Source organism: Rhineura floridana, chromosome 7, assembly GCF_030035675.1.
Source record: "Rhineura floridana isolate rRhiFlo1 chromosome 7, rRhiFlo1.hap2, whole genome shotgun sequence".
Lineage (NCBI taxonomy): Eukaryota > Metazoa > Chordata > Lepidosauria > Squamata > Rhineuridae > Rhineura > Rhineura floridana.
The window spans coordinates 98,095,118-98,232,948 of NC_084486.1; the positions used below are offsets into that span (position 1 = coordinate 98,095,118).

The following is a 137,831-nucleotide window of genomic DNA, read 5'->3' on the forward strand; positions in this document are numbered from 1 at the left end:
AGAACCTTTTTCAGCCTCAGGGCCACATTTGCCTCATGGGCAACCTTTGGAAGGCCACACAATGGTGGCTGGTGCCCATTGGGACTGGTGGGGCTGACCCCAGGGAGGCCAACAGTAGGTGGAGCCACAGCCCATGACTGGCAGTGCCAACTAATCCTTGTTGTATCACTATCCTTCTCCCTGGTGAGTTCTACAACGGCAACATTAAGACCAAGGAGTAAGAAGTACCAACCCCTGGACTGAAGTTAGAAGGCAGGCAAGTGTGGGCTGGCTGAGGGCAGACTGGTCAGTGGAGCAATGCCCCATTTGCCCTCATGGACCAGCCTCCACTGGCCAGTGGTACCCAACCAAGAGGCAAAAAGTGGGAAATCTTTTTATAGTAAGCTACATTCTAACTAGGCAAAAGTCAGAGGTTTCTACATACACCCACATCTCCATCCACACAAGCAAGATACATTATCACAATGTTTTGCAGTTCAAGAACACATTCCAGCCAGGAAAACGCACTCAAGGAGGATGCAGGGCAGAGCTGGTGAAGGGTATAGCTGAGGAAAGGAGGTATGACGTGGAAGAGCCCTGAGGGCCAAAAAAGGAACCCTTGGAGGTTCCCCATCCCTGCAGTATGTGCTTGACTGGATGATTAAGTAACTTGGAATATGCCCACCCCAGTGCTGATTGAGCACTTTTTCCTCTAGATTAGAGTGGTTAACTTGTCACCTTCCAGGTGGTCTCAGCAAGCATGGCCAGTAAACAGGGATAGTGAGAGTTGTAGTACAAGACCTGAAGGCCCACAGGTGTGGCACCTCTACTCTAAATCAGACTTCCTTAAGGTTACTTCATATGAGGTTGCTCCCTATCTTCCCAACAACGATGATACTGCATTAACTTCCCAACCTATTATTTTTATTATTATCATTTTTATTAAGTTTATATCCTGCCTTTCCTCCCAAAAGGATCCCAAGGCAGCAACCTACATACTTGGAGCAACACACCACTCTTTGTCATGATTAGTACACATACTTTTCTGCATGGAGATTGTTGGAATGGGAAAAAGTATCATGTGTGAAACAGTCCTTAGCCTTATTCTGACCATGATTAATTCAGCCTAACTTACCTAGTATGGTCTCTTATGTAGTATGTCATAGGAACCTTTCAGATGTTGCTTGACCAGAACTCCCATCATCTCTGAGCATTGACAATACTGGCTGCAGTTAATTGGAAATTGGGAGTTCAACAGTATTTGAAGGGCCACAGCTTCCCTACCCTGATCTATAGAAGCATAAGAATTTATTTACTGGAGCAGACTCTCATGCCACTACCACTCCACATGTAGGATACAATGGTCAAAAATTCTTCCCAGTTATCTAGCATGTGGTGACCAAAGGTATTCTGCTCCAGAACATGGAAGTTCCATATAGCTATCAGAGATAATAGCCATTGATAGATATCTCCCTTTTGATTTGCCTTGAATAGAGATTTGAATGTCTGGGGGAAAATTGGGTGGGGGGGGGACTGGGTTTCCACCCCATTTTTTCCCAAAAGCCTTTTTTGTTTTTTCTGAAAAAATTGGAGTTATGACATAAAAGGGTATAGTTGCTTGTTTCAATCTGGGCAATTTTTTTCAAGTCCATGATAAATACAATCACAAATATGAAGGAGAAACTAAAAGCAATAGCTCAGAAAATGAAACTCATATTTCATGTAGTATTTGTTGAATCTTGCCCCCTTCTACTCTTTCTCAGCTTTATTATGAAAATGAGTGGTTTATGTCTGCTTAACACTGGAGGACTAGAGGAGACAGGTTTCAGAATACATAATTTTTTTTTACTATAATGTTAAACTCCTGTTTTTATTATTTTTGCCTGCTCCTCATAAACTGGCTGAGTCAAAGAGATATTAGGTTCCTTACAGTTCAGCAACTTATAGCTCCATTTGTAACAAAAAAAATTAAAAAGTAAATTCAATTTGTAATTAATGTCTGACTAAAATGTACTCTTAATATACTGAACATAATTTAGTGGCAAGCTAAGTTATACACAATATATTTTATGTTCCTAAAGTAAGAAAGTGACTTGAACTGTAAAGGGTGCTTAAAAAAGTACAAGTATTGCATATTTTCCCCAAAATGTCAACTTTTCCATGGCTTCAAATTCGAGATTTACCTCTCCAAGCCTTGAGCTCTGTTGCCTATTCATCGGGTGACCCTGAATTCCAATATTATAAAAGGAAAAATGTCTATACCCTGCTCATAACACCCCCCCACAAAATGATTACATATCTCTGTAAGCATATGTTTTCTAAATAAAAAAGACGTATTAGCCTTTCCTTGCTAATTAGCCACCTTGATTTAAAAAAACCCTAGCGACTACTGTCCATCTAGTAAATAGCCTGATTGTAGCAATGTTTTTAATTATCATAAATTGTATTTGAGTTCTTAGAAGAATTGTGTGAATGCCTTGCAGATTATGACTTATTTTGTTGACTTTCTCAGTTCTAAAACTTCATATGATTATTGCTCTTTAAAAAAAACTTCAAAGGCAATGCTTATTATTATTATTATTTATTAAATTTATATACCGCCTGACTAGCAATAGCTCTCTCGGCAGTGAACATGGCAATACAATAACATAAGAAATACAATAAATGACACAATATAGTACAAAAATAATGCAATCTAAAATCAATACAATAACATTTTTTAAAATTAAATCAATTTAAATTAAAATGCTTCAGAGAATAAGAAGGTTTTAACCTGGCGCCGAAAAGAAAGCAGAGTCGGCGCCAGGCGCACTTCCTCGGGGAGACTATTCCATAGTTCGGGGGCCACCACTGAGAAGGCCCTAGATCTTGTCACCAACCTCCGGGCCTCCCTATGAGTTGGAACCCGGAGGAGGGCCTTCGTAGTAGAACGTAGTGTACGGGCCGGTTCATATCGGAAGAGGCGTTCGGCAAGGTAACGTCGTCCTGCACCGTGTAAGGCTTTATAGGTTAATACCAACACTTTGAATCTGGCCCGGAAACGTACTGGCAGCCAGTGCAAGCGGGCCAGAACAGGTGTTATATGCTCGGACCGCTTGGTCCTTGTTAGCAGTCTGGCTGCCGTGTTTTGCACTAGCTGTAGCTTCCGAACTGTCTTCAGAGGTAGCCCTACGTAGAGCGCATTGCAGTAATCCAAACGTGAGGTTACCAGAGCATGTACCACTGATGTAAGGTCCTCTTTACTCAAATAGGGACATAGCTGGGCTACCAACCGAAGTTGGTAAAACGCATTCCTTGCCACCGAGGCTACTTGAGCCTCAAGTGAGAGGGAAGAGTCTAAAAAGACTCCCAGACTACAAACCCGCTCCTTTAGGGGAAGTGTAACCCCGTCCAGGACAGGGTGTATATCCACCATCCAATCAGAGAACCCATCCACCAACAGCATCTCAGTCTTGTCTGGATTGAGCTTCAGTTTGTTAACTCTCATGCAGTCCATTGTCGTGGCCAGGCAATGGTTCAGCACATCGACAGCCTCACCTGAAGAAGATGAAAAGGAGAAGCAGAGCTGCGTGTCATCAGCATACTGATGACAACGCACTCCAAAACTCCTGATGACCTCTCCCAACGGCTTCATGTAGATATTAAAAAGCAGGGGGGACAAAACTGACCCCTGCGGGACCCCATATTGGAGAACCCACGGTGTCGAGCAATGTTCCCCGAGCACTACCTTCTGGAGACGACCCGCCAAGTAAGAGCGGAACCACTGCCAAGCAGTACCTCCAACTCCCAACTCCGCGAGCCTCTCCAGAAGGATACCATGGTCGATGGTATCAAAAGCCGCTGAGATATCAAGGAGAATCAACAGAGTTAAACGTAAGAACATAAGAACATAAGAAGAGCCTGCTGGATCAGGCCAGTGGCCCATCTAGTCCAGCATCCTGTTCTCACAGTGGCCAACCAGGTGCCTGGCGGAAGCCCGCAAGCAGGACCCGAGTGCAAGAACACTCTCCCCTCCTGAGGCTTCCGGCAACTGGTTTTCAGAAGCATGCTGCCTCTGACTAGGGTGGCAGAGCACAGCCATCATGGCTAGTAGCCATTAATAGCCCTGTCCTCCATGAATTTGTCTAATCTTTTAAAGCCATCCAAGCTGGTGGCCATTACTGCATCTTGTGGGAGCAAATTCCATAGTTTAACTATGCACTGAGTAAAGAAGTACTTCCTTTTGTCTGTCCTGAATCTTCCAACATTCAGCTTCTTTGAATGTCCACGAGTTCTAGTATCATGAGAGAGGGAGAAGAACTTTTCTCTATCCACTTTCTCAATGCCATGCATAATTTTATACACTTCTATCATGTCTCCTCTGACCCGCCTTTTCTCTAAATGAAAAAGCCCCAAATGCTGCAACCTTTCCTCGTAAGGGAGTCGCTCCATCCCCTTGATCATTCTGGTTGCCCTCTTCTGAACCTTTTCCAACTCTATAATATCCTTTTTGAGATGAGGCGACCAGAACTGTACACAGTATTCCAAATGCGGCCGCACCATAGATTTATACAACGGCATTATGATATCGGCTGTTTTATTTTCAATACCTTTCCTAATTATCGCTAGCATGGAATTTGCCTTTTTCACAGCTGCCGCACACTGGGTCGACATTTTCATCCTGATGTCCACTACAACCCCGAGGTCTCTCTCCTGGTCGGTCACCGCCAGTTCAGACCCCATGAGCGTATATGTGAAATTAAGATTTTTTGCTCCAATATGCATAATTTTACACTTGTTTATATTGAATTGCATTTGCCATTTTTCCGCCCATTCACTCAGTTTGGAGAGGTCTTTTTGGAGCTCTTCGCAATCCCTTTTTGTTTTAACAACCCTGAACAATTTAGTGTCGTCAGCAAACTTGGCCACTTCACTGCTCACTCCTAATTCTAGGTCATTAATGACCAAGTTGAAAAGTACAGGTCCCAATACCGATCCTTGAGGGACTCCACTTTCTACAGCCCTCCATTGGGAGAACTGTCCGTTTATTCCTACTCTCTGCTTTCTGCTTCTTAACCAATTCCTTATCCACAAGAGGACCTCTCCTCTTATTCCATGACTGCTAAGCTTCCTCAGAAGCCTTTGGTGAGGTACCTTGTCAAACGCTTTTTGAAAGTCTAAGTACACTATGTCCACTGGATCCCCTCTATCTATATGCTTGTTGACTCTCTCAAAGAATTCTAATAGGTTACTGAGACAGGACTTTCCCTTGCAGAAGCCATGCTGGCTCTGCTTCAGCAAGGCTTGTTCTTCTATGTGCTTAGTTAATCTAGCTTTAATCATACTTTCTACCAGTTTTCCAGGGACAGAAGTTAAGCTAACTGGCCTGTAATTTCCGGGATCCCCTCTGGATCCCTTTTTGAAGATTGGCGTTACATTTGCCACTTTCCAGTCCTCAGGCACGGAGGAGGACCCAAGGGACAAGTTACATATTTTAGTTAGCAGATCAGCAATTTCACCTTTGAGTTCTTTGAGAACTCTCGGGTGGATGCCATCCGGGCCCGGTGATTTGTCAGTTTTTATATTGTCCATTAAGCTTAGAACTTCCTCTCTCGTTACCACTATTTGTCTCAGTTCCTCAGAATCCCTTCCTGCAAATGTTAGTTCAGGTTCAGGGATCTGCCCTATATCTTCCACTGTGAAGACAGATGCAAAGAATTCATTTAGCTTCTCTGCAATCTCCTTATCGTTCTTTAGTACACCTTTGACTCCCTTATCCAAGGGTCCAATTGTCTCCCTAGATGGTCTCCTGCTTTGAATGTATTTATAGAATTTTTTGTTGGTTTTTATGTTCTTAGCAATGTGCTCCTCAAATTCTTTTTTAGCATCCCTTATTGTCTTCTTGCATTTCTTTTGCCAGAGTTTGTGTTCTTTTTTATTTTCTTCATTCGGACAAGACTTCCATTTTCTGAAGGAAGACTTTTTGCCTCTAAGAGCTTCCTTGACTTTGCTCGTTAACCATGCTGGCATCTTCTTGGCCCTGGCGGTACCTTTTCTGATCTGCGGTATGCACTCCAGTTGAGCTTCTAATATAGTGTTTTTAAACAACTTCCAAGCATTTTCAAGCGATGTGACCCTCTGGACTTTGTTTTTCAGCTTTCTTTTTACCAATCCCCTCATTTTTGTGAAGTTTCCTCTTTTGAAGTCAAATGTGACCGTGTTGGATTTTCTTGGCAATTGGCCAGTTACATGTATGTTTAATTTAATAGCACTGTGGTCACTGCTCCCAATCGGTTCAACAACACTTACATCTTGCACCAGGTCCCGGTCCCCACTGAGGATTAAGTCCAGGGTTGCCGTCCCTCTGGTCGGTTCCATGACCAACTGGTCTAGGGAATAGTCATTTAGAATATCTAGAAACTTTGCTTCTTTGTCATGACTGGAACACATATGCAGCCAGTCTATGTCCGGGTAGTTGAAGTCACCCATTACTACCACATTTCCTAGTTTGGATGCTTCCTCAATTTCATATCTCATCTCAAGGTCTCCCTGAGCATTTTGATCAGGGGGACGATAGATCGTTCCCAGTATTAAGTCCCTCCTGGGGCACGGTATCACCACCCACAACGATTCTGTGGAGGAGTCTGCCTCTTTTGGGGTTTCGAGCTTGCTGGATTCAATGCCTTCTTTCACATATAGAGCGACTCCGCCACCAATACGTCCTTCCCTGTCCTTCCGATATAGTTTATATCCAGGGATAACCGTATCCCACTGGTTTTCTCCATTCCACCAGGTCTCCGTTATGCTCACTATATCAATGCTCTCCTCTAAGACCAAGCACTCCAGTTCTCCCATCTTGGTTCGGAGGCTCCTAGCATTAGCGTACAGGCACTTGTAAGCAGTGTCTCTCTTCAAGTGTCTTTGGCACTTGTGGTTAGGCCTGTGGTAATTTTGCTCTTCTGAATTTATATCCTGTGCCCCTGCTCTCACAATGCCTACTTCTAGGCCTACCCCTTTTAAAATTTCATCATTTCTTTGGTTTTTATCCCAGGGGGGAGGTTTATTCCGAACCGGACCTTTCTCAGCTCCTGTCGGGTTTCCCCCCTCAGTCAGTTTAAAAGCTGCTCTGCTACCTTTTTAATTTTAAGTGCCAGCAGTCTGGTTCCATTCTGGTTCAAGTGGAGCCCGTCCCTTTTGTACAGGCCCGGCTTGTCCCAAAATGTTCCCCAGTGCCTAACAAATCCAAACCCTTCCACCCGACACCATCGTCTCATCCACGCATTGAGTCTGCAAAGCTGGGCCTGTCTGTCTGGTCCTGCGCGTGGAACCAGTAGCATTTCAGAGAAAGCCACCTTGGAGGTCCTGGCTTTCAGCATCCTACCTAGCAACCTAAATTTTGCTTCCAGGACCTCACGGCTGCATTTCCCCATGTCGTTGGTGCCAACGTGCACCACGACCACTGACTCCTTCCCAGCACTGTCTACCAAACTATCTAAACGACGGGCGATATCCGCAACCTTTGCACCAGGCAGGCAAAACACCTTGCGGTCTACACGCCCATCACACACCCCACTGTCTATGTTCCTAATGATTGAATCACCCACTACAAGGATCCCTCCACCCCCTGGAGATATATCCTTGGCACGAGAGGATAGCTGCTCATCCCCCAAGGAATGGGTCCCTTCTAAGGGATCGTTTCCCTCTTCCTCAGCTGGATGCTGTCCTTCCCCGAGACCATCGTTGTCCATGATAGCAGGAGAGCTATCATTGTTGGAGTGGGACACAGCTATAACGTCCCTGAAGGCCTCCTCCACACACCTTCTGCCTCTCTCAGCTTTTCCAGGTCCGCCACCTTGGCCTCAAGGAAATGAAGTCGTTCCCGGAGAGCCAGGAGCTCATTGCACCGAGAGCACACCCACGACTTCTGTCCAACAGGCAGATAGTCGTACATGCTGCAGGCGGTGCAAAACACTGGAAAGCCCCCACACCCCTGCTGGCTTCTTACCTGCATAGTTTTGTTTAAGGTTTATTACGTCAATGGGTTGGAGACTGCGGTTTAGTTGAGGTCAGGGAACAGACGGGCAGAGTGGGGGGCCCTGGCCTCCTCGCCCTGCTGCCGAACTCGCTCTGCTGCTTAACTCGCCTTGACGCTTTGTCAGCTGGGGCCTTGATGCTTCGTCAGCTGGGGCTCCCTCTAGCTCGTGGAGCAGTTACACTCCCTCTGTCTCTCTCCCGACATAGGTCATCATAAAGGGTACCAAGGCTGTCTCGGTGCCAAAACTGGGCCTAAAACCCGATTGAAATGGATCTAGATAATCGGTTTCATCCAATAGCGCCTGGAGCTGGCCAGCAACCACTCGTTCCAAGACCTTGCCCAGGAATGGAACATTCGCCACTGGCCTGTAGCTGTTCAAAACGTCTGGGTCCAAGGAAGGCTTTTTAAGAAGCGGTCTCACCACTGCCTCTTTCAGACAGCCAGGGACCACTCCCTCTCGTAAAGAGGCATTTATCACTTCCTTGGCCCAGCCAACTGTTCCATCCCTGCTAGTTTTTATTAGCCAAGAGGGGCAAGGATCTAGTACCGAAGTGGTTGCACGTACCTGTCCAAGCACCTTGTCCACGTCCTCGAGCTGAACCAACTGGAACTCATCCAGCAAAACATGACAAGACTGTGCTCCGGACACCTCACTAGGATCAACTACTATAACTTGAGAGTCTAAGTCCCGGCGGATACATGAGATCTTATCCTGGAAGTGATCAGCAAACTGATTGCAGCGGGCCTCCGATGATTCCACTGTGTCCAGAGGGTTTGAATGAAGAAGCCCCCGGACAACTCGAAAAAGCTCCACTGGGCGGCAGAGAGATGATTTAATAGTGGCAGCAAAATGATGTTTTTTAGCTGCCTTCACCGCTCCTACATACAGCTTAGTTGAAGCACTAACCAGCGCATAATTGTATCCATCGGGAGTTCGCCTCCATTTCCGCTCAAGCCGCCTCCTATCTTGCTTCATCGCTCTCAGCTCCGGAGTATACCATGGAGCTGTATGAGCTCTACACAGGAGAGGGCATGCAGGAGCGATCGTGTCAACCGCCCGGGTCATCTCCGTATTCCACAGAGCGACCAGGGCTTCAACAGGAGCGCCAGTCCTATCAGCCGGAAAATCCCCCAGAGCCCTTTGAAAACCTTCAGGATCCATTAGTCTCTGGGGGCGGACCAATTTAATAGGTCCCCCACCCTTGCAGAGGGAAGAGGTTACTGAAAGTCTAAACTTCAAGCAGTGATCTGTCCATGACAGAGGGAGTGTTGTAAGACTCCCCACATCCAGATCACTATCCCAATGTTCAGTAGCAAAAACAAGGTCTAGAGTGTGCCCCGATGCATGCGTTGGACCACTAACATATTGAGACAGCCCCATGGCTGTCATGGAAGCCATGAAGTCCTGAGCCGCGCCAGACAAAGTAGTCTCAGCATGAATGTTGAAATCCCCCAGTACTAATAGTCTGGGGGATTTCAGAAATATATCCGAGACCACTTCCGCCAGCTCAGTTAGGGAAGCCATTGGGCAGCAAGGTGGGCGGTACACCAAAAGGATTCCCAGCCTGTCCCTCTGGCCCAACACAAGGTGCAAACACTCCAGGCCAGTAACTGCATGAACATGGTGCTTGGTGAGTGAGATGGAACTCTTATAGACGACAGCAACCCCACCTCCCCGACCCTCAGATCTACCATGATGCTGAACCAAGTACCCCGGTGGGCAGAGCTGAGAGAGACCAACTCCTCCCTGCTCGCCCACCCAGGTCTTGGTTATGCATGCCAGATCGGCTGCCTCATCCACAATCAAATCGTGGACAAGGGAGGTTTTATTATTTACCGATCTGGCATTTAAGAGCAGCAACTGGAGATCTGAGAGTTGGCTGAGAGGACTACTAACGACCTTGCGGGTGTGGGAAGGACCGGAACAAGGCACAGCCACAACATGTCTGGGCTGTGTTCCCCTTACCTGGCACGTCCTTCTCTTTGGGTGTAAGTCTCTCCACCATACTCTGAAGTGAAGACTGAGGCAAATAATGAGCTTCTTCTTGCAGTATTCTTGCCATTACCACCTTTAAACACGTTATGGTTCTATAGCCTTTTTTTAGTTTTCTATTAGCAAGGCATAAAGAAATAATTTGTGTGTCTCTTTAGCAATGCACTCTTCAAATTCATCCTTAATGTACCTGTTAACTTATTTGCCAGTTTTTCAATCTTCCCATTTTTAAAGAAAGTGGTCTTGCCTTTTGTAGCCAGGAGTCTTATTTAATCATGCTGTCATTAGGTTGGAATTGTGTGCAGCTTTTCTAATATAATAACCCCCAAGGCCCCTGAAGGGATTTAAGCCTTCTACCTGTACCTTTCAGCTTCCCTTTAATCTGAATAGTGAGAAGCACCACCTTTTGAAAAACAAACTGTGTGGGACATCCCAGGTAATTTCCCACATTGAACTCAATAGTATTTTGATTACTGCTTCCATGTAATTTGAGGGGCAAAGCGTTAATGTCATTCAGAATATGTGCTACTGTTTTATCAGAAGCCTTGTCCCTTATTTCTAGAAATGGTTTGACAAAAGTGCAGTGCTACGCTCAAAATCCACTATTCAATTTGAATGGAGTTGCAGTAATGGGTAACATCTCAAGATCACCATCAGTTTGCACGGGAGGGCAGGGGAGGTACAATAGTATGTGATTAGCACTACATCATTTCTTGGTCTCAGGTGGAATTTAGGCACTGGCCTACCTAGTTATTGTCTGGTCTTATTAATCTTACATGTGTTCAGTTAACAGAAAATAGAAATATATAAATTACCTTCCATGTACCTAATTTTAATCAAAAGATGTAAACCTATAGACCTTTCCCAAGCTAAATGTGCTACAATAGGCTTGAGAATGCTTCAGGTTTTTTTAATCTTATGTTTGTTTGGCTTGGGCACATAATGCTATATGATGCATAATGCCCATGAGGAACCACAATTTGACACAATCTGTTGGGGTCTATATTTTTCTTGAGTTAGGCATAAATACCTTTAGATATTTATGCAAAGGTGAGGGGAGTTAGGATATGACAGATGGCTGGCTGGGTCCCAACTCAGCCAGAAAACCCTGCCCCTCCTGGCTCAGCAGAGACTGGTGTAAATTAAGCCAGTGTTGTCTCCAAAAAAGGGGTGTTCTGGATGTGTTGCAGGATGGGGCCAAGGGAAGGCTTACGCTACATCCTATATTCTCCTCAGTTATGTGACCTCCAAGCCTGGCATAAGTTAAGCTCGGAAAATGACAGCTAGCTAAGCCAACATTCTGCCCTCCAAGGGCTCCTGAATGGAGGTAGGCTTTGACATACTTTAAGATGGTGTAACTTCAGCTGGTTTAAGTTACACTGGCTTCCTCGATGTAGACTGGTTTGCCCAGCTTCCAACCTTCCATATTCTACCCTTAGTCATTCTGTAGATATGTATCCGATTCTTGTATGCATTTGATTCTTTTGTGTTTAGTGTACAGCAGGTCCTGTTGCTGTATGTAACACACCTGGCTTATATAAAAGCATGGAATGGGTACTAGAGCTGCAGCTAAGAATTAATGGTTTTATGGGGAAGAAAGTTCTTTAGAAAGTAATGTGTATTACAACATTTTGAAGTAAGCCAATCCTGCTGCAGCTGGCCTCTGGTCTGTCCCAAAGTCCTGCTCTGATGGGTACTAAAGCTAAGTGAAAAAGCACATTCTACGAATTAAAGAATCATTAAATCCCTGGCAGCACCCATTAAGGAGGAGCTTAGACTTGGGAAGACTTCTACATGACACACTACAGAGCTGCTTTCACAGTAGACCCTGCTGCTTAGGGGGACCAAGGGCAGATTTCAGTGTAATTTATTTGTATGTGTTAATTACAACATCACAGTTTTGATACCTGGATATTTAAACCATCTTGGATTTAGCCTATTAACACATGTATGTTGTCTTTGAAATGTATTTTATCTTTTCCTGACACTTGAGTTGCTATCTACTGAACTACTTTAGGCATGTTTGGTAGAATTTTTGACTGAACAGTAGACCTCATCCACTGTTGTTGCTGTTTCTAATTTCAAAACAGGTTTAAGGTGTGGCATGGGAAGTTGCTGTTTAGGAAACACACTTTTAATCTTTCTTAGATCATATTGTACAATTCTTAGGAGCTTGGCCTTTTAAAAATTTGCTCTTCCTATTTTGAACCCCGTCAATTTTATCCCTTTCCTGCTTAAGAGATAAGTGATTCCAAACTGGATATTCCTCACCACTTGGCAGCTGAAATTCACAAAAAAATTATTGTATGTGAACAATAAATTAACTCTATGTCAAAGAATGGATGTTTCCATTTTTTTATACAGTGAAGATTTTTTGCACTGAGGGAGGAGGAAAACCTGAATTGGCAGCTATGGTATAGATCTGGTATTTCTTCCCTAAAGCCTGATGAAAAGCCAGTGCTTAAAACGTTTATGCCTTGTACAAAGATAACAAATCAAGAGGTTCCTCACCTCCGCTATAGGTAGAGAATATTATAATGCTGGGCATGTTAGGGCATTCTGAATATCTATAGTTCTATATCTTGTGGAGGACAGTCCTTAACCTTGGGATAGCATCGCTCCCTGGATCATATAAGCAGGATCAATCTTCATTGATTCCCAGGGAAGAGGGCCATTTTCTAAGCAGACATGCCTAGTAAGCTGAATGGTTGAGTCAAGGCTTCCAAGAGCTCAACCCCTAATTAGTAATTTAGGTTCCTTCTCTCCCACTAGGTCCAACAAAGGTCTGGGGGAATTCACAGGGAGTTTTGCATCAACAGCATCTCTTCAAAGTCATCCCTTCCTCACTCAGTCTAGGAGTTGGGTAATGCTACAATGCAGAAGGAAAGCAGCAGTTGTGATTAGAAGAGCCTGTGTTCAAAGGTGTCCTGCCAACGAGAACCATGAGGCAGCTGTCAGTATTGGATCTTATCGTAACTCCCTCGTCAGGTTGGGAACTGAACAAGCTCTGGGAGCATCAGTCTCGCCGTACAGATTGTTGGGGAAATGCTCTGGCCTCCACATAGATGAGTAACCAGAGTCAAGTAGCATTGGAAGGAAAGGGTTCGGAGGGACTTGGAGCTATGGAGTGCAGTTTTGGCACCCCACAGCTGGAGGGGAGAAGTACCCAGAATGTTTCTTGTTGTTCCTGGCTTGATCCTGCAGGGCTGCGGCAGGGGGACTGCCTTTTTTTTCCAGAGCAGACCAAAGATTTCATCTTTGAGAAACACAGGAATACACTGCAAAAAGTTAACTATAGTCTTTGACTATCGCCCACTTTTCAGCTGGTCTGACATTTCCGACTGGGCAATGTAGAAGTATCAGAAATACAAATGTTTTCTTTTAACTTTATTTATTCAGATACAAATTGAAAGCAGTTGATGAATGGAGCACAGCCCCACTTCCTCTGCCTCCTCTCCCTCCAAAAGTCTATGATCAAGAGGAGAGGAGAAACAGCAAGAGAAAGACAGCCAGTTATAACAATGACAAATAAGCATCATGGTTCAGACCTCTGCTTTCTGGTGGCTTAAGAAGCAACCTGACCTACTACCAGTAGGCCAGTTACTCCTGTATGCAGTTACTTTATAGATGGTTATATTACCATCTTTTAGGCTGATAGCGCTGCTGATAAATGCAGAAACAAATGCTTTGTAAACATATTTGCCACCTCCAACCTCCATCAATGGAGCTAAAGAAATTCAAAAAGGTTGAATACTTGGGTGGAGTGGTGGGTCCTCTCCAGCCATTCTCATCTTTTATAAACAAATGGAGCTCTACTGCTATTTCAGAGTACAACAGCCAGCATTTCCAGCCTAGGTGGAGTTAGTAATTTAACCTTTCAAGGCATTGAGAATTTGCAGACTTTCTCTTTAGAAACCAGTATACCTCACATTAAGAGTCACAACACAAAGCTGAAAAAACAAGTGAATATCACCACACAAAAACGTAGACTTGTGTAGTGTTTTAAAAGAGGGAAAGAAAGGGGGAATAGTCTCTGGCACTAACCAAACCAGGCATTTAGTATCAATTTTGGCATTAAAGCAAAACTCATTTAAAATCCATGTACAATCTCCAGATTTCATGATCAGAATCTAAAAACCAAGAGATGGAATTGAGAAGGAAGCAGAGGTACTTTCAATTCAAGTGAACTGGTGGACGTTTCTACCACCACATTTTATTAAATAGCAGCCACCATATTTTTAATATGGAATAGAAAAATATCCAGCAAATACAGGTTATGTTTCATGAAGCCATGCCCTAGCTAGCTTGCTAGTTCCTCCTTTTGCAGATGCAGTGAACGGCCTCTGAGTCGAGAGAGAGCACACTTGTCCAAGCTCTCCCTGCCTTATATACTGAAAATTTCCATTTGTCATTGTCAGCTCATGCTTCTTACTGCAACATTTGCTATGCCTGACATAATTTCTAGAATGACACCACTGGGCAGAGGTATGAGAGTTTTTAACAAAGGACAATTTTGGGACTCAAAAGCAGTATTATGTCTCCATGGAAGCACTGTATTTGAGATAAAGCATGAGCAGTAACATTTGATGTATTTCATCTAGTGAGAGCTTGTACCCCCCCCCAACTGACACAGAACATGTTCTGCTGGTCTAAAAAGACAGCTATTGGACAAGTGCCTGCATTTTATGCTGGTTTCCACATCAAACCTACAAAAAGGGAGACAGAAGCAAACGTGTTTAAGTTTTCCCTAATAATTGAGAGAACTTGTAAGAACCGAAGCACCTAGAAGGGCTTTTGTTATTCTTGCTCACCCTTTGGGCTTACTAACATAAAAATAATCTTCAGCTCCTAGGAAACGCTGCATCCATTTCCTGCAGGTACTCTTGCATGGAGAAAGCCTGACTAATCTATTAAGGCCTTAATGATGACCCGTTTCTTGACCCCACTGCAAAAAATCCACTCTGCTCCAAGGCTGCACAGAATGCTGGGGTGGATGGGAGACGGAGATGTCAACAAACCTATGAAAGCTGGTAGCCCTAGGCTCTTCAAGGAGCTCCCCTCCCCCCACAACACAAATTGGCAGAGTTAGCCTCTTATTGTTTTTTAAAGAGATAAGATTTCAAAATCTTCATCCTCTGAATCAAAGAATCTTTCCAGTCTATCTGCATCAGAAGAATCTGCAAGACAAAGACAGAAAAAATCACAGTTTAGGCCTGCAATTATTTACACCAGCAACAGAGAATATCGCTTGTGCAGGTAAAGGGAAAAAATGTTCAGACAACCTGCTTCCTGCTTCAGTTTAACTCTGAAGGATGATGGCATACTAAAATGTTACAATACTGCACTCTTTATATTGAAACACCTGTGTTAGCTCCCTTCCATACTACACATGAACTATACTGCATGAAACAAATGCTTTTACTCTGAAAGTCTGAATTAATGCCCAGTCACATTATTAATTATATGGAATTCTTCTCCATCTATCACGTGTAGTGTTAGATGCCAAAATGAAAATGTTGCTACATTGGTGTCTATGATTCAAAGCGTTAGTGATTGGCAATAAGATTTACCAGCTGCTTGCTCAGGGGAATCTGCTGAGAAATATCTGGGTTCCCAACCAGTTCAACAGGTACTGTTTCATGCAAGTAGGCAAACAAAACACACACACTGGCAACAAAAATTTAGACAGTACCCCAACAGGACCCATAGAAAATATTAGTAAATGCTAAGAAGTGGAAACTCAAGCAAACACACTATACATTTAGGATCACAATTACAGAAACAATGTGAAATTAGAACTGATTTTAAATTTTGCAAGCCTTTGATAGAATTTTAAAATTTTCACAATTTGGAATTTGATGTTGAACTTGACCTCAGAATTCAGCTTCCAAACTTGACATCAAAATTAGACAATTTCTGTTTTTTACCTACTAAAGAGGATGCTTGTATTAAAATTTACTAAATATTGTATACTAAAAGTCAAACGCTAACTGCTACTGTAAAATCTTTTAGTGTCAAAGTTACCAAATATTCTCCATTAAAATTTCCAGAGAGGAATTGTGGGGAGATTGTCAGGGTGATGTAATGGTTAACATGTCAGACTAGGACCTGGGAAACCAGGGTTTAAATCTCCATTCAGCCATGAAGCTCACTGGGTGACCTTGGGCCAGTCAACTCAGCCTAACCTACCATGTGATGGGGGGAGAATGAGATATGCCACATTGAGGAAAGGTGGGATAGAAATACAACAACAATAATAATAATGGGGGGCATTTGTTTCAGTTCTAGAGAAAACAGTATTTAAAAGTAAAGGTCTTTCCCAAAGGAAGAATGGTGAAATAAGTAAGGCATTAGCGAACATTTTGATAGAAGAGAGACTAGTGTAGCAAGTATATGCACAGTATTTCCAAGAACAAAGATGGTCTCCTCATCCCCTCCAATGAGAGAGAGAGAGAGAGAGAGAGAGAGAGAGAGTCTAAATGGTCACTACATCTCATTTGAGATTTTATTGCACTGGTGATTCTATACAGGGTTGAATATTCAAGAACTGCAACTTAAATTAATCATGACAGTGGGCTTTTACATGTCTCCTGCTTCATCTAGCCAACATACTTGGAGTAAGAAGAAATAAGAACGATCACAGTAAGTATTCATTTGGAGTGATCAAATAGGCAAGCATTACCTGGAGTAAGATTCAAAACATCAGGGCTAGAGAAGTGTGAAGGCTGATGTTCCACCAGTTCAAACATTGGTAGGGCTCCTCTGATCAGTAACAACTGTTGGAAAATAATGGAAAGGTGTACACTAGCTAGCCATTTCTTCACCAAGGGATGCCTAGCATTTAGCATAACTTGATCATGCTGAGCAAGACCCCTTCAAACCTTATGGATTTATATTTTAAACGCTATTGCTTATTTATAATCAGCTTGCATTGTAATCCAATGCGTGTTTACTTCAAAGCAAGTCTGAATGCATTCAATGGGGCTTATTCCCAATTTTGAGTTTATTATTATTATTATTATTATTATTATTATTATTATTATGTTCGCATAGAAGTGTAGCCTTATGTTTCTCTTTTGTAAGCCACCTTGACTTTTCTCTTAAAAAATGATGAGATGGGAAAGAAATGTTAAAAAAAATAAAGAGATTTCAAGAGGAACCTCATAGGAGCAGGAAGACAAAAGGTTAGAGGCTAGAAGACAACTCCCCAGTGAAGCACAACCTGGATGTTCATCTATCCCTGGGATAGGGAACCTCTGACTCTCTAGATGCTGCTAAACTCCCAATTCCCATCAGCCCCTGCCAGCACAGCTAACAGGAATAAAAGGAGTTCTTGTCCAGTAACATCTGGAAAACCACAGATTCCTCATTCCTCATCTATCCATTAGAACAATACACTGGTCACATCGGTCCCAGGAAAGGCCCTGACCCCAAAGAAGTCATGCTGGGATCATATTGGTAATACATATCTTTACATTAATGCTGTTCCATTTTATTAGTTAGTGCCCTTCAAAGCTGAATACATTTCTATAAAATTGTAAAAGTTCCTATGGGCATATCTTCTTGTTCTTTTGTACAGAAGGACTTGCTATATACAAACCTTCTTTATTTGCTGGCACCAGTCATTGAAGTCTTCCTCTTTGTCGCAGAAGAAGCCCTGCAAGGAAAGACAACAATTCTATTGGCTCAGAATACATAAACAGAAAATGCCTTCGGGACAAAAACAATCATGTCTCACATTTTATATACAAGTGAATATAACTTGGATATGTTTTGAGAAGCAGACACATTTTGAAAGCTAAGAAGGTAGTATAAAAATGTACCCTCCGAGGAGCAAGAAGAGGCAACACCAGTGTCTTTGTAGGGAGAGGAATCAGCTGGAAGTAAATGGATAGCAGGAAAACAGTCCCAAATAATAGCTCTCTCACAACATGAAAATGGACTGCAGATACACATACTCACCACTGCAATAGAAGGATCAAGCTCTGCGATGCTCATTCTGCAGGGTGGATGCTGACAGTGAAAACTTTCATCAGGGATGTGGCAACTGTCCATGGGTTCCACTGAAGGCTGAGTAGTGTGTGGGTCAAGATAAATCAATTCTTCACCTAGACAAAAATAGACCAGAAGAAATTATAAAAGTAAATACAATACTAGACTTCCCACAGGAAGAGAGCGGATTGCATGTACACCATTGTTACATTTCAGTCAGATCAGGAACAGGAAAGTCACAGAGGTCCTATACAATTACAAAAAGAAACAATGAAAAATTATATAAGGTGGTAACACATGAGGGATCACTATTTCCCCCACAATTAATATTGTATCTAAACCAAAAGGATATAGATATTTGTTATTTGGCAAGACGTTTTTCTTTAATGTCAAGGTGTGCTGTATGACATGGCAATGTACATGTGTTAAAGTTGTTCCCTTAATAGACTTACAGTGGTACTCCCAAAAGTTTGGGTGGTATAGATGCTGCTGGGGAACACTGTTACTCACCTACATATCCAATGAAATAATGAGCACTATTAGGTTTTCCTCCAATGACTCCTAAGGACTGAGGCATCATAAAACATTGCTGGAAAACAACAGACACACAGTGAGTCACATTGCAGTTGACAAAAATGGGAAAACCCAACCAAGTAAAGAGCAATATTTGATTAGAAACATGGAGATACATGCTGGCCTGCAGAATATTCAGGAAGCAGAGCAGGCATTTTTAGAACAAAAGTCCGACCACAAGGGAGGACAATTGCAGTGCACAAGGTTTTCAAAGAGCAAGATAAGGATGACTCAAAGTAGTCTGAAAACTTTAGAGAAAGCTGACCAGGTTATCTGACAAATGCTGGAACAAAAATTTAAAACTTGCAGCACGGTCTTATGCATAATTATTCAGAATCAACTCCCACTGGCCTGTTTTGCACATAGCATAAGCCAAACTATAGTTTAGCATGAATGAGCAAGTGTGCTGGTGCCTGGAGTACAAATTCTGCTGCTCCACTCCTCTGTGGCTCCTGCTGATGCTGTGATACTGGGAGGTAAGCCATAGTTTGGCTAAGCATTACATGCAAACCCAGGTTTGTGGCTTGTCTTGTTCCCGAGAAACCACACGCTAGACCAGCCTTTCCCAACCAGTGTGCCTCCAGTTGTTGTTGGACCACAATTCCCATCTTTCCTGACCATTGGCAATGCTGGCTGAGGCTGATGGGAGTTGTAGTCCAACAACATCTGGAGGCACACTGGTTGGGAAAGGCTGCGCTAGACAAACCATAAGCCCAGGTTCGCACATTAATGCTAAGCCAAACCATGGTTTAGCAGCAGCAGGACTAGAAAAGGAATGAAGTGGCTACAATTTTTACTTGAGGCACCAGTACACTTGCTTGTTTATGCTGAGCTATAATTTGACTTACTGATACATGCAAACAAGGCCACTGTGTTCAATGGGGCTTATTTTCAGATGTGTATGTAGGACTGAAGCTATAGGCTGCAATCCTAGCCCCACCTACCTGGGAGTAAACCCCACTGATTTTAATAGGCCTTACTTTTGAGTAAACATGGTTAGGCTAGTGTTGTTCACCATTTTATTACTGGGTCTGCAAAACAGCAACCAACCAGCAACTCAAAAAGAAAAATGTAAACACCTTAACTATTAAGTATAATTAAGGTGGTATTAGATATGCATAGAACACTGAAGCGAGCCCAGACACTGCAGCAAACATTAAGACAACTTGTATCTAGCATGAACTGTTCAGTTCATACAGCTTAAAGACATATTGGGGTTGCATATACAATCCTTTCTTCTCTGACAATCTTTGATATTCCAGTTGAACTGCCACAAGTGGTTCATGTATTTCAGATGCATCTGGACTTACAATGAAGATGAAATTAGACTTAGAATACTACTAAGAGTAGAGTGGCATTAAGAATCATACTAAAACACTGCAGCAAAATAGGCATAAACTAGGTAGATTTAAAAAACAGATAGTAAATAGCCACCCTGGGCTCCTGCTGGGAGGAAGGGCGGGATATAAATTAAATAATAAATAAATAAATAGCACAATCTTATGCATGTCTGCTTAGAAACAAGTCCATTGAGTTCTGCTCCCAGGTAAGTAATTTGACCTTCTACCTTCAGTGTTTCAATATACGCTTCATTGATGTCTGTGAGCCCAAGGCGAAGAGGTATCAGCAGCACTAATGGTTTCCAGAGCAATCGCTTGTCTGTACATTCTGCACCATCTGGATACCCGTTGGAAAGTAAGTCCGATTCTGCAGCAGGAAAAGCTGACGCCCCAGGACATGGACAGCTCAGCTTGCATAACCTTCCTACCAAGAGATAAGACAGAAGCAGAAACAGCCTCATTAACAGTCCCAAACAACTTCCCGACATGATCCTAAAACCATCCATAGTGTTCAAACGCAATGCTTCCTATGCTGCCACACTGGTGCTTCTACGCAATCTGGAACCACTTTCACACATGCGCACGCTCACTTTCACAGCAACTATGCCCATTGCCAAAAGGGATACTGACAAAACATGGTCATAAAACTAGCCCACCATTTCCATTCATTCCTAGTCTTAACTCATTTTGGAGGGGGTGGGTGGACTCCGAGCACACATGCTATGATACAACAGATAAATTCATAGAAGAAAACGTGTTAATGCTTTTGAAAAAAAAAAGTCTTATCAGAAGTAATTTTCTGTTCTCTCTGGAGTGAAAGAACATACAGCATAAATGTTTAGAAGCTATTGTGTGTGCAGGCACATACACAAGTACACAAAGAGAAAGTAATTTGCTATCCAGTAATTTATATTTTATTACAGTGCCAATATTTATATCCAAATTTGAAAGACTGGACAGGTTTTTGCAAATTCAATACATGAATTTTCTCTGTTACTTTTACTACCATAAGATTGCAGAGGTGGCAGAAACTGCACTTCCCTTCCTCACGAGTATTAAACGTACCTTGCTGGATCTGGGAAATCATAGTTTTGGTATCTAAACCTTCCATTTTTCTCCAGTCACAACATGAAAGCACTCAAGAATATTTTTGCTCTTGTAGAATTTCAGCCACCCACTTCTAACAAACCTCATTCAAATTATCACTGGTCTAATACTTGTAAAATTCTTTTCCCTCTGTAAATGAAGTTTCCTTGTTTAGTTAAGAATCAGTTGCACTTTACAACCTGAGATCATCAAAGTTAGTTGTACTCATGTGGCTTTTTTGATTGGGTTTTAAAGCACACCCCTATGGGAGTCATAAAGAATTTCTGTAAATATATACACTCCTCAGTTTCATTCTGTTCAACATAGTTTTCTTTCATCAAAAGGAGAGCGCACCTCTATAAGCAAAAGTGACACTTACTAATTTCCTCCATCACAACAGTATTGTCCATGGCTATGTGCACTGCCAAGGAGCTCCATGCATCGAAAGTGGCAAGTTTTCTAGAAGGAAGAGTAAGAAAAAAAGTTAAGAGATGAATGCATTATAGAGAGGAGAAGCTGCAGTTATGTCAAGGATTTAAAACATTTAGGAGATCTAGAATGCAGCATGGCTGTGGTCACATTGTACAAGACAAAACCTAGCCATGCAATACAATATCAGATGGCAAATGCAACATCTCAAGTCTCATAGGCATTTTAGCACGTGTTTTAAATTGTTTTAAATTTTTAAATTGTGTTTTAAATTGTTTTTAAAATATGTGTTTTAAATTGTATATTTGTTTTAATGTTTTTGGTTGCTGTAAACCGCCCACAGAGCTTTGGCTATGGGGTGATATATAAGTACAATAAATAAATAAATATTTCATATATTAGCAAGAAAAGTTTTGTAGCTCTTACTCCACAGGAGATATGTATAAAATACAAACATTCTGGTCAGAAATTAGAAGCTGTCTAGGCTGTTCTACTAATAGCCAGGGAGGCAAAATATCTCCACAGTGCCATCTGCCTTCCTCATAGACTCTTTACTTATTTGGACACTCAGCCTCATTCATCCCTTCCACTAAAACACCTACTCCTTACAAAATGCAGATTTTGATCTGGCATAAGTTAGAACTGTATATAAATGTATTGATTTGGAGAAATGCATTTTAATCATCCTATCCAAGGCAAAGAATTCTAATTATTAGCACAGTAAAACAGTTCCCCTGCTTAGAGTTTGTATAAAATGAGATGCTAAACAGAAGAGAATACTCGTGAAGTGAGCATCTTTCGAAATGCCCAAGAGTATATTTGCAGTTTAAACAAAGACAAAAGGAAGCACGTGAAGGGAAGAGGTATTCCTGAGCTAAGGAAGCAATGTTGTTATTTGCCAAATCTCACAAGCAGTAGAGTACCACAGCACAAAAGAAATCCCTATGCAGATAGAAAAACGAAGATAGTGCCATAGCACCACTCTACTACATCAGTCAGTCAGCCCATCACAGGTATGTAAAAAGCTATCATATCTCTCACCCGCCTAGGTCAAAGCTACCTGTTAAAATTTGACTTATGTTTTCTCTGGCATGAAGACAGGACAGACAAACAGACAATTTGTTCTTCTAAGCCAGGGGCCACTAACGCAGCACCAAAGTGCTCGCCAGTATCTCCTATGGCACCCATGTAAGGTCTCAATAATATCTCCCCCATAATCCAGAATGCGTTAAGAGAATATTTGCTCTTACTGCAAATTTTCAGTTTGCACTGGCTTGGAGTCTATTACACACTGCCACAACAGCCATTTTGTGTTATGCCACATCCCATAGCACCCATTTTGTGACTGGAACCCACAGAACTTTCTCAAAATCCCAAATGTGCCCCCTGGCCCAAAAAGGTTGACAACCCTTTGTCTAATCCTAGGCTCATTCTATGCAGCCCATCCCTATAACATAGGAGCAAAAATGCAAGACTCAACCATTGGGAATTTCCCTATATTCCAAAGATGACAAGGTGTTGCAGAATCAGATCTTAAGTACAGAAACTCAGATGGGTGCTTCCTTTTAACTGCTTAGGATCTTATTTTCAATTTTACATCACTAGTCCCCAGGGTGTGGCAGGGAGAGATCAACTTTTTGATTTTTTCTGCAGGAATAGTTATTTATGGTTCTGTGGATTAAAAAAAGAATAATACCCAGTATGGTTGGATTCACTGAGCACTTACTTGAGTACTTGTGCAACTGTGTTTGGTCCATACCACTGGCCTATGGATTTTCCCTCTCCAACTCCCATCTGGGCTGCAGCAGCAAAAAAACCATAATTGATCCATAATGTCACTCATGGCTCCTTCTGAACCACTATGGGTACTTAAAAGTTAACAGATACTTCGAGTTTGCTAACACCTTGGAGCCAAAGGCCCATTAAAAATAACTGCAAGGTATCTCAAACAACAACCTGTATACCACTCAAAGAAGGCGTATTAGGAGACTTGGGGAAAGTGTTCCAATCTGTCTTGGAGAGATGCATATACAAAAATAAATGTCCATACCCTGTAAATGATAAAATGTCTCCAGAAGAATCAAGTACAACAAAGGTGATTCTACGCATATTAATCTCTTGCAAGTTTTGCCGTTTTGAAAACTGTTCTATTCACCTGATTTTTCAGAGATGCCAAGAACACACAGTAATCATTAAACAATACAGTAGGGCCCCACTCATATGGCAGGTTCCATTCCAGGTCCCCGCCGAAAAGTGAAAACCACCGGAAAGTGGGGCCCTACTCAGCTGTAGCGTGGGAGCTCCCCGCCCTACAGCTGATCACGCGATCGGCTGTAGCACGGGGAGCTCCAGCTGCAGCACTCCAGCTGACAGTGATCAGCAGGAGCGCACGAGCTCCCCGCGCTCCAGCTGATCACGTGCTCTAGCTGATCAGCTAGAGCACGTGATCAGCTGGAGCGTGGGGAGCTCCAGTTGCCGCACTCCATCTGATAGCTTCCTGTGCTCCAGCTGATTGCATGCTCCAGCTGATCAGCTGTAACGCAGGGAACTCCAGCCGCCGTGCTCCAGCTGACAGCCATCTGTCATATATATTTTTGTATATGCATCTCTCCAAGACAGATTGGAATACTTTCCTCAAGTCTCCTAATATGCCTTCTTTCAGTGGTATACAGGTCACTGTCAGCTGGAATGCGTGATCAGCTGGAGAGTGGGGAGCTCGCGCACTCCAGCTGATCGCTGTCAGCTGGAGCACAGTGGCTGGAGATCCCTGCGCTACAGCTGATCGCCCCGCTGGCGCCGCTGTATTAGCGGAACGCCGACAAGCGGGGCCCTACTGTACTGTAGCTGCTTGGCATATTTGGAGAGCATACCTTTAGCACGTTTCCCTGCATTCTCCATTTATTCTTTAAGAACACATTTTCCCACCTTATGGCTCCTTAGCCTTGAAAGCATTCAACCACTGTAATATTGTTGTGATTCCTAGTGAAGAAGAGTGCCCAGTATCAGATGATCGCTGAATATGGAGAAGGCCCATCCATCAAAAGGTGGATTCACAAGACCAGTTTCTTCCACTTATTCACAGCAGGTAGAGAGACTTATAAATAACTCATTCTAGTGAAAACATTCAACAAGTATTCAGTTCTCTAGCACCAGATATAACACACCCAATTTAAATATATATGTATATATATATATTATTGTCTTCATTAACTGGCTTGTGACCTGAATACCTGCTGAACCCTTTCTCAAGGCTGAGCTTTATATGAATCTCAATGTAATAGCAAAAGTCACCCCAGAGTGGGATTTAAAAAATAAATCTCTAATGGCTCTTCAGTTATTTTATTGCTCAGGGTAAGAGGAGCTTAAAGGTTCTGAATAAAAGTATGCTAAGAAAACTATTTCACTATGCTGCCCTTTATGTGAACTTCACTCTACGTTCTGTGAAGGAGATACACCAGGAGCTCCTTTGTAGTGAAAGGAAGTTGAAGATTTAGCTCACTGCACAGTATTCTGCTCTATAGAATAACATTTCAACCACACGTATCTTCTCTGGGACAAGATTTGGAATAGGAATTGAAAAAAGTATAATTGCATGGGAGCTACTATTGTCTGCACAGGCTATGAAGGAAAAATAGAGGCAACACATTGATTAGTAAGACTTAGGCAAGAGTCCTATTCACCTGGGAGTAAGTTCCACTGAACCCAATGGCATTTACTTCCAGGTAGATATGTACAGGATTGCATTATTATAGAAATAAATTAATTCCGAAATGGCCCATGCCTAGATCTCCTAGTTCCATAGAATGTGAAATCTGAATCACCTCCATCACCATGTTTCTTTCTCCTTCAAAAGTTACACAACGGCTTCTCTTTCTAAACAGCACAAACACATGCTGTTTTGTTCATTTAGAGCAACAGACAGATACTCATAAGCATGCGTTTACCATCTGAACACAGTCCACATTCTTATTATATAAAAACAATGCATTGTAAGTAGCCTTCCTTGAAAAATAAAAAACAGAACAATTTGCTACCTCTAGAATATTTAAGAGAGGCACAGGAAAACAGTGTAGGTAACCATCTTACCTATTTGGTGGATTGAGTAGTAGCTATCTTTTTTGTCAATGAAGGCATTTAGAACATTGTAATAGTTTTCTGTTTGCTTCTTCCCTTTCACCCACCTCCAATCTGAGATTTTTTAAAAAAGAGAGGCTCTAATCAATATTCTCAACTCCACACATTTGTTTTCACAAAACAATATAATAAATATTACAAAGAAATCCAAATACTGAAGATTATAATCCCAAACTATTAATTGAGTTCACTTGGCAATAAACAAACAAACATTTAACTTCCCGGTCCAGTCTCTGAGCAGCGGAAGTTACTTTTAATCTTGCTTTACCAACCTCCAGCTAAGTGTTTACTTACATTCCTGTCATGTAGCACTAATAGCAACACCAGCATTTCATTCCCACTGTGTCAAATTCATGCTCGAAAAATCCTCTTCACATTGCCAGAAGCAAGCATGTTGATCCACCACCAAAATAACTGTATTGGTTGACCTGCCTTATTGTCTGGTTCTTCATAGTTTTTGAGACAGTTTTTAAAAAGGACCTTTTAGTGTCTCTTCACACAAACATATTATATTGTCCCAGCCCATTTTATTTTATTTTATTGGCATTTGACTTACCTCTGCCTAAGTGCCTGCAGACCAAGGCCTGAGCAAAGATCATCTGACCACACCTTAACATGCAGCCCCAACCAGTGTCGGATGTAGGACCTGTCCCCCCTGCAGCCAGAAAGAAAGAACAGAAACCAAACATTTTGGCAAGTGTGCCATACAGGACGCAAAGCAGTCGGAATGTTATGGTATACCTGAGCAGGAGTAGAAGGGCCCAGAAACCTGGCTATGGCTGCAATTCAATGCCCATTTGTTGGGATTAAGCCGCATTGAACTTATTTCTGCATAAGCATGCATTAAGGTATCAAGGGTAGAGCATCTTTGCATGCAGAAGATAGCAGGATCAACCACTGGCATCTCAGGGTAGGAGTGGGAAAGTCCCCTGTCTGAAATTCAGAGAGCTGTTTCCAATCAGTGTAGACTTTAGTGAGCTACACAGGTCAATGATCTGATTCAATATACGGCTTCCTATGTGCCTATGAGAACACATGAGTTTTTATCTATACTTTTTATAATTTTAATACATTGGGGGGGGGGAGAAGGAATGTCACCTTCCTGAAAATTCTCTCCATCCTCAGCATTCTTTAGAACTATCATTTGGGATTCCCAGAGCTTTTTTGAAAGCAATATTACTGAAGGTAATATTGCCAAACTGTTTAGCTAAATAATTTTAAGATTTTGTCTTGTTCTGCCAGTCATATATTTTTTTATTTTTCATTTCTCACCCACCCTTCAACAAAGTCGTCCCCAGATGAGGAAGATACAACAAATAAGATATTCTGGGAACAAGCTTCTAAACAGCATACAGTCCCCCTCCAAAACAAATTCTTTTTGTATTCTGCCATATCTGTATTTTAGTGTTTCCTGTTTCTAAGGTGGGAGCACATTTCCTTTTTCTATGAATACTTGGAATATAATCAAATGTCAGCATCAGACCAGAGGAAGAAATAGTTACTTTCTGGAACCTAGAGAGCAGAGCAAAAACCTTTTTCTGTGCCATACTCCACTGGATAGATACTGGTGGCACAAGTCAACACAAGACTCCTGCTTGCTTCACCAGGCTATAGGGAAATCAGGTACTAAGGAATAAACAAACTTCATTTACAGTATAACCTTGAAAACGAATCCTGCTGCTTACCAATTGCTGGAAAGCATTTTCTGTATGTGAACCAAAGACGAGAGGTTACGTCTAACAGGATCTCTTCTTTCTCTAAAGAAGTGAAAACATCACATGTCAACACTCTTCCAGAAAAATGGCACAGTGCTGATTCAGTGGTACTGTCATTGAACTAATAAGCAAGCCATGAGAAATAAGAAAAAATGTCCATCAAGTATCTGGACTGCAAACTAGAAAAAGCACCAAACCAAGACTATTATAGTATGTGTGTGAGAGAATACACATTAACATTTCATCTTCTTTTGGGTATCCCTCTTTTAGCCACTAGATTCCAGGGACCAAAATCATCCAGGAAAATGGGGGGGGGGTAGTCTCTAACTTCTGTATTTGAATTATGATTGCTCTCCTACAAATATTCAATAGAGCACATGTCGGTTGTTAAGAAGGGGAAAGCAAGAGGCAAGGCTCAAGACTCCATATATACAAGAGGAGAGTTGCAAGACCAGAGTATTTACAGTCCTTCAAATACCTGTTAATACACTATATTTTCTCCCCAAGATCCAAACAGGTTCTTTGGTCTCTGGGAAGTCTTCATACTCGAACCTGAGAGTATCGTACGTGAGAGTAGCTGTTCAAAAACAAAACACAGTAGATAGTCACCAACATGTTTTAGGGCCCCTGTCCTGTTCAAATAGCCAAAGATGCAGGGACGTTTATTTCAAAGAGTTATGACAACTGAACAAGTGCCTTTTTAAGTAGCTTACCCCAACATCAGCAGCTATAGAAAAATAATCAAAGAACAATAATCCGGGATTGAACCCAAACAAGCCTTTTCTTCCAAAAGAAAAAAATCAGTAGGAGATGTGGGCCCTATTACCCCACATATCTGGCCCCAACCCCAAAGCAGCAGTCCGCTTTACAAAATAGCCAATTCACTAGAACCAGACAACAGCCACCTTATTTTTCAGGTTATGACAAAACTTAAATAGAACCCTTAATCCGTATCACTGTATTGGGAACAATCTTTCATTTTGTATTAAACTAAGATGCTAGTCAGTGCTTAAATATCTGGTTCTGCTAGTATAGGTTTCCAACAAAGAGAGTCCCATTGCCTTTTACTCAAAACACACAATGACAAATATGAACAGACTTGCTGCAGAAAGCAGTATTTGTTTGGCTAGTTAGCAGAGGTTTTAGCCAACACTATCATGGCACCAAAACTCAGACATACTCTTTGCTGGCTCCTACACTGACTTCCTAGTTTACGTCCAAGTAGTTATGAAGAGTGAGGTTGATATTGTCCTCTATCTGCTTCTTGCTGACAAAGCTTCAACTTTTAATATTCCCCTCTTCCAGTGGCAGCTTGTGGTTCCATGTCAGTGGGGCAGTGGAATCCGCTCTGGGTTTTAGTGTGAACTTTCAAGTCAATTCCACCCTGGGCAACACCCATCAAGCTTCATGGCCCCCCCTCACCAAGGAAACATGCTTTCTACTCAGGGCTGTGGAGTCGGAGTCGTGGAGTCGGAAGCAATTTGGGGTGGAGTCGGAGTCGATAGAAATGTACTGACTCTGACTGGCTTCAAAATAAAAACTTATAATATTATAACAATATATGGTAAATATATCACTTTATACTTATATTTTATACTTTTTTATTTTTCAGGAAAAATATTTGTAATTTTGATTGACAATTTTAAAAAAATATAAATTCACAAAGTCAAAGAAGCTTCCCATGAAGTCAGCTGTATTTGAGCCAGGGCTGTGGAGTCAGAGTCGTGGAGTCAGAGTCGTGGAGTCAGAGTCGTGGAGTCAGAGTCGTGGAGTCAGAGTCGTGGAGTCAGAGTCGTGGAGTCAGAGTCGTGGAGTCAGAGTCGTGGAGTCAGAGTCGTGGAGTCAGAGTCGTGGAGTCAGAGTCGTGGAGTCAGAGTCGTAAGCAATTTTGGGTGGAGTCGGACAGTAGAAAAATAGAGGAGTCGGAGTTGGAGTCAAAGGTTTGGCATACCGACTCCACAGCCCTGTTTCTAGTACAGGTGCAGCCATCAGCATGGATATGAAGAACAGAATGCCCCTAACCTTCACTACTTCTTTCTATGTTCCTATCGTTTTACATTTCCTAAGGCACAATGTCCCTGTTAGAACCACTTATCTCAACAAGTTGATTGCTCCAACTGCCCTTGTAGAGCACTGGTCCTCAAGACTTCCCAGCAAAATTAACTGTGTTCTCTTCTGTCCCCCTGCCTCATCATAATATAGTGCTACTAGAAATTAAAAACGTAACTTAAACAGCTCTTGCTTGGGATCCACCCCATCTGAATCCCACCAGTCCAGGCATGTCAAGGAAAACAAAGTAAAACATAAATGAGAGAATGATTGCATTTGTGTTATTTCACTCCCAACTTACAGGCTAGGAAGCTGCCATACACTTTGCTCTTATTAGGAGCAAAACAGACACTTCTACAGTTATGATGCACTACACTGAAGAGGGCCTTGTAAGCAATGGCACCCAGATTGCTGAATACTCTTCCCATGAAGTTCACCTGGCACCTACTTTCTCTATTTTTCTGCACCTGCTGAATAAATGATGAGGGCCAGAATATAAAAACCATACATAAATGTTTAACCTATTTCCCAATGTACTAATTTCTCTATTAGTAAAAGTAACATGAAGCAGGCTTAATGAGCAGAGACAGAGTATCACAAGCAGCAGGAGGCTGAAACCCATACAAACAGGATAATTCTAGGTCCCCTTAGTAAAAAAGCAGACTAGCAACCATTGTAATATGCAGTCCTTTCTTATGAGTCTGAACTTGTCAACATGAACAAGTAAAAGCTCTGGAGCAAACCTGCTCCTCAACTTCACATCTTTTTCTCCTGGGGCTTCCTCATTTTTGTGACATCTAAAAATCAATAGATCTCTAGATCATACATTCAGTTCAAATTTCACATGCTCTGCAACCTCACCTTAGAGGGCATCACGCCCTGCAGGCCTTGCGAGTCTAACTGGCATTTGACATGAAAGGTTCTGAGAAAAGCCTGCTGAGCCTTTTTCAGCATGGGAGCAAATACATAAAAGTAAATAACAGCTTATTTCCACCATATCAGGCCAGACCCATCAGGTCAATTCTGTGAACCATGATGCATTTCATATAGTTACACCATTTTGCATGAAATGAAAGCTACAACATACAGATCACACAGCAGGATCCACATTGCTAAATATCAGGATCAACACAGAGAACAATGACTTCAGGATGGAATCTGCCTAAGAGGAACAATGACTTAGTCTGTCACATTCAAGAAGTGACAGATATATTAGTGTGTCTTTAAGAGAAAGAAAGGGGGCAGTTTATTCAGTCTTATAGTGACCTGAAATGAAATGGACTGCCTTCAAGTCGATCCCGACTTATGGAGACCCTATGAATAGGGTTTTCATGGTAAGTGGTATTCAGAGGTGGTTTACCATTGCCTTCCTCTGAGGAAGGTCACCCAGTGAGCTTCATGGCTGTGTGAGGTTTCGAACCTTGGTCTCCCAGGTCGTAGTCCAACACTCTAACCACTACACCACACTGGCTCTTCTAGTGACCTAAACCACATATAATTGCAGTTTGAGAAGTGACAGTAAATCTCTAAGCAGGATGCTAATATTCCAGCTACCCAAAAGTTACTAAAGGTTGCTATTAAAAAAGAAACAAATATTACAAGTCACTCCTAATTGATCATTTCTTTTTAAAAATAATTATAAATCTCTGATTCATTCTCAAAACTGCAGTATCAGCTAAGTCAGGCATCTGAAAAAAGAAAGACATCAGATTTTATGCACCTTAGGTCCTAGAACAACCCATAATTCCATTTTCTAATCAAGTAACCCAACTGAGGCAAGTCGGTTCCTCAGGAAAGCTAAGTAATCAAAGTTACTTAAAGAGAGGGCCCATAAGGTCTGCACTTCTGCTATAGCAGTGCAGCAAAAAACCTTGAAGGACCTTTCCGTCCTATCAAAGTAAACTAGAGCATCACTTAAGTACAATCTTTTTTGAAATAATAAAATGGAAATGGAAGCATGGGACAGCTAGATTTTCTGTCATTAAATTCCATGAAGGTTTTCTTCCCTTGCTAAAGCATGTGCCACGAAAAGCAACCATTAGATAGTAAGTTAAATGTCATTGATGCTGAAAACACATTTATCTAAAATTCAAGCCCCACCAATGGAATATACACTGGTACATTGCTATGTATATTCTGTTCCCAGCCAGTGAGTATGCTCATTATAGTCAGATACCAGGCAGTAACTCCACTGTGCTAAAATATATCACCATTGATATGTGGTAATGGAGCTAGTATGTTGTTAAATTAGATGGCAGAAAAATGACCCCAGTAGTCACAAGCACATGGTTTAGAAGACTGGCTTAGCCAGCTGTAGTACCCTTCACTATTAGATAACTGTCCTTGACATGGATGTTGAAAACTTTCACTTGATAATAAAGATTTCATGACTTATGAAGTTAAGTCCGCTTGACATGAATGGGATTTCCTTCAGAGTCATGTGCTAAAGATCAGAATAGGAGTCTAGACTTGTTTATACATTGTGAGATGACCTCTGTCTACACACACACACACACACACACACACACACACACACACACACACACACACACACACACACACACACACACACACACACACACACACACACACACACACACACACACACACACACACACACACACACACACACACACACACACACACACACACACACACACACACACACACACACACACACACACACACACACACACACACACACACACACACACACACACACACACACACACACACACACACACGGGTACATCTACACTGCAGATTTACAGTAGTATCATACCACTTTAAACAGTCATGGCTTCCCTCAAAGGATCCTGGGAATGAGAGTTTGTGAAGGGTGCTGAGATTTATTAGGAGATCCCTATTCTACTCACAGAGCTACAGTTCCCAGAGTTCTCTGGGAAGAGGGATTACTACACTAATCTGCTGTGATACAGCTTTAACTGTATAGTGCAGATGGGGCCTACATTCCATTCCAACCACACTACTGCTGATTGTCTTGGGCTAGCCATTCTTCTCTAGAGAAACACAGTAAACTATGAAGTCCATCCATCAACATCTATTCTGTACTATATATGGTACCTAAAGCATCATTGACACTAAAATGCTGAACAGGAGCAAATGTTTTCCAGAGCCATGCAGCAAGCTCTGACCGTACAAGGCAAATTTATCTTCAAGCATCCACTTCACTGCTGTGATTAATGCACATGAAATGCTCCGTACCTAGCTTATGGAGCCAAGGTGTTTGGAAACAAAAACTCATCTACTGACTTCTATGGGGTTTCTAAGGAACCTCTGGCAATTTTAACTTAACAAGTGTACAGTACATGAAGAAGAATTCATATGAAGTAACTACGGCAAGAAAGAAAAAAGGACTTTGAGAAAATCAAATAAGACTCAACTGTACATACCTAAAAGATCATCTCATCCCTAATATACCCAACTGATCACTATGTTCTGCAGGAGAGGGTAACCAGCAGGTTATTATTTTATTATTAATTATATGTGTTTTTAAATTTTTTAAAAAAATTAAATTGTTTTTTGTGTTTTAAAATTTGTATATTTGTTTTTAATGTTTTTAATTGCAGTAAACTGCCCAGAGAGCTTCGGCTATGGGGGCAGTATATAAATGTAATAATAAATAAAAAAATAAAATGTATTAATACTTTTTCTCACAGAGGTGACTCAAAGCAACTTACAAAAATAATCAGGTGTTATCTTATCAAGAGGTCCATTTGTATGATGCCAGAAGCAGGCCTTTAACATGGCGGTACCTACCCTTTGGAATTTCCTCCCATTACGTATCAGACAGGGGTCATCTCTGTTGTCTTTCTGGTGCCTATTGAAAATGTTCATCTTTCAACAAGCCTTCTAAATGGAATTTTTATCCCAGCCAGTATCAGGGCTGTGGAGTCAGAGTCGTGGAGTCGGAAGCAATTTTGGGTGGAGTCAGAGTCGGTAGAAATGTTCTGACTCCGACTTCAAAATAAAATTAATATTAATACATTAATATACATTTGCCATTTATGAAGGAATCAGAGTCGGAGTCAGTAGAAAAAATAATACATATTTGCCATTTATGAAGGAGTTGGAGTCGGAGTCGGACAGTAGAAAAACAGAGGAGTTGGAGTCGAAGGTTTGACAACTGACATACCGACTCCACAGCCCTGGCCAGTATCAGTGTTTATTTCAAAGCAGTTTTTTATATATGCAATTGTTTAAACTGTTTTTACTATATGGTGAAATCAACATGCTTTATAGGAAGTGATTCACAAATGAAATATATAAATAAGATAGGCTGATAGCCTCTAACAGTGGTATTTCACAAACAAATATTTTCACTGACTAAAGCAGATGTTTATATTGCATATTCGTACACAGCCAGCTCTGCTACTGATAAACAATGACATATAACATGTCAATGAAAGGACAAGAAATGAATTATAATGAGGAACTGCCACACACTCCTGGAAATGGCACATAATTCTAGATACTCACTATAGTCAATAGGTACAGTGGCTAGATAGTTGGATATGGAAAGCCCAATTAGGACTAAACTAGACCGGACATTATCTATGTCATTAGCACTAGCAACCGTTTCTCAGTTTAAAAAATAGGTGGCACCCAACCACCCATCTGAACTGACTGCAACACTGCAACTAATTCTAATTATTTTCACTTCATATGACTTGATCAAAATTCCAAAAGATGGGGTTGCCGTGGAGCTAGAGTACAGTGAATTAAAAAGTACATATTTTTGTGGAGTATTCATATAGTGTTAGGAGCCATACATTTCACACCATGATGGATTCAGAACAGTTGATTACTACATGACAGTTGGTCACATGCTAGTAGAGAAGAAAAAGGAAGACTGAATTTATGTCTGACATGAATGATCAGTTATGTTGGATGCGTTTGGGGCTTTTCAATAACAATTCAATCTGGCACAGATTTACTAAAGAGCAGCACACTCCCAAGAGAATGTGCATGTCCGCTTTAAGTTATCTCATTCAGAAAAAAATAACTTCAGCCCTTGCCTATCATATCTTTCACCTACCAGGGAAATTGAGGGAGGAGACAAAGAATGAGAGTGTTACTCTATTCAACACCTTATTGTTGACCATTGTCATAGAAATATTTCCATGTTAGTTGTAGCACTTTGACAAAATATTAGAATCAATTGTCAGACAAACACACTGTCCCACAATACTCCAAATGCCATCCATTGCAGCTACTTAAGTAGGGAAGCAAAACAAAAACACACTTTCAGCTACAAGACCTCAAACAAAAACAAATCTTCAACAACGCCCCCTAATCGCCAAGTTATTATCAACTTTACAAAACTTTATCTCGAACACATTTCAGTAGGCCACAGCACTAAGTGATGATGAAGCGCCAGTACCGTGGTCGGTAAATGCCACTATCTGCTACTGCCAAGAAGACAAAAAATATGCTGGCTTTGACAGGGAATGCATAAATAACATATAATGCCATGCATGGTAAGCTACGTGTCTACTAGAGAAGGAGACCGGGAGGCTAAGTACCACGTTTACCTGACTCCTTTTAACAACTTCACCCAATTACCCCTTCTATATAGGAAGTGTATCTTTTTGTTTCCTTTTTTTTGAGACACCACTGCTTGGGCCCGACCACAGACCCCGTCCCTCTCTCCCCACTCCTGGAACACCCTCTCACGAGCCCATCCCGCACTACCAGCTTCTCCTGAAAAAACAGACCGATCCTCCACCCTTTCACACACTCATCGTCCTGAGACCCAAACACAAAAGCACCCCTCCCTCCGGCCACCGGCATAGCCTTCCCACTCTAGGACCCCAGACATTTCCCTTCTCACCCGCATCCATTCTGCCCCCGCTCAGGATTTAGGGGCGACTACAGCTGCCTCCTTACAGACACAGACAACCTCAACGGCGCACTTTAACATACTTGCCTCGACAGTCCGTCTCTCGCCCAATCACAGAGCCCTGCACAGCCCATCGGAATGGCGGATAGGTTAGTTTAAGAGGTCAACAAGCTCCTCTGAGCTGCATCGCTTCCTCTTATTACTTGGAAGGCGCCATCTTGCTGTACGGAGCGAGTGTCTTTGTCAAGCAAGCTTTCAGGTTTAAGTTCGCAGCCTTCTGAAGTGGGAATGACTTTGATTTCTTGAGTATATATTCCCGACCCCTCTGCGCAGCGGAACCACCACAGGGTATACAAAGCGCCGAAAGTGAAGGCTGCCATATTTCTGTACGGATAATTAACATCCCACCTCCTCATCCTCCACCCTCCAACATGACGGTCTCGATGAGTTCACGTCAGACCTTTATTCTAACGATATAAGCCCCACTACACCCTAGCCGTCTTCTTCTGCCTCTCCCTTTCCTCTATAGTGAGTTTGTCAGTGAGGTACAAAGTAGAAAAAAAGGGGCCTTCCGTATGGATACAAGTGCCGCTGTGACCAAATGCCGCCTGAGGACCGCCCTATTAATTGGCAGCTTCTTCCGTACGGAAGTTGCTGTTCTGGGTGTGGCGAGACAACTGAGGTGACTCGACTGGCTCCGCCATCTTGTTGTACGGCTGAAAAGAAGGGGGTGGAAGAGGGGGGAGGAGAGGCAGGGTCGCTCGCGCGGCCTCCAGAGATGGTGATCTGTTGCGCGGCGCTAAATTGCTCCAACCGGCAGGGCAAAACTCCCCGGGGTCGAGCGACCGTCTCCTTCCACAGGTAACCAGGGGGAGGGCAGGAACCTGTCGCACCTAGTAGGGCGAGTCGAGCTGAGCCCTGCCTATCTCCTTCTCCTCTACCTTGACTTACGCCGGGCAGGCAGACGGATGCGGAGCCGCTCGTTTCGCCGCTCCACCCTCAGCACCCTGGCGGGCTGATGCCCCGCAGAAGCTCTCTCTTTCTCACATACCTGTCACGCTCACTTCTGGCTTCTTGTACTTTTCTCCCTCTCCTTATTGCTCCCTCGCCTGAACCCCCTCCAGGCAGATGGAGCAAGTATCTCCTGGACAAAAGGGAGCACCCCCACCCCCCACCCCCCCCCACCCCCCTCCCCCCTCAACCCATTTTGTCCGCCGCCAGGACAACTCGTGTCGCCTAACCTCATTTTAAGAGAGATGGATGTGGCAGGGCTCCACTTCCCCTTAAAGCCATCCTTTCTTGCCTGGGAGTTTTGGGAGGGCAAGGCACTCTGTACATGCTTCATTATGGCGATGACACCTTCGTCTAATACCAGCCCTTTCCCCCACGGTTTATGTCTGAAGAGTGGCCTGGAAATCCGGTTTTAGGGCGGGTCCGTTCTGACTTAAAAGTAAGAATCGCTTTCAGCAGCGGAATGCAGGTGTGACCATATAGTCTTCCTTTTTGTAAGTTTGCCTGTCTTGGCCTATACAAGTTCTAGGAATGGGGTATGTACACCTATTGGAGAAAGCAACTCGCCCATCAGGTGTGTAGCAAACCTGTCAGTGAATGGCAACAAAATGCTTGCTTTAATTTTCTAGTAGCGCGCAAGAGAAGCATTCCCTAGCATTAATAAATCCTCCACAGCTATAGCAACAGAAAGTGTAAATAGCTAAATAGTGAAGGTGTGCAGAGTTCACTATAACTAAATTGAGGAAATAAGACATTGTATGTGAACTTTAGATAACTGCCTTACTGGATCAAAGCAAGCTTCATCTAGCCCAGCATTCAGTTTCCAGCACAATTCACAAGCAGGGCATAAAGCAGGTTCCCAGCAAAGATATAATGTCTCTGAATGTAGAGAAGCACTGTGGAACCTGTGGCCCTCCAGATGTTGTTGGATTCCCAGCTCCAATCAGTCCCAGTCAGGAATGATAGTTCAACAACATCTGAAGGGCCCTGGTGTGGAAGTTTCATTTAGCTATTATGAAATAATTTGGATAGATTTTCCTCCTTTGTGGACTTTTTAAAAAGTTTGTCTAGCACTGATATCAGTTCTGAAACTGCTTTTTAATTATTTTTTTAAAAACACTGTAGCTAAGGAAGCCAATTTAGTTTGAGTAATACGATCTTTGGGCATTAATCTATTCATATCAGGCTGAGACTTTAAACAGCAAATTTACACTGTTTTTAGGACCAAACCTTTATAAGAATGTTATGTTAGGCACAGAATAGTCTCAGTTCAGCTATCAGTTATAGATTATTTTGTCTAGATATTTTTTTCTTTTTGTATTGGACTATTTGCAGATTTAAATTATATAAACTGTTCTGTCTGTGAGAGTGGCACAGTCTGCATTACATTGTTTCCTGAAGTGAGATTGATGGTAATCTCTAATAAGTGTCTTTGTCAAAACAGGCTCAGTTCAGACATCATGCCACACAAACTAACAAATAAATCAATCATGGTTTGTGCTAACCATAGGTTAGAACCCAAATAATGGGTTGAGCTTCCAATACAGGCTAGTCATGGTTTAGATCTGTATGTCTAGGGAACAAAGGCATCCAGAAATTGAATGACCATAGCTATGGTTTGTCATTTCAGACATGGCAAAACATCGTTTGCGAATGCAGATCCACTTCAAAACAATGGTTTCTGATTTTGATTTGCTGGCTGATTGCAAATCATGAGTTATCCATTCAGTCAGCATGCAAAACTATAGCTCATAATGAGTAGATGCTATGCAGTCGGTGTTGTGGGCCTGAGCCTGAGGAACTTCCTCCCAACTGAGATTAGACAAGTACATTCCTTGTTGAACTTCATTTGCATGACAAATACTTTATTATTCCAGCAGGCATTTTAAGGTAGTGTTTGGGTTTCTGTATGATTGTGTTATGATTTTTGTTTTATTCTCTGTACGGTTTATTTTTACATACATAACTTAGAAATGCCAATGATTAAGTGGTGTGCGTGCGTGCGTGTGCGCCTTATATATATACCGTAAATAAATAATGGCTCAGTCGTATACCCTGAACACACTGGAACTTCTGAGTAAACCTGCACGATACTGCATTGTAACCCTCCTCAACCGTGATTTGGTATGACATCTAAATTGAGCCAAATAAATACTATATAGCATTTATTTAGTCTGCATTCAGACAGCAGCTTATTATAGCTGAAGTGGCACTAAACTGGAACTGGGTGAAAAAGGAAAAAGCTGCCATCTAACATGGGCCTTTAGCACAAGGTGGGCAGAAGGTAAATTGGGATCTACCAATAGATAGATCTATGAGTGACTTGCAGTGGATCAGCAAGGATTCTAACTCTATTATTATGTTTATAGCCCACCTTTCCTCAAATGAGTTCAGTGTGGTTTACATGGTTCTTCCCCTGCCCATTTTATCCTTGCAACCACCCTGAAAACAAATTTATGAGTTGAGTATGTTCTCATAGGCATTCTGCAGGGGTTCCCAAACTGTGGTCTGCAAGCTTCACCATGACATGTCTGCATTAAATATTCATATTGATTTTTAATTGTATTTTATTGCTTCTTTAGTTCTTTTATTTCTTATATGGTATTATATTGTATTACAATCTGAATTCAAACTGTAATACAATAAAACACAACGTAAGAAATGAAGTAATAAAGATAATATTAAAAATCATCCAGCACCTAGCTCAGCACATTACAATTGCTACGAGAGACAGAAAAATCATTAACTGGTCCGCCAAGGCAATCAGCAATTTTCAAGAGGTCCATAGGAGAAAACATCTGGGGACCACTGATGTACTGTTTCTTAATGATTAAAGTATGTCCTGTTCCCCCACCTCAGCTGCTATTTTATACCTAATTCCAATTGGTGGATCTTGTTAAAAAAAGTCAACCTGAAATAGGTTCTGCAAGCCAGGAATTTACCAGCTGCAGAGGTGGGCAATCTAACCTTTGGGTCTGAGGCACCACAAGGGCCCTGTTAGTTCCCAGTCCGCATTTGGTTTACTAGTGATCATCTTGAGAAACTAGCATAGTCCCTCTCTGGCTTGCCAGTGTCACATGTATTAAATGAGTAAGCCTGACACTTGAAACCCTTTTATATCTGGAACTGCTTTTGAGTTGAATTAGGAATTTCAGAATATTTTATACCTTTCTTGATATTCTCTCTCTACAGTTTAGAAGAGTCTGTTCCCCAAAGCAGGTTTAATGCATTAGGTTCCCTCTCTCATTGTGGATAAGTTGCCAATACAATGGAGTAAAAGTTTTTTAATCCAGAGTATTTTGATGCTAAGTCCTGATCAGCATCTTCTAGTGCCATGTTTAGTATATCTGCAGAATCACATATGCTTGAACCAAGATACAGATTTGAGAGAGATGCACATGTAAACATGCACATAAATATGTGCTTCTAATGCATGCACATTATTCAGTGTGGCTTATAATTTCTTTTCTCCAGAATGAACAGCCATGACTCTGACAGTCCCTCCCCACGTCCTATTTGCCTGCATCTCTCTCTCTCACACACACATACAAAGATTTGAACAACTGTGGTGTGCAAAAGAAGAATTCTGGCAGCCTCTATTGTTGTTCACACTGCATTGGGAAGGGAGATAGAGTTCTTTATATGTCATCTAAGGAGAAAATTCTTGAGGCCTTGATGGCCTTATAGGCCCCTTCCAACTCTACTATTCTATGATTCTATGAGGTACAAAATAGGGCATGGGTCAGGGATCTCAGACTATGATGGAAGCCAGCATAGCTCCCATAGTAGGTCAGGCATAGGCACGGATTTCTGTCTAATGTAAATAAGTTGCAGCATGGTTAGTTGCTAAGCTGCTATGTCCAGGTCTGCTAGGGAGGACACCATCTGTGATTCAGCAAGAGATTACCAGTGCTAGGGCCGCCTTAGCGGTGGTCTTAATTTCTTGGTGGTAGTCTTACTGTGGTACTTCCCCAGAGGGAGGCCCAACTGGCTAGCTCCCTCTTATCATTCAGCCTGATTTTATGCAGAGTCAGGTGAGTCTGAACCCCTTGGAAATAAATGGGTTTATTTATTTATTTTATTTATTCGATTTCTTAGTCGCTCATCTGGCTGGCTACCCAGCCACTCTGAGCGACGTACAAAGCAAAAAACATATAAAACATCAAAAACACCAAACATTAAGCAAGAAAGCTAAACAATAACATAGAGACTAACTCAGTTACAATAAGGCTTCTCATCTGTATAGTCCAAGAAGTGCGCCTTCAGATGGAAACTCGTGATATGAGTCTTCCCACCCTTGCACAAAGACCGGTGTGAGTGATAGTCCATATGCAAGACCGAAAAACAACACCGCCTCTTGATCTCAGCATCCAACATCCAGTACATTCAGCGGGGGTAAAGGGTGGGGCGCGGCAAACAAACCCCTGTGTTTAAGCACATCCAACTTTGCATAGCATTGAAGAGAACAGCTTTTGGCAGCTGAAGTTTCAATTTAAATCTATTGGTTAGATTGTAACAGTTGTATGTAAGTGACTAGATAAAATATTTTAATTAGAATTAATTTTATTGAACTGTGTATATATGTATTTATAATAACCTACTGCGAGGACCCTTCTGGAATAGTCAAAAGGTATTCAGTTTTTTAAATCAACATGTTTAAAGCTAAAACAGTCTAACATCCTTGTCAAATTTTGATGTCTAGAAAATTTAATGGAGGAACCCTGGGAAATAATGTACCAGAAAATTCAGGTTTCTTAAGCTTAACTCTGTGTATAAACGACTTTGATTCCAGGGAAAAAAGGGTACATAGTAACACTTTTCCTTTTACACTTTGAAGGTTTCCATTAAAGGACTCAAAGAGGCTGATCCAGTGGTTAAAAGCAGTTCAGCGGGACAACTGGACTCCCACCAAGTATTCCTTTCTCTGCAGCGAGCACTTCACTAAAGATAGTTTTTCAAAGCGGCACGAAGACCAGCACAGGCTGCTCAAGCCCACAGCTGTGCCGACCATTTTCCAGCTTTCAGAGAAAAGGGGGGACAGCAGGGATTATGTCAAAAGGAGGAAGAAAATAGCAAGCCAGACTCTACAAGGAGATGGCGGTCAACCAAAGGAAGGAAGCAGTGAGGTAGTTGGAGGAACCTTATCATCTGACCAAGACTTGATAGTGCACGGGACTAAAGAAATGGAGCACGTGACTCTTCAAGCCGAAATCGGGTCAATGTCTGAGCAAGGAGAGAATTTCCAGGACCAACTTGAAGGCTCCCTTAGAAGGATGTTACAAGATAACTTAGTCACAAAAGGAACTCAGAATAAGCCAGGAAAGCTGGCTGCAAAGGATTGTTCTGAAACGGATATCCATTCTGGGAGTTTGAAAATGGACAAAAATGGTATATCAGAGGATGACTTCACACCTCCTGTGTCTGGCGCATGCAAATTTATTGGTTCCCTTCACTCTTACAGCTTTTTCTCCAAACACACTAGAGAGCGGTCATCTTTTCCAAAGGAGCAACTAGAAAGAAAAAGATTAAGGAGAAGTGTGGATCCAGGCTGTAGTAGCAACACTCTGGAGCAGGACGCTAGCTTCACAGAATCGTCCTCTACTTCCTCTCTCACTGCTATCCCTCAGAAACCTTCCCAGAGTATGTCAGCATCCCCTGCAGATCTAACTCCTAAGCCAGCGACAGAAGCTGTTGTAGGTCACAAGGGAGAGACTGATGCCAACCCCATGTCAATCAATGAGGTCATCATGTCTGCTTCAGGAGCTTGCAAGCTCATTGATTCCCTTCATTCGTATTGCTTCTCCTCTAGGCAAAGCAAAAGCCAAGTGTGCTGTTTGAGAGAGCAAGTAGAGAAGAAGAATGGAGAGCTAAAGCAGTTGAGACAAAAGATCAGTCGCTCTGACAGCCAAGTTAGAAAGCTGAAGGAAAAACTAGATGAATTGAAGAGGATCAGTTTCCCATGCCTGAGCAACCTGCTGTCCCAGGACTGTGGTCAGTATCTTCTGCACTCTCTTAGCCAAGGCAAATTGATATCAAAGTATGAAGCTATTTAGTTAAATATATTGTATCAAAATACATTTCCATGGTAGCCTACCTATTCCTTCCCTATGCACTATGTTGCTAGGGATATACTGTAGCCTCCAGTTTTGGAAAATGGAAAAAATCTTCTTGCAAACTCATATTCTTTTTTGTTGAAACTAGGATGATCAGGCGCAAAAGAGGACAAGTCACCTACACACTTAATGGTTGTGTAAAAAAAAGAATTTCAGCAGGTGTGGCTTGTTATGTAGTTTCTAGGATTCTTCAGAGGGGAAGCCGTATTTACCACCAGAGGGCTTAAGATCAGGGGTGGGTAACTTGCGACCCTCTAGATGCTGTTGGACTCCACCTCGCATCAACCTTAAGCAGCATGGCCAACGGCCAGGAATGATAGGAGCTGTAATCCAGCAACATCTGAAGGGCCACAAGTTAGCTTCCCTTGGTTTAGTCCATTGTAATGATTTAGGCTATTACAATAAAATAACTCTTCTGATTGATGTTTGAACAGTTTCCTTAAGATGTAGTTACTATAGCTGTAACTGTTTTATGTGTGCTGTACAGAAGAACGGAATATATTTTTGTGTTTGCACTATGACTTATTGATTACTTTGGCTCATAAGAATGAAAGAAACAAAGGACATAGTTATGTGTTCAGTGTAACTTTGCCTGACAAAATACCAGTTTTAATGAATTACTGATAACAATTTGCCAGTCTGCAGTATTGTTGCAGAGATTCATATTTGTTTGTAAATATATATATGACAAGACCTCCCCACCTCCTTTCTATCTTCTAAAGATCAGAGCAAAGGCTCTCAAATAGAATTTTACTATAAACTGTACTAATTTGTTTATATTTAGGTTTATCAGTTTAACTTAACTTCCTCCTTCTTTGCTTCCACCTTGAATTCCAGGGCTTGTCTTTGCTCTGTGTACTGCCATTGTGTAGCTTATCCTCTGTCTGCGAGAAGGCAATAGGAGCCAAAAAAGAATTATGAGTGGCAATATATGCCATAGTTTTATTTATTTATTTATTTAATAGATTTATATCCCGCCCTTCCTCCTAGTAGGTGCCCAGGGGTGCAAACAAAATATTAAAAACACTTTAAAACGTCATAAAAACAGACTTTAAAATATATTAAAACAAAACATCCTTAAAAACATTTTTAAAAGCTTTAAAAACATCTTTAAAAAAGATTAAAAAATATAATAAAAAGCAATTCTAACACAGACTAGTTGTATGTCACATCTGTGCATAGCTTGCTTAAACTAAACTACAAGTCCCATAATACATTGGGGTAACCTCTGTACAGAGTTCCAAGGTTGTTTCCTGTCTTGTCTTTATTATTAGATTGCTGCACAGTATTTCCTGGAGACTAGTGAATGATAAGTGAATGATAAGTGAACACGTTAAAAATAATCTTGCAGGATATGGCCAGCACTGAAACAGGTACAGCCTAAAATGGTTAACCCTTTTATCAATATAGACATTCTGAAAATGGAGATTTAGGTTCCATTTCATCTCTTCTTTTATGCCTATTAAATGATTCCACAGAGCATTGTTCTCAACCTTTTGTTTGTAGAGAAATGTTGTTTCAACAGAGAGGGGTGCACCTGCACTCTGCAACTCTGTGGATGTCCTGCTTGGGGCTACTATATGTCCCATAGGATTGTATTCAGAGTGAGACCTCAGAATTATGCATTCCCTCTGTTCTCACCAGGAGTAGAAATTTACAAGTGAACAGGGAGAGCCCATATTCCTCCTATTCAGTTAATTCATATCCATGGTGAGAGGGGAACTTGGCCAACGAATAATCCAGTCCATTTTCGGGCTGAGTACTATGGAGGTCCATTCGTGTAATTCAAGATTTGAAGATCTACATTATTCAGGACTTCCAGGATATTTCTTCCCATCTCACCACTATGTCTTCTCAACGTTGAAGACCTGCTAAAACTGGATATTCAAACGGTTTGGAGCTCTCTTCCATCCTTTTATAGGATTTGGTACTAAGCCAAGCATACTGTGTGCAGAAGGACTATATGAAAGAATGGCTGTACTAAGTTATTATCTCAACTGAAATAATGTATTCTTGGAATGTTTTTGGTATGTTAATTTGTCAATTTGGGCTGTTCTACAGAGTCCCCTCTCCTAAAAAGTATACAATTGAAATGAAACAGTGATTATAAGACATTGAGAGATCAAGGGTAATAATGATAAAAAGCAGGTAGCCCCTTAGAACACAGTTCACAGGTTTAATCAAATAATATATTTTTTATTTATGAAGTTTTATATATCACTTAATAAAAAAAATAAAAAATGGTTTACATAAAATGGTACAAAAGAGTAATTAAGAACAGGAATAAAAACAGACCTTAAAAACAGTAGAATCCAATATTCAAGTCGACATACAGGCAGTATTTGAGTAGCATTTACAATGCAATATGGGAGCTTTTGAGTTGTACAAAATTGTATTTAACATGTACTATATAACAGGCTGAGAACAAGGAAGGAGGTGTGGCTTAAAGACCTTGGGATTCTGTATGTTTTTAAAAAAAGAAAAGGAGAGCTTGGAAGCTGATTATGGATCAGTAAGATTTTTTGACTAGCTAGTCATCTAAAATATTGCAAGAATTTGCACTTCATAGTCTTTCTTCATCAGAGCAAAGATAAGAATAGATCATCTTACTTGTCCAGGCTGGATGATGGGTTGAATAATGATTTCAACATGTTGGGACATGTTCTGGTGTCCTTGACCAACAAGCTCTTATTACAAAACTAACAGAAAGGATACCATCTTTTTTGCAGTCCATCATTTCTTTTCAGATTGGATGTGCCGCAGTGGAATTTATCATGAAGACACACTTGCAAAGGATTCAGTGGCCATGGAAATGATGCCATAATATTCAGATGAGAACATTCTCCCCCCACCCCTAGTTAGTTAGTGTAATGCATATGAGAGGTCCATATGATCACTCATATTTTGTTCTGGTTTAGAGATACCATTCCAGATAACAGAACTTGGCCAGAATAGGAACATGGAATGTGAGAAGCATGAACCAGGGAAAGTTAGAAATTGTCAAGCAAGAAATGGAACGTATCAACATTACAATACTTGGTGTGAGCGAACTAGGCAACTACAAAATATTTTATGCAGGAAATGAGAAATTAAGAAGAAATGGGGTTGCTTTAATAGTGAGAAGTGATGTAGCAAAAGCAATTAGGAGCTACAACGCAAGGTCTGAGTGAGTTATATCAATGAGATTAAATGGAAAACCTATCAACATCCAAGTCTATGCTCCAACGTCAAACACAGAAGAAGAGGAATTGGAGAGATTTTACGCAGAAGTACAAGAAGAAATTGATCACACACCAAAACATGGGGGATTTGAATGCAAAAGTAGGGAACAGAGAAGAACTAGGAATTGTGGGGAAATGGGGCCTAGGAGACAGAAATGAAGCAGGAGAAAGACTTACTGAATCCTGTGAAGCCAATAATTTGTTTCTTGTGAACACATTTTTTGAGCAACCGAAAAGATGACTGTACACATGGACATCACCAAATGGTCAATATAGGAATCAAACTGATTATATAATTGGTAGCAGAAGATGGAAAAGTTCCATATTTTCTGCAAAAACAAGACTAGGAGCAGACTGTGGTACAGATCATGAACTGGTTGTATCGAAAATCAGAGTAAAGCTAAAGAAAGACAACAAAGCACTCAAAATGCCAAAATACAATTCAAATAATATCCCAGAAGCATATAAAGATCAAATAAGGAACAGGTTTGAGGCTTTAAACTTAGTTGACATAGAACCAGAAGAACTATGGAATGAAGTCAGAGACGTTATCAGGGAAGAATGCAAAAAGACAATACCTCTAGTTAAAAAGAGAGAAAGACCTCAGTGGATGACTGAAGAAACTCTTAAAATGGTTAAAGAGAGAAGGAAAGCAAAAGCAAAAGGAGATAGAAACACCGTCAGAACCCTAAATGCAACAATACAGCGACTAGTACGTAGGGACAAAAAGAACTATTAGAATAGTTACTGTATAGAAATAGAAGAGGACAACAAAAAGGGTAGAACAAGAGCCCTGTTCCAAAAGATCAGAGAAATTAAAGGGAAATTTAAACCAAGAGTAGGGATGTTGAATAATCCACAGGAAAACAAACTGACTGACCAAGATGAAATAAAAGGAAGATGGAAGCAATACACTGAAGAACTCTACAAAAGAGATGCCCGGATGACAGATTCATTAACGGAGGAACCGTATGATGAAGAACCCAGAAATTTTAGAATGTGAGGTGAAAGCTGCTCTCAAAATACTGGGAAGGAACAAATCACCAGGAATAGATGGCATACCAATAGAGCTGCTACAAGCTACTGAGACTGAATCTGTCCAAATTTTGACAAAAATCTGTCAAGAAATATGGAAAACTAAACAATGGCCCACAGACTGGAAGTGTTCCATATACATCCCAATTCCAAAGAAAGGGGATCCCAGGGAATGCAGTAACTATCGAACTATTGCCTTAATATCCCATGCAAGTAAAGTAATGCTCAAGATTCTACAACAAAGGCTCTTACCATATATGGAGCAAGAAATGCCAGATGTCCAAGCTGGATTTAGAAAGGGAAGAGGCACCAGAGATCATATCTCAAACATACGTTGGATAATGGAACAGAGCAAGGAATTTCAGAAGAAAATCACCCTGTGCTTTATAGATTACAGCAAAGCCTTTGACTGTGTAGATCATGAAAAACTATGGAATGCTTTAAAAGAAATGGGAGTGCCACAGCATCTGATTGTCCTAATTCGCAACCTATGCACAAGAGGCTACTGTAAGTACGGAATATGGAGAAACTGACTGGTTCCCCATCGGAAAGGGTGTGAGACAGGGGTGTATTTTATCACCCTCTTTATTTAATCTATGCGCAGAACATATACGGAAAGCAGGATTGGACCAAGATGGAGGTGTGAAAACTGGATGGAGAAATATCAATAATTTAAAATATGCAGACGATACCATACTACTAGCAGAAACCAGTAATGATTTGAAACAAATGCTGATGAAAGTTAAAGAGGAAAGCACAAAAGCAGAACTACAGCTGAACGTCAAGAAGACTAAAGTAATGACAACAGAAGATTTATGTAACTTTACAGTTGACAATGAGGACATTGTATTTGTCAAGGATTATCAATATCTTGGCACAGTCATTAACCAAAATGGAGACAATAGTCAAGAAATCAGAAGAAGGCTAGGACTGGGGAGGGCAGCTGTGAGAGAACTAGAAAAGGTCTTCAAATGCAAAGATGTATCACTGAACACCAAAGTCAAGATCAATCAGACCATGGTATTCCCGATCTCTATGTATGGATGTGAAAGTTGGACAGTGAAAAAAGCGGACAAGAGAAAAATCAACTCATTTGAAATGTGGTGTTGGAGGAGAGCTTTGCGGATACCATGGACTGCAAAAAAGACCAATGATTGGGTGTTAGAACAAATTAAACCAGAACTATCACTAGAAGCTAAAATGATGAAACTGAGGTTATCCTGCTTTGGACACATCATGAGAAGACACGATTCGCTAGAAAAGACAATAATGCTGGGAAAAACAGAAGGGAGTAGGAAAAGAGGAAGGCCAACCAAGAGATGGATTGATTCCATAAAGGAAGCCACAGACCTGAACTTGCAAGATCTGAACAAGGTGGTTCATGACAGATGCTCTTGGAGGTCGCTGATTCATAGGGTCGCCATAAGTTGCAGTCGACTTGGAGGCACATAACAACAACAATATGTACTTGTGTTACACCCACTCAAGGAAGTTTGTTTTGAATTGCTGTATTATGACTTAGTCCACTAGATGGTAGCAAAAAACAAGTTACCAGCCTTTTTATTTGCAAGCTTTCCTGTTTTCATCGTCTTATAAATAAAACTGATGAACCCTAGTATACAAAACTCTAGTTTAATGTGTAAGTTATAACTCCATTATGACATTGCTTTCTCTTACTAAAATAATAATAATAATAATTCTTGCCATTGATATATTTATTTGCAGATATATTTATTTGACTGTACAGGAGCACATTCAGTGATAATTAGAAAGGGACTTGGGTGTGTACACATGTAAACAGGTAGAGCTTTTCCTCGTGAGCAGGACCTGTGCTTGACCAGGGTTCCATCTCTCACGGAGGAACCCTATGCATACTAAGGCTGGACATGTAGCTGCTGGCAGAGTATGGCCAGCAGATGCATCAGTTTGGGGGGAGGTGGAGAGAACAAGTCTTGGAGGTCTGATCCTGTGCTCTTCACACGTTTGCTATATGTTTAATTACAAGATTTGAACAGGCTTTTATATTCTCAGCCATTGCAACAGCTCCGTAAAGCAAGCCATTATTTAGATGTTTCTATACTGCCCTACACCATATGGTGACAGGGTAGCGTACAATATATCAAAACACCCCAATGCATATTGCTAAAATAAATTAAAACATCAATGCAGAATAAATTCAGCTTGAACTAAAATAGCAGAGGATAACATAAGAGATCGATGGGTATCATACACTGACCTCCATGAATTAATACTGCCTCCTGAAAGAGTATAACACTGAGGCGAGACACACATCACTGGGGAGATTGGTCCAGAGTGTTGAAACAATTGTAATCCCTATAGTGCGTGTGGCATGTGGAAGAGGACATAGCCAACTCCCTCATTTCCCCCCTCTCAGGTGAAGGTCAGCTAGTGAGGTCATGGCTGAGGTTAGACATGCAGCAGGGACTTTCTGCCTCACAATTTCTACCTACAACAGCTGTTGTAAGACCTACATATGAACTGGTCACAGGAGGTTCCATAATGGATGGAGCCATTTCTTGTTTCTTACTCCTTACAGGGCTGGTTTGTAGACACATTCAAATCACAGTTTGCCTCAACCCAGAAAGGAAGAGGTCATGTTGCAGGTGGTTGAGCATTTACATCTCAGCTAGCCCTCAGTGTTGGGAATGGACTTTTTAGGGTTAAGGTTCAGTTCCCTGAGCAGAGGCAGAATTTAGCATGCCTTATCAGGTCTCCCAAGTGTGATTACAGCTTCCTTTGGTTTCACCGGCTCATGTGTCCAATGATGTAGGAGAGTTTTGTCTAATTTAAACCTCCCAATCAGCCATTTAAATCTATTGCCTCCTGTTTGTAGCAGTGGAGAACAATGGTTCTGTCTGTCTGTAACAACATTTTTTCATACTTGCAGAATATTATTGAGCCTGTCCTTAATCTCTCTAGATTTAGAATATCTAGTTCTATGGCACACTTTATGTACTTTTTATTGTCTTTTTTGATCCCTTCTGAATGGGGCCAAATGTTTCACAATTTGGATGCCCTAGAACAGGGATAACCAGTAAAGTACCCTCCAGAGTATGTAGAGGGCAACTCACGTCACCCCAGCTTGTTTGGCCAATGTTTGGGGATTACCCTTGCCTTAGAATGAAGCATTTAAGTGCCTCTGACTTTGCTGAACAGTCACTACCCCTGTGGAAGTCGATAATAATGGCAAATACATGGGCTCTTCTGCAGTGCCCTGTGGATTGGTTCCTGGATACTTAATGATTTTTATGCCATGCAACTCAGATATCTGCTGTGCCAGACAAATTCACTGTTAATGAAGTGCCAAACAACATATTTCCTGGGAATTCCTGTCTGTTTTGGAAATATTTATTTAAAAGCAGGGGATTGGGGGATGGGTGTCTATATATTTGATCAGAATAGCAGAATCGTGGGTCAGTGGGGCTAACCTTTTCCCCAGTGCTGTTTTTCCAAATGAAATTGCCCCACCCCTGAAAATTCCTGTTAGCCCTGTGTAGGAAAATGCTGTACTTGTATTTTTTTCTTCTCTCCAGCAGTATAAACACTGCTTTGAGGGTGGGGTAATTTAGATTTGGGAGGGAGGGCTCTGGGGGAAAAGGGCAAAACACACCCTTCTCCAGTAGTGCTGTTTTGATCACAGTTCTTCTCTGTAACATATAGTTTATTGCTAAGGGGATAAGAAATAGTCAAAGAGTCTACATGCAGTTTTCTGGTCAAAATTAATCTTTTGTGTTTCCAGCCCTTGTTTGATACAGAGGAATTTGTTTTCAAAACGTTTAACCAATCTCATCCCAAAGCTTGTATATAGCCAAAGCTGGATTAAAACTGCTGAAATGAAAGGACACCCATTGGGGCTCCTGGGGACTGTGCCACCAAAACCCAGTGCAAAGTAGTTGACCAACGATGATGTGGTAAAATCTCATTTTGGTTGCCAAATGCACTGGTGTGCAGTTTGATTATTCTCAGTCTCTCTCTTTCTGTAGAAACCCCGCAATTGAACCCTGTGATTGAGCCTCTCTCCTGGATGCTGGGCACCTGGCTGTCAGACCCACCAGGAGATGGTACCTTCCCTACAATGAAGCCTTTTCAATACCTCGAAGAAGTACACATCTCTCATGTGGGGCAGCCCATGCTGAATTTTTCGTGAGTTTCCTTATTTTGGAGCTCTTTTGAGATGGGTAAAGAGGAAGGCCAAACAAGAAATGGATTGATTCCATAAAGGAAACCACAGACCTGAACTTATAAGATCTGAACAGGATGGTTTATAACAGATGCTATTGGAGGTCGCTGATTCATAGGGTTGCCATAAGTTGTAGTCGACTTGAAGGCACATAACAACAAACAACAACATGCCTTAAAATAATGTGTTGTTTTTCTGATGAGATTCTTTCTGAATAATCTCTTTATGTTAAATTGCTTTACTGCCTTTCTATGTCATTATTAACAAGGTACGAACTGAAAATCAATTTTAAAATATATCAAAAATAAAATCAGTACAATAGAATATAACAAATTTCAGGGGAAAAACTTTTCCTTAAGTAGATACTTTCTTTTTCAGGAATGGTTAAGCAGCCATAAAACCATTGTGACATAGACCTTGACATTTTGAGTGCTTCTAGACTTCTCACTATTTTGTAGTAGGATCGAATTGCATACCAGCAAATTCGGGTTGCATTAGTTGCAACAGCAAATTGAGTTGATTAATGTTCTTGCGCAATAATCCTGCTTCCCAAGAAAGCAGACTTTTTGCAACAGGGAAGTGCACTGGAAAGTGTAGGGCGATACTTACTTCACTCAGTGTCCTCTAAACTCCCTGGAAACAAATCAGAGTGAATGCTCAATAAATAGCAGGCATCATCTAACCACCCCACAAACAAATCAGGATGAATACTTAATAAACAGGTCATCTGGAAGCAACCTTAGTTATCTCCATTAGCAATGTAGTTACTCCTCAGATTTTTTTAAAAAAATGGAAATGGACTGCCTTCAAGTCGATCCTGACTTATGGTGACCCTATGAATAGGGTTTTCATGATAAGCGGTATTCAGAGGGGGTTACCATTGCCTTCCTCTGAGGCTGAGAGGCAGTGACTGGCTCAAGGTCACCCAGTGAGCTTGATGGCTGTGTGGGGATTTGAACCCTGGTCTCCCAGATTGTAGTCCAACACCTTAACCACTACACCACACTGGCTCTTTCAGATTTTAAAAACATAACTGAAAAGACAGAACTAAGTGTGCAGGCAAGATATATCCCCAGGTCCCTACTAGTAATTTTCATGCAAATGTGGGTTCCCAGGCACTTCAAGAAAGAGAATAGGTAAAGAAATCTTTTTAAAGCCCTTTGTATAGTCTTGCTTTGCCCCTGCTTCCTGTTCCCTCCCAGTGCTCCCAGCCTCTGTATGCCAGAAAAGGTATCAGCAAGACAGATGGTGGAAGAGGCAGAAGTAGCTATATAACTATCTGTGGGTTCACCAAAGATTTCTAGGGATCATGGACTTTGTAAATAGCTCAAAATAATTACCAGCGTGCAAAGAGGCTCTTATTAAGCTAGTAAAAATATGGCCTTCTACTAAGCAGACTGAATATATAGCAAACTGCCCCTCCTCCACCAGCCTGCTCACTCACCTGCATGGAGTTCCTTGTCACCCATGGCTACCAAGCGAGCTGTGAATACCTATCTGTCATATACCATTAGGTGGGGGAAAGCAGCAATGGCTGTAGGATGAGTTTGAGAACAGAAAATTGAAGGTCCTAAGGGGCTGTATGTGTGTTGGGGGAGAACATGGATCATGGGTGATCCTGTGATACAGGAATTTTGGTCACCTTCTTTTAGTTTCCTTACATGGTTTATGGGGTCTTTCCTGGTAGCCTGGGAAAGGAATGTTTTTTCAGAGCCAAGTGAGAGTGGGTGTGATCAGATGCATGATTTGTTTCTCTCCAGGCATTACAAAGAATTCTTGAAATATCAGTTTCCCAGTTCTCTTGACTTGGAAAAAATGCATTTATGTACAAACACATATGGAAACTTGGAAATGCAAGACTGTTAACATGTTTTTGTTTGGGAAAAAACATTTTTTCTTACAATTTTGTGCAATATGTTGTATTGTGTTTTTAAAGTTGTAGAAGAGTTGAATCCCTAGTGATCCCATATGCATGCAATTATTTTCTCAACGCTGTTTTTACTCATAATTGTGTGCTACAAAAACTAAATTGTGGACAGTTCAGTGTGCTTTAGAACTTAATAAAGTCTGCCACATGCCTTTTTTAATTGCATAACTGTTTCTGCTGAGTTGCCCAGCTAAAATAGGGATTTTCACTAATTGGGAAGATTTTGACTCCCATAAGCTAGCTTTGAAGGAAGAGTTGGACCCTGAAATATTATTTGCCAACTGATTCTGTAAATGGCAGAATTGCCTAGCTCCTTAGGAACTATCTGGGCTCAGAATGAGCAACCATTTTTACTCCTTGTAACTTAGAAGAAATGCAATGTAGGAAATTCTTCAGAAACATTATACATGTGGGAGAGGCGATAGGGAGGTTATGGAAGAAAGTGCCCCTTTCTTCCCAAATGACATCTGGACCAGGTGTATAAAATCACATTTTACCAGCATGCTTCTGCAGTTTTTTTAAAAGAACTATTCAAGAGTGATATCTGTAAGGAAAATTGTATAACTGGAGAATTTGTGTCCAGGAAGAAAAGCCGTCATACTACTCCTATAGGGACAGGGACAGCTCAGTATTCCTCATTGGGAGCAGCAAGATTTGCCAAGTGGTATGGGGGAAAAAATACTCTGGCAAGTATCTAATGGGACAGGCAAAAATGAGGCTTCAGGTTTACTGTTTGTAGTGGACAAGTGGGAATACTACATGTGTTCCTGTCATATGATTCTGGAAAAGCTGAATGAGAAGAATGTGTTTATAGAGGAATAGTAATGTTACTGTTTTTATATCTTAATAGATTCAACGCCTTCCATCCAGACACCAGGAAGCCAATGCACCGAGAATGTGGATTTATCCGCATCAAACCCGACACTAACAAAGTGGCCTTCATCAGTGCCCAGAACACAGGTACTAGCCTACTTACATTAGTGATTTTTATTGCTCTGTTTTAAATCTGACTTCCCTGAAATTACTTGGGTAATTTTCTGCTTACATAACAACGGTGTTCTTGTTGTTTTGTATTCCAGCTTTACAAACTGCATTGGAATTAATAATTTCTGTTCTTGATACAGGTTTGGTAGAGGTGGAGGAAGGAGAGGTTAATGGGCAGGAACTTTCTATAGCTTCCCACTCTGTAGCAAGGATCTCATTTGCCAAGAAGCCCCACGTAGAGCAAGTGAGTACACTTAAGCGTGATCCAGCTGGTTGGTATGACAAATCCTTTCTCAGCATTCTGTTGCTTACCTGAAGAGTTATATGAGTGAATCCCTCATTCTTTTAACAAATGACTATTAATGGTTCTCTGAAATAATGCAATGCAATGTACCAGTGGCCTCATTTAGGAAAGGAGGGTAGGTATCCTTTTACCCCCTGTCAAGACCTCATATGGTTATTCCTCAGAAATCCCTATATTTCTGGCCAGCTCACTAGTTCTACTATTATTATAAGCTATTAAATAGCTCTGTAGGCCAGGCATAAATGCAAAAGGCACCATTCTTTGTTTCAGAAGCAGAATGACTGACCGACTGACTGTATGCTGATAATAGTGTCATAGTATAAGTATAAAAACGAATATACTCATAACAAAGGTGTGTGTGTGTATAGCAACTTAATATTTAATATAGCCAAGGGTAGGCCTGTGAAAGCACACAAGGAAGTACACAGGCTGCAGCACCAGAAGATATCTGATAGAGGAGGGAGAAAGAACATTTGATGGGGAAACAGCAGGTGGGGTTAAAATCCTGTCAAGGGGAGAAGTTGAATTTACTGGAGCAAAGCTTTTGGGTGTTCTGGCAACAACCATTATTTTAGATGGCAAAGGAGGGAAGAGCAGAAAGACTAGAACCTAAATTTCCAAACAACTTTAGCTACGCTGCCCAGGAAATGGCAGATGGCAAACTCATGAATGAAGCCTTTGAAGTCTCCCAGGAGTAAGCCCATGACTTGCCCCACGCATTGCACTGAGAGAGCAATTAGTGAGAGCAGAATTTGCAAGTCCAGTTGAATAGCACAGTCCACAAGAGGTCCCAGATGTGGCCAAAGATTATAATCTCATAAGGAAAGGGCGCAGAGGGAGAGATGCCTACAATTATATAGCTAATCAGAGAGAGTGGTGCAAAGACCAATAGCCTCATTTGGGTAAGTGTCTGATCCATTCATGCCCCAGGAAGCCTTTCACTTTGCCATCGCATCCAGCTCTACCTCGTTTTTCCAGTATCTGCTGATTTTGATCCAGTATCAAGCAGACTTTGTTGCCAATCTGTGGGGGGCAGATTGACAGCAATACTGCCTGGGTGATAATTACACCAATCTGAAGTGGATGGGAGCCAATACATATACCACTGGTAGGATGGCTTGGTAGGGTATTTTAATAAGCCTTCCCCCACTGCCCACAACCTGTGTGTCCCCCATCATGGTGCATGTCAAAGCTGGGGTTTCTTACCTTGTGACCCTCATTTTCCCCATCACAAGGCGCTACAATTAGTGTAGCTGGAATTTCAGAAGCAGGAATAAGGTTTCAGGTTTTTCTGCCAGAAGTTAACAATCCTTCAACAATCAGGAATTTTCCTTCATCTTAAATAGAATAATAAGCTTCTCTGTGGCTTGCCTGATGCCACACAGAAGAGATGGGTTTGCCCTCAAGCATCCTTTGGATATTTTAATATGGGTCTCTCAAATGGGTTTTATTGTGGATACCTGCCCTGGGAAGGCCCCTGATTTGTACTTTTTTAAAAAAAGTCTTGTTCCTGAGCTGTTTACTGTGGTGAGCCTTAATTGTGACTTGGATGAAAGGAGGTGCATTTATCTTGCAGCCACTTTCTCTGCTCTGTGTTAGATGGTAGTGCAAAGAAACACTGTATTAATGTAATGAATGCTGGCCTGCATATTGCTCCTGCAGTACTGCTGCCGCCCCCTTGTCATGAAAACCAGAGATGCTATTGAAGTGATAGTTCCACCGCTACTCTACCTGGTTTAAAACCAGTCCGGAAATTAAATTAGATATTCTACTTTAGTGCCTATTTATTTAGTTAATCATTGATATCCCATGTATTTCAGACCTCTCAGGTCTTTCCTGAGAGAGGTAGGAAACGCGGTGGACTTTTAACACTTGTCTAACTCTCTAACAGTACATTGTTCTGCCTCCTGTACTAATCGAGAAGCTGAAATGTGCTACCACCTTTCCCCATTTCTTTGAAACTGAACATTGAGAAACTACTGAAAACACATCCAGCAGGAATAATAGGACCAATATGAAATTAATCTCTGCTTGATCTCCTGCCTTGTCTTTGTTCTGAGCAGTTTCATCTTCAGAGGTTTCCTAAGCAATGCTATTAAAGTAAAGCTATCCAAGTGTTGATCTGGTTAGATCATAGCAATGCATTTTGCAACATAACATGGGTCTTCAGTAAAAAGGTGTTATAGCTGTCCCTATGCTTGGATCATTTTCATCCTTAGTTTGGGCAAGTATTCAGAAACTAATAAATCTAGGCTTCTTGAAATCTTTTTACCTTTAACAGAATTTAATATATCACGTTAAAATATAGTCTAAAACAAAGGTGAGAAACATTTTTCAGCCTGAGGGTCACATTTCCTCTTGAGGAACCTTTCAGGAGCCACTAGCTAGTGGTGGGTTGAACAATGGATGGGATGCTTAATTTTGTACAGTAGGCTACATTCCAGCCATGCAGTCAGGTTTTTGCAGACACACATGTGCACGCACGCACTCTATCCTCCATCAAGACAAACAAGAGACATGATCACAGCTCAAGGACATGTTTCAACCAGGTGAAAAGACTTGAGAAGGGTACTAAGTAGGGCTAGAGAGTTGAGAAGAATCCCAAAAACTGGATAGAGAGCCTGGAGTTGCACATTCAGCCCCAGTCCTGAGGTTTCCCACTCCTTGTGTAGAACATACCAAAATCCATAGATAGCATAGCAATGGATACACCCGTCTGTGTATTTTTGCCTCCTTTTCCACCTACATGATCTTTTTTTAGCATTCCCTGTAGTGAGAGCCTACATTTTGAATTGCTTAAAAAGCAAATTGAGCACTCCAGAATTTTCCTGATGATTCTCCTTAATCAGCCTTTGTTTTCTTTACATTTGAAGCAGCATTCTCCAGAACCTGTTCTAGCTCCTGCCAGGTTACAGGAAGTAATAAATCAAACATCAGCACACATCTTGAGCACTAAGGACTTTTTTCTCTGCTTCTTCTCCTTACAGCAAAGCTTGTTCTCTGCTTCTTCTTCTCACTATACTGATCTTTCTTAGCTTTCAGGAAACAGAGACAAGGAGTCTGGTGCCCAAGGTATCCATTGTCTGAAAGCCCCTGCTTCTGAATAAGCACCCTCCAACTAGAGAATAAGTCTAATGCCATTATTAGACAGAATGATTAATTTGTCAGCTTCTCGGTCTACAAAATTCAGAACACAATAACCCATCTGTAAGTTACACAAATACACAAAAGGTACATGTAGAGCAAAAGTACCTCATATTCCAAATGATATAAGCACCAGCACAGAACACTACCATATTTAGTTAAGGCAGTGTTTTTTGAACTAGTGACCACCTTCTGAACTTTGCCTTCTAAAGCCCCCAGAATTAAATTAAATTAAAATACCAGACAGCTGGAGACTTAAAGAAGCTGGCTGGCCAATACTTACTTTGCTGCACACATCAGCAAGTAGTCTTGCCCTCGCCACCCAGCCTTCCAACCACGTAGTGAACCAACTGGAAGGGGTGGAAGAATGGAGGCTGCCAACAAGGGGCCCTAAAATCCGACAGTACTTTTTGAGTGAGGTGTGCATTTTCCCCCTCCCCCAATAAGAATTCCAATGTGAATCAGTGAAGATCATCTTCTGGGGAGCTTCAATTCCTTTATCACTTGACTAGTGGTAGGAGGAAGACTTCTGCATTCGTCAAAGTAACCACAAAGCAAGAAGGTAGTTTCTACAGAATGTAAAGTGGCTCTGTTCATCCTCATGTTTCATACTACTGTGAGATCAGTGCCATTTTTTATTATTATTTTTTGTGTTAAGCACTTAGTAGGAGAGATAAAATGAGAACAGCTGCAGAGGACCTGAAAAATATCAAGGGCAGATATATCACAGAGGAATGAAAGGTCTTATTTTGTGGAAGGACAGCTTTCAAGAGGTGATTACCAATAACAGTGAACTCAAGTGGTGAGTGCCACCAGCAGAAGTGAAGCCAAAATGGGGCCACTGAGAAACAAAAGGGAGATATCAACAGGCTTGGGGGAACCCCAAGATTTGCAGAAGTGCAAAAAATAATTAAACCAAGTGTGTTTAGCCATGGAATTGAACATCAGTTGAAAATGAAAAAGGAGGAAATGAAGGATGGATGCTTGAGTGGCCTGCTGGAACAGGCTGACTGGCTAGAATCCTGAACAAGAGGAGTTCTATTAGGAAATTAGAATCCATTGCAATATTTTGTTGCAGATCCTAATTTTCCCCTCTAATAGTGAACTTGGCCATTGAGTGCATATAAGTTTGGAAGCTAAATGGAGCCACCCAAAAGTAATGGAGTGGTTTCTACATAACGGGATGTCCCAGGTATGCAGAACTGTGTAAGAGGTAAATTATAAAAAGAGAGGATTTTTAAAGTAAAGAAACCCAAGCAGCCAAACAAATACCTGTGAGGTCCCAGGACTTGCAGAAGGTGAATGGCAATTGAATCTAAAAGGGTCTGAAGCAGAATTGGGGTACCTAGTGCCATCTACTTGTTACTGGACTACAACTTGCAGCTCCCTGAACTTTGGCTCTGCTGGCTGGGACTGATGGGAGTTGGAGTCCCATCTGAAAGGCCTTTAACCCAGAAAATCTTAATAACTATAGGCCGGTGGCAAATGTTCCATTCCTGGGCAAGGTCCTTGAATGAGTGGTTGCAAGCCAGCTCCAGACACTCTTGGATGAGACCAATTATCTGGATCCATTTCAGTTGGGTTTCAGGCCTGGTTTTGGCACGGAAATAGCCTTGGTGTGATGACCTCTGTCGGGAGAGAGTTGGGGAGTGTGACTCTCCTTTATCTCTCAGTGGCTTTCGATACAATCGACCATGGTGTCCTTCTGGGAAGACTGGCTGAGTTGGGAGTGGGAGGGACTGTATGGCGATGGTTCCGCTCCTACTTGGTGGGTTGGCTCCAGAAGGTGGTGCTTGGGGAACATGGCTCGGCACCCTGGACTCTCCAGTATGGGGTTCCGCAGGGGTCAGTTCTGTCCCCCATGCTGTTCAACATCTACATGAAACCGTTGGGTGTGGTCATCCGGAGCTTTGGAGTGCGTTGCCATCAGTATGCTGATGACACGCAGCTCTATTTCTCCTTTTCATCTTCTTCAGGTGAGGCTGTCAATGTGCTGAACCTGGCTGCGACAATGGACTGTATGAGGGCTAATAAACTGAGGCTCAATCCAGACAAGACTGAGATGCTGCTAGTGGGTGGTTCTTCTGACCAGATGGTGGATGTCCAACCTGTCCTGGATGGGGTTGCACTTCCCCTGAAGGAGCAGGTACATAGCTTGGGGTTCTCCTAGAACCATCTCTGTCACTTGAGGCTCAGGTAGCCTCGGTGGCACGGAGTGCCTTCTACCAACTTCGGTTGTTGGCCCAGCTACGCCCCTATCTGGACAGGGATAACCTGGCTTCAGTTGTCCATGCTCTGGTAACCTCCAAGTTAGATTACTGCAATGCGTTCTATGTGGGGCTGCCTTTGAAGACGGTTCAGAAGCTGCAGCTTGTGCAAAATGCAGCAGCCAGATTGGTAACAGGGACCAGACAGTTCAAACATAGAAAACTGATTCTGGCCCACTTGCATTGGCTGCCTGTATGTTTCCAAGCTTGATGCAAGGTACTGGTTTTAACCTATAGACGGCTTAGGACCACAATACCTGATGGAACGCCTCTCCCAACACAAACCCACCGGTACACTACGCTCAACTTCCAAGGCCCTTGTATCCAAACTCAGCCCCATGATTTGTTTATCTCCAAACAAACCACGAGCAGTAACCAGTCATCAAGATGGTGATTAAAATGTATGACTTGTTCTACTTATCAAGAATGTCTAAATTGAAGATCTCCTTCTGGAATCCTTAGTGTTAAGAGTAAGAGTATAGTATAAAAGAGGCGGTATAATTGTTCCCTTCAAAATCACTCTGCTTGACATAATCGGTCACCTTTCTCTCCAGTTTGCCACTGCCTTTGAAAGACCATTAGAAAACACTAGCCTAAAGGACTAAGCCAAAACAAAGATCACTAGAAATTTGGCCATGTAATCCTGTTGAAGGCTAGTAGGTATTGTCATGGCTTGCGGTAGTTTGTCAAATTTGTAAACACAAGTAGCTTGTTATGTGTTACCGCAAGGTACTGATGGGTATTTTTTGTGATTCTGGAATCTGCAATTTGGGAATTGATGAGATTGCTTGTATGTACATTCACCTAATGATTGCTCAGCACAATGTTAAAAAAAACCAGACATTCTGATATACCGACAGTTGATCACCAAGATGAAGGAAGTCTCACTCTGGTAAATTTCTCTAGTTATCTTCATGCTTTAAAGTTGTATTGCTGGACCATGGATTTGTATTTTGACACATTTTTTTCTAAATAATAATCCTCCTAAGGCCACCATATATTATGAATTCCCTGCATAGATATCCCTTCTCTTTAGGAAACTCTTTAGTTTACTATGAAAACCCACTACCAGTCAAGGCAGTGAAATACACATACATTCACAACTTGTGTCAGTGTAGCCATGGACTTTCAACCATTCTCTATGCAAGTGGCATCAGGGTATAGTATTTTTTTTTTATTATTATTATTATTATTAAATTAAATTTCTATACTGCCCCATAGCCGAAGCTCTCTGGGTGGTTTACATAAAAACCAATATATAATATACAATTCATATTTGGTATAATTAAAAGGAAAAACAATACATCACATTTTAAATAAACGTAACTAAACAATAAATCTCAACAATGTACATAACAGAATAAATAAAACAAACCGAACATAACAATTATAAAAATATCTAAAAATATTCTCCAATGTCCCATTGTGCTTCTCCCCACCTAACCCCATCTTCTACAACCAATAGCACTATAAACATTAATGGTATGCAGAGAAGCTGTTGGAATCTTTTAGAAGTCCAGCCCCAATTGCTTCAGCTTCTCAGGTGACACTAGACCTCATGATCCAAGATTATAGCTGTTCTATGAGGCTGGGATATATGGAGGATTGGAAAAACTCTGAGGGAAATGATTGAAATAAATCTCCCAAAAGGAAATCTTTCAACATATTGCAGCAATGGCAAAATAACCTGTAATAATTACTTAATCTTTATAAGGAAATCTGAATAGTTCAAGAATCAGAAGGACTGAATCCTCCCTCTGAAGCTAGAAACTTGCGGTCAACTCCTCATTAACAGTTGAGGACATTTATTTATTTATTTTGTTACATTTATACCCCGCCTTTCTTTTCATGATAGAAACCCAAGGTGCCTTACATATAGTTCCCAGGCAGTCTCCCACTCTTCCTCTTACCTGTGGCGTATTAGTGGCCATTTGTCGGAATATTTATGCTGTTAAATAATCTAATGTCTATTTTGCTTACTTGTTTTCTACCATCATAGCAATATTTTACATTGGCTGGGGCAACTTTAATCCCTCTTTGCAGTTTCTGCTGTGAAAGACTTGCATGCTTGAGAGAGCACAAAGCTGAATCCTGGAATACTGCACCACCATAAATACAATGCTGTCTCTTTAAATTTCACTTTGTCTGTCATTTTGTACATTGAAGTCAGGTGATGGCTGGTCCTCTTACTCTCAACATCAGCAGCCACGTGTCCAGTCTGGTCATTCTTTAGATCATAATCCAATAGGGCAGGGGTACCAACATGTTGCCCTCTAGATGTTGTTAGACTCCATTTCTCATCAACCTTAACCAACATAGCCAAAGGTCAGAGATGATGGGAGTTGTTGTCCAGCAACATCTGGAGGGCACCATGTTGACTATCTCAACAATGGAGGGTGTATACTGGTCTTTTTAATGAGTTTTGAACCATTTAGGTAATATATATAACTTTGATGGTAATTCAATAATATAGTCCCATGTTTTCCAGATGCTCTGAAATGAACCTCTGCACATCTGATCCCTCACATTTTGCCTTGACTATTGCCTCGCCACAAAACTGGACCCAACAAAGATACTCATAGACTGCTTGTAAACGTCTCATTTAGAAACACCCGCTTATATCTCTGTCACTTATAATTGCCAGATACATAATACTAGAATAGTTTGAATATTTTTGGATCGTAGAGCTGATTTAATTTATCTGTACATTTAACTTCTCTGGTTATGCAAGTACCCTGACAGTACTTCATTGCTTTGTTTATTTATTTATTACATTTCTACCCTGCCTTTCTTTTCATGATTGAAACCCAAGGCGGCTTACATATGGTTCCCAGGCTGTCTCCCATCCAGGCACTGACCAGACCTGACTTTGCTTAGCTTCAGCAGGGAGCTAGCCTTATTTGCCTTCAAACCATTGCTTTATCACCAGTAACAACTGCAACAAAACAACACTAATAGTACTTCAGTATACTGCTGTTTGTCTTCTGGTGACTTCTCAGAACATACCACTTATTTTATTGTAAAGATGTCAAGCTTTGCCATTGTTAAAAGCACTGCATAAAAATAGCTCCTGTATTTCCAGTCAAAGCATTACAAATTTTGGAGCTGGAAAAGACATAGGCTGCATTAGGATGTTATGTTTAGGGGTGGGCTGATCTGTCAGTTCATGTTACTCTCATTTTCTCTTTTTTCCAATCTTAAATTCAATTCTCCATATTTGCATATCAGTTTGCAATTTTTTTAAAGTCTTTATGAAACTTCATCAACATTTTAGTGCACATTTCTCCCAATATACACGTTTGTGTGCAATTTTGCTTAATATACACATTTTTGCAAAGCAATATAATATATTTTCTATGTTGTTATTACTAATATATGCATTTTTGTACACATTACTGCATTGCAAAATTTGGAGGAAGTGCAAATTTCAAAGGATGGCTATGTTTCAGTTCACATATTCTTTCAGAAAGTGCAAATTAGGTAGATGCACCTTTAAATGAGAACTGAATTGAATTTCTTCCTCATCACTAGTAATGTTTTAGCATTACAAGAATGAGTCTAGATCCTTCTCATCTGGCTCATGTGCCATATTCTTCTGTCTTGTGTGGCATAACTATGAGGTCAGAAGCTTTCATTTCCATTTTAGATTAATCACAGGTTACCATATCATCCAAATACTAAACTATGGTTGATGTTTACTATCGTTAGTGGAAACAAGCCAGCTTCATAAACTGTGGTTTGAAGTTGGCTTGTTTCCAGTAACCATAGTTTAAGATTAACCACAGTTTGCTTGGTTCACTTAACATGGCAAGCTGTGCTTAAACAAAACCTGAAAAGCTTGTGAAGTCCTCAGGGCTGTGCCAGGGAAGGAGCACAAGAACCTGGTGGGAGGCTAGGCTCATTCTGATAACACTAAACTATGAACAACCAATCAATGGGGTTAAGGAAATACAGTAAGGAACATAAATTAGGATTGCTGTAGATATAACTGCTAGACTGGCAAATTTGTGGATGACAGCAAGAAATTGGCTTTGAGTAACCTTCACTGGGCATGGCTTTTCGTTCTGGTTGAAATAACAATTCACCCCTTTTTATCAGAAGACCCACTCTGCTTTCAGGGTATCAAGAGCCTTTCCATGGATATTGTCTTACAAAATTGCTCCTATATATAGATCTTTATAATATTACATGCAATATAAATACAAGTCAAGGTATGATAAACTTCCCATACTGGGGAATGTTCCCAAGCTCACCTTCCAAAATGCACACACAACAAAGTCGGAGTCAAATTCACCTTTAAAACATGGTATCTGGAAAGCATGGCAATTATCAATGTGCACTAAAGGTTTATTGTGCTAAAAAAGCAAGACCCCCTCCCTTTTAATATTAATCCAGTTCTAACACTGGAATAATAACTAACATCTTCAGAGGTTTGCTTATCCAGTTTTTATCACGTACCACTTTGAGTGGCTTACACAACTACTTTAAACTTTTACATTAAAAAATATATTGTTCTTGATGGGTGGGAGCGTGATAAGCTCCCAGCATCCCTTCTTCCTCTAGCTGGTGATTGGAGCCAGAGTGTCCTTTGCCCTTGAAGATTTCTGCAGCCACATGGTAACTGACAGTTGCTGCAGAGTTCTTTTTGGTAGGAAGGGGGAAGCAGGGGGAGCAGGACAGAGATGTGCTGGTTAGCCAGTATCATCTTTTCCTTGTGCCTGCAGCCACAGATCAATTTACCTTAATGTTTGGTTTACTGTGCCAAGGTGAATATGTACAAGTTATAATTTTCAGCTGTTTGTTTTAAAAGGGAAAAAGCATTTTATTTCACACACACAAACACACTGGATTTAAATAGGGTGGGTTGTGTTTCCTCACAATGTATGAATTAAAATAACAGGTACTTTATAAAGTTTTAGGGAGCAATCCAAACCAAAGATCTGCTGGGATGAGCGGAGGGTAGAATAGGTCCCTCATCCTGGCGCATCCAGAGATACACCAGTAAGTCCTCTATCCTGGTTCGGCTGAGGCCAGGGTAAGTCCCAAAAGGGGGGTGTTCTGAGGGAGAGTCAAAGGTTTGGTGAAACAAGGCAGGGGGAGACTTACCCCTATTCCAAACACTGTTCAGCTTGGTCCTAGCTGACTTGGTGCCCAGTCCTCAAAACCTGGGCCCACACAGTAGCCGTTCCCAGAGGCTTCTGAGCAGAGTTTGGAATAGGTGCAGTTTACACTGATCTAAGTTACACTGGCTTCCTATAGTTTGAATTGCTATGTTGAGTTGAGAGTTTCTGTTTTGAGAGCCACATACTGGATTTTTATTTTATTTTGCTGTTCTTTTGAACAGTTACACTCAATGAAATAACTTTCAGCAGTATTTCTTGGGCAGGGTTCCTGCAGGCCCGAATATTTCATTTCCACTCTTCTTCAAAAATGATGGTAACTGTGGCCAAAAAGGGTAAAAGGCACTGACTAACATACACAAAACCTTGGATTATGTGCAGAAATCTTTTACTGAAATGAGCGGAAGGGCCTTTCTGCAGGCTACTGCCAAACTGTGTTCTGACTGTAGTGCCTTGCCTTGTGATCATAGGCTGTTTGGTATAAGACTCTTTGTATTCCAAAGCTACCAAATCCTAAACTATTCTCTACACCCTCTTCTTTATTTAAGAAGTTTAATACAATTCTCCATCACATTTTCTTCTACTACAGCACTGTAATCCCTTGCCTTTTGGATTCTCACACTTGGTTTAATCAGGATGAGTTTGGATTTGGTGGATCTTGGACTTTCCCGGGTAAGCCGAGGCTACACCAGACAGGGTTCAGCCATCAGAACTTCAGCCAGTGTAACTCCCAAAAAGTGGCATGGAAGCATTGGGATGGGGGCAGGACAAGGCAAGGAGAGACTATTCCAAACCCTTTTCAGCTCAGTTACATGGCCTAACAGCCCAGTAGAAAAAGGCCAGCAAAAAGAGGGATGGAAGTCAAATTCCTCCTGAATGGAGTTTGGAACAGGTATTTTATGCCAGCATATTTACACTGATGGTGTATAGTTATGATTGCAGAAGAAGCTTTCAAATGAGGCACAATACTGAGTAAATAGGTCGCAAATGATTATCAGTGAATTTGTTTTCTCTCTCCCCCCTTCCAATTCTACTGAAAGGTAAAATTATCTGTACTTTTAAGGATTTATGCTCTCACACTCAGTCTGCCCTTGGAGCAGGATCCTGTAAGTGACTTAGACAAATGTCTTCTGAAACAGCTTTTTTTAAAACATGAGTTTACGTTTTTGCTGATGTATGAAATTATGATCTGCCCTTCCACAATAATACTTGAGGAGGGGACTTAAGCAGGTCTTAATATTTTTTTTCTGTGGAATTTTGCAGGGATGAACAATTTGCTTCCCAGTTCAAAGGGTACAGATTTGTTCATGTCCTTGGATAGTAGCTTGTTTTGCTGCTGTTTTTCTTCTTGAATTATAAACAGGATCAAATAATAAACCATGTGTTTTCTATTCCCCCCCCCTTAGATTACTAGAAAGTTCAGGCTCAATTCTGATGGGAAACTAGAACAGACTGTCTCCATGGCAACCACTACGCAGCCAATGACTCAGCACCTTCATATTACCTACAAGAAAGTGACTCCTTGAAACAAAGGGGAGGTTGTTCCACCACAGAGACACAGAAGCCAAGAAATGGAAGCTGCTTGGAAGAACACTGCGGCGCTGTATCTTCATGACCCAGTTCATACCTGATAGCAGAAATTGCAGTTGCTGAGGCAGTTTATTTTAAGGTTTCTGTAATAGCAGACTTAAAAAAAAACTAAAGCCAATAAAAAGTCTTTATTTTTAAGGGTATGGCTTGGAATAGTATGAAGTTGAATTATAAATGACTCTGTATTGGCATTCATTAAAGAAATATCCAAAGTTTTTCCCTATGAAGTATGGAGATGATGTGGGCCTTCAGTCTTGAATTTCCGTTTTGCAGTCTTAATGTTTGCAAACAAGGTGGTCTATGCCAAGGAAAAGGTAATGGATTCCTCTAATCAAGTGCGGGCTATAGCTATAACCCATTAATAGCTATATGAAGCTAACCAATCCCAAGAATAACCATGTCTCTTTTGCTTTAACTAGTTGCTTGGGTCATGATGAGAGCTCACAGCTGTTTTCAGTTTGGACCCATAGTTAGAACCAACATTCTGTAGAAGAGGAGCTCTCAGTTAAAATGAGAGGTCCTTCCTCCGTGGTTTTGTGGCAGTAACTTGAACTTGACCCAAAGGTATGGGGCCAACAGTGGAGATAAAAACTGCACAATCTTCTGCTATAGATTTGGGGTTCTTCCAGACTGGCAGCTCTTTGCACTACCTAGTTACTGCTTTTCCTGTGTGAGCTATATTGATTTTCCCATACTATTGGAATATTCTGCTGTGTTCAGTCAGCTATTCTGCTATAGCTTGTGCATATCAGTTGGCAGAGTATATTGGGATGTAATCAGGGTTCAGCATGATTGTCCCGCCACTCTTTTCTTGCTTCCTTTTACTGTCTAGGCCAGGAGTGAGGAATCTTTGCCCCTCCAGATGTTGCTGAACTACAGTTCCCATAAGCCCCAATAAACATGGCCAATGGCCAGGGATGAAGGGACTTGTAGGTCAGCAACATCTAGAGGGTCAAAGGTTCTCCCCACCTGGCCTAGATCTTTGTTTCTAAGAAGGCACACATATGTAAGTGTACACCTGCATAGTTTTCCCCTTAAGCGCAGGATTTCTTCTTGTAGGTAGCCAGTACAGGGCATCCAATGTGGATCAAGACCTTGACTTAGGGGGGCATGTAGAGGCTGGAGGTATTTTTCTATTTCAACATACTGAAATTCCAGAGGGAATTGTTACTAATGCCAAGAGACAGAAGCATCAAATTCATATATTTTATATGTGAAATGCATTCATATAAATTGTTTATGAGGAAAAAAAGCAAAGTATTAACACAGTATTAACCATAAGGGAAAAGACTAAAATGGGAAAAGATTTGCTATACAAAAGATACAAAATAGCTTTGCAAAGCAAGTGATTGAGAAATCCCCCAAACATCACCAACCTTCCCCAGGGACATCCTCCCATCGTGCCCCAATTGTGTGTTTTCTTACCCATACCTGCAAAGAGATTGTGTAGCTGTCCTGCTCTTTACCTTATTAATACAGCACAGCAAGAGAAAAGATAGAAGAAGCAGTGACAGGGTCTGCACAAGACACTGCTGCTCAAGGCAGCAGATGGCCACTCCTCCCCACACACATATCTCTTCCTCCCACTGCTTGCCCCTGCTGACGGTTTAACTGTTTTGTTACACAGCACTGGCAGTTTCTCAGCTGTATCTCCCCCTCTTCTCTGCCTCACTTAAGTGTTTTGCTACCATGACTGCAGTGGCAGAGCAGGCAATCTGTCTGCTGCATTTCTGCCTTCTCCTACACCTCACTCTGAGGAAGGGGGGATTCCTTTCTCAAAGTAGAGCATTTTGGGCAAGGTACCTGGGGGGGGGGTTTCTAGCACAATGGCTCAGACAATCTCCCAAGCCACCTCCACCATAATGCCTCACTCTGAGGAAGGGCCCCTTCCTTTACAGAGAGGCATGGAGATGTGGACACTCTGGAGAGCCCCTCAGGAGCTGAATGGGGGGGGGACTTGCAAGGCAAATGAATGAAAGCCCAAGAGGGCAACCTGGGTTAGTTGGTTCAGTTTGCCTAATGGAAGTGTCAGCCCTGACCAGTGGGAAAACATGGGGAAATTGCAATTTGATGGTGATGTGTGGAAGTTGGTGCGGGTATGGTGATTGCACATTAAAAGCCTTGCTGCCAGCACTCTTACTGTGATACAATATGAAGCATACTCTCAGGGGTGGGGGAGATCCTTCAATAAGTAGCATTGGAAAATTTACAACGATTTCTGATGCCTTTTATTGATTGATTGATTATACTTATAGCCAGCTTTCCATTAAAGAATTACACAAGAAGCTAACAATGATAAAATCCACAATATAAAAAACATCCGCATAACATAATAAGCAATGCCACAGTGGAACATTATAAAAGTCAGGTAAGTCTAATAATGTCCATGTTCTGGCCATTATAGCCTCACTAATTTCTCTGACAGCAAGTGTGAGGGAGAGGTGTTTGTGCCTTATACAGCACTGAGTAGTTCACAGTCCCTTCTCAAGGTCACTTCCTCTTTTTTACTTTTTCATACTATATCAAATAAATACCAGAGGAGGAAGTGCTGGATGAGGAGGGGGAAATTAAATGGATCAAGGTGCAGTAGCTGAAATATACACATCCAGTTTATTCACTATGTTGAAGTTGTGGGTTCTAGAAACTAAGCATAATGTTCCCCAAAGAGCAGTTGATCATCGTTTCAACACCAATTATTAAGTGCTATGCACCAGAAGTTTTAATTGAAGCATTAGATCCTTGGGGGGTAATTAACTGGATGTATCAAGCGGTTTACAGGGTTCTACCAGGACATTTATTTTGCCCATTCTGTATTGCCTATTTCATCATCCCATCATCTGAAAGTGGTGTACTATCTCATCTTCACTAGGTTTTGCATATATCATGACAGATTAGCAAATACAGTTTAGTCAACCACATGCCCCTTGTCCCCCTATTATAGTCTTCCTGTGACACCCAAGAGACTATCTGGTGAGAAGTCTTATCTGAAGGTAAATTCATAAACTGAACTGAAATACCAGGATGTGGGTTAAGCTACAACTCAGCCAGTCACACAGGGCACATGTGATTGCCTTAGACAAAGTCACGCTTACCCAGCTTGCTACAGGGCTCCCAGAACTGGGCAGGCAAATGTGGATTATGTTTGAACCATTAGCTTGAGTTATGTGAACACCTCAGGCAGAAGATGGTGGTACTGGGGGCAACCCCTCCTAAAGTAGTGTACATCCCTCAGGTGTGGAGGACACTGTCCCATTGCCAGTTTTGAAGTACGATTCAATTATCAGTCCAGTCAGCCTCTATACAGGGAATGACGGGTGGGGGTGGGGCCATTCTGCTCTTTGCCTCAGGCAGCAAAATGTTTTGTGCCAGCAGACTTGGCCAACGGCCATTAGGGAAAGCCTGTTGGTATTGCTTCATTCAGTTAATCTTTTGTGGTCATCCGCAGGAATAATCATACATTCTAATCACTTTATGCTCACTTAACAATTCTGATACGCTTAGGGCCAGCCACATATATATTGAAAATCTGAATGCTTATTATGTATGAGAAAGTTTATTAGGAGTGTGATTTGTCCCTGCACAAGCATAGCATCCATTCAAGAAGAGATCTTGACTTGGCCACTTCCAGAAAGTGGGAGTACTAGTTCTTCTCTATGGCCCAGTTTGCACATAGTGCTAAGCCATGGTTTCTTTTAAGCTAAGATTTAATGCTAATGCTTAAAGCCAATGAGTTAGTTCTACAGATGATTAACAAACATGGCTTGTTTCTCCAAAGTTTGGTTTATTTTCCAGTTGCTTTTGCCTTTGTAATTTTGCAACCAAATGGGGTGGGGTGGTCAAACAAACCATGGTTAATGAAAGATGTAATGTAATGTTCACATGTAATGCCAAGCCACAGTTGAAACAAACCAAGGTTCACAAACCAACAACAAAGTATGGCTTCAGATCATGGTTTGTTGGCAATAAACAAACCACAGTAAAGCTGTTGGGCTCACACATAAAGCTAACCCATGGTTTAATAAACCATGGTTTGGTGTTGCATGTAAACTAGGAGTGCCAAACTACATGTGATGTTATGTGTAGTTTTTATCTCTTGATATCACCTGTAGGGTGAAATCTAAAGGAGGAGGGGGAAAGAGAAGGACCCTTTTAACCAATCCCTCCTATGGTTTTTCTGCTGAAAACTGCATACATACCTCAGCTGCTTTTCCCTCTGTGGGTCATGGCATATCTGATATATATGAAAAGCAGTTAGAGGCAGTTTTCAGCAAAAACAAAAACAACCCCCCCCAAACCCTGACACACACACATTATCCACACACACATGTATCTTCCACTTCAGATTGCACTTCAGATTCCTTCAAGACTGCATTTTGGGAAAGAAAACATTTTTGAGGACAGGCAAATGCAACTTGGTGTTGTGTATACTTGGCCCTGAGAATGAGGATTAGAAATAATAGCTGGAAGAGAACTAGTAGAGTGCATGGATTGTAGATATGTATATGCCTCTTTTCAGGTATGCAAAGAATGAAGAGACTGAAAGAAATGCACTTCCTTGAACCAGTTCTTATATTAGCAGAAAAAGTGAAAGACCAAATGAAGAATCCTTCTTTTCCTCCTCCTGCTCTTGCAAGGGATGACATGTGATGTTCACACCTCATCCATAGTGAGATGTCAGCAGGAGGTCCTGGCTCTCAGGGAAGGGAAATTAAAGTTCTCACTGTGAATTACAGCTGAATCATGTCACTGTCATTCCTACTTCTGCTTTCCACATTCTAGAAGCAGATGCAACAGCTTAATGTTTGCAAGACAATGGTGGTTAAGTCCGTTCTCCTTTTCAAAATTCCCTTTGAACTTCAAAGCCAGCTTCTCCACTCAGACTCCAAAACGGATGTAACACCATTCTTAGGACCTTCAACTAGTGAGATTTCACACTTTTAGTTACTCTTCCTGGACTAGTACTTATCATATCCTTCTGCTAAAGCGGGTGAGCAACTTTTTTTTCCTGTCAAGGACAATTTCCCATGGAATAACCTGCCAGGAGCTGTATGCCAGCAGAGTCAGATCCATTGGTGGGCAGTGCCAGAGAGAAAAGTGTTCTGGGTGGGCTGATCTTGACTAAAGTCTAGACTGCTTTATTTAATTTTCACCATGGCTACCTCAGATTATAATTCCCAATTCTAAACAGGTCTAGTCAGAAATAAACCCCACTTTGATGGGGTGACTCTCAAATAATTATACTGATTTAAAAAATATATGTACAACAGAAAAATACAGTAATTCCTTTCCAACTCTAATGTGCTACAGACATATATACACAGCAGAAGCTGGCCAATTTTGTTCTAAGAAGCTGGGTGAGAAACATCTTTTCCCCAAGCCATACAACTAGGGTAAAAAGCTGTAAAGAACCAACCCTTTCATTTTCTCAAATTTTCTTCCAGTTGTTCAGAAACTCCATAGAAAAGGAGAAAAAACACATTTAAAAATCTAGGAAAAATAAGGAGGAAACAGGAAGGAAGGAACTCTGATGGAATAATGGAACCACTTCTGAAGGCATTTCGGGCTGCATAAAATGACGTTGAGGGTTGCAGAGTGCCCACCAATTAGCTAAAAAGTGCCAGAACTTCCTCTTTTTAGTTTAGGTTTGCACACTCATGTTTCAGCAGGCATTTAAAGGTTAAAAGCCTGCTGAAAACCATTCTGTTCCATCAGGCTTATGCAGGCAGTTAAAAATATGTCTCTGCAGTAGATGACCTTGTTTTTACTGTATTTTAATGGTTTTTATTATAGTTTTTGTTGTAAACTGCTTTGATGTTTTTTGAAATGAAGTAGCAGTCTACAAATATGTTTATATATAAATGAATTAATGCTGGGAAATTATAATTAGGGAAAACACGTGAAGTTCGGTGTACGTCCAATCAACAGTACCACCTTTCAAAATACTTCATTCAATTCCCCCCTCATTTTCCATTCCTTCCCACCTCAAGTCTATCAGCATTCCATGCTTCATCATCACTGGGCAGTTTTGAGAGAGTGATTTCCCCCTTTTAGGAACAGTTTTTTGTACTTCTGTAACTTGGTGATCTAATCAGGAAGTAATCCTCCCAAGCCTGCTGACACTTCCTTCTTGTGCATGCTTTTTGGCTATATTAAAGATTCATTTAGAGAACTGAGTTTGCTAATATATATGATGATGAGTCATATATTATGCTTTTAGCCATTTGTCAATTGTCTTTGCTTGAAATAGCTTTATTGAACTGTTACGGTAAGCACTAACAGGCAATTCAAGCCCTTGCTTCATCACACACAGAGTCCAAACTCTGCTCAAATGGTCAAACTCCAGGGACCAAAAGCACTGCATTTCACAGGTATTAACACAGGATAGGTCTGTATTGCTGTCCTCCTCCCTTCCCTGGCTCCTTGCTGATCTCTTGCATATGTCATATACATTTGTTGATGTGCCTTTATCATTCAAGTTTACATACTTTATCTCAGGTCTACCTTGAACTTTGCTTAGGCATCAAAATGGCTTATATTAAAAAAATCATCCTCTCGTTCATCCTTGCTATTTGTCACCATATATAAGATTGTCACAAGGTAAAAACCTGATTATCCCACTATCCCACTCTGCAGCAGCTGCTTATCCACACACCTTGTCTACTTTCTTTATAGAGCCATTGTGTGAAAGCAACAAGTCCATGTGGGTGGAGAAATGAGAAAATGGCACTCCTAGGCCTTGCACTTTTAAATGATGTCACTAATTTGTAGCAGTGAGAATTATCTTCTCTGGCCCCAGTCTGGACCAGAACATGAAGTAGCAGAATTTTGCTGTCATCCGAGTTACCTTATTTTTGGCTTTCCACCAAGAGTGAACCAAGCTGAAAACTGTATGTCAGCACACAAATATCCTTCCTACAAGATTTTAGGTTTTCAATGCGCAGACCTCTCATGCAATGAAATATTCCATAAACATGTATTGCTTGCCACAACAGAAACAAAAGTCACAGGTTGCACATAAGTGCACTGCAGTTGATACAATTTATTGATGTCTCTTTCTGCCCTCCTCGTAAGATACAACATGCTTGTATCTCCTGCAGAGACATTAAACCGCTGAAAGTTTATTCTAAGTTGGGGGTGGGAAACCTGTGGCCCTCCAGATGTTGTAGGACTCCAACTCCCACCAGCCCCAGCCAGCATGGTATAGGTGAGGGATGATGGGAGTTGTAGTTCAACATCTGGAGGGCCACAGGTTTCCCACCCTTGCCCTAAGTAAAATGTTGCAGGCAGATGTGCTATCCATGCTACACAATCCGTATCTCATTCCCTCTGAGGCAGAGGGTGATAGAGCCATGGCTTTAGAGAACTGCACATTTCAGCCTATTGGGGAACTGTCCATTTTACAACATTAATCAGAAGCTCAAGAATACCACGTTTCAGGAAGAAAGGAGGAAACTACACACTACCTGGAAAACTAAGGAGCAGTTGCCACTTTACAAATGGAAGACACAGTTTTCTTTTTGGCAGCAGCTCCAACTAAGATTCCTTATGCTTTTATGCATAAAAATATGACACAATTTGAACAAGAGAAAACAAAATAAATAAGTGAGTGGCAAGTTCATCAGCCTCTCGCCCTTATGAACATGATCCTAGCCACTTAGAAAGTACAAAGGGCACTCGCTGCAAGGCGTGACGCAGGAGGAGAAATGTTTCCCATTGCTGAAGAGTCTTTGCAGTTGGGCAGCTGGGAAAGCCAGATGCGTGAAATGTACATTTGCCTAGCCCTCTTCCTCCTCATCTCATGCCTTCCCCTTCTCTGTGCCAGCTGTGTCCATAAGGAGGAGACGGGGTTTCACTGGGTGACTGGACGTCATCTTTCTGGTAAAATCACGAAGAAGATGGCCTTCAGGAAGTGGCCAAAACTACAAATGGCAGCCACAAGCCAATGGGAGCGAAGGTTGGGATCAGTATTCACCACACACTTTGTTATGTCAGTCTGGGACAGGGGGGAGAGAAAAAGACAAAATGGAGAATCAGAAATGTGCTATCCCAAGTATGTTTCTCATGTAATACTTAGTGCCACAATCTGGGTTCTTATATCATGGTTCCCCAAAGATTTCTACCTGAAAATCTTAGCATCTAATGCTTAGATTGTGAGGCCAAATTGCAGCCTGCATGTCTTTAGCCAGTATGAACACACATTTTAGATGAGCCCCCTTTAGGGGTTGAGGGAAATGGGTACATAAACATGTGAGCGGGCACTGTGGGGGAACAGTATACTTGTTCCTCCACCACCATCCCATCCTGATCCCCATCACCCTGTACACGTTGGGGGGGGCAACTGACTGAAGTGGGGAGCCTCCTTTTACTTGTGTAGACTAGGGACAGAGGAAAATTCTCTTTGGTCCACCTACTTAAGAGATCGACTCAATTCACACATCCTGGATTAATGTATCAGAACACAATTGTCCTTCAGCTTTCATACTATTCCAAATTTTGCCATGCAGTTCTCAGCTAAAAAAAGGTACCAAAGTGTATATAAAATGGTATATTTTAAGATAAAATCTGTTTTAAAAAAGGATACATTGAGAGAAAATACATATTTAAACAAACATTTTGTGATAAACTTCCACATGGTTTTAAAAATAATTGCAGATTAATGTAGAAATCAAATTGAATGGATTTATGAACAAAGACATGCAAAATTGACATAGACCAAAACAGACTGCCTTGTCTGTCCTTAGTGTAAACTCCCTGTGTCATAGAAACCTGATTTTCCAGGGTTCCACATCACATGGGAAACCTATTCAAGTAAATAAGGCTCCTTGCTTCAGAGAGTCACTCTGTGACTCACAAAGGCAATGGGGGATGGGATTGGGGGGTGGCACTAGTGCACTCGTCACTATGGGCCCCTCACATGTTGGTTTATCCTATTTCTTGAATGAGTGAACAATACTATAGCTGATACCCACAAAACCACACGGTGCTGGCAAATTTATTTATTTATTATACTTGTATACCGCCCCATAGCCGAAGCTCTCTGGGCGGTTTACAGTAACTAAAACCAAAATACAATTTAAAATACATCTTTTAAAAAACAATTTAAAACACAATTTAAAAATTTAAAACCAATATAAAATTCAATCTTTTTTTAAATTTTTAAATATGTTTTTTTGCCGAGGGTGGGGGAAAAGGGGTAAATCCTGCAACATTCAAGTATATTCAGGGCTCCTTCTGAGAGGAAGGGCAGGATATAAATGTAATCATTATCATCATCTGATACTCAGCTCTAGAAGATATGTACCTTTGTACCTGGAGGATTGCTTCTCTGTGTTCACATATAAGGCTTGATAACAACTAAGGAAGGGCAACTGGCAGCCTGTGAAAGGCATCCAGCCCACAAGGTGTTTTTGTCCACTTCCTAGAAGCCTATGGTTCTCTGCTGCTTTATTCCGCACAGTGTTCCCAGTTCTGGCGCAAGCACCTTAAAGCCAAGTGGCATCCCAGTTAAGATAGGAAGTTAGGAATAGGAAAGCAGCCACAATCCTGTGGAGGATACCCCTTGGTCCACCCATGCAGAGTGCATGGTAAAGGTGTAGCAGTCAGAGCCATCTTGCTCAAAGCAATGCAATGAGAAGAGGAAGCTACATAAGAGCTCTTCCTTGCTGAATCAGAGCAAAGGCCTGTCTAGTCCACCATCCAGTTTCCCATGGTAAACAACCAGATGCCTATGGGAAGTACACAAGCAGGACATGAGCACAATAGCCGTCTCCTGCTGTTACTTCCCAGTAACCGGTATTCAGGGCCATGCTGCCTTTGGTCCTGGATGTAGTACGTAGCCATCATGACTAGTAGCCTGGCGCTGACTGCCTTAATCTCCATGAATGTATATAATCCCCTTTAGAGCCACCTAAATTGGTGACTATCACATGTTGTAGGTAGCAAATTCCATAGTTTGACTATACACTATGTGAAGAATGACTTCCTCTTGTTCATCTGTTCTACCATTCAGCTTCCTTAGATGACCCTCTTGGTTTTTAGTATTATGAGAAACGAAGCTGAGGTGCTTCCACTCTCACTGAAACTATTGGTTACCAAGTGATTCATGGCTCAGGAGATGCTAAAGCTGGAAGAAAAATGTTACAGGAGAAGGGCATATCCAGCAGAAACATATTGTGCTGATTTTTAAGGGCCCCTCCAGACTGGTGGTTTTTGCAGGTGTATTCTGCCAGGTGTCATTGATACATGGTGCATTAGTGGTGGATTTATACTGGACCATCCATGCATCATTCCACTTTATTATTATTATTTAAGCTTCCCCAATGTTATTGTGTTATTGCCATCTGGAGGGGCAATCTTGCACTAACACAACAAAAGAAGGACCAAAAAACCCCACCCCACAACCTGTAACATTTCTGGTATGAGAAGTTACAGAATCTCAGTATGAAGCTACAGGACATGCACTGACTGAAAAGAAAGCTATATATCTGCCCTGAAATTGTTGCAGGCACAAGCAGTACTGAAAGTGGGATTGTGTACAACTGGCCCGATACCATCATGAGCACAAATAATCATGAATGCACAATTAAAAGGACATCTGGAGGAGCCCTAACTTTCTTCTTTACACTAATATAACTTTTTTGAAAAAGTTCAATTTTTACTCCACAGCTTTCACACATACTTAGCTTGTTCTGTCCTGGTGAAAATATTTCCTAATACTGTTTTATCACATTTAGTGAGTTAGCCCCTGTCAGGCCCAGGATGTGACTCAGGAACCAGACCAACGGCTGTAGTTAATTCGTGTTTTATTAGGGTAATGTCCAAACAAAGACTGCGTTTTCTCATGAAGCAATACAGGGATACAGGTCCTGCGGCATTGGGAGAAAGTTGACAGAGCAAGGGACTTCTTCCCGCCTGTTCTTTAAGAAGGGGCCAAACGGGCGCGCAATCTTTCGCTCCTCCTTAACTGCCCCTCAGGTACTGCCCGCCTTCCCCCCCTTCTCTCCTGTCTTTTCAGCTGTCTGCGTGTGCGCGGTGAGGGGGGAAGCATCACCCCCTCCTCTTCTGAAGTTTCCGATTCCAGGATGGGGGATAGGGGAGGGGCTGATGGTAAACTGCCTCCCCGCTTTTCGGCTGTGAGCAGCCCTCCCTCTTTCCCCTCTTGCTCTGAGCCTGAAAGAGGGGGAGGCGTGAGAATGTCCAGGGAGGGCTCAGGCTCCCCGTTGCTAAGCGACCTTATCACTGGCAGTTCCTCTGTTTCGTCTTCGCTCCAAAGGGGGGAAGTTCCTCCCCCTTCCCTCTGCCATCCATCCGAATACTCTTCTCCCAACTCTCCGGGATCCAGCTCCCCGGGATTGGGACCCCAGCTCTGCCTTCCGACACCATCCCCCCTCCCAGGCTGTGCCCCCCTCCCCTTGTCTGGCTTGGGGCGGTGGGGAAAACGTTGATGGAAAAGTTTTACCAATTCTGGAGCATGCACATCAGCTGCATCTTCCCATGATCTGTCAGCCACCCCATAGCCTTTCCAGTGAATCAAGTACTGCAGCTTGTGGCGTCTGATCCTGGAATCTAAGATCTCCTCAACTTCAAACTCAAGCTGCTCATTTACCAGGAGTGGAGCTCCGGGAGGTTCCTCCGGCCGTAACTCACTGGGAGGGGCGGCTTTCGTTAAGAGGGATCGATGGAACACAGGATGTATTTTAAACGTGTCAGGCAGCTTCAGTCGGTACGCCACGGGATTGATTTGAGTTTCTATTTCGAAAGGACCCACCCTCTTGTCTTGTAATTTTCTACATTTGCCCTGCATCTGGAGGAAGCGGGTGGACAGCCATACCTGGTCTCCCGGTTGAAGGGGGGGGCCTCCTTCCTGTGCAGGTCAGCAACTCGCTTGTACTCCGTTTTGGCTTCGTTTAACTGCTGTTTCAGTGTCTGTTGCGCCGCTTGCAATTCCTTAAGGAAGTTCTCAGCTGCCGGTACCAGCATTCCTTCTGAGCTGCTTGGAAAGACTTTAGGATGGAATCAATAATTAGCGAAGAACGGGGTTTGTTGAGTGCTGGAGTGCAGAGAATTGTTGTAGGCGAACTCTGCAAAATGCAAATATGATACCCAGTCAGTCTGTTGATAGGACACATAACTTCGTAAATATCTTTCCAAAACGGCGTTCAAGCGTTCCGTCTGCCCATCTGTCTGGGGGTGATGGGCGGAGGAGAGTTTTAATTCCGTCTGCAACTGTTTCCACATTGCTCTCCAAAATTTGGCTGTGAACTGAGTTCCTCGGTCTGAGACTACGCTGTTTGGCAATCCATGCAGCCGGTAGACTTCTTTTATGAATAACTTGGCCGTTTCTTTAGCCTCTAAGGCCCCTGCACAAGGAAGAAAGTGTGCCATTTTGGTAAGTAGATCCACCACTACTAAGATGGCTGTCATTCCTTGGGACTTGGGTAGATCAGTTATAAAATCCATGGAGAGGTCCTTCCAGGGTTCGTGTGGGACAGGCAACAGTTGTAACAGTCCTGCTGGTGTCCCTGTTTGTGTTTTTGTCCGCAGACAGACAGAGCAGGACTTTACATAACTCTCAATATCCCGACGCATTTTAGGCCACCAGAAGTCCTTGGCCACGTTCTGAATGGTCTTGTAAATCCCAAAGTGTCCCGCTGTGATGGAATCATGACACTGGCGTAGGATTCTGAGCCTTAATTCCCCTTCTGGCACATATCTGGCGGTTTTGAACCATAACAGTCCATTTCTCCAGTGAAAGGTTACTTCTGAGTCTTGACCTTGTCCCGTCTCCTGCTGATATTTTAGCATGTCTGCATCTTCTTGTTGTGCCTTTTTGAGTTCCTCTTCCCATGAAGGCTGGCATACTCCCAACGTTAATTTCTCTGGCGGGATTACGTACTGAGGCTGGTCCTCGGATTCACTTTCTTTGTATTGTGGCTGTCTGGATAAGGCATCCGCTCTCTGGTTTTTGGCTTGGGCATGGTAAGTAATCTGGAAGTTAAACCTAGTGAAGAACTGGGACCATCTTATCTGTCTCTGGTTCAGCTTTCTGGCTGTTTGGAGGCTTTCAAGATTCTTGTGGTCGGAGCGCACTTCAATTCGATGAGAGGTCCCCTCTAGGTATTGTCTCCAGTTTTCAAAAGAGTCCTTGATGGCCAGCAGCTCCTTCTCCCAAACTGTGTAGTTCTTCTCTGCAGGCTTTAACTTCCGAGAGAAGTACGCACAGGGGTGCAGCTCCTTCCCTTCTTGGTCTAATTGTAGCAGGACCCCCCCGATGGCAAAATCTGAAGCATCTGCTTCCACTACGAAAGGGCGGTTCGGATCAGCAAAGCGCAGAATGGGCTCAGTAGCAAACCTTCTCTTCAGCTCCTCAAAGGCCTCGGTGGCGTTCTCTGTCCATTGAAACTTCTTCTTCCCCCTTAAACAGTCAGTCAGAGGAGCTGTTAATTTGGAAAACCCTGGAATGAACTTTCTGTAATAACTGGCAAACCCCAAAAACCATTGTACATCCTTTTTGGTGACAGGTTGGCCCCAGTCCAATATGCAGCTTACTTTCCCTGGGTCCATCTCCACGCCTTCCGCTGAGATTCGATATCCAAGGAAGTCTAGAGACTTGAGGTCAAATCCACATTTCTCTAACTTAGCATACAGGTGATTTTCTCTCAGTCTCTTCAACACCGTCTTCACATGCTGGTCGTGGTCTTCCTGGTTCTTTGAGAACACCAGGATATCATCTAAGTAACAGATTACATATGTGTCCAACAAGTCTCTAAACACGTCGTTCATGAATTTTTGAAAAATTCCTGGCCTTCCACAAAGCCCGAACGGCATGACCAGGTATTCATACTGTCCGTAAGCGGTCAAGAATCCTGTTTTCCATTCATCTCCCTCCTTCATTCTGATCAGATTGTACGCTCCTCTCAAATCCAACTTCGTGAAGATTTTTGCAGAGCGCAGTCGGTCCAGCAACTCTGAGATCAGGGGCAGCGGGTAGCTGTTGGGGATGGTGATCTGGTTCAATGCACGATAGTCGTTACAGGGTCTGAGTTCCCCCCCTTCTTTTTCACAAACAATAGTGGCACTCCAGCAGGGGATTGTGAGGGGCGTATGAATCCTCGCCTCAGGTTTTTATCCAGGAATTCCTTCAGGGCCTCCCTCTCATTCTCTGTGAGAGAGTAGATTCTCCCTGATGGGATGCTGGCTCCTGGCACTAGGTCAATCACAAAGTCGTAAGGGCGGTGGGGGGGTAAAGTCTCTGCCTCTTTTTCATCAAACACATCTTTGAATTCTTCATATTTTGGCGGCAGGGTCACTTGCTCGATCTCTTGCACTGCCCCCGCTAAGGTGTTCTTGATTCCTTCAGGTTGACAGTTCTCCTGGCAATACTGTGAGGTGAACCACACCACTGCCTCCTTCCAACTTATTTTGGGTTCATGCTTTGCTAGCCAGGGCATTCCCAGAATCACCTCAAAGTTTGAGAGATCTGACACGTATAGCGAAATGAACTCTTCGTGCCCAGGGATTTGAAGTTTCACTTCCTCCGTGGCTTGTGTCACCCCTCCTGACTTCAGGGGTCTCCCATCGATAGTCTCCACAGCTAGGGGAGCGTCCAGTTTCCACCGGGAAATTCCATGACGCTTGACTAACTTTGCATCAATAAAATTTGTGGAGGCTTCACTGTCAATTAAGGCAGTGGAATTAAACACCACTCCTCTGGAAGTTGTAATCCGAATAGGCAAGACCAACACCCCCTTTGAGGGAGGTTGGATCGTTGGGGGGCCTTTATACAACACTGCCCCCAGTCCACCGGCCTGCACGTGGACTGGGTGTTCTAGTTTCCCGACGGCTCGGCTTTCCCCCCTTTCAGTCCGCAGTCTCTGGCCACATGGCCCGGCTTTGAACAATAAAAGCATAAACGTTCCCGGCGTCGTCTTTCCTTTTCTTCTTCCGACAGTCTTGGCCTAGCCCCTCCCTGTCCCTCAGCTGCATTACCTGCCATCCCTGCAGTGGGAAGGGTCTTGTTGCGGGATGCCGAGGCTGAGTATCTCGGGACCTCCTGCTTCCTTTCCAGGCGCCTTCCTTCCATCCGGTGATCTATCTGTAGGCATAGCCGGATGAGCCCTGGTAGGTCAGCGGGGGGGGGAGGTCCTGGCCAACTCATCCAGGATTTCAGCATTTAATCCACTCCGGTACATAAACATCAGGGCGGCGTCATTGTAACCAGTTTCCTGGGACAGAATTTTAAAAGCATTAGTGTACTCGGAAACAGTCCCTTTAGCTTGCTTCAGAGCGCCTAGTTGCCGCGCTACTGTTTCAGCCCTTTGCGGGTCTTGAAACATCTCGGTCATCTCCTGTATAAATCCTCTGTACCTTCCTAAGACAGTATCCTTTCTCACGAGATACGGAGTCACCCATTTTGCAGCTTCTCCCTCCAGAAGGCTAATCACGAAAGCTACTTTAGCCCCATCGTCTGGAAATTCCGTGTGCCTGACATCCAGATATAACTCACATTGAGCCACGAAGGTTGCCAACTGATCACTTTGTCCCGCGTATTTTGGGGGCAATCCAATGGGAACCTTTACTACGGCAGCTGGAGGGGCGGTTCGCATCTGGTCTATCGTGGCCTTCAAGGTTTGATTATCCGTCTTCAGCGCTTTGACTGCTGCTAGCAGGGCTTGAACATCCGTCTGCAAATCAGCTACCTTAGTCCTCAAGAGTTCCACTTCTTCCGTCTCAGAAGTGGGGTTCGTCCCCCCCGCTGCTCCCTTTGACATCTTGTCCCAGTCAAGTGAAGAGAGCGTTGAGGGTGATTTAGGTGGCTCTGTCAAGCTGTCAGGCCCAGGATGTGACTCAGGAACCAGACCAACGGCTGTAGTTAATTCGTGTTTTATTAGGGTAATGTCCAAACAAAGACTGCGTTTTCTCATGAAGCAATACAGGGATACAGGTCCTGCGGCATTGGGAGAAAGTTGACAGAGCAAGGGACTTCTTCCCGCCTGTTCTTTAAGAAGGGGCCAAACGGGCGCGCAATCTTTTGCTCCTCCTTAACTGCCCCTCAGGTACTGCCCGCCTTCCCCCCCTTCTCTCCTGTCTTTTCAGCTGTCTGCGTGTGCGCGGTGAGGGGGGAAGCATCACCCCCTCCTCTCCTGAAGTTTCCGATTCCAGGATGGGGGATAGGGGAGGGGCTGATGGTAAACTGCCTCCCCGCTTTTCGGCTGTGAGCAGCCCTCCCTCTTTCCCCTCTTGCTCTGAGCCTGAAAGAGGGGGAGGCGTGAGAATGTCCAGGGAGGGCTCAGGCTCCCCGTTGCTAAGCGACCTTATCACTGGCAGTTCCTCTGTTTCGTCTTCGCTCCAAAGGGGGGAAGTTCCTCCCCCTTCCCTCTGCCATCCATCCGAATACTCTTCTCCCAACTCTCCGGGATCCAGCTCCCCGGGATTGGGACCCCAGCTCTGCCTTCCGACAGCCCCCAAGCAACTGGGTTCTAAATCCTGTAACACCACCAACACCACCACACAAGACTTAAAAAGCTGGCCATTGTGCCCATCCATTCTCAGGCCCAAAGGCCCACTGCTGTGCATTGCCACTTATGATGACAAAATGAATCAAATGATTTTTCAGAAGTCCTCAGTATCATCCTTGTCCATATAAGGAAGCATAATCACAGGCTGTTTTCAACTTTGTTCTTACCTTTGAGTTTTCTTGCTTTGAACCACATGCCCACAACAATGGCCAGTTCACAGTCACATTACATTTTTTAGCCTAGGCGGGCTAAAAACCGTAATGTGTGGTTTCAAGGATGTCTGCCCATATCAGGTGAACCATGACTGGCCAGGAGTCCCCTCAGCGTCTTTAATAGCACGTGAGCCTCTCTCATAGGGATGGAAAGACCTATCAATTTCAGTTCTCTCCGTTTCCCATTTTTCCAATCTTAAATTCAGTTCTCCACATTTCTGCAGCATTTTGCAATTTTTTTTTAATCTTCATGAAAATTCTCCAGCGTATTAGTGCAAATTTCTCCTAATAAACACATTTTTTGTAGGGAGTTTTGACTAAAGTACACATTTTTGCACATATAATGTAAAAGTAAAGTACACATATAGTGCATTTTTGCATATAATCTTCACCCCTATATTTATTTGTATGCACTTTCCTCTAATGTATGCATTTTTGTAAACATTGTTTAGTTGGCAAACTGCTTTTCAGCATCCAAATAAGTGCAAAGTTTGAAGGATGGCTTTGTTTCTGTTCTCATATTGTTTCAGAAAGTGCAAATTTGATAAATTCTACTTGTAACGCGAACTGAATAGAAATCCTCACCCATCCCTACTCTCTCATACCATATATATGTTGCAACAGCCTTAAGCAATGTTGTGCTCATGCCTTTAAGGCATGAAAACTGGATTCACAGAAATGGTGCTAGCAAGTCAGAAACAAATGAGGTGAGTGGAATTGTGCTGGAAGCTTGATGGAAGCAAAGATATTCAGGGTTGCTGCAGATCAGTCACAAAGCTGTAGGAAGTATAGAGCTAGTACAGTCAAGACCACTGCAGGACAAGAGCAGATTGAAGGATGGGTAGGCAAAGCCATAGCCAATGCAGTAAAGTGAATCAGAGTCGCTTGAGAAGCCAACTCTATCAAGTTCCTCCCCCATCTACTATCACCTGACAGCAGCCATTAGATCAGGCTACAGCTGACGGAGAGAAAGGAAGCAGACCCATTCTGTCGGCTCTACTGTGAGATCAGCAGCTTTTGGCTCCTCCTCTCTTTGATTGGCTGCCATTCCAGCTGGTCATTGTAATTAAGAACTAGTGCCTCTTTGCTTTTTTTATCTCCCCCACAATCCTTTTTCCTTTTCTCTTGTGTCTTTTAGAGTATAAACCTGATGGGAAAAACTCATTATTGATCTTCGGAACTCTCCCTGGGAGCCTTTTTCAGCCAAACAGCAGGGTAAAAATACTTCAAAGGAGTAAACAAAGCTCCATAAATGGGAACTCTCTCCAGTGTTCGCCTGCATTATGCCTGCTGGTAGCTCACAAGACCATTCTGCTTTTACTCATGCCAATAATGTTTCCATAACTTGCACATTTGCTCATTGCTGCTTACCCAGCCGCCTCTCCTCTTCATCCACATCACCAAAGTCTTGCGTACAAATTCTCCCAGGCAATCCACTATGGAATGGACCATGGCTGGCTGGGCATGCCTCACACAGTCCACAGCAAGGCCAGCTGCCACAGCATAGAGAGACACCACCTTCCCCCATGTTATGCCTGCAGGAAGAGCGGGGTGGGGGTGTAGAGGGAGGTAGGAGAATTTCAACAGACGGTTGCTATGAAACTAGTGGAGAAAAGGTCCTGATCCAGCTGTAAGAAACTGTATTCTGTATCTTTTGTGGAAATGCCTTCACTAGGGATGTGCTAGAATTCTACCCAATTCAGATTTGGTACCCAATTTTCCATTAATTTGCTTATACTCTATCATTGTGGATTAGATTTTTATGTAGTGATTTTCCATGGGTATTTTTGAAAATGGATTTTTTTTAAAAATCCACTTCTAAAGTATTGATTATTAAGAACAATAATTCTATCATTTTTTCCCTTTCATTTATCAGTATTACTTTTCAAAATATAGGTGTTTCTTTTAAAATTATCAATATTTCCTTTAAAAATATCAGTGTTAATATCAGTATTTTTTCTGAGGGGCGAAAACGGATTAGTAAAAGCAGCAGCTAGCAGACAAAGAATGAGCTCAAACTGGTATCAGCCTGTTAGGTAAACACAACACTTTCAAAGCGGCACTGAGGTCCCACCTGTAGCCTTCACCATTACTAATCACATCATCTCTTTCCCCCATGAAGGTAAAGAACAGCAACAGATGCACAGCACCCATCTATACCCTAATGGGACATTTATGCAGTTGTGTGGTGGCAAATTCAGAAGAGCAGGATCCCTTCATGATAGTCACAGCCACACCCCTTTCTAAGATTATACAACCTTCTAAAATTATAGAGTAATCTGGCCACCATTTGACCGTCAAGAGATATTGCTTGAATGACTGAATTCAGCATAATCTACAGGTTTACTGCTTGATGGGATGCTGTCACCAGGATTCACTGTCTCTGCTTCTGCAGTTACAGACTCTTCTTCTGCAATTGGTTGACCCATGATGTGAGCATTATTCAATGCACTATGGAGTAACTGTGGGGTGACATTCACCACCATTTACCCACCTAAAGCTGGCATGCCAGCTGTTTTCTACCCAGTAGTCACTGCACTGGTGGGAATTGGCACAGAATCTTGTACAGAGACAGAACTGGGCTGCTGTCACACATTGTAGCTATTCCATGCTTTCCCAGTGAGGACGCTGCCTTCCCTACGCAGGCCTTACTATCTGTTCATCTAGCACAGTACTGTTTACACTGAGGTCCTTCCCATCACCTGCCATATCATTTTGACTGGAGATGCCATTAACGGAATCTGAGCCCTTCTGCATGCAAAGGAGGAGACCAACCTGGCCCCATTATCCAGAGAAGCAGCTCCAACTGAAACCAGAATGTAAGAAGCTGCCTTATACTGAGTTAGACCATTTGTCCATCTAGCTCAGTATTGCCTACTCTGACTGGCAGCAGCTCTCCAGGGTTTCAGACAGAGTTTCTCCCGGCGCTGCCTGGATAAGCCAGGGGTTGAACCTGGAACCTTCTGCATGCAAAGCAGATGCTCAACCACTGAGCTTTTTGGGTTGTAAGTTTGATAGCATGCCCGCCTCTTTTAAATTTATGTTACCTCCTTTGGGAAATAGCCTGAAAAGTGGGATAAAAATACCATAAATAATCCAGTATGCAGTTAATAAACCAGATGCTCTGCTGCTGAGCAATAGCCCCTCCCCAGCCTTCCAACACTACATGCCAGGGTAGCCCTAATTTTGAGTGTGGATAACACCATTTCAGAACATCTGACTCCCTGATGTCCTAATATGGATAGCTTCAGCCTGCCCTGGCCTATCTGGCTGGCAGGGATTGATGTCAGACCCAACACAAGCTACCTAGCTGCTTATCTACCTGACTGGCTTCTCCTTCTGAAATCAAGGGCATCCTGGAGCAACAATCTTTTCCTAGGTTATGGCTCTCTGTGGTGTGCTAGAACATAGGGCTGTACAAGCGAACGAGAAAGGCACCTAAAGCATCATAGTATAAAGGGCACCAGCCATTCCAGAACAGTGTATGAGTCCATGGTCTTGCACTGTTTGGAGTGTGGGAAACTTCCCACACAAACACACACAGAGAGAGACAGAGAGAGTTCCACAGATGTTTCTACAGTGTCACACGGTCCTAGATCACAAGCTGCATTTGTGGCAATGTCATCGTTCCTGCCCCTACACCGCCCTCTGTTGATTTTGGTGATAGCATCCTGGAGCCATCCTAATTGGTTACTACAAAGTCCAGCTGATTTTTTTTTAATTTCAAAGACAGCTAGAGAGGATGCAGTATATGTTATTTTGCAATATTATGTGTTTCTTATAATAAAGATTTAAAAGAAAGAACAAATCTAGCGAGGTGAATGCACCAAATGATGTATGATACATGAATACTGTATAGTCAATATATAGTTCAGTAGGAAAACAATGTGAAATTTAAACCATTATCAGTTTTTCTCATTATCTGCTGCCTACGCTCACCAGAGGTGAAGGAAGTGCAGGGAGCAGTTTGTGGCGGGGGAGTGGAATACTGATCAGCTAATTAATCTGGCCTGCTGTGGAGCTTCCTGTGCAAAAATGCACGAGCTAGACAGAAGTGCCCTCCAGGGACTATTCCAACCATTCCTAATAGAGCTAGTACTGTCTTCCCCACCCTACCCATGCCCTCAGAATTGGACAACTGCTCTCCTCCCACTGAAGCTCTTCAGCGCAAATAAGTCACATATAGAAACTGGACAGGCCCACTAAGGGTGAGGTGGTACTTGGACCAGTTTCCTTTCTCTATGTTCCCTCTTTGTTCTAACAGCAAAGAGCAGGCTCTACCTCTCTACACCAGCCTCCCCTCACTGGGGATAGAATGATCTGTCAATTTCAGTTCTCTCAGTTTCTCATTTTTCTAATCTTAAATTTGGTTCTCCACATTTCTGCAGCACTTAGTGCAACTTTCATCTAATAAATACATTTTTGTATGCAGTGTTGACTAATATACACATTTTGCAAGCAATATATCCTAATATAATGCATTTTGTATGTTATCTTCACCAATATATTCATTTTGTGCACACTTTCCCCTGATATCTGATTGGACTTGCTTGATTGGACAACTGCATCACAAAATTCAGGTAAGTGCAAATTTCAAAGCAAGTTTGTGTTTCAGTTCTCATATTGTTTTGGAAAGTGCAAATTTGGTCAATTCGGCTTTAAATGCAAACTGAATGGAATTTCTCCCCCATCCCTAACCTTAACATGGTGCCCTCCAATCTGCCACTGCTGGGCTACAATTCCCATCGTCCCTGATCATTGGCCATGCTGGCTGGGGCTGATGTGACTTGTAGTTACAAACATCTTGAAGGCAGCAGTTGGGGTAGGCTGATCTACACAAAAAGAACAGGTCAATTACTTAATTACTACTGTAAAGAAACCAAGCAAAGACAGCTACATAAGTTGGCGTTCCCAATATAATTTAAAAATTCATCTTTAATCCAGGAAATATTTATGTTCCTTTTCAAAGACTGTTCAATTGAACCATCTTGGTGCAGCTCACCAAAGCAGAAGGGTTCTTCTGAACAGCCTTCAAGGCAGCTGTCTGTTTTTGAATGCAAAATATCTCCTTATCTTATCCTGTTAAATATAAGCAGCACCCATTCTTTTTATAGAGCATGGTGAGTACCATTTATTTAATCTTTAAAAAAAAAAAGATTTACAGGCTGGTTTTCAGCACAGCCTCTGTAGCAGGATTCAAATTTAAAAAATGAAAATACAATAAATTGATGTAGCCAAAATGTCATAATGCCAACAATATTTTCTTGGAATAAGCTCCACTGAAACCTATGGGACTTGCTTCTGAATAAATGCATTTAGGACTGGGGTACAAGACTGCTACTGTACCATCACAAGAAAAAAAAAACACAATTGAGGTCTCTGGTGACATGGTGCTTACAAACTCTCCCTCCTGTAGGCAGAATCCAAATCTCTGGTTCTTGTTGTAAAGATTTAAAAAAAAAACAGCAAGGAAATTTACATTATTTTTAAGGAAAACTTCAACGAAGCCAGGAAAGTGTGAGTAAGGTCAGTTTGCTCTAAAATACAGATTAAACAAAATATTTGAGCGTCCCTACTAACAAATTTATTATGGCATAGGTTTTCATGGACTTGAGTCCACTTGAACTGATGCATCTGATGAAATTAATTCTAGTCCACGACGGCTTAAGCCACAATAAATGTGTTTGCCTTTAAGCTGACACAACACTATTGTTTCCGATGACTAACAAAGTCAAGGCAATTTCCTATTTTGTTTATGTCTACCATGACCATCTTTCCTCCATATAACAATATTCTGGAGCACAGGTTTGGGGCTGTGTCTGACCAAGATGTAGGAGCTCACAGATAGGGCACAGATAGCCTGCTTGTTCTTTTGCCTTCCCCTTGACTGCCCACATACAGCAAGCAGCCGCAATTTGCATCCAATGGAAAAATGCCACCAATTCAGAAGCCATTTGGGCAAAAACAAGCTGTTATTTTTATAGGCTCTCAAGAACACCATCACTTCTTTATCATTATGTATGTGTCCTAATAAAAGCAAGCAAAGAAGAAACTAGACAGAAAAACCAACAGGGAGGGATGTCTGTGTACACCAGCCCATCACAGAGCTGAGTTTAAAAACAAATCTGTTTCAAAGCTGGCAAGCAATGACCCCCCCCCAAAAAAGCTGTCTCTTCTTCTGTTTTCTTAAAGAAGCCAGATGGAAGCCAGCTGTGGAGGTGAGGGATGTAAATATACTGAATTGACCAGAAGAAAGATAACACAAATGTGAATCAACTAGACAGAGGCTCCCCCTTGCATCGGCCTCCCAGCTGCTGGAAAAGCCTCCGGGAAGCCATGTGGAAGGATGCATCTGGTATGTCTCCTCCAAACTCACAAAACCACATTTCCCTTAGCTAAATAAATACATCTATTCAACTTTATTATCAAAGTATACAATTCTCCTTTTGGATCCCAAAACAAACTTTTGATCAGCTGTATTTATCCCAACAAGGGAGAACAGGAGACTTGAAACTACCCATCAACTGTTAGCACCTGGAAAACAGACTGAATAGGCAGCAGGCAGTAGGGAAGGAACAGGGATAGAGAAATCTTCCGAACTGTTAGAGCGGGACGACAAAAGAACTAATTCCCTAGAAAGGTGGTGGGCTCTCCAACATTGGAGGCATTCAAGATGCAGCTGGACAGCCACCTGTCAGGTATGCTTTAAATTGGATTCCAGCACTGAGCAGGGGGTTGGACTTGATGGCCTTTTAGGCCCCTTCCAAATCTACTGTTCTATGATTCTATGAAAGATGTTGATTTCACTTCCTCTCATTTACTCATTTTTCCAAGCTCAAGTTCAGTTCTCCATTAGGGTTTTTTTAAAGTCCTCATGAAAATTCATCTGCATTTTAATGCTAATTTCTGCTAATATACACATTTTAATGTGATTTTGCCTAATATATACATACTGTATATAGGCATGTGTATATTATATGCCTACTGTAATGTTACATATGTATTACAGACGTAATATTACATATGTGTATGTGTACATGCCTAATACACACAAGCATATTTTCCCTATATAATCCATTTTGTATATTCGTTTCATTCATGTATGCATTTTTATGCACACTTTATCTTAGTATATGCATTTCTGTACACATTTCTTGGCTGGAGAACTGCATTGCAAAATTGGGAGATTCTTGGAGACTCTTGGATTGGTCAGCCTTTCAGACAGAGGACAGTGCTCTGACAGCTCTTCAAATAAAGGAACATGGCCACCCTAAGCATAGTTTTTACTTGGCAATGGGGTGAAGGGAAGAAGCCTCCTCTTCCAAGTGATCACTGAAGCAGTTCAGGGCACTACCTTGGCCCAGGACAGGAAGCTTTAATTTCTATCTCGCCCCAGGACACAGTACATAGTTGTCCAACACTGCCTATTTAGAAAGCCTTTTCCTTTAGGCTAGCTTACAGCAAATGCTTTGAAGTTGGCTTTATTGTGTTGAGAGTCCTTTCCCACAGTGAAAGCTCTCCTTTAGCAGCAGCTCAGCTTTCTTTAAGACTGTCCAGACTAAACAAACACCTTACCCAAAGTTTTCTGGATTCCAAAGCAAGCAGCTCCCACAGATATCCATTGGAAGTTTGAGATCAAGCCCAATATTAAAGATTTATAGTACAAAGACAGGAAGAGGGCTATCGCCACTCTTGACCTTGTAGTCAAAATCATCTCTCTGTGTTTATTCACAGCTCCATGCATTTAACATGCACTGAAAGAGGTAAAAAAAGGAAAAATCTCAAGGTTTGCAACTCTTAAACAACACCCTCCTATTTACACAATTGGGGAGGCTGAAAGCATATTAAGAGCATTTGTTATTGTTGGAGAGCTGGGTGGAGCACCTTCAGTTTTGGCCACAGGGTTTCTAGGTCCTCTTGGCCAGAGAAGTGATGGTACCTGTTGGATTCAGAGGCCTAGGCCTCTCGGAAATAATTATCTGAATTCAGACTAAGCTTAACAAATGTAGCATTTTATTTTCTGTTTCCTTCCTTACATGCCACCACAAGCAAACTCCTATTCTTCCTTCTGGAATCACTGTCTATATCTTCACATTCCACATTCAGGAAATCCAAACTCAGCATTCTGTATGTTGACTTGCCACCTCTTCCATATTTGAGGGAATTGTACCTTATTTAATATATTAAAATACAGTCTTCCTTTGCAAGAAATTAGACTTTAAGATTAGGAGCAAGTGGCAAGCCTAAACACATGCATACGTTTATAAATCTGCATGAGTAGCTGGGGTTTGCAGGGTTTGGCAGGGAGGAGGAAAGGGCATAATCAAGTCAACTATGTTGGTGGAGAAGCACAAATTCCATGCATATAGGCTGTTGCCAGAGCAAAGCATTTCCACTGGCCACACCTGGAGGGGGAACTGGTTGATCTGCTGATCAGTTGCAAAATCTCTTGAAGCTGATTCTTTTAAAAAAACACTCGAGCTGCTCCCACAAGGTTTTACAGCAAAAAGGGGTGTGGTTTGACTAGCGTTGTGTGCCCATTTTCAGAAGAGATGGGGGGAGACACACTGGAACTGGCAGAACAGTGAGTGGGTTTCTATCCTTGGAGAATCAATCAACTGAGAAATACTGGGGTGTGTGAGATGGCAAACCCAGTTTTACAGCGTGGCTCTGGTAGCCCTAGGCTCTATCTTGTTGCATTCCCCTGTCACTATGAGCTGAGTCTGAGTCAGGCAGGAGATGTCTCCCAGATGGTGAATTGTGCCTCTTGGGGTACATAGCAGCACTATAGTGATGTTGCACTTTGGGGCTAAGAACTCAAAAAATTAAAAATCAGAGTATACTTTCCCATGGCTCAATTGGCAGCAGTCACTCCATCAGCTGCCTTTAGTCCTCCCTCAGCTGTGACCTAGTGGCAGCCATTCCCATCAAGGTTCTTGGACTGTTTCCATCCTGGCTGGTGATTTTAAGAACTCAACTGTAACTTTTCAGAACTGGTACATATCTTCCTCCCTCCCCATCTCTTCTCTTCCTGTGTCATGTCTTTTAGAATCTTTTAAGGCTTACAACCTTCTGAACTTTGTAAGCCATCCTAGGAGCCTTGCAGCTAAACTGGAGGGCAAGAATGCTTTAAGTAAATATTGCACCTAGCCATACTGTGATGGGGCATAGTGGGTGCAGTTGAATGGAGGGCACGTGGACAAGTCATCACATATGAAGCAGGCGCTGGTGTCTTTTTCAATCCTCAACACTCAACACCAGATGAGTAACAATCAGGAAAGACATAGGCCCCTGCTGCTTACTCATACATATTACATACATATTTGGCAAATGCCCCAAAATAAAATACACGTATACAAAATACACTTCACATCCAACATAACATACATGCCTTTTGCATCAAGCTTCGAACCAGAGCACAAAGCTATCACCTCTGAACCAGTCGCCATCTTAGCCAACTTAATGTCCCTGCAAGATTAAACCTGCAATCCCATGGACACCAAACTAGAAGCAAGCCCATCTGAACACTGATGAGATTTGCTTCTGAATAAATATGCATATGCTTGTACTGTAAATTACCCATACTCCTATTTTCTGGAAGAAAAATGTTTTTTATATATTATTTGGGGTGGGGAGAGGATTGGTTTTCATACAAGCATTCCACTAGTAAAAAAATTTAATATTAAAGTCAGATTCCTGAAAATGCTCCCTGCAGCTGTTTTCTGTCTTTTATTGCTGAACCTGACCTTGATTTTTCAAAGAGTGGAATGTTTGGCTGAGGCACAACTGGCTCTTCATTTTGCTACATTAAGCCTTCTGTCGCTTGGATCTTACCAATAAAGCCTCACCATCTCAGAAAAAAATGGCACTGATTATGTCATGCACTTATTAAAAGCCCGAATGGGTCACTTGATTAACAGCTAGGATGGCAAGATGCAAAAGAGGTCTGGGCACCTACTCATTTAATCTATCTAGATGACAGAATGTCACCTTACTGAAATTTCCTCACCTATCAAGATGCAATAATCCTGTACTCTTTTACTTCTGGCTATTCACAACAATGAGATGGGAAGTACTAGTCATTTTTAGGACTTGGTGAGTTTTATACAAGAGAATGGAAACTAAGCTGGAGTCAGAGCGTTCATTTCAAATGACTACTGCATGTTTCATTTCTGCTCACAACATTTTCAGGGGATGGCTCTGGATGGCCTATCAGATGGGAAGAGAATCTGGGAACATTCCCCCGGTCTGTCAACTAATGGAGGCTGAAAATCCACAGGAAAGAATGAGTCTGGAGTGGATTCCTAGTTCCTTACTTGACATAGAGCTGTACAAGCGGGCAGAATAAGGAACTGTGCATATGCACTTACACCCCCAGATAGGTTTGAAGTTCCCATATCATGCATCAACATGAGACTGGTCCCTTTAAGATGCAGCAGCACTCTCTCCATTCCAAAGCATTGTTTTTTACAATGTGGTTTAACACATGATGCTTCCAGGCCAAGCTTAGAGATAAGGGGACACTCCAGTTCCACCCCTACACACAGACAGACATAGACAGTGCTGGATCTAAACTTGCTTATGCAAGTTTCCTGCAAATTAGAAATAAAGAACTAGGAACCAACCTCAGCCTTCTCAAGAATGAACAGAAATCCCTGAGCATGGTAAAAGAGGGTTTTTTTTATCCTTACAGACATTTTAGCATTCATTGCCAACCAGCAAAGCTGTGACTCCTTTCAGCTCCTCTAGAAGTGGGCTCATGTGTCATATAAAATTTAAACAGGAAGCAGGTCTGACTGTTAGAGATCCAGGGCCAACTCCTAGAAAATCCAAGAGGCTTTTGCTGAATAGGGACAAAGAAAGTGGAAAATAAATGAGCCAGATAATGCAGTAACAGCTGATATGTTGGGTCAGACTCTTGTTTAGTAAATACCATGTGTTTTGCTTCTTTTGCTGAAGGATCCCTCAGTAACATTTTCAGCACAATCCTATACATATTTACTCAGCAGTAAACATGAAGGCCACACTCCCTTGTGGGCAGCCTTCTGCATGCCAGTAATAAGTGGGGCCTGAGACAAAAACTGAGTGGAGCAATGGACATAACTTTCACCTTCCAGCCACTCAGAAGTCAGAGGTTCCTACCCCAATGTATGATTTTCCATCCTCTATCCAGGCAAGCAAGAGGCATGACTACAATTCAAGGACACTTTCCATCCAGCCAACAGCACTCGGGGAGGTTGCATAGCAGCGCTGGGGAGGAATCTGGCTTTCTGAGAGGGGGTGTGGCCTGGGGATGAGCATGCTCTGGGGAGAGTCCTGAGGGCCAGATAGCGAAGCCTAGAGAACCATGTTTGGCCAAAGGCCTGAGGCTCCCCACCCGTCTTAAACAATGCAGTTGCCTAACAGAGAAAAGGCAGGTGAAAAATACAAAATTAATCCTTCTGCTATCAATTAACAGTGGGGGGAAATTAACCTGTATAGTGAACACCAGTTTTTTCACCAGTCAAAGTTGGTCCAATGAAATAATATTTTTTTTAAAAATGTCACTTTATCTACTCTGTCATCCAGAATTTATGCTTAGCAAATCAGAGTATTTTTAAGAAGTCTGGAGTGCCCTTTTGAGGAAATAATTTAGTGAGAACAAATCAATCAACTCAATGAGTCCAAGTCAGATCAGATGTCAGAACACTATATCTGGCTCACACATACCCATCTTAATAATAACAATAATAATAACAACAATAACAACAACAATAAAAGTATTATTATTATTATTATTATTATTATTATTACTGGTTGCCCTGCACAGCAGGAAAAGCAGACACAATGGAGTAGAGCTGAGCCAAACTTTCTCAGAAGACATTTTTCTGAAAAAGAATTCCTGAGATTTTTTTGTTTTTGTTTTCTCACACCTCTAGAAAAAAGACTACTTTAATGTATTTTCTCCAAACATTCTCACCTTTCCTATCACCACCACACATACGGCCCTGGGAAAAAATTAGGTCTAGGGCATTGTGGAGGACACAAAATGGCAGCCATGATGCCAACACAGTGGCAGTAAAAACAAAACAAAACAGCCTTAGATAAAAAGAAACTGTGACATTGCTATCAATAATAGTGAGCCCCAGCTATGCGAAACTGTTGGAGAATTTTTCCTCTCACAAGACAAAATTGGTGAAATGGTGTCCTTCACCACCACCAACTGCTCCCCTGCCCACACAAAGGATAGAGAATTTTGGAAGGCCTTTTGTGGAGTGAGGCAGTAACTTGGCAGCTAGCTGTGTGTTCGATCCCAGGAACTAAAAAGATGAAGAAACTAGAAAAACAAATAGATTTCTGTGTACCAAAGTCAATCATTGCTGGGAGTGAAGTGATCCAAAGATTGAAATGAAAGGGATTCCCCTACTGGGAGAAGAGAAACAGGGAGAGGCTAAAGCATCTCATTACTTGGAGAGTGAGATAGGAGGAAAAAATAAACATACATGGCTTTGTGTTAAATCATTAGTGCAGCATTCAGTGCCAAACTGCTTACAGCCAGGATTGTTTGCCAAATAGGCCCCACCCAACCGGCTAACCTTAAACATGCCTGCGCTTACACATCTTGCTTTGTTCCATTTCTTGTTCCCCACATTCCCTCGCCCATTCTGTGGATTGCAGGGCAGTACCTGAAGAAAAGATCTGAGTCGCCACCGCCAGGAAGGCATCCGTTACTACAGTTTCTGAGTGCAGTGAGATATTTAGCTGCCGTGCAACATTCCGGTAAAGGTTGGGCCTGATGTACTCCAGCTCATCACCTAAAAAACAACACACAAAAAGAACTTGCTTTCAATATTTGTAGCCCACCCTTCAATTAACATTCCCAGGATGGCTTACAACAAGGGTGGGGGAACCTATGACGGTGTTCCAAAGCTAGAGAGCAGATATAGTTGGATTCCAACTCCCATCAGCCCTAGCCAGCATGGCCATTGGCCAGTGATGATGGGAGGCAGAGTCCAACAGCAGCTGGTGGCCCACAAGTTCTGTAAGCCCTGACTTAGAGTAAACACAAACACAATACAAATTTCTAAAAACATAACAAAACAGTAGAATACCTGACAGAATCTAAAGCAAAGAATAGCTGAAAACACACCAGCTACTTTTCATTAAGCACACTATTAAACAGAAGAGTCTTAACCTGGTGACTAAGCTTTGGTAGAGATTCCTCAGTTGGCACCATGTGTGTGTGTTTTCCCAAGCTAGTGTGCACTACTGAAAAAGTTCTGTCTCCAGTTTCCACCAGCCTGATTTCTAGTACCAGCACTATAACAGGCCAATGGGGATGTCAAAGAACAGGAAAACTCATATGGGAGCAAGTGGTTTTTTCAATACCCAAGTCCCAGCTCAAGGCATTATATGCCATAACAAACCCTTTGAATTGTGCCCAGAAACTAACAGAAAGTGATATTTCTCAGAAGTTTTCAAAAGGCAGCGTAATATGGATACTATACACTGCAGTAGTGTAGTCTGGGTGCTGTTAATCAGGGCATGGATTACTGTGGCCATACAAGACCCAAACCACATAACGCACTGATGCTTCCTTCATGTGACTCCATGTACGCTAGTTACCAGTTAGAAAAATGATGGGGCATCAGCATAAGAGAAATGGGACAAGTTTATATGATACTTGTTTTCTGCTTGTCTGTTTTGTGTTGCGCTGCTAAACTGCCTGGATTTTCATTTTATTTTTAATTCCTCTTGTACACCGTCCTAAGAGTATTTTCTGAATTCAAGAATGTGCTATCAAATGCTTTAAATTAATGAATAAACGGATTGATTCTCTGCTCAAATTTGGCTTCTGTGGCTTCAAAAAGTCCTCAGAATGATGCATTATCTCAGAGAGAGTTAGAGAAAAGGTTTTGGTTTTTTTGACCCCAGGCAAGATGTGGATATGTTGAGTGTCTCATAGCTTTCACGAGATACACCCTTTTTCAACACCCTGTCAACCATTTATCAAAGAAGAGGTATTTCATGGGCTGGGACATGACAGAAGCACAGGGCCTGCCTGAAGCTGTGAAGTATAAATCAGGCAGGCTAAGTATGTCACCAACTATTTCACGCTAATAAGGACATGGCTATTTAGACCTGGAACAGGTTTTTTCCCTTCCAGATCATTGGCCTTACTGAATTTATTGTAAGGGATCCCCAAGCCCACCAAGCATCAAGTGTGCTGAGCATTTTTCTTGATTCTGTATCCTTCCCACACAAGTGTAAGAGAAGGGCATCAAACAGGAGAAGCCACATCCATTATCAACATTCCTAGGCACTTTTTAAAAAATGGCTGGAAAGTGCGAAAGATTGAAACTTGGCCAGAGATTTATGTCTTTGTAAGTAGGAGAATAGTCAGTTTCAAGTCACATGAACTTAACAGAATTCTCCAGAAGCTTTGCAGGTCATGAGACCAGCTGCAGTTGAGCTGCATGCAAAAGGTCCCAGGTTCAATCCCCAACAGCTCTTCACAGGGCTGGGAAAGGCTCCAGTGTGAAACCCTGAGAGCTGCTGCTAGTGAGTATAGACAAAACTGAGCTAGGTGGACTTAACAGTCTGACTTTATATGAAGCAGCTCTTCCTATGTACATGTCCAGTCGTTCCCATGTTACATAGTCTAGTCTTACAACCACATTATGAGCACTCCTTTACTTGGACTTTCAAACGCAAGCAGCGAAGTAAATAATAAAAGTGGCCGCAAATGTGTTTGTGCTAGACTGGTGCTCTCACCAGCTGCTTTGCAGCCCACATCTCCACTACTAGTTACATAGTTCAAGGGCTCTTCTGCAAAGCAAGTTTATTAGGCAAATGCAATAAATGTGTATTTGTTTCTCCTTGACTGTATGCTCTCCGTGCAACTTTCCCCTAAACAGCACTTCTGTTACACAATACTGCATCTACCCCTGCCACAATCTATGACAGGGGAAAGTCACACTTGTGGATGCTGTGCAGAATGTGGGTGCACAAGTAGCATCTACTGGATATTGCAATAGATTGTGTCTGGCACCTTCACTATACAGTTTTCGGTGAATGCTGAAGACACACTTCTTTACCTTTGACACCTGAGATGTATATTTTTATGACCAACCCTACTTTTGGGATTGTAATTTGTTTTAAACTATTTTTAATGTTGTATTTTAAATTGTAACTCACCCTGGGACCTTACCGTAGGGTGAAGGCTAGGTAACAAATTCTTCATCTTCATCATCATCACACTGCACAAATAGGATAGGAGCAGGGACCCTTATGCGTTATTATTTATTATTTGATTTATATCCTGCCCTTCCTCCCAGCAGGAGCCCAGGGCGGATAATATGTTATCTTCCATATTTGAGAACATGATTATTATGAGAGATCACACTTCTATTGGCATTCTGCCAGCTTTTGAAGATGCACCTGCTTATTACACAGGCATTCCCTTGATTTGTTTCCCCATTAAGTGGTATATAAATTAATCACAAGTCTGTTCTTTGCTTTAAGATGAAGACGTGAAAGCCTATGTGGTGTAGTAGTTAGTCTAGGGCAGGGAAGACTGGGCTGTACATTCCCCCTGCTCCCCATGAAGTTCACTAGGTGACCTTGTTCTATTCACCAGCCTAATCGACCTAGCAGGGTTGTTGCGAGAATAAAATGGGGGAAGGAATCATGTATACTGTGATGTTCCTATATTAATGTATATATGGTAAGTGTTGTTGTTTTAGAAGATACATGGTAAGTGGAGTGAAAGAGGAGGGGGAGTGAATGGGCAGTAGAATGCGAGATGATTGGCTGAGTGTTTAAAATGGCTGAATGTATAAAAGGAAGAGTGAGAGTGGAATCAGGGGGGAGAAGAGAAAGAGTGGATTGCTTGGTGGGGTTTAGAGAGTTGTTTGACAGGAGAGCGTGAAGAAGGAGGGAGGTGGAGTTCGGATTAGTATTGAGTAAAACCATATGCTTATGTGCATTAAGAAGAAATCTTGTTAATCTTGTTAGCTTTGATATCTGTAATAAATACTTAATTTGGTTTACCAAAGGCCTGATCCTTGGCTGGGGTTTCACAGACCAGAAGGGAGGGTAAGGTAATGACCAAGGCTGAAGGGGAACTGTAACAAATGGTGGCAGCGGTGAAGAGAATAACAATACCAGTATTCAGAGTCTCTGGGAATACTAGTATTGGGACGTTACTGGTGGTTGCCTAGCAGGGGGATCTGTTGAGATCTGTGCTAGAGCGGATAGGTAAATCATAAGAGAGTGCGGTCCGGACTGGTGGAGTCCCTGGTGGTGCCTAGAGACAGGCAGTAACCACAAGCAGGTAGGAACCTGACAGGGAGAGCCAGGGAAGGACGCACCACATGTGGTGTCAGTAGCAGTGGGATACGAACAACAGAGAATCCAGATACGAACCAAAGAGAGTCCCAAAGACACGTGGTGACAAAGGAGACTACGTCACAGGTGTTGGCTGTAGCAGTGAGATACGAATACTAGACAATCCCTAATAGTTGTGTGGCAAACAGAAATAACAAAACAAGATTTCTTGTGAGAGGGACTGGCAAAGAGTGTGTGGCAAAGAGTGAGTGAACTCAAACACCATGGCTGAATACATAAAAATGAAAAGAGAGGAGCTGGTGGAGAAGTGCGTAACATTCAATTTACCTCATGAGGGTAAAGGGGTAGATGAATTGAGGGTAGCACTAATAGGATTTGCAACTGCCCAGCAAAAACAACCTGTCAGAGAAGAGACCCCAGAAGGATACTCAACCAATCCCGCTTATATAGAGTATTTGAGAGAGAAGTTAAGATGGGAGCATGAGTTGGAAACTGAAAGATTGAGGAGGGAGGCTGATGAGAAAGAAAAGCAGCGGGTCTTTGAGGCTGAGGAAAAAGATAAACAGTGAGAGTTGGAAGCTGAGAGATTGAAGATGGAAGCTGAGAGAATGAGATTGGGGTTTGAGGAGAGGGAGAAGCAACGAGCAGTGGATGCCGAATTACAAGTAGAAAAGTTAAAATTTGAAAGAGAGAAGTTTCATTCTGATGAAACAAGAAAGGACAGAGATGGAGCAAAAATAAAAATTACTCCAAAGGACTTTGCTGTCTATGAGCCTGGTCAAGATCCTCAAATTTACCTCAGCACCTTTGAAAAAGCAGCTCAGTTGTGGGGGCTACCTGAAGATAAATACATGCAGTATTTATCAAACCTGATTAAAGGGGAATTGGCTGAGGTATACCAATATTTCCCCTCAGACAGGCCCGTCACCTATGCTGAATTCAAGGAAGCAGTGTTTAAAAGATTCGGACTGGGGCCTGATTATTTTAGAAAGCTTTTCAGAAATTGCCAGATACAGACTTCCGGGAAGGGTGACTTCGCTTGTGCCTGCTTTTGAGATGGGCTCCCGCCTCAAAAGAAGCTTATTCAGATATAAATCAGTCAGAACATTTTTTTTTTGACTGATGAAATTTCTCCCGGGCAGGGAGAAACGTAGAGATCAACCTCAAAAGCCTGTTTTTGTTGGGAGGACTGGATTTCATTAATTTATGAGAAAAGGTCCAGCCAGCAATGCCGGACGGACTTCCGAACAAGCTCTATCTGTTTAATGCGATACGTTTATCTTTTCTTCAAAGAGAAAACAGACTAACAGGCAAGCACCCTTCTTTCTATTATTTTTTTTACTTGGTTTAAATTGTTGCAGCAAAAAGAGATTTGTCAATTTAATCAGCTTTAAAGAGCTTCTGGGTGAGTTATAACTCTTCTCTGTTATTCACGAAATTAACAGCTTATCTCTGTTTCTATTGCAAAAAGCTGTCCTGGAAGTGCATTCTAAAGATATACACAGAAGAGGGATTTCTATTCCGAGGAACATTATATTGTCTGGGACTATTCTCTTTTTGGTCTATTTTATTTTGACGAATCTGCTTCTTCACGACGCCGCTAACTGTTTTGATGCTGGGAACTAAATTTGTTTTGTATTCTTGAACATAGAGAGATAAGGCAGGCTGCTCTGTTTATACTGTGATGTCATCAAGCCTGGAATATTAACCCAATTGTTGCTGAAATAAGAAGTGGTTCTTCTTTATTTTTGTTTTGCTTTGTTTTCGTGGTTTTAAAAAATGGCAATCAAGAAAGTGGCTGAGAATCTGGAAGTAATTATGTTTCAGAAAATAATGGATGAGATTGAGATAACGAAACAAACCCTGCGACAGGGCAGTAAGGAGCTGAAAATTGAACTGAGCAAAATGACGCAGGAGCTTAAAGAAATAGGGGATCTTGTGAGAGAGGAGAATGAGATCAGAGATGAGAAAAGAAAAAATAAAGGGAAGATACAAGCCCTGGAGATTGGAACAAATGTGGAATTGGAAAAAGATCTGGAGTTTATGGATATTAGAAATAAAATCTACTGTTTGGAATTTAACGTTATCTCTGAAGAAATTAATGAAGATATTAGAGATAAAGTTATCAATGGCTTGGATAATCTTCTGGACTGGAATGACGTGATGGAGCTTGATATAGAGAAAATCTATGGAATTAACAGCAGCCATGTGACAATGGAAAAACTCTCAAGAGATGAGCCAGTGCATTTTGTAAAAAAGAAGAACAGAGATATGACTTTACAACAATATTTCAGCAACTTATTCAGAATTGATGGCAAGAAAATATTTGGGATAGAGGAAATTCCCATCAGACTCTTATTATATGACTATGGCTATGACAGCAAGATTATTATGGAATACTGATAATGGAAGATTGGACACTGAAATTACTGGACTTAACAGGACTATTGAAGATGGAAGATGGAATTAATAGGGATAATGGAATAATGGCTATTGAAATTATTGGACCTAACAGATTTTGATGAGATGGATTAATCGATATGTTTATTTGGACTATGGTTATGACAATAAGATTATTATTATTATTAACGAGATGGATTAATCGACATGTTTATTTGGAGAAAAATTGATAGATATATTTCTTAAAGAATTGAAACCTCTCTTTGACTTTTTGTGGAAAGAATAAAGTAATGTTTATGAGATTTGATGATTAATTAAGATAACTACTGGAGGAAAGTGATTTTATAATATAATTTAAGAGACAGGATTGTTATATATTGTAGACCTATAACTGATTTGATCTGCGACAAATGGGAAGTCAACATTTTATTTTTTTGTTTAATCATTTTTGTTTTGTTTTGTTTTTTGTCTTTGAATGTTTTATGATTTTGTTTTGTATGTTTTATGAAAATTTGAATAAAAATTATTGTAAAAAAAAAAAGAAATTGCCAGATACAGACAGGGAGGTCTTTTGTGGAACTGGGAGCAAAGTTGATGGATATATTTGGAAAGTGGATGAGTAGTGCCAAAGCTCAGTCAGTGGAAGAGGTGAAAAGCCTCATGATACTGGATCAATTATACCATCAGTTACCACCAGAAATAAGGCTCCTGGTCAAAGACCGTTCCCCTACATCTGTGCAGGAGGCCACAGAGTTGGCGGATCACTTCGCTTCCAATAGAACTGGCTGGGTGGGGAAAACATCAAGAGAGTTTAAACCCAGACCATATAGTGCTGGCAGAAGGGATGTGGTACCACAGCGAGTGAGTCCTCCATTAAAATCTGAAGGGCACAGGACACCCCAGAGTGGATCTGTGTACCCTAAAAGTGAGGAGAAATTATGCTACAAATGTGGTAGACCGGGGCACCTACGTTTTCAATGTGAGGTTGCCAACCCCATTAGTAATCCTGCTCAGACAAGGACAGTGAAAACAGAGCCCAAGGCTTTAGAAACAGTGAAAAAGGTTCAGTTCTGCCAGATAAACTGGACAGAAGTAACAGACCTTGATTCAAGTCTGAGAGAGAAAGTGAGTGTACAAGGGGCAAATTATTGGGCATTGCTTGATACTGGTGCCGCTCAGACATTACTGAGGCCAGATTTAATAAAATCTGAGGTAATATTACCTCAGGAAACTGTGACTATCCAAGGAGTGAGGGGTCAACCAGAAAGTTTGCCTGTGGCCCTGGTGGAAATGACTTGGAGAGGCCGAGAGGGCCGATATAAAGTAGGCATTAATGCCCAGCAACAAGAACCAGTAATACTGGGAAGGGATGTAATGGGCGCCCAAGGAAAGATCTATGTAGTGACCAGACAGCAAATTGGCAGAGAAAAAGAAGCCATATTAAGGGGGGCTGAAACAAACAGGGTGGAATCTGTTAGCCAGCCTCAGGTCACCATAGCAACCACTAGCAGGCCTGCTGAAGGAGACAGACTGTATCAAGTAGTCTCTGGGGAAGAAGCAGAGCAATTCAGGGAAGAGCTGCATAAAGATATAAGTTTGAAGCAGATAAAGGAACAAGCCCTGACCCAACAGATTCCTTTCACTGACAAACTGAGGAATCAAGTTGTGTGTGAGAATGGGATTTTATATAGACTGTGGATGCCTGCTGAGAGAAAGGATGAATGTGAACCAGTGAAGCAATTGATAGTACCTAGCAAATACAGAACCAGATTGCTAGAGGTAGCCCACGATGTCCCATGTGCAGGACATCTGGGAATAAAAAAACCAAGAGGAGATTGGCTGCACATTATTATTGGCCAAATATCTCCAAGGATGTAAATCAACATTGTCTATCTTGTGGAATATGCCAAAAGGTGGGAAAGAGTGGAGTAAAGACCAAGGCACCCTTAAAGCCCCTTCCTATAATTGGACAACCCTTTTATAGAGTGGGAATAGATTTGGTGGGCCCTTTTTCCAAACCCACAAGGCATGGCAAGAAATATCTAGTGGTGGTGGATGATTTTGCCACCAGGTACCCAGACGCAGAAGCACTGAGATCTGTAGAAGCCCCTGTAGTGGCAGAGGCTTTATTAAAAATCTTTATGAGGCTGGGTTTCCCTCATGAAGTGCTGACAGATCAAGGCAGTGTATTCATGGGAGAAGTGATGCAATGTATGTGGAAATGTTGTGGTCTAAAACATCTAAAGACCACTACTTACCATCCCGCCACTAATGGGCTAACTGAGAGATTCAATGGAGTTTTGAAGGGCATGATAAGAAGCTATGTTCAAGATCACCCACAAGACTGGGATGAACGTTTGGGATGCTTCTTATTTGCATACAGAGAAGTCCCTCAGGAGTCAACAGGCTTCTCACCCTTTGAACTAATGTTTACTAGAAAAGTGAGGGGACCTTTGGAACTATTAAAAAATTCATGGGAAGGAACTCTGGGAGAGTACAAAACTTCTGTAGTAGATTTTGTATTGGAATTCCGCAATAAATTAACATCAATGATGGAAGTAGTGAAAGAGAATTTGAGTCATGCACAGGAGAAGCAAAGTTACTGGTATGACAGAACAGCCAGGGAACGTGTGTATGATGTGGGAGATATGGTTATGGCGTTCATACCCAGGAAACATGACAAATTACAGGCTAACTGGGAAGGACCATATACCATCAGAGAAAGGCTTGACACAGTGACGTATGTAATTACCACAGACCAATTAAACAAAAACAAAGTGGTTCATGTAAATATGTTAAAGCCTTACCATACCAGGGATGCACAGGTGTTGCAAGTTACCTTATTCCCTGAGGGAAGTGGGCCTGAACTTCCAGATTTCGTACAGGAAAGCAAAGACAAAGGAGGGGTAGATCAAGTGGAATGGTCAGAGGAGGTGAAGGAGGAAGTAAAAGAGGAGATTCTGAGAGTTTTGAAAACCTATAGGAATCTCTTTAGCAACAAACCTGGCCGAACCAGTATAGTTATACATTCCATTGATACTGGAGATCATGCCCCAATCAGATCTGTTCTGTACCGTGTGAATGGGAAAGTTTTGAATGGGATCAAAAAGGAGGTGGAAGATATGCTGGAATTAGGAGTGATCAGGGAATCCATCAGTCCCTGGGCCTCAAGTATTGTCCTGGTTCCTAAAAAAGATGGAACGACCAGGTTTTGCATTGATTATCGGCTAATCAATAAAATTACGGTCCCAGATGCGTATCCTATGCCTAGGGTAGACGCAATGTTAGAGTTATTGGGGGCAGCAACCATTATCTCTACACTAGATCTCTGTAAAGGATTTTGGCAAATGGAACTAGACGAGCAATCCAGAGCCAAAACTGCCTTCAGTACACCAGATGGGTTATATGAGTTTGTGACCTTACCCATGGGACTAAGGAACTCACCAAGTTCATTTCAGAGGCTAATCAATACTGTGTTGCGAGGCATGTCAGATTTTGCAGTGGCCTATATCGATGACGTAGCCATTTTTAGCAAGTCGGTGCCTGAGCATGTCCAACACCTGACAACAGTATTGGAGGCCTTAAGAAAAGCAGGCCTCACAATAAAAGCTAAGAAATGCCAGTTTGGACTAAAGGAAGTAATCTATTTAGGACATAAGGTGGGGAGTGGGAAAATCACCCCCTTATGGAGCAAGGTGGAGGCAATACAAGCGTGGCCGATCCCCTTAACCAAAAAACAAGTAAGGGCATTTCTGGGTGTGGCTGGATTTTATAGGAAGTTTGTGAGAAATTTTGGGAAAATAGCAACCCCCTTGCATGAATTAACAAAGAAGAAGTGTTCTGAGCATGTGGTATGTATGGATGAATGTCAGAAGGCTTTTGAACTACTGAAGCAAGCCTTGTGCCAAGGACCCATATTAATAGCACCAGACTATGAGAAACCATTCATCGTGGCTACAGATGCGTCGGACCTCGCGCTGGGAGTCGTCTTGCTACAGGAGAGAGAAGGCACCAGACATCCAGTGGCGTACCTGAGTCGCAAGCTGACGCCGAGGGAGAAAAACTATTCGTCGGTCCAGAAGGAGTGCCTAGCGGTCGTGTGGGGACTGAACAAGTTGCGCCCATACGTGTGGGGACGAAGATTCACAGTGACTACGGATCATCGGGCCTTGTTATGGTTGCAGACTATGAAAAACCATAACACTATGCTGCAGAGGTGGTCCTGGGCCCTACAGGACTATCAAGTGGACTTCCAGTTCATAAAAGGCAAGGACAATGTACTGGCCGATGGACTTTCCAGGCAAGTGGCTGGGACTGCAGTGACGTGACCAGACAGAGGAACAAAGAAAGACATTTTCCCCATAGAGACTTTTATTTGTTAACGCGACATATAAATCCTGGAACAGGAATAATACTCTGCTGTTGTTTAAGGGGGGGGGGAAATGTGATGTTCCTATATTAATGTATATATGGTAAGTGTTGTTGTTTTAGAAGATACATGGTAAGTGGAGTGAAAGAGGAGGGGGAGTGAATGGGCAGTAGAATGCGAGATGATTGGCTGAGTGTTTAAAATGGCTGAATGTATAAAAGGAAGAGTGAGAGTGGAATCAGGGGGGAGAAGAGAAAGAGTGGATTGCTTGGTGGGGTTTAGAGAGTTGTTTGACAGGAGAGCGTGAAGAAGGAGGGAGGTGGAGTTCGGATTAGTATTGAGTAAAACCATAAGCTTATGTGCCTTAAGAAGAAATCTTGTTAATCTTGTTAGCTTTGTTATCTGTAATAAATACTTAATTTGGTTTACCAAAGGCCTGATCCTTGGCTGGGGTTTCACAGACCAGAAGGGAGGGTAAGGTAATGACCAAGGCTGAAGGGGAACTGTAACAAATGGTGGCAGCGGTGAAGAGAATAACAATACCAGTATTCAGAGTCTCTGGGAATACTAGTATTGGGACGTTACTGGTGGTTGCCTAGCAGGGGGATCTGTTGAGATCTGTGCTAGAGCGGATAGGTAAATCATAAGAGAGTGCGGTCCGGACTGGTGGAGTCCCTGGTGGTGCCTAGAGACAGGCAGTAACCACGAGCAGGTAGGAACCTGACAGGGAGAGCCAGGGAAGGATGCACCACATATACCACCTTGATCTTTTTGGAGAAAAGGTAGGGTTTAAGATGTAATAATGTAAAAATGTAATAAATAAGCAAACACACCTCAAATGATTGTTGCGATGTATCCATTAGGCCTGTGTGGATGGGACTTGAAAGACTACATTCATTCAGGGGTGTTGATAGGGTGGGAGTGGGGGCTTAGTTCTTTTGCACTGGCCCTAGATCTCCTGCCCTCTCCTTCTTCTACTGTGGCTGAATGCACTGCAAAGCCAGAGTCCGCCCACCATACCTCCATGCCTGCGACCCTTATAAGAAGGAGTTGCATATTGAGGGTTTACTCTTGCTCCCTCTGACATTTTTTTGGAGGGGGGCCACTGGCTTTTACCATTAGGTAGGAGGATGGATGTCACTGGCTTTTTTAGTTATGTTTGTTTTAAAGATGTCAGAAATTTGTTCTTATGTTTTTGTAAGTTGCACTTCCTTGAATTTTGTGTTTTTGTTAACCCTTGGGAGACACCTTGGGGGCTTTTTTGGCTGAAAGGCAGCAGAAATGTAAGCTCTAGCTACTTAATTAATGAACCATCTTAATTTGCTCAGAAGCAAATCTGTGTCTGTGCCCCAAGTCTTTTAAAGTACCTCGTCACACCCCTGCATTCATTCATGTAGTCTTGCAAAAGTCTGCAAAAAGCCATGATTATTTGCCACTTATGCAACCTTCTGGAAATCTCAATTAAGCCAACGTTAAAACAGATGAAAAACCAGAGAAGCCTGTAAGGAAAACATCTGACCCTCTGAAGGGCTGAATTGTTCCATGTTATCTGATAAAAACAGAAAGGAAATGTGGGGCATATATGCACAGGCCTGATAAGAGGGAACATTAACCACTCGTGAGGGAGGGCTGGGCTCTCTCTGCACTAAGAGTGCAGGATTCCTTCTGAGATGCAGCAAAGAAGAGAGGAAATCCAGGATAATTGCTTCCTAGCAGAAAAGTACATTTGGGGGTGAAGAAAGGATGGAGCATAGTATAAACATAGAAGGGTTTGCTCTACATCATAATTGTTGCAAATTGCTTGCTCTGCTCCCACACTGCTTATTCCTATGCAAGCACATGAATATAATGGCAGAACCCTCATGCGATTGTCCAGGTTTTTAAAATAACCTTTACTTGTACCATGGAGCTTTCAAGTGTGTGAATGTAATGTATCTAAAGATTAATATGATCCCCTTTCTCCTGGGTCCTCTTCCCTGTCACTCTAGAAAAGCAGTGGGCAATCTGCGGCCCTTGGCTTAATTTCATGCAGCCCTTGGCCTGATTTCCTGTAGTTGGCAAGGAGGCAAAAAAATGGTGGCAGAAAGACAGAGAGAGAAGGGGGTGGTTCAACCCATCGTTGGCTTGGCCCCCTTCTCTGGTATATCAACAGATTGCCCACAAGAGAATGCAGCCCTTGACAGACAAAAGGTTGCCTATCCCTGTTGTAGAACACAGATGATTGCAAAAATGGATTGCAAAGAGCTCAACAAGGATTTCTCCAAACTGGGTGAATGGGCAACAATGCTGTCCAATGTAAGTCTGTAAAGTGATGCACACTGGATTAGAATATTATTAATTTCAAATATATACACTGACAGGGTCTGAACTCGCGGTGACCACCCAGCAAAGAAATCTTGGGGTCACAAAAGTGAAAACTTCACCCCAATGTACAGTGTAGGGATGGGCAAATCTGAAAATTTAAGTTTCTCCATTTTCCAACCTTAAATTCAGTTCTCCACATTTCCACATCAGCTTGCAATTTTTAAAAAAACTTCTCATGAAAATTCATAGCATACGAATTTCTCCTAATATACACATTTTTGCAATGCAGTTTGCCCTGAAATAATGCATTTTTAATAAGAATTGTTAATAAGTAACAATGTTATTGTCACTAATATATGTATATTTATACACACTTTGTCCCAGTATATGTATTTTTGTACACATTACTTGGCTGGAGGACTGAATGGCAAAAATCAGAGAAATATGAACTTGAAGGATGGCAGTGTTTCAGTTCTCATATTCCTTCAGAAAATGCAAATTAGGTAAGTTCACTTTTAAATGCAGACTGAATTGAACTTCTTCCTCATCCTGTGTGGCAGCTGTCAGAAAAGACTAACTCCATGCTAGAGATCACTAGAAAAGGGAACGAAAAATAAAACTGTCTGTACCGCATTGCCTTTTTACAAATTGATGTGTTACCAAAGAGTTCAGCCTCACTGTCATTTTAAGTAGGCCCCTGAAATCTTCAGCTTGCCTGGGAAAGTATGCAAAACAAAAGCTTAGGTGTACGAGGCAAGAAATGCTTGCTGACATCTGCCTACATTAATCCACAATGAGAGACTCACGCCTGCCAGCTATCCTAGTACATAACTCTGAAAAATGCAACTGCCTTCCTCTCTGCCTGAGAGTTACAATGAGAGGGGGCTGTTGCCCTTACATCCTGCTTATGGGATTCCCAAGATGCATTTGGTTATTCACTGTAGGAAGGAGGGTGCTGGGCTAGATAGACTTTTGATCTGAATCCACCCAAGCTCTTCTTATATACTACACTGGAAATTATCATGTGTTTACTGCACTGGGGGGTGTCTATAAATTTGGTTAATAAGTAAAAATAAATATTTTTATGCGTAAGGTATTTGAAAAATAGCATGTTCACCTCAAGATCTATTGAGCTTTTGCCTCCCAAAAGAGCTGCTGACACCAGGCACATTTATAGGATAGGGTCACTGGGGAGACAGGTTAGGCTTAGACCTGCTCCACCTACATTATGACTCTGCCAATGCTTTAGCATTATAATGGCTCCAAGTATTTGCCTTCTGCTAGGGATGGAAGCATCTGTCAATATCTGTTCTCTCTATTTATCCTTTTACCAATGTTGTATTCAGTTCTCCACATTTGCTCAGGAGTATGCAGATTAAAAAAAAACTAAATTCTTTAGCATTCTACGGAATTTCTCCTAATAAACACATTTTCGCAAGCAATTTCACCTAATAGTACTATTTCATTTATTTATTTCTTAAATTTATATCCTCCCCAGGCCTGTAGCCAGGGGGAATGGGGGCACAAACCCCTGCGTTGTGCTTCACCCCTGCTAGGATTTTTTTGGGAAATTGCCTTCTTTTCAATTTGTGACATGACCAACAGGGACAACCTTCATTTAAAGAATGATACCTTGTTTTAAGAGCAGGAGTAATTTAAGAATAGGACCCTCTATTAAGTGAATAAGGCAGGGCGAGTGAATAACAAAAGCCTCATCTTGAAAAGTCGAAAAAGTCTGCTCACGCAAGACTTTTCCTGACTTAGGGTGGATTTTTCATGATCACAATCACCCTATAATTACTTAAATGATCCTGAAAAACACAGCCTGTATAAGTAACATAACCCTTTAAACATAAAATATTAGAACTTTGTATTATGGGCTAGAGTTAGACTCCACCCCTTCAACTTTCCTTTGCTCTGCTTTTCAGTTTCCGTTTTGCTGTCTACCCAGCCAGTAATAAAGAAGCATGTTTGCCTGCAATAAGAAGGGTTTGCTCATTCTGCAGTTATTGTAATGAGTACAGCAGGATTTGGTGCTTATTGCTAAAGAGTGAAATAAAGAGATAACTTAAAGTGATCTGAAAAAATGGCTACCCTTTATTCTTTTAAAGCATTCACTATACTTACAATCATAGTGGCTATCTTTCTTCTTATTTTTCTTGAGTACTTGATGGCAATGGATGACAACAGCCCTAGAGGAATATAAATATTGCTGTGCACACTACAGTTAGCTAGCTGACTGGCTGGACACCTAAACTGTAACTCGGGTCTAATTTCTGATTTTCCCAATATGTGCAGCTCAGCATGAGGCCTTTTCAGGGTTTCTGGACAGAAAAATCAACCCAGTAACCAGTAAAAAATAATTCCAATGGCTTCCACAGTTAGTTTCCAATTGCTTTGTTCATCTTTTATATAGCAGCCAGTTAAAAAGTTTTCCCTTGGTTGTCCAACAGGAAGGAAAATCTAAAGGCCAGGAACAAGACTAGCAGGAGGGGCTCTCATGGAGGAGTTAACAAACACACCCTATAGTGTTTATTTTCTCTTCGCCCTTCTCTAAACTTTTAGTACAGACAAGTTTGCTTTTCAGGTGCAATCTAAAACTGAGATACCTAACACAGCATCAAATGCCTAATGTAGCTCTGAAACTCACTGTCATTACCAAAGTAATTCAGTTCAGGAAGAATCAGAACGCAGGGAGAGACCACAGATGAAAGGGGACTGTAGCTATAGGCAAAATCAATCTTTTAAGTCTGGTATTCCTGGGGATCTCTCAAAAAAAGGGAGAGACAATTCAACAGATTAAACTTCATTCATGTAAGTTAACACACTCTCTACATGGAGAAGGAGTGACAGAAAAGGTCACTGCCTTTCCCTTCCCCTGGCATGGCCCTCACATCCTCTCCATCAGTGAAGGGGGGATTGGCTATGCAACTTTCCAGCCCCCAAAGCCCCAACTAGAAATGTGGCTGCCCCACCTAACAAGGAAGGCTGGCTGCAGGGCTGATCCCGCCCCTCCTTCCAGAAGCAGCCCAGGATGGCATAATATTATGCATTTGTGTATGTAATTTTCACTGTGTATGTAATGCACTGTTCCTACTAATATATGCATGTTTGTAAGCATTGGTTGGAGAACTACATCACAACATTTGAGTAAGTGCAAATTCTGAAGGATGGCTATGTTTTGGTTCTCATATTGTTTCAGAAAGTGAGAATTTTATAGACTCAGCTTTACCAAATGCATTTTCTCTCCCACCCCTACCTTCTGCTGACTGATATTTAAGATATTCATTCAAAAAAAATGAATTCGATACCAAGCCTGCTGAGGCAATCTTGGCGGGTTAACCGTAGGGATCATACTCAACTCCAGGCACACAAAGTGTTCCCCAGCCACTTTTACTGAGACTAGAACGAGTTTGACTTGCTGCACTAGTTGGCAGGGGCTACAAAAGCTTTGGGCCTCCATGTTCCTGACACATTGTTGAGAAAGAGCAGGTAGATAGCATGGCTTCCGTAACCATATAGGCTTGTTTGTGACAAAAGAGAGAGAAAGGCTGGTTGGGGTGGGAGCAGGAGGTGGTGTTTCTCTTGAGCCTTTATGAACGTTTTGATTTCAAGCAGCATTTCTTAGATGGAATGCCAAGTTACTGTACCCATCAGCCAAATCCTACTCAGAAATTAACAGCCAGGACAGTCGTCAAGGAGACACCTTCAAGATTTGCACCACAGCACTTGAAACACTCACCACCACCCACATGCCAAAAGAATGCAAGTCCCATACACTGCCCTGAGAGAAAATTAAGTGTGCTGGGGGGGGGAGATTATATACAAAAAGGTAGGAAGAGCAACAGGGTGAGAAAGAAGAGTGGAGAAAGGAGATGGAAAGGACAACAGCAATGCCGAGAAGACGGCACCAGAAAAGTAAAAAAAAATGGCCGAAACAAAAGGAATACAGATCGCACTGGAAAAGAGATGAACAGTGTTGGAAGTAGCCAAAAACTGCTAGGATCACATCCACAGGGAAATCTGTATGGTACTCCAAGGTCTTTCCATTCCTCCGTCCTATAACTATCAGCCTGGAGGGAAAGCTTTGAAAGCAAAGAAAAAGAGGTGGATTCAAGCCAGCTGTACAAAGAAGTAGAAACAGACCAGCTGTTAAGATTGTCATTCCCAATGCATTTTGATGGTATCGCTATCAAGGGAAATTATATGTGTTACCTCTTCATAAATCTGCCAAAACTACATAGTCAAACAACCTCAAGCAAACTAAAATGTTTAAATTTGTTCTTTTTAAGGAGGGCTTTAACTCCTTCCCTCTTATTTTTGTAGATGAGAAGTCACTGGATATGGGGAAGTCTAAGCATTTGATTTACAGATTATGTTATCATTTATTATGATAACATTTCAGAATTCCATCAGAGTTCTCAAAGGGCTTGTCTGTTTTTTAATGTTTGATGAATAAAGAAGTTCAATTTTCCTAAGAAACATTCTGCTTGAAATGGAACCCCACACTAGGGATGAGGAAGAAATTTGATTCAGTTCACATTTAAAGCTGAATATCAAATTCACACTTTCCAAAACAATATGAGGACTGAAACACAGCTGTGTTTTGCACTTATCTGAATTTTGCAATGCAGTTCTCCATACAAGCAGTGTTTACAAAAATATGTATTAGGGAAAATATGCATAAAAATGAATATGTTAATGAAAATAACACATAACATACATTACATTAGGAGAAACTGCTTGCAAAAATGTGTTGATTAGAAGAAATTTGCACTAAAATGCTAGAGAATTTTTATGAGGATTTTTTTTTAAATTGCAAACTGCTGCAGAATGTGGAGAATTGAATTTAAGACTGGAAAAACTAGAAACTGAGAGAAGCAAAACTGACAGATATTTTCATTCTTACCTCTCACAGCATTGGACTATTCCTTTTCAGAGGATGAACATGCCAAAACAGTAATCATGCAAAGGTGGACAATTCAGCTCTTTCAGTTAAACAACTGAATACCATAAGCAGACAGCATGCTGCTATTTATTGTTGTAAAAATTTGAACAAGCAAAAAATGCTAGGACAAATTCCTATCTTTGTACAAATCTCCTTAGCCAAGAAGTTGCCTCTTCAAGTACTGACTAGCAGATGTCATCATCAGTGACACAGCAAAGTCAGAGGAGAAAGACAGAGTGAGAAGAGGTGTGGAAAGGCTACTAGGCTCAACAGAATGATTTTACAAACTAAATAAAGGCAAACTACAGCAGATAGCCTGTAATGTTTGGAAGTGGGATGCAGCTATTCCAAATGAAACAAACAACTGAACAGAAAGCTTATTTCAGCATCCCTTATGCTCACCATCTGTCACCATGAAGGGCAAGTGAAAGCCAAAGTTTACTGTTCACAAGAACAGATTGTTATAATGGGTAGGCTGCTAAGTAAATGTCAGAGAGGATTTCAGCCTGAAAGACCCTTATTTTACGGGCATTTAGGCTTAATTCCACAATTATTTTTCAGGAGGCAATATGACAGGAGCACCAGTGCTCATGATGGAAACATATATTTCCTTTGTCCCGCTGTCATCCCTGGGTAAAGACGTTATGCAGGTTTTTGAATTATGGTGGAATCTAAAGAAAATACTTCATCTTGAATAAACTTCTATAGTTACTCCTTCCCCCTCCTCCATGCTCCAAGAGGAGCATTTGTTCTGTTTTTCCAAGTACCTGCAGAGTTATTCGAGCAAGTTTTCTTTTTCTAATTTTTTTGCACTTAAATCTGCTCTGAGAAAGGGCGAAGATGGCTACATAATTGATACAAAAGCCAGCCAATCAGCTGTGTGCACAGCCCTGCTCCAAGAACAGAGGAAGTGGCTTTATGAACCACACATGAATGGTCAATTAGTGCTGCAAACTAGAAAAACAAATTTCCACTGAGCTCAGTCCTGCAAAGATGGTATGTGTGTCTAAATTGCAATGGGTACACTTCCACAGTAGGCTCAGAGTCAAAACTATACTTATCTGTACACACACTGGCAGTGCCCTTTTCAAGCACACACAGGCAACGAAGAGGTCCAGAAGTTTTGGTTGAGCATACCATACACATCTAAAGGCAAAGGACTTCATCCATAAGTAGTTTTCAAAGAATATGACCAAGCACCCTTCACTCGGATGCCCTAATAGTAAGGTTGCTAGAGGTTTCTCTGTTGAGCCTTTGGCTCATGATGTTTTCCCTGATACTGACAGTTTCAGCACTTACCTAATCGTAGAAGTATGTTGGACACCTCTGCTAACTTGCCACCAGGAACAGGTGCACTTTGGTCAGGCTTGTTCCAGCCAATTCCAGCCCGAATCAGCCTTGAGTTAATGTAGTCTCTGCAGAGCACCTTGGCCTGAGAAACAAGCTCCTTGTCAGTGGGAGTCCGATCAAACACTTCCATCACTTCTGCAGCAAAGACAGAAGAGCGGCGCAGAACCTCCATCTTCATCACCTAGTCCCAAACAGACATGGTGGAGCCGTCATGAGGAATGCACTAGTGGGATACCTCAAGACAAATTTACAGCTGGGCAGTGATTCACTCTGATCCTGATTCACAAATGCTGTTTTGAGCTACCTGGTTGATAAAAAACATTGAAAAATCTATCAACTTACAAAGAAGAGCAAAAATGAATCTCCAGACCTACACAACTCCTCATGAACGGCAGCTGATGTTGGCTTTAATAGTTAAGGCTATTTGATGCCAGAAACTGAATTACATCACAGTCTTATGCATTTTTTACTCAAAGAAAGTTCCTCTATGTTCAATGGGGCTTATTCAAACCTTAACGACTCTTGCAAAAATAAAAGCAAAAGTAAACAACCCAGAGCACAAATCTCGTATTGCAGGTTGCAGGACCTCTACAAGAACAATATAACAAATTTTACAAGTCTAATGCTATCCCCCCCAGACCCACTGACCCCTTTAAGAATCAGCACTGTGTTAACAGTTGACACTAAATTTTGTCAAGATCAAATGACTAGAATTTGGAAGTAATTCCCAGAGACAGACACTTCCATCTTGTTTTCTGTGAAACAGAATAAAGTAACCCCAAATCCCAGTGGCAGCATGTAACATCAGCAAGAAATGTGCACATCAGATCATATCACCCAACCAACCAAAACATGGCTGTCTGGGAAATAAGGATCTCAACACGTCGTCTTGCATGCCTTCTTCATAGAACAGGAACTATCACACCAGCCTTTATTCTCCGGAGGGGGTGAGGGGGGGGACAGTAGGAACCTCCAAAGTATTTTTGTTTGCTGCAGTAGAGACACTGAATCCTTGATCTTTGTCTTAAGTTAAAAAGACATCATTACTGGATCAGCATTCTCCCACCGATGCTATTAATTTAAAAATCACAGTGCTGCAGAGCTGCAAGTAATGAGTCATGTCTCTTAACTCCCAGCCCTGAACCATGATTTAGCACATCCCAAAATTCCTAACAACCCATAGATGAGATTTGAAATTCTGGTTTAACGTTACACAGAGAAGAACAATAGAGAGAAGAACATAGCTCAATGACAGAGCACATACCCTCTTGCAAAAATATCTCATTCCTAGTAAAAATATCCATAAAGATCACTGCCTGACACCCTGTAGATAACTGGATCACTATGGACCAGTGGCCTATAGTATCAGTGGCCTTAATCTGACAGGAGGACCATGAGGTACCACAGAGGTTTATTGCAGGACACGGAACAAGTGGGAATTTACCTAAACGTCTCTAGCAGCAAGCTATGTCACTTGTTACAAGGTGCCTACTTTTAATAAGATTTTTCCTGTCTATTTGATATTGAGAACATTCCTTTTGTCCCTAACAGGACAAACAGCTCAACCCTGAGCATACAAGGAATGATATAAGGAATTATCTTAGCAAAGTACATACACACCCCTCTAAAATAAGGGTTTTAAATAGCTTTGGGGAATCAAATTACCCCTTGAAGCAGATTTCAGCAGAAACAGCAAGTTAACCAACAATAAAACTTTTCACTTGGGACATAAACATGAAGTTAGAAACCTAACAAGGTACTTGTATCCGTGACAGGGAGACTGGGATGGATGGCCTATTGTAAATATGAGATGGGGAAAGAACACAGCAAAAAAAATCCAAACCATAAAGCTTTCCAGTTTTAGAAAGCTATTTACCTTTCCAAGGCATCTCCACCCCACAATTATCTGCAGCTGGTTTCTTATGTTTTTATATTTTCCTTAGAAAGAGCTTGCCCCGTCTGCATGGCCTGGGCTGCACAGAGACCACAAAGAGTCTTAGTTCTTGAAGCCACACAGCATCTGGTTCTTCCAAGAGACTCGGAGCCACAGTGCCGCACTTCTTGCAGTCTACACAAGAGCTTCACTGCTGTCAGCTCTTGCTTTTCAGTGGGAGGGAAAGCAAGCTTCTAGCTGTAGCCTTGTAAGGAAGGTGAATTAACTAGGAGGAGGAGTTAAGCCTAGTTAGAAAGAACCTTCCCGCCCGTTTCTCTTTGCTCTTAAGGAGGCACCAGGGAACTGTGGTAGGCGGGCCTGAAAGAAGTTCTTGCCACACTAATATTCCTGTTCCCACTATCAGTAAACCATCATTGAAAGAGATGTCTCGGCCTGAGAAGGAGCACTGTGAACCTTAGGCTGCGTACACACAAGAAGTTGTTTTAGAATGAATGGAGACTGAGTACTTGTTTTTTCTACATAGTCCACACACAATCTAGATCTATTACAAATTTATTGACCCTGAAAAGTGCATCCGGAGAAACTGGCTTCCTTCTGAAAATAAAAACTCATTGCAGATTGATTCTGCATTACCGGGCAGTGTGTCCATTTGAAAACAGAAGTAGGCAAGCCCAGCAATGGAGGGGGGGGGGAGGTGTATCCACACCTGCCCAATGACATTGTGGGTGGGCATAGACCAAGAACACAGTCACAGCTTCCTTCTTCATTCACATGGGGCATGTGCAAGGAGGAAAAGGCATGGATGACCTAACCAAGGGGAGGCTTTTCAAACGCATATCAAGTAACCACACCCAGCAGGATACAGAATCAATCTAAATTGAAAGCAGCATGTTGAGGATGAGCATGTATGATTATAGATTGAGAAAAACTACATTTTTGTGCTACAAACAGGTTAGTGAGTAGACAGCTTTAGAATAAGTCTCTGCCTTTTAGTTCCCGATCTGCAAAATGGGAAAACAGCAGCCCACCTCAAAGAGTTGTTGCTGGCTTTTTGGTATCCTAGGGTAATGTTATGCACTGAAGTGCCCCTCATCTCCTCCCACAACTCACTCCAGTTGGACCTAATGGCTATTTCCCCAGCCATCCTATCCAACCCTTTGCTGTGTTCAAGGAGCTTCCTTTACACACCCAATTCTTCTAGCAATTGCACTAGCCAATCACCACTGCCAGAACTGTTAGCTCAATGACATCTGAGGGGCTTTTGGCTCATCTCCCATGTCTAGGAAAATGCAATATTTCCTTCAGATAGCAAATTCATTGTGTTGGCTTTTGCTGTGCATATTGTGGCTGTGCAACAGCCATGAGCATTTGTCAGATATATTTTGCAGTATAATGATTGGCAATGACCCAATTCTCCCTTCCCCCTTTCATCCCATGTGTTCTCATCATTTTGCAATTAATTTATAAAAGAATATCTGGAGGTTATCCACTCCTGCACTGTACAACATCAGAATGGCCATCTGGTTATTATTATTTTTAAGTGGTGAAATGCTACCATTACAGCAATGGTGCCACTGTTTCAAGATCCTTGGTTTAGATTTAATGTTATTTTTCAGTTATTTAAAAGCTCAGGATTCCTTTTATCTTGCACTGGAGTGCTCATTTGGTCTGTATGTTTTTAAAGCAGCAAGTCTATCCCTCTTGTCATTATATATACACATGATTTCACACTATGGGCGCCTCCAGCCTGCCAATATTTTGTGGCAGAGATTCAAGCACACACCAGAACTTTAGCATTGCACAATTAAAATGAACCAAAGCACGCTGTTACACTGCAACAAATCCACTTTAAAACTATTTTTAAGTATCTTTTTGAGGTTTGGAAAGTGACAAAGAAATACAATGAAAAGTGTAGGATGAACGAATGATTAATGGGAACACATGAAAACACCCCTCAAGCAAATCAGGATGAATGCAGGATGGATACTCAATTTTCCTACAACCATCCCATTAACAAATCAGAATGGATGCTCAGTAAAGTCCAGACATAGTCTAATCACCTTTGTGTAAGATCTGTGCAAGCTAATATGGATGAATGCTGAATAAACAGGTTGTCTGGAAGAGTGCTACAAGTGCTGAAAAGGGGCTCATTTAATTTTTTGTCATGCTCACTCCACTTTTCTGCATGTTTGGCTCCCTTTGGAAACAGTCCACTGGAGGCTTGTGGATGCGTTGTAATATTTGTGCTTCTTCATACAGCTTTAACGTAGGTGAAGGCACACACCTTAAACATGCCACCAGACAGCTAAAGTCCAAAGCAACCCACATCAGCTTTCTAGGGAGATAATAAGCACTGGGCCTAAGATGCTTAAATCCAAACCCAACTGTTCATCTCAGTCCTGTCCTTGCACACACAGATATCTTGCCTCCTTACTATGACTGCACAAAAAGTCTCTCACTATGTGCAAAGTGCTGCCCCTCTCTGCCAACAGTATCTGGCTCCATATATCTAGGATTCTAAATAAGCAAATGGATTTCAGGAAGTCCAGAGCCCTAGTAATGTTCTGTTGTGTCAAGATAGAGATACATTTTACAAACTTGTTAGTAAAGGTATGACCAATTAATTGGAAATTGGAACAAACAGGTGGTGGCTGTTTTGACAGGGTGGAGAGAATTTGAACTGGTATGACACCCCACCCCCCAACAAGTCAAGAAAAACTTGCTAGGTGAAAAGTACAAAATGACTGCCCCAGTAATTTTAAAACATGTTGCCTTGCAAAAGTCTCAGGGAAGTGTTTCTGACGTCTTATAGGGGTATTTTGGGTCATCTGCATTGTACAGTTGTTTATTCTGAACTTGTAAGTTGTAGAACTATATATAATTTTGTACTTTCCCCCCCAAAAAATAAATGCCTGTAATATCTACAATTGCCCTCACCCAGTAGCCATACAATGAATGGCCACACCACCAGTGCTAAAACAAATCCTGAGAGAGGTCAGCCTAGAAAAGGAAAAGGTAAAGATTCAGTGCCGGCCCTATGGTGAAGGAGACAGAGGCCCTTCTATACTTCAAGGAAGACAATACCTCCTGTGCATAGAGTGTGTGTTCACTGAAGGCACATCCTCCTGAACAGTCCCAGCAACAGTAGCTAACAGTTCATGTGAATGTAGCCCTATAACTTTCATTTGTAGTACTAGTAGTCTATGCAGTCATATCATGTTTTATTTTCTATCCTCACAACTTTAAGACTTGAATAATAAAAAAAAAATTACCACAGACTATGCAGCAAACACAAAACATGGATTTGGGATGGAAGAATCTGTCAATTTTGGATTCTCATTTAGAATCATAGAATAGTAGAGTTGGAAGGGGCCTATAAGGCCTTCAAGTCCAACCCCCTGCGCAATGCAGGAATCCAAATCAAAGCATTCCCGACAGATGGCTGTCCAGCTGCCTCTTGAATGCCCAGTAGCCAAATTTTCCCCGTCTTAAATTCAGTTCGCCACATTTCTGCATCAGCCTGCAATTTTTTAAAAGAAAAGTTCATTAAAATTCAGCAGCATTTTAGTGCAAATTTCTCATACACATTTCTGAAAGCAATTTTCCCTGAGAGAAAGATATGAAAGCATATCATATTTTCACTAAAATATGCATTTTTATGCACACTTTCACTCAATATATGCATTTTTATACAGATTGTTTGGTTGGAGAAGTGCATCACAAAATCCAGAGAAATGTGAATTTTGAAGGATAACTATATTACAGTTTGCACATGGTTTCGGAAAGTGTGAATTAGGTAGTTTTGCTTTAAACTCTGAACGGAATTGAATTTCTCCTCCAGCTCTACCATGGATGCAGCAACAGCAATTTGTCTTTTGCCAGCCTCAATCTTGTAAAGCACTACTAGGGTGAAAACAGATACATAGTATGGAGTAGTCAGTCACATGCCTGGCATTGCAACTTGCATGACAAATGTACACAACAGGGAGGTTGAATGCTGGATCTCTCACCTGTTTTCCTCTCTCTGCTGGAGTTATGGCAGTTACCTGATTAAAACAAAAGGTGGGGAGAGATAAACATTTATTCATATGTTCATTTATTCTTTGCATTAAAAAGAGGAAAAGTAATAATAATTTAAAACAAAGTTACAAAACTATCATGGCCCCGTCAGAGGACTCATCAGACGAGGATGACTCAGGAGTAACAGCAGCAGACCCAGAAGCAGCAGACCCAGAAGGAGAAATGGAGGAAACTCCTGAGAACCCAGCTCCTTCTCCCCCTCAGCTGCAGAGCACCCCAGACACAGCTGAAGCCCTTCAGCCAGCCACAGTCAGTGAACAGGATACTCCCCCCTCACCTGCAGAACATAGACAGCAGAAGAGGGGCAGGCCTGTCCACTTAAGGCCAAAACACTGATGGCTCACACCTGCTGACAAACCTGCTCCTTAAAAGTCAAACCTTGGCTTCAGCTTGTTGCTGACTACAATGTCAGGTGTGACCACTGTGTGTCTTCCTATTCCCTGAACCTTGACTTGGACTGATCTCTTGGCAAACTAGGCCCGGATTTTCACTGATATCTCTTCTGGATTTCTGGCTTGGCATGTAAGCTTGGAACAGCCTCTGCCCTTATCTTGCTTCCTCCTTGCTAGCCTGGCAGATTTATAGCCAAGCTACCAGCTGAGGACTTACGGCCTGGCAATTACCAAGGAATCTCCAGCCCTGCCTGCAACCCCACCGACACTGCTGTCTCAGTGAAGAGCTGACAAAAACTGTGCCAGAGAGTTAAGTCTAAATGCCTGTGGTGGGAGGGGCCATCATTGGTTGTCTTCTATTGCCATGTGGACCAATGAGATAGGCATGAGAAGCCCTTATCGTTAAATGGCACATAGGATTGATAGACATAAGCTTTTTCCTGTCTGTAACTGACAGAGCAAAATGGTAGATTGATTGTGGTCTGAGATACTACTTATTTACAGAGTCAAGTGAAAACCACACAAGTCAGGCAAACAGGAATTAAAAATATTTTAAAAATATTGTTAGGTATAAGTGCATTCAGTGAGGAAAACAAGGCTTCCTCCTTTGGTTATTTAATACTTATAATAAAAATATTTAAAGGCATGCTTAGAAAGGATTCTAAAGCAGGAGGTGTCTGTTGAGGGCTGCATTCCCTCAGGGGTAATCTGTTGGGGGGGGCTGCATGCTGGTGGGGAGGGGAGGCAGTGGCAGCTGATGACTCCATGTCAGTGGGGCAGTGGAATCCACTCTGGGTTTTAGTCCAAACCATCATAGACCATCAGCACCTTGGACAGCTAACTGAAAGTTCAGACTAAAACCCAGAGTGGATTCCACTGCCCCACTAACATGGAGTCACCGGCTGCCGGGGGCAGGGGGAGAGCCAAATATAGAAAGGACCCACTTTCCCCTTTCTCTTTCTGCCACCTCTTTTTTCTTCACCCTCCCTTTCATTCCGCCAGCCCTTTTCTCTTTCTTTTCTCCTTCCTTTTCCTTCATGCCCAGCAATCTATGGTGGGAAGGGCCATTCCCTCTTGCCAGAGATCTGAACTATCAGCTTGCAGAATGCTTTTAATATTAGGCCAAAGGCTGCATTAAATTGAACCAAGGGCCGCCTGCAGCCCTAGGCCCACAGACAGCCCACTCCTGCTGTAAAGGGAACCCCAGACACTGAGGAAAAAAGCCACAATTGAGACATTGCCTCTCTTTTGAGACCTTGTAGAAGTGTGGTTCATTGTGATTGCTGAATACAAACAGCGCTCTGGCTGATCCTGTGGTATAACATAGTTGAACTACTCCCCACATTTCTTGTTGGAATTCAGGTCCTGAGGGGGAAGGTTGGCCACCCACATGGCACTAGCCCTCATAAAGCTCCCAGGATTCCTAAGAATGTGACTAGATCAGATGAATCAGCTTCTTGTCAGCTTCTCCTGCTGCCTTTTAAAGGCACAGGGGCACCCTGGTAAGTTAATAATATGCATACCTGGGCACAACATGGAAAAATAATAGCCAAGAATGAGAGAAATGAAAACATCTCGATTTTGTGGAGAGGAAACAGATGGTATGACTTTAGGAATGGCTTTGGAAGTTTTCTCATTTAAGTTATACCAGGCTTCTTCAACCTGGTGTTCTTGTGCTGGCTGAGGCTGATGGGAGTTGTAGTTCAAAACACCTGGAGAGCACCAGGTTAGGGAAGGCTGCATATTTCTCATCTCATTTCATAACCATATGTACATCAACACAATTTTTGTTACAAATTTTATCTTGGTTTAATGTTGGAAGAACTGGCCAGGTTTTTTGGGGGGGGAGGCATTTTCACAGGCAGAATAATTATAGACAGACAGATAGAAGAAGAACATAGATAAATAGGATCTCTTGTATGTGTGTCCTGTATATTAAGTTATTACTTAAGTTTCTGATATGCCAGATAGGACCAGCAGGATCCATGGCATTATTTCCTATACCATGCTGTCAGGTTCTTCTCAGGAAAAGCTGCTATTCTGGGTTCAGAAAAAGGCACACTGACAACTATTATTGTGTATGGAGGTGTTTTTTTCCCCTGTGTGTGTCATTACGTTAAACTACAAAGGGAGGCTACCTGTGGGGGGCACACCTACCATTTGCAAACCTCTTTGTGGGTGTGTAGTTATAGTGGTAGCAGTAGATGAGGTTTCTGACATAGTTGTGCCCACACATGATCACACATATGTGCCAATTCATTTCCCCATTAACGCTACAACCATCTCTGCCAAGGCAGGGACAATCTTTATTTTTGATATGTATCTCTAGAGGGGGGGAAATGTTCCTATTTTGCCTTTGGGAAATTTTTTTATTCATAAAATTATTTCTACTCTACCATTCATCCCTTAAAAGGCATGATTGATGCAATATATTAAAATCATGCAATAAACATAGAAAATAAATGTTGGGGAAGTCATTCATGCACTGGAGTATTTCAGATTTCAGACCGCTTGTTGGAGTCTCTAAAACTGCAATCCTACCTACAAACATTTACCTGGCACTGAAAACAGGATTTATTTTAGGATTATAGTGTAAAGGATTATGCTGCAAAAGTTAAACCTCTGAATAGACAGGTGAATGCATCTTGATTAAATGTGTGCACAAGACACAAAATGCAGATGTACTGCTTCCCTTCTACTACCAACCCATAACAACTTTTCCAGTTGATAAACATTGTTGAACATGTTGGAGTTGCAGCTGTTCTTTAGTAGACAGTCAGATCTATCCTGAGGTTCAGTACAGTATAACATATGCCTAAATTTCAGAAGAGCAAAATGTTACTAACACAACATTTACTAATTTTGAAGTTAATTTACTAACTTCAAAAGCAACTGTAGGGCAGGCTGTTACAGAATGCATGCAAGCAGAGAACAGCCGTTAGCCAAGTTTAAGAGTGGGGCAAGGAGGGAATGAGACTAGGGTTGTTAGAAGTACAAGATGTTTCATCTATGAAGTTTTGGAGGGTATGGGCTTGTTGTATTGTTATTCTTTTCTTCCTTCAAGAGTTCAAAATAGCATGTATATATATGTATATATGCCCAGGTCATGAAACAGTGTGGAGTCTCTTAAGTACAAGTTTTGTACTAAGCCGAAAATATCCTATTGGCAGGTCTGGCCTGTGTCATCTGACTGACCCGCATGACTCCTAATTCTAGATATTGCTATAGCATGTTAGGATTCTGATCACATGGAAGCAGCAACTATGTCCCGGACAGATGGAGGGATGAACCAGGCCAAATATAACACAAAAGCAGCAAATATTAACGCACACACAAAAAATTTACTAAAGAAGGAAAACATAATGTTGTGCGCACCAGTCTCCAAGCGATGAGATACTTCCAGGTTCCTCCACTTTAGCCAGGGCTTGGTTTCCTTGGAATGAGGATCAGCAGAGACTGTGGTGTCTTATAGGCTATATGGTTTTTATTTACACATATACAGCCTGAGCGTCATATGGAGGGGTTCAGAGCATTAACAGTCCATCAGATTTTTCTCCCCACAGCCCATAGCACTGGAGGTTCAGATACAGACAGCAAGCAAGCCTCTCTCTCTGTTTTCAGTTCCCAGCCTTTTCTCAGACTAACACTAAGGCAGACCACTTCCTGGCTTCAGCATGAGGTGGCCTCCAGCCAGGTGAGGTAGGGAGGAGGGCTCTCTTCTGAAAGAGTTCTTATGGCCCACATTGCTCTCCTGGCTGATCCTTACACATGTTAATAAGGCACTTGACCGACTTGGCTGAATCCATTAACTTGTGAATGGGACTAGTCTGACCAGTAGAGCGGGTTTCTTCCTTTGCATATTCCAACTTCTACATATAAGATCACAGGCTTGAAGGGAACCCAAAGAAATAATCCATCACAACCCCCCTCAATCCTATAACAATCCTATAATCCTATTCCTGATAATGATCAGGAATACACATGTTAATTAATTTGAGGTGTCAAGCACAATTTGCCCCACTGATTTCAATAAAAGACTGCTGGATGTTACTCAAGACAAAAGTTTCCTTGCGTCAAAAGGGTGAGTCACAGAAGAAGTGTTAGAACTCAGGTATAACATATGTAATCCATGCTGTCATTCATTGGTAAAACATTAGGTTTATAAGCATATGAACATAAAAAGAGCCTGGCTGGACTAGGCCAATAGCACATCAAGTCCAGCCTCCTATTCTCACAGTAGCCTGCCTATGAGAAGCCCACATGCAGGATTTGAACGCAACAGCACTCTCCCCTCCTCCGGTTTCTAGCAACTTGTATTCAGAAGCATACTGCCTCCAGCAATGGAGGGAGAGCACAGCCATCATGGCTAGTAACCACTGATACTTTTTTAAAGCCATCCAAGTTGGTGGCCATCGCTAAATCTTGTGGGAGTTAATTCCACAGTTTAACATGTGGGTAACAGATATTAGTCTCTGTGTATCTCCAACTATGGAAGCCACGTAGCATAGAAATGTTCTGGTTTGTTGTTTCATTATCAATATAAGCCACAAATGATTTATCAGTTCCTTTTCAGTGGAGATGGTTGGCTTTTGCCAGGTTTTTGTTTTGGTGTTTTTTTACAACAGCTGCCACCACGCGGATACAGGTTTTCTGTAGTGGTCTATTAAGAGAAGTAAGCTTGGCATAGATTCTTAGAACGTGTAGAATAAAGAGTAGACTAGTTAAAGACAATGTATATGGCTGTATTATAAGCCACGACTCCCAACACCTTTAACAAACCACAGTTCCCAGGGAGAATTCTTTGGAGGAAGCCATGTGTTTTAAGCATGCTTGAAATGTGTGGTGTGGATGTGATCTAAATTTACCTAACTGCACTACTGAATTATTCATTCATTCATTCCCCGCCTTTCAGCCCAAGGCCCTCAAGGCGGCTTACAGAAGACACAAATATCAAAATACAATATAAGAATACATCAATAAAACAATAAATCAATATAATTGGCCCCAAGATACCGTCTAAAAGCACATAAGTCCATGAGTTCACTACCTAGCTGGAACTAAGCAGGTCGGTATGTCAGTGTCGGAAGGCAGAGCTGGGGTCCCAATCCCGGGGAGCTGGATCCTGGAGAGTTGGGAGAAGAGTATTCGGATGGATGGCAGAGGGAAGGGGTAGGAACTTCCCCCCTTTGGAGCGAAGACGAAACAGAGGAACTGCCAGTGATAAGGTCGCTTAGCAATGGGGAGCCTGAGCCCTCCCTGGACATTCTCACGCCTCCCCCTCTTTCAGGCTCAGAGCAAGAGGGGAAAGAGGGAGGGCTGCTCACAGCCGAAAAGCGGGGAGGCAGTTTACCATCAGCTCCTCCTCTATCCCCCATCCTGGAATCAGAAGAGGAGGGGGTGATGCTTCCCCCCTCACCGCGCACACGCAGACAGCTGAAAAGACAGGAGAGAAGGGGGGGAAGGCGGGCAGTACCTGAGGGGCAGTTAAGGAGGAGCGAAAGATTGCGCGCCCGTTTGGCCCCTTCTTAAAGAACAGGCGGGAAGAAGTCCCTTGCTCTGTCAACTTTCTCCCAATGCCGCAGGACCTGTATCCCTGTATTGCTTCATGAGAAAACGCAGTCTTTGTTTGGACATTACCCTAATAAAACACGAATTAACTACAGCCGTTGGTCTGGTTCCTGAGTCACATCCTGGGCCTGACAGTCAGGCCTGGATGATTATCTGCAAAGAAACCTCACGTACGCTGCCTTGAGTCCCATGATGGAAGGAGACTTGGTGCCTACGGTAGGCCCTTCCCGGTAGCTAACTCACTCCTTGAAGTGGCTCAGGAAGGCAAAAGTTAGATTAGTCCTCAAGGAACACGCAGGCAAGACTCCTGAAGAAACAGGAGTCTGCTGCTGTTGCTGTTGCCTCCTCCTCCTTCTCCAAGCTGGCGCGACTGCCTCCGCCGCCACCAGCCCGCCTGCGTGCTTGAGGACAAGCCAAGGCCGCTATGGGACCGGCATGAGGAAGGGGCGTGCTGCGCAGGGAAGAGTCTAATGCATAGCCTAAGCATCAGTTTGGCTGTGGGAGCATTTGTCATCATAGAATCATAGAATAGTAGAGTTGGAAGGGGCCTATAAGGCCATCAAGTCCAACTCCCTGCTCAATGCAAGAATCCAAATCAAAGCATTCCCGACAGATGGCTGTCCAGCTGCCTCTTGAATGCCTCCAGTGTTGGAGAGCCCACTACCTCACTAGGTAATTGGTTCCATTGTCGTATGGCTCTAACAGTTAGGAAGTTTGTTCTGATGTCCAGTCAAAATCTGGCTTCCTGCAACTTGAGCCCATTATTCCATGTCCTGCACTCTGGGATGATCGAGAAGAGATCCTTGCCCTCCTCTATGTGACAACCTTTCATGTACTTGAAGAGTGCTATCATATCTCCCCTCAGTCTTCTCTTCTCCAGGCTAAACATGCCCAGTTCTTTCGGTTTCTCCTCATAGGGCTTTGTTTCCTGTCCCCTGATTATTGGTGTGGCAGCTAGAGCAATCTCGCTAAAATAATTTCAGTTCACTCCTTCATTTCTACAGCTGGTCTGCTTGCAGACAGAAAGAAGTGGAGCTTTGAAATGTGTGGGAAAACACCCCACTCAGCAACTATGAGACTGAGAACCAGATTCAGACCCATTTCTCTCCTCTCCTATCTGCAGGGACAGCAGCCTGAGGGCAAGGAGAGGTAGTGACTTTCCTGACTGGATGTACTGGCTTCTTGGCAACATGGAGACAGATAATTACAGCATTAATTTTTCTGTGTGGGTAGATTCTACCAGCCAGCGCCCAGAGGACATTTTCAAAAGGTTACCAAACAGGTGTGCGTTACTGCTCTTAGCCCTTGGGGCTTCTGGATGAGACAGGCATATGACTCTATGACTGTGCTGTTAGGTTCATAGTTAAATGGTGATGGGATGTTGCATAACCAATCTCATTAAGGGGAGCACATAAAGGAAAAATAGGCTTCCTAGGAACTAGGGTATGAGACTGAATTCTGTTCCAGAATTCACTATGACCTCATTGACTTCAAAAGGTAGAACCATCATTAGAGACGTGAAGGCCTGGGGAAAAAACTGGAAAAATTTGGAGGGAGTGAAGATGGGGTTTTCCCTTTCCCAGCCTTTTTTCCAAAAAAAGTCAATTTTTTCTGGTGGTTCCCCTTTCCCAGACCTTCATATCTTTAGCCATCATGCTGCACCATCATGTCATACTTTAACTGAGTTGATATATATTTTAAATATTTCTTGACTGCTCTGCATCAAAAGATTCTAGGGTGGCAGTGTAAAAAAGTGTAAATAAAACTGTTGACGCAACATATAAACACAGTATAAATACCAGCTGATAAATATAAAAGAAACAAGATAAGAGTCACTAAAAAGTCAAAGCAGTTGTGTTGTACAATACCTTGATCAGGCCAACCAAAATGTCACAAAATAGTTGCAAGCTTTCAAATTATCTAGAACCCAGTAATAGTGCTTGCATGCTATTTTGTGATATTTATTTATTTATTTATTTATTTCATTAAACTTATAGACCGCCCATAGCCAAAGCTCTCTGGGCGGTTCACAAGACAAGAAACATAAAAAAAAAAAATACAATAAACATGTAACAATATAAAACAGATTAAAAGTTTAAAATGTTAAAAAATTAAAAACATGTCAACGCATACTAAACATATTAAAAAGCCTGGGTGAAGAGAAAAGTTTTAACCTGGCGCCGAAAAGATAGTAACGTTGGCACCAGGTGTATCTCCTCTGGGAGATCGTTCCACAGTTCGGGGGCCACCACAGAAAAAGCCCTCTTCCGCGTCGCCATCCTCCAAGCCTCCCTATGAGTAGGAACTCGGAGGAGGGTCTTTGATGATGAGCGTAGTGTACGGGCAGGTTCATAACGGGGGAGGCGTTCCAACAGGTATTGTGGTCCTGTGCCATGTAGGGCTTTATAGGTCAAAACCAGCACTTTGAACCGGGCCTGGAAACAAATAGGCAGCCAGTGCAGGCGGGCCAGAATCGGTGTTATATGGTCGAACCGTCTGGTCCCCGTTAGTAGTCTGGCCGCTGCATTCTGCACAAGCTGCAATTTCTGAACTGTCTTCATAGGCAGCCCCACATAGAGCGCATTGCAGTAATCTAATTTCAAGGTTACCAGCGCATGAACTACTGAAGCGAGGTTCTCTCTGTCTAGATAGGGGCATAGCTGGGCCACCAGCCGAAGCTGGTAAAAAGCACCCCGTGCCACCGAGGCTACCTGAGCCTCGAGTGACAGGGATGGATCTAAAAGAACTCCCAAGCTACGAACCTGTTCCTTTAGGGGGAGCGCAACCCCATCCAGAACAGGTTGAACATCCCCCATCCTGTCAGGAGAGCCACCCACCAGCAACATCTCAGTCTTGTCTGGATTAAGCCTCAGTTTGTTAGCCCTCATCCAGTCCATTGTCGCAGCTAGACATCAGTTCAGCATGTCGACAGACTCACCTGAAGAAAATGAAAAGGAGAAGTAGAGCTGCGTGTCAGTGTACTGATGGCAACGCACTCCAAAACTCCTGATGACCGCACCCAGCGGCTTCATATAGATATTAAAGAGCATGGGGGACAGAACTGACCCCTGCGGGACCCCATACTGGAGATCCCAGGGTGCCGAGCAATGCTCCCCAAGCACTACCCTCTGGAGACGACCCACCAGGTAGGAGCGGAACCAGTGCCACGCAGTACCGCCCACTCCCAAATCAGTGAGTCGTCCCAGAAGGATACCATGGTTGATGGTATCAAAAGCCGCTGAGAGATCAAGGAGAATCAGCAGGGTCACACTCCCCCTGTCTGTCTCCCGACAAAGGTCATCATACAGGGCGACCAAGGCTGTCTCCGTGCCAAAACCGGGTCTAAAACCTGACTGAAATGGATCCAGATAATCGGTGTCATCCAAGAGTGTCTGGAGCTGGTAGGCAACCACTCGTTCGAGGACCTTGCCCAGGAATGGCACGTTAGCCACCGGCCTATAGTTGTTAAGATTTTCCGGGTCCAGGGACATTTTCTTCAGAAGTGGTCTTACTATCGCCTCTTTCAGGAGGCCAGGGACCACTCCCTCCCGCAATGAAGCATTAATCACTGCCCTGGCCCACCGGCTGTTTCATTCCTGCTAGCTTTTATTAGCCAAGAAGGGAAAGGATCCAACTTAGAAGTGGTCGCACGCACCAGTCCAAGCACCTTGTCAACGTCCTCAAGCTGTACTAGCTGAAACTCATCCAAAAAATTAGGACAAGACTGTGTGCTGGACACCTCATTCGATTCAACTGCTACAACATTGGAGTCTAAGTCCTGGTGGATGCAAGAGATTTTATCCTGGAAGTGCCTAGCGAATTCATTACAGCGCGCCTGTTTATTTCTTATTATTTATTTATTATTATTAGATTTATTTATTTATCAGATTTATATCCCACCCTTCTTCCCAGTAGGAAGGAGAGGAGGATTGGGCTAATCAGGGTCTTGCCCTAATAAGGATTTAGAATAAGGGAAGAGAAAGAACGCTTGGGCAAATAAGCAAGCATTACCCTAGTGCAGCATTTCCCAACTAGTGGGCCACCAGATGTTGTTGGACCACAATTCCCATATTTCCTTACCATTGGCAATGCTGGGTGAGGCTGATGGGAGTTGTGGTCCAACAACATCTGGTGGCCCACTAGTTGGGAACGGTTGCCCTAGTGTCAAAAGGATTGTAATGTCAGCACCAGATGTGTCTCTTTAGGAAAGTTATTCCAGTGTTAGGGCACCACCACTTTGGCTAGTGATGGTTCTTTTATTTTATTTCTTTTAAACCGGAACTATCATTAGAAGCTCACCCTAGTCAGAGGCAGCATGCTTCTGAAAACCAGTTGCCGGAAGCCTCAGGAGGGGAGAGTGTTCTTGCACTCGGGTCCTGCTTGCGGGCTTCCCCCAGGCACCTGGTTGGCCACTGTGAGAACAGGATGCTGGACTAGATGGGCCACTGGCCTGATCCAGCAGGCTCTTCTTATGTTCTTATGTTCTTAAATTATGAAACGGAGGTTATCATACTTTGGACACATAATGAGAAGACATAATTCACTAGGAAAGACAATAATGCTGATAAAAACAGAAAGGAGTATAAAAAGATGAAGGCCAAACAAGAGATGGATTGATTCCATAAAGGAAGCCACAGACCTGAACTTACAAAGTCTGAACAGGGTGGTTCATGACACATGCTGTTGGAGGTCGCTGATTCATAGGGTGTCCATAAGTCGAAATCGACTTGAAGGCACATAACAGGAACAATATATTATTTTTCCACTCATAAAGCACAGGCTGGTGCACACAACATGGTAAAATGCAATACAAATTAAAATCAATCCAGTGCTCTGCCCACTTTTGCCTCTGGCACTGCCAGTCATTGGCATGTGGCCCCGAGAAAGTTCCTCACACAAGGGAATGTGACCCAGAAGTTCCCCACCCCTCCATTTCCTAGAACATGCTCTTGAACCACTCCCATTAGTTTCATTGGGTCATACACGGAAGAAGTTCACAGTGGATTATGTTTTTTTCAGTATATTCTCACTTTCAAACACTTTTCTCTATTGGAAATCTTGCTGTATATAACTCTGGTAGTTGAGATCTCGAGAAGCATGAAACACAGTGATGTTCAGAACTCTTTGATTTGTGGATAGTCCTGGTGAGGGACTGCCACCTGGAGGCTAGACCCAACTCTAGCAGAAAGCCAATGATAAGTAATAATCTGCAACCAAATTCTCTTCAGTTCATCAGTGGATCCAAGCTTCATTCTAGTACACAACATTTCAAAGCAGTATGCTTAGTTATAAGGTCTTCCATAAACCAAAAGCCCATGCTCAATTTTTTTATGTCCTGACTTTCCACGTTGTTTATCACTGCTGAAGGCTAGATCTACAACTACAGAAGAATTAAATGAGAATGATAATTTTTTCTGACTCCTGGTCAGAAACACTATATTTAATAGTAATATATATATATAAATTGCATGAACAAAGTTGTTCATTGTTGTTGTTGTTGTTGTTGTGTGCCTTCAAATCAATTACGACTTATGGCGACCCCATGAATCAGCGACGTCCAATAGTATGTTATAAAGCACCCTGTTCAGGTTTTGTAGGTTCAGCAGGGTCCCACTGGTGCTCCCACCACAAATGTCATACAACTGAGCTAGCCCCACCCCTAGCATCTCATTTAAAACAAGATGTATGAAGAGGAGGATAAGGCTATTCACTAATAGGCAAAAAACCTTGCAGTTTAAGAACGTACCTATAGCCCACAGATCTTTCCATCAAACTTTAAAAAGCAGGGAAATTGGGCAGCTCTAGTGAATGCACCAGGGGAGCAGGAGACCTGACCTCCTCTCTGAGATAGTGTACTGCCCTATACATTTGTCAAAATGCAAATACAATTTGGGTTGGTCTTTCACAGTCCAATCCACTTCCTGTGTAGCTTGGAAGAATTTGGTAACATGTGCCTCTGAGCATATGGTGAGTGGTGGCAATACCTGCCATCTCCAAAGATGGAGAATTACATTTTTGTATGTTTGTTGGTGTTCTTCTTACTTTGCTTCATTCCTGTGTTACTATTGTTTCTACAGAGAATCTAATCTAGAAAATTATATTTCTCTCATTATTCATCCTAGAAACCTGTGTCAAATTTATTTTATTAATGTCAAAGCTTTTTTATTGGTCAGTGTCATATGATGGTGAAGACAGCCTTTTGTGTTTTAAATTGGAGGTTCTGTTCTATTTCTATTTTGGGTGTATTAACAGTTGAATCTGAAACTGCAGTTTGATGTAAAATCAGACTGATTACAATATGTTGCTACTTCAGCAATGACTCTAGCTGTTGGAAAAAACAAACTTAGCCTGTTCAAGATGCATGTTTTCAGCCTGCTATGTTTAAACCACTTCATCTAAGACAAGGTGGGCATGGTCAATTAAAAACATAGAGCACACCTAGAATTTTGCTAGAATATATTTAACCTCCCTCTGTTTTATCTTGTGCAAACTGAGACACTTCTGATGTCCACTGGAGACTATTTGGCAGAATAGTCAGTGCCATTATTCCACCATTATTTTTGGACTTTTTTAAAGTGTAAATTTTGCAAAGTGTTGCTGTATTTCACATATTCACAGAAATAGAAGCAAAAGAAAATGATTTCCTATAGGAAATTTCACTGAAATTGCAGAGTAAATCAGACATATTTAAAGTGACTATCTGAACTATATCAACTGTCTTAATAATGTTGCTTCCTCCCTGCTAAAACAAGATCAGCACAACATGTCTTTTTTCTATTACTTGGGCTGATTGCAGGTATTGCCACCACTCACCATATGCTCAGAAGCACGTTATCAAATTCTTCCAAACTACACAGGAAGTGGATCGGACTGTGAAGGACCAACCCAAATTGTATTTGCATTTTGACAAATTTATAGAGCAGTACACTATCTCAGAGGGGAGGTCAGGTCTCCTGCTCCCCTGGTGCATTCACTATAGCTGCCCAATTTCCCTGCTTTTTAAAGTTTGATAGAAATAACTGTTGTTGCCTATAGGTACATTTTTAAACCACAAGGTTTTTTGCCTATTAGTGAATTTCTCTGCTTTTTAATCCGGGAGGTAAGAAATGAGATCCTGTGCAAATTTGCTGAGAATGGATTGATAATTTGCATGCTTATTGAGTTCAGTGGGATTTACTCCCCTGCAATCATGCTTAGGATAGGTGAAACTGACCACAGGGGATGGGGAGGGGAGGAGGAGAAGGAGGGAGTGGAGGAAAGGCAGGGGGGAGGAGGGGGATGGGAGCAGGCAGGAGAGGGAGGGAAGGAGAAGGACAGGTTTGATCATTTGCATGTTTATTGAGTTCAGTGGGATTTACTCCTGTGCAATCATGCTTAGGATACGTAAAACTGACTGGGGGGGAGGGAAGGAGGGCTGGAGTGGGCAGGGGAGGAGGAAGGGAGAGGGGAAGGAGGGGAAATGCAGGTCTGATCATCTGCATGCTTATTGAGTTCAATGGGATTTACTCCTATGCAATCATGGTTAGGATAGGTAAAACTGACCATGGGGGAGGAGGAGGGGAAGGGGGAAGGGGAAGGAGAAGGAGCAGATTGGAGGGGGGCAAAGGAAGGGGGGAGGGCAGGTTTGATCATTTGCATGCTTATAAAGTTCAATGGTATTTACTTCCATGCAATCATGGTTAAGATAGGCACAACTGACCATGGGGAGGAAGGGGAAGGAAGGGATTGGAAGGGGATGGGGAGGGAGGGGCAAATAAGGGGGAGGGAAGGGGCAAGAGGGAGGGCATAGGAGGGAGAAGGGAGGGTGGGTTTGATCATTTGCATATGTTTTAGTTCAATGGGATTTATTTCTGTGCAATCATGTTTGAAAATGTAAATGGACTGCCTTCAAGTCGATCCCGACTTATGGAGACCCTATGAATAGGGTTTTCATGGTAACCAGCATTCAAAGATGGTTTACCATTGCCTTCCTCTGAGGCTGAGAGGCAGTGGCTGGCCCAAGGTCACCCAGTGAGCTTCATGGCTGTGTAGGAATTCGAACCCTGGTCTTAAAGGTCATAGTGCTACACTGACCCGGGGGAGGGGCAGAGAGGGTAGGAAGTAAGTCTGCCTGGAAGTATCCCATTGAATTCAAAAGGGCAGGGGTTCCCAAACATTTTCCCCACACAGACCACCTGAAAATTGCTGAGGGTCCTGGCAGTCCACTGAATGATTTTTCTGAGTGTTGTAGCCACAGTAATGATGTGGTGTAATTTTTAATTGTATTTTATTGCTTCTTTTATTTCTTTTATTGCATTTTATTGCATTACAATTTGAATTCCATAGAATTCTACAGAATTCAAATTGTAAGTGTTCTTCATAGATACGTCACAGACCACTGGAATGACGGGGTTAGGCAGGATTGTGTTGTTAATTAAGCATTGTATGTCCTCTTGTAGTAGCAGTGAAGAATAACACTCTAACCTAAGTAGCATAGCACACTGTTATTTTACATGGAAACTATAATATAGAAGTATTTATGTATTTATTTTCTTGCATTTATAGCCTGCCTTTCTTCCATTGACACAGATCTTAGTTTCAGTAAGGTAGTAGTCTCTCACTGTCAAGCCCCAACCCTCTTGTGAGAGCCTGGAGGGGGGGGATATGAGTTTCAGGCTTCTCAGCTGTCAGAGGGCGAGGATGGCCCAGGAGTTGTTGAGACTCCGCAAGACCTTGAGCGAGGGAGTAAGGAGGATTTCAGGCCAGTTCCCACGTATGGCGCTGTCCCAGCCAGGGAGAGCGCACCGCCCCCAGACATGTCAGACGAGCAGCTGGACGATGAGCCAGAGCGGGCGTTAACTCCCCCTTTACCCAGTGGCTTGCGGGATGAGTCCAGTACTTTGCTGCCACCTGACCTCGAATCTCTGGCTAAGGAGCAGGTTCCTTCGGACGAGGTGTTGGAAGCACGCCCCCCTTCACCATGCTCTCGATGCAGGGAGAAGCGTACAGGCCAAAGGCAAGAATTGTGCAGGAGCCAGAGAGTACGCTCCAAGACCCTGCCTATTTAAGCCTGCCACTTCCGGGTGGGAGCTGCTGAGTCAACTTTCTTTCAACATTGCACAGCATGCCTAGAGTGCAGTTAGGGTATTCTAGTGAGATAGCTTAGGGGTTTCTATGAAGCACACTGCTTTTGATGTATCCATTATTTTAATAAAACACAATTTAATTGCACCTGCGTCTCCGTCTTGAGGATCCCGCTCTGAACAGGACACTCATGCACCCACAGACCATACCTTGAGACCAAAAGATACATGATTGGGAGGGGCGCTTTGCAATATAAGAAGGATTTTTAAAGATATTGGACAATGCTCATAGATTATTCAGTGCATATTTTAGAGGTAGAATTGGAGCAGAAGTAAGTTCAAGGTTCTGTAAAAGGACTACAAGATCATTCTATCTAACCCATTTTAAGATTCATGTATTTTCCACACTTCACTTGAGCAATGTGACCTGAACCTCCTCCCACTTCCTTCTTTAAAGTGAGAACCAGTTTGACCTGCTGAAGCAGATATACCTATCTACTCTTTTTGTTTTATCTAAACCAAACTAAGGGCTGGTTTACACGGCAACTTACTGTGAGACGGGTGCTACTGGCATCCGTTTAATTTGCATGGTTCACATGACATTGCAGGCAATCAGCAGCTATCACACAGTTTTCCCATATCAAACCAATCCAATCTTAATGCGAAAAGGAAAGGTCTTAGGTCCGCTGTGCTCCTCTATGTAGGCACTTTGCCTCAATGTTTTTTTAGTGGGCGGGCCCCATCCCCAGCTCCCATACAGTTTCGTGTCAATTGCACCCCATGCTTTCCCAGAAGCAGGAGGAGGTGTGCAATTGACAAAAAACAATGAAACTGCCAAAAAAAATCCCTCCCCTTCTCCATTAGCAATATTGGTACTCCCTAGGGGTATGCATATAAAATTAAGGGCGGGGCTACAAGGAAACAGCAATACTAAAGCTTTCCAGAGGAACACCTACTTGTGTAAAAGGAAAACAGCAGATTTGATGGCAGGAAGTGTGAACCTTGCAAATCTATCGCGATGGCAAAAGCTATGTCTATACTGCAAAGTTCAGCTCCTGCGTGAATGAGCCCTAAGTGTGCAAGAGCTTTATCTTTTCAGCCAAAACACATTAAGGTTGCAATCCTGGGCCTGGCAACCAAGAGGTCTTCTGTATCTTTAAAAGTTGTGCAGGGGAAAGGGAGAATTCCACCTTGTGGTTTTTCTCATTACAGTGTTGCAAGAACACTTGCACTTGGCTGACTTTCTCTTCTCCTAAAGATACAGGATCAGTCTCAGGCCATGAACCTGGCAACCCTTGTGTGTTTCTACCCTTAAAATGTGGTGCCCAGAACTTGATATAGTACTCCAAGAGGAGGGACACACTGTTGTGCTGGTTCCAGTGCATCTTCATCTCTCTTGTCTGAAAATGGGGGCACACATTGCTAGTCAAACTCTGGCCCTTTTTACTGTAAAAGCTGGTCAGATCAGCTTGAGCAGTTTTTTTTTTAATTCAGTTTCAGACAGATTTCGCAATAGATTGGTAGAGCAACCTGTTGCCCCTCCATATGAGGCCAATGGAAAGGCTTTGCTGCAGGCTCAGGCAGAGGCAGTGATTGACCCAACACTTTGCCGTGGACAGTCCTAAAAGATCTGAAGTCAACAGTGAAGGTGGGTCCAGCCGAGGACAGAGTCACTTCAAAACACAGCCATTCTCACTGCTTTTGAAGTGACTAGTGTGCCCACAGCCCAAGTGTGTTGACCAGAGCAGACCAGAGTGGAACTATTACCTCCTGTGATCTGAACTCTATGCTCTTGTTAATGCAGCCTAAAGTTGCATTAGGTTTTTTAGCATCTGCATTGCACTGTTGGTTCATGTTCAGCTTATGATCTACTAATGACACCTAGATCCTTTTCAGAAGTATGCCTCCCCATCTTTTACTTGGGTCTTTGATTTTTGTTGCATAAATACAGGACTTTACATCTCTGTTGAATTTTGCAAAGTTTCAACCTGTCAAGATCCTTTTGGATTTATTTATGATTAGATTTCTTACCTGCCTTTAGCCATAATGACCCAGGGTGGGTTAAAACCATACAACAGACAAATATAAAACAAACAAAACAGTTATAATTAGAAATGTAAAAACAATTAAAAATAGCTCCATATATAAAACAATAAAAGCATTTGGAAACAATTCCATATCTGAAAACAGTTAAAATAGTTCCAGTACAGATGCAGATTGGCGTAAAGATGTTATGGTATTACCTCTCCCTGCTTTACAGATTTACAGATGACATAATCTGATAACCATCCCCTCTATTCTTCATCCAAGTCATTTATAAAG

At 42.2% G+C, this 137,831-nt stretch overlaps 4 protein-coding genes across 8 annotated transcripts in view; 2 read left to right on the top strand and 2 right to left on the bottom strand.

The window, feature by feature from the left end:
* The window catches only part of DTYMK (deoxythymidylate kinase), a 9,177-nt gene extending 6,734 nt beyond the window's left edge, over window positions 1-2,443 (top strand). The window contains exon 5 of the mRNA XM_061636646.1: window positions 1-2,443. This exon is cut by the window's left edge and continues 483 nt beyond it. The gene's annotated coding sequence lies outside the window, so the exon portion shown is untranslated.
* Window positions 2,444-13,367: 10,924 nt separating this feature from the next.
* Window positions 13,368-35,247, bottom strand: ATG4B (autophagy related 4B cysteine peptidase). The gene is made up of 13 exons (XM_061636650.1): window positions 35,159-35,247; window positions 27,734-27,832; window positions 27,226-27,297; window positions 26,097-26,195; window positions 25,493-25,594; window positions 23,133-23,205; window positions 21,357-21,436; window positions 20,119-20,315; window positions 18,489-18,567; window positions 17,949-18,094; window positions 17,587-17,643; window positions 16,669-16,762; window positions 13,368-15,163 (listed from the first exon to the last, which is right to left on the bottom strand). Exons 1-13 carry the CDS (start codon window positions 35,166-35,168, stop codon window positions 15,090-15,092), a joined length of 1,182 nt encoding a protein of 393 aa, XP_061492634.1. The 5' UTR covers window positions 35,169-35,247; the 3' UTR covers window positions 13,368-15,089.
* Window positions 35,248-35,617: 370 nt separating this feature from the next.
* THAP4 (THAP domain containing 4) lies at window positions 35,618-66,225 on the top strand. 3 transcript variants are annotated; one of them, XM_061636648.1, is made up of 7 exons: window positions 35,618-36,028; window positions 41,016-42,169; window positions 50,552-50,711; window positions 53,526-53,635; window positions 53,800-53,903; window positions 65,084-65,166; window positions 65,901-65,989. In XM_061636648.1, the coding sequence occupies exons 1-6, from the start codon at window positions 35,769-35,771 to the stop codon at window positions 65,123-65,125; spliced, it is 1,830 nt and encodes a 609-aa protein (XP_061492632.1). In that variant the 5' UTR covers window positions 35,618-35,768; the 3' UTR covers window positions 65,126-65,166; window positions 65,901-65,989. The 3 variants fall into 3 exon arrangements, with proteins under 3 accessions (XP_061492632.1, XP_061492631.1, XP_061492633.1); XM_061636647.1 differs by lacking the exon at window positions 65,084-65,166 and having other exon boundaries at window positions 35,623-36,028; window positions 65,901-66,225; XM_061636649.1 differs by lacking the exons at window positions 35,618-36,028; window positions 41,016-42,169; window positions 65,084-65,166 and adding an exon at window positions 43,559-43,664 and having other exon boundaries at window positions 65,901-66,225.
* Window positions 66,226-73,092: 6,867 nt separating this feature from the next.
* Window positions 73,093-121,129, bottom strand: BOK (BCL2 family apoptosis regulator BOK). 3 transcript variants are annotated; one of them, XM_061636653.1, is made up of 6 exons: window positions 121,111-121,129; window positions 120,418-120,453; window positions 114,463-114,817; window positions 95,479-95,607; window positions 84,185-84,348; window positions 73,093-74,077 (listed from the first exon to the last, which is right to left on the bottom strand). In XM_061636653.1, the coding sequence occupies exons 3-6, from the start codon at window positions 114,689-114,691 to the stop codon at window positions 73,952-73,954; spliced, it is 648 nt and encodes a 215-aa protein (XP_061492637.1). In that variant the 5' UTR covers window positions 114,692-114,817; window positions 120,418-120,453; window positions 121,111-121,129; the 3' UTR covers window positions 73,093-73,951. The 3 variants fall into 3 exon arrangements, with proteins under 3 accessions (XP_061492637.1, XP_061492636.1, XP_061492635.1); XM_061636652.1 differs by lacking the exon at window positions 121,111-121,129 and adding an exon at window positions 120,557-120,723; XM_061636651.1 differs by lacking the exons at window positions 120,418-120,453; window positions 121,111-121,129 and adding an exon at window positions 116,390-116,677.
* Between the last annotated feature and the right edge of the window lie 16,702 nt (window positions 121,130-137,831).

Coding starts and splice junctions, on each gene's coding strand:
- THAP4 (XM_061636647.1), top strand. CDS start 35,769: ATGCCGCCTGAGGACCGCCCTATTAATTGGCAGCTTCTTCCGTACGGA. Junction 36,029..41,015: donor GCGACCGTCTCCTTCCACAG/GTAACCAGGGGG, acceptor TACACTTTGAAG/GTTTCCATTAAAGGACTCAA. Junction 53,904..65,900: donor AGAAGCCCCACGTAGAGCAA/GTGAGTACACTT, acceptor CCCCCCCCTTAG/ATTACTAGAAAGTTCAGGCT.
- ATG4B (XM_061636650.1), bottom strand. Junction 17,644..17,948: donor TTGATCCTTCTATTGCAGTG/GTGAGTATGTGT, acceptor CTTTCCTTGCAG/GGCTTCTTCTGCGACAAAGA. Junction 15,164..16,668: donor TGTTTTGAATCTTACTCCAG/GTAATGCTTGCC, acceptor TTTGTCTTGCAG/ATTCTTCTGATGCAGATAGA.
- BOK (XM_061636653.1), bottom strand. CDS start 114,691: ATGAAGATGGAGGTTCTGCGCCGCTCTTCTGTCTTTGCTGCAGAAGTG. Junction 95,608..114,462: donor CAACATACTTCTACGATTAG/GTAAGTGCTGAA, acceptor GTTGTTTTTTAG/GTGATGAGCTGGAGTACATC. Junction 84,349..95,478: donor GACTCAGATCTTTTCTTCAG/GTACTGCCCTGC, acceptor CTCTTCCTGCAG/GCATAACATGGGGGAAGGTG.